The sequence below is a fragment of the Panicum hallii genome, chromosome 6 (assembly GCF_002211085.1).
Source record: "Panicum hallii strain FIL2 chromosome 6, PHallii_v3.1, whole genome shotgun sequence".
NCBI classification, from domain to species: domain Eukaryota; kingdom Viridiplantae; phylum Streptophyta; class Magnoliopsida; order Poales; family Poaceae; genus Panicum; species Panicum hallii.
In genome coordinates, this window is record NC_038047.1 from 419,991 (window position 1) to 556,998 (window position 137,008).

At 45.6% G+C, this 137,008-nt stretch overlaps 16 protein-coding genes, 2 long non-coding RNA genes and 1 pseudogene across 26 annotated transcripts; 10 read left to right on the top strand and 9 right to left on the bottom strand.

Annotated features, from left to right (window-relative positions):
* Positions 1 to 6,844: 6,844 nt before the first annotated feature.
* On the top strand, positions 6,845 to 8,972 carry LOC112898017. Its single transcript, XR_003229816.1, has 4 exons — positions 6,845 to 7,438; positions 7,670 to 7,899; positions 8,546 to 8,661; positions 8,833 to 8,972. It is a non-coding gene; the product is annotated as an uncharacterized LOC112898017 (long non-coding RNA).
* A 238-nt stretch (positions 8,973 to 9,210) lies between these two features.
* LOC112896267 lies at positions 9,211 to 10,804 on the top strand. Its single transcript, XM_025964189.1, has 2 exons — positions 9,211 to 9,414; positions 9,518 to 10,804. The coding sequence occupies exon 2, from the start codon at positions 9,587 to 9,589 to the stop codon at positions 10,652 to 10,654; it is 1,068 nt and encodes a 355-aa protein (XP_025819974.1). The 5' UTR covers positions 9,211 to 9,414; positions 9,518 to 9,586; the 3' UTR covers positions 10,655 to 10,804.
* On the bottom strand, positions 10,498 to 13,632 carry LOC112896268. Its single transcript, XR_003229408.1, has 2 exons — positions 11,697 to 13,632; positions 10,498 to 10,751 (listed from the first exon to the last, which is right to left on the bottom strand). It is a non-coding gene; the product is annotated as an uncharacterized LOC112896268 (long non-coding RNA).
* Positions 13,633 to 14,887: 1,255 nt separating this feature from the next.
* Positions 14,888 to 19,549, top strand: LOC112898604 (protein artemis-like). 2 transcript variants are annotated; one of them, XM_025966958.1, is made up of 5 exons: positions 14,888 to 15,264; positions 15,368 to 15,555; positions 15,661 to 17,625; positions 17,706 to 17,778; positions 19,276 to 19,549. In XM_025966958.1, the coding sequence occupies exons 1-3, from the start codon at positions 14,955 to 14,957 to the stop codon at positions 17,158 to 17,160; spliced, it is 1,998 nt and encodes a 665-aa protein (XP_025822743.1). In that variant the 5' UTR covers positions 14,888 to 14,954; the 3' UTR covers positions 17,161 to 17,625; positions 17,706 to 17,778; positions 19,276 to 19,549. The 2 variants fall into 2 exon arrangements, with proteins under 2 accessions (XP_025822743.1, XP_025822742.1); XM_025966957.1 differs by lacking the exon at positions 17,706 to 17,778.
* Positions 19,550 to 21,608: 2,059 nt separating this feature from the next.
* Positions 21,609 to 22,661, bottom strand: LOC112897787 (pectinesterase inhibitor 28-like). The gene has a single exon (XM_025966183.1). It carries the CDS (start codon positions 22,556 to 22,558, stop codon positions 21,869 to 21,871), a length of 690 nt encoding a protein of 229 aa, XP_025821968.1. The 5' UTR covers positions 22,559 to 22,661; the 3' UTR covers positions 21,609 to 21,868.
* A 2,174-nt stretch (positions 22,662 to 24,835) lies between these two features.
* LOC112898435 (pectinesterase inhibitor 28-like) lies at positions 24,836 to 25,769 on the bottom strand. Its single transcript, XM_025966756.1, has one exon. It carries the CDS (start codon positions 25,696 to 25,698, stop codon positions 25,027 to 25,029), a length of 672 nt encoding a protein of 223 aa, XP_025822541.1. The 5' UTR covers positions 25,699 to 25,769; the 3' UTR covers positions 24,836 to 25,026.
* Positions 25,770 to 29,575: 3,806 nt separating this feature from the next.
* Positions 29,576 to 30,633, bottom strand: LOC112897378 (pectinesterase inhibitor 28-like). Its single transcript, XM_025965664.1, has one exon. The coding sequence runs from the start codon at positions 30,552 to 30,554 to the stop codon at positions 29,859 to 29,861; it is 696 nt and encodes a 231-aa protein (XP_025821449.1). The 5' UTR covers positions 30,555 to 30,633; the 3' UTR covers positions 29,576 to 29,858.
* An 11,476-nt stretch (positions 30,634 to 42,109) lies between these two features.
* Positions 42,110 to 48,218, top strand: LOC112898016 (chromatin assembly factor 1 subunit FAS2 homolog). Of its 2 annotated transcripts, none has more exons than XM_025966431.1 (14): positions 42,110 to 42,438; positions 42,566 to 42,689; positions 42,861 to 42,887; positions 43,116 to 43,188; positions 43,285 to 43,388; positions 43,478 to 43,692; positions 43,776 to 43,875; positions 44,062 to 44,128; positions 44,576 to 44,664; positions 44,766 to 44,904; positions 45,002 to 45,102; positions 45,728 to 45,889; positions 46,348 to 46,512; positions 47,242 to 48,218. In XM_025966431.1, exons 1-14 carry the CDS (start codon positions 42,325 to 42,327, stop codon positions 47,352 to 47,354), a joined length of 1,593 nt encoding a protein of 530 aa, XP_025822216.1. In that variant the 5' UTR covers positions 42,110 to 42,324; the 3' UTR covers positions 47,355 to 48,218. The 2 variants fall into 2 exon arrangements, with proteins under 2 accessions (XP_025822216.1, XP_025822215.1); XM_025966430.1 differs by lacking the exon at positions 47,242 to 48,218 and adding an exon at positions 46,624 to 46,907.
* Positions 48,219 to 58,788: 10,570 nt separating this feature from the next.
* LOC112898618 (transcription factor HEC2-like) lies at positions 58,789 to 59,775 on the bottom strand. Its single transcript, XM_025966973.1, has one exon. It carries the CDS (start codon positions 59,773 to 59,775, stop codon positions 58,789 to 58,791), a length of 987 nt encoding a protein of 328 aa, XP_025822758.1.
* Positions 59,776 to 70,498: 10,723 nt separating this feature from the next.
* LOC112897462 (glycolipid transfer protein 2-like) lies at positions 70,499 to 72,704 on the bottom strand. 2 transcript variants are annotated; one of them, XR_003229671.1, is made up of 6 exons: positions 72,342 to 72,704; positions 71,730 to 71,785; positions 71,459 to 71,589; positions 71,226 to 71,361; positions 70,920 to 71,070; positions 70,499 to 70,817 (listed from the first exon to the last, which is right to left on the bottom strand). XR_003229671.1 is itself a non-coding variant. In XM_025965756.1 (6 exons), exons 1-6 carry the CDS (start codon positions 72,532 to 72,534, stop codon positions 70,782 to 70,784), a joined length of 696 nt encoding a protein of 231 aa, XP_025821541.1. In that variant the 5' UTR covers positions 72,535 to 72,701; the 3' UTR covers positions 70,499 to 70,781. The 2 variants fall into 2 exon arrangements, 1 of the variants encoding a protein (XP_025821541.1); XM_025965756.1 differs by having other exon boundaries at positions 70,920 to 71,063; positions 72,342 to 72,701.
* A 4,584-nt stretch (positions 72,705 to 77,288) lies between these two features.
* On the top strand, positions 77,289 to 81,894 carry LOC112897519 (TOM1-like protein 5). 2 transcript variants are annotated; one of them, XM_025965827.1, is made up of 10 exons: positions 77,289 to 77,449; positions 77,627 to 77,844; positions 78,140 to 78,218; positions 78,667 to 78,765; positions 78,850 to 78,963; positions 79,601 to 79,758; positions 80,532 to 80,607; positions 80,771 to 80,856; positions 81,041 to 81,196; positions 81,275 to 81,894. In XM_025965827.1, exons 2-10 carry the CDS (start codon positions 77,744 to 77,746, stop codon positions 81,618 to 81,620), a joined length of 1,215 nt encoding a protein of 404 aa, XP_025821612.1. In that variant the 5' UTR covers positions 77,289 to 77,449; positions 77,627 to 77,743; the 3' UTR covers positions 81,621 to 81,894. The 2 variants fall into 2 exon arrangements, with proteins under 2 accessions (XP_025821612.1, XP_025821613.1); XM_025965828.1 differs by having other exon boundaries at positions 77,300 to 77,453.
* Positions 81,895 to 83,793: 1,899 nt separating this feature from the next.
* On the top strand, positions 83,794 to 89,656 carry LOC112897394 (phosphoinositide phosphatase SAC1). Of its 3 annotated transcripts, none has more exons than XM_025965682.1 (16): positions 83,800 to 83,983; positions 84,085 to 84,292; positions 84,576 to 84,741; positions 84,845 to 85,067; positions 85,200 to 85,276; positions 85,642 to 85,829; positions 86,077 to 86,174; positions 86,681 to 86,814; positions 86,899 to 87,033; positions 87,277 to 87,646; positions 87,849 to 87,970; positions 88,095 to 88,214; positions 88,291 to 88,521; positions 88,610 to 88,801; positions 88,929 to 89,040; positions 89,136 to 89,656. In XM_025965682.1, the coding sequence occupies exons 1-16, from the start codon at positions 83,909 to 83,911 to the stop codon at positions 89,385 to 89,387; spliced, it is 2,703 nt and encodes a 900-aa protein (XP_025821467.1). In that variant the 5' UTR covers positions 83,800 to 83,908; the 3' UTR covers positions 89,388 to 89,656. The 3 variants fall into 3 exon arrangements, with proteins under 3 accessions (XP_025821469.1, XP_025821467.1, XP_025821468.1); XM_025965683.1 differs by having other exon boundaries at positions 83,801 to 83,983; positions 84,088 to 84,292; XM_025965684.1 differs by lacking the exons at positions 88,929 to 89,040; positions 89,136 to 89,656 and having other exon boundaries at positions 83,794 to 83,983; positions 88,592 to 88,728.
* Positions 89,657 to 90,480: 824 nt separating this feature from the next.
* Positions 90,481 to 93,197, top strand: LOC112898614 (alcohol dehydrogenase). Its single transcript, XM_025966968.1, has 8 exons — positions 90,481 to 90,769; positions 91,192 to 91,327; positions 91,492 to 91,561; positions 91,649 to 91,742; positions 91,828 to 92,041; positions 92,204 to 92,345; positions 92,561 to 92,731; positions 92,811 to 93,197. Exons 1-8 carry the CDS (start codon positions 90,523 to 90,525, stop codon positions 93,003 to 93,005), a joined length of 1,269 nt encoding a protein of 422 aa, XP_025822753.1. The 5' UTR covers positions 90,481 to 90,522; the 3' UTR covers positions 93,006 to 93,197.
* A 1,681-nt stretch (positions 93,198 to 94,878) lies between these two features.
* Positions 94,879 to 97,529, bottom strand: LOC112897653 (adenylate kinase, chloroplastic). Its single transcript, XM_025966006.1, has 7 exons — positions 97,279 to 97,529; positions 97,010 to 97,105; positions 96,740 to 96,868; positions 96,511 to 96,645; positions 95,973 to 96,119; positions 95,362 to 95,436; positions 94,879 to 95,262 (listed from the first exon to the last, which is right to left on the bottom strand). Exons 1-7 carry the CDS (start codon positions 97,468 to 97,470, stop codon positions 95,164 to 95,166), a joined length of 873 nt encoding a protein of 290 aa, XP_025821791.1. The 5' UTR covers positions 97,471 to 97,529; the 3' UTR covers positions 94,879 to 95,163.
* Positions 97,530 to 105,090: 7,561 nt separating this feature from the next.
* On the top strand, positions 105,091 to 106,247 carry LOC112897650 (auxin-responsive protein IAA25-like). Its single transcript, XM_025966004.1, has 3 exons — positions 105,091 to 105,662; positions 105,770 to 105,908; positions 106,008 to 106,247. The coding sequence occupies exons 1-3, from the start codon at positions 105,194 to 105,196 to the stop codon at positions 106,063 to 106,065; spliced, it is 666 nt and encodes a 221-aa protein (XP_025821789.1). The 5' UTR covers positions 105,091 to 105,193; the 3' UTR covers positions 106,066 to 106,247.
* Positions 106,248 to 106,565: 318 nt separating this feature from the next.
* On the top strand, positions 106,566 to 113,671 carry LOC112896654 (bromodomain-containing protein 2). Its single transcript, XM_025964702.1, has 8 exons — positions 106,566 to 106,765; positions 106,882 to 107,710; positions 107,830 to 107,907; positions 108,689 to 108,926; positions 109,366 to 109,444; positions 111,504 to 111,645; positions 112,181 to 112,471; positions 113,150 to 113,671. The coding sequence occupies exons 2-8, from the start codon at positions 106,943 to 106,945 to the stop codon at positions 113,360 to 113,362; spliced, it is 1,809 nt and encodes a 602-aa protein (XP_025820487.1). The 5' UTR covers positions 106,566 to 106,765; positions 106,882 to 106,942; the 3' UTR covers positions 113,363 to 113,671.
* Positions 113,672 to 113,963: 292 nt separating this feature from the next.
* LOC112896653 (serine/threonine-protein kinase-like protein CCR4) lies at positions 113,964 to 117,586 on the top strand. The gene has a single exon (XM_025964701.1). The coding sequence runs from the start codon at positions 114,875 to 114,877 to the stop codon at positions 117,473 to 117,475; it is 2,601 nt and encodes an 866-aa protein (XP_025820486.1). The 5' UTR covers positions 113,964 to 114,874; the 3' UTR covers positions 117,476 to 117,586.
* Positions 117,587 to 130,431: 12,845 nt separating this feature from the next.
* On the bottom strand, positions 130,432 to 134,646 carry LOC112897167 (survival of motor neuron-related-splicing factor 30). 3 transcript variants are annotated; one of them, XM_025965392.1, is made up of 8 exons: positions 132,916 to 132,984; positions 132,653 to 132,741; positions 132,269 to 132,376; positions 131,981 to 132,060; positions 131,801 to 131,876; positions 131,229 to 131,414; positions 130,987 to 131,115; positions 130,432 to 130,779 (listed from the first exon to the last, which is right to left on the bottom strand). In XM_025965392.1, the coding sequence occupies exons 3-8, from the start codon at positions 132,368 to 132,370 to the stop codon at positions 130,609 to 130,611; spliced, it is 744 nt and encodes a 247-aa protein (XP_025821177.1). In that variant the 5' UTR covers positions 132,371 to 132,376; positions 132,653 to 132,741; positions 132,916 to 132,984; the 3' UTR covers positions 130,432 to 130,608. The 3 variants fall into 3 exon arrangements, with proteins under 3 accessions (XP_025821177.1, XP_025821176.1, XP_025821175.1); XM_025965391.1 differs by lacking the exon at positions 132,916 to 132,984 and adding an exon at positions 132,467 to 132,526 and having other exon boundaries at positions 132,653 to 132,884; XM_025965390.1 differs by lacking the exon at positions 132,653 to 132,741 and adding an exon at positions 134,406 to 134,646 and having other exon boundaries at positions 130,436 to 130,779; positions 132,916 to 132,993.
* A 130-nt stretch (positions 134,647 to 134,776) lies between these two features.
* On the bottom strand, positions 134,777 to 136,361 carry LOC112897168 (annotated as a pseudogene).
* Positions 136,362 to 137,008: the final 647 nt, after the last annotated feature.

Here is a 137,008-nt window from a genome sequence, read left to right on the forward strand (position 1 = left end):
AGTAGTAAAGAAGGCCACGAAAGAAGGAACAAGTGGGGAGGGCCAATCCCCGTTCAGCAAAATGGAAGAATGTGACGATTTCGTCAACATTCTCCATGGGGAAGGGCTCACGGAACGAGGGGCGCCAGTTGACAAGATTTTTCTCTTGCAGCAACCCCTCGGAAACCAGTTTTTTCAGATTGTTGAGGGAGCACTTACTGTGTGTCCACTCCGCGATCGACGGCCCCGCATCCTTCTTCATTTCCTCGATCTCTGATTTCTTGGACGCCATCTCCGACGCGCCGGCCACGAGATGCTCGGGGGCTGCGGGGAGAGGGGCGGGGAGGTCGGAGTGGGAGGTTTTCTTGGGGGAAGGAGGCGGTGCTTGGCTCGGATTGGGGAATTCGTGGGCCTTTCATGGAATGCAGATTGAAAGCGTGGTTTTTTCCTACAGTTATCGCAGGGTTAAATAACTAGCGGGGTGGGGAAAAATTACTGCTCTGAAGTTCAAGAGTCACTTCCGAGAATATTCCGAATCTGAGGGGTCGTTTGATGGGTTATTTGGATTGGATATTCGATTAATCCTTTTTTCAGGGTTCGTTTGCCTGAAAAAAGCGTTTTTTTTGAATTATTCATCCAACATCCATCATCTGTACCATTGGTTTGGTAATTTGGCAAGTTGTCATTTTTAGCCTGCATGCCACGGTTGTTGGATCCTTATCTCCAAATTTTGTGGATTTGGATTCAAGGTTCGGGGGCTGCGGGGTACGTGGCATCGACTACTTATTTTTCAAATTTCTTTGAAGGATAAGGAGGATTATAGACTAATGGGACCCTCAGCCTGATTCTCCGATTCAACCTAAGGCTCGGGGGCTACTCCATATGGAGTGCGATTTTTAAATCGCACACCATAACAAAAATTCGGGGCATGAGCACCTCATAGCTTCGATGCAGCCAGGCAAGTACTCGAAGAAGGACTTCAAGACAAAGCTTCAGAAGAAGTCGAAGACTGTTTCGAAAGTACTCGATAAGCCTGCAGTACTCAGCTACGAAGAGCTCGGGGGCTTGTCAGACCCGGGGCCACCGGGCTGGGCACGTTACGAAGTTTAAGAGATTAAGCCCGTCTTATCTCTTATTCATTTTGTTTATCTCTTGTTTATCCCGTTTAAATAGGAGATAGAGCTAACCAACACGGAGAGGATCTACTCGAGATGTGTTCTGGTGTGATCCCTCGACGGGAGTTGGTTAGCATCTTTGTAACTCTGACCTCTCGGATATATAAGGGAGGTTAGGGACCCCCCTCAAAAAAGAAGATCATTAGGTCAGTCTACACCAAAGAGAATACAAACCACCATACAGGACGTAGGGTGTTACGCTCCGTGCGGCCCGAACCTGTCTAAAGTCTTGTGTTCCTTGCACCTTCGAGTTCCTGATCTCGGCGTCCCCTCACCAAAAACTTACCACCTTGGGTATATCCCTCGGTGGGCAGCCGGTTAAACACCGACACGTACCTCAGAACCGACATCAGAGGGGTCCTCACGGTATTAAAAGAAAGCATGTTAATCTTCTAGAATACTTTTGACCATGCAAGAAATAAGATATTTTAAAGGTGAAGATATTACCATGGATATAAATATTTATGGAAAATTCTAGAGTCACTTGTCTTATATGGCAAGTGAAAAAATATCTACGAATATTCTAAAATAACTTTTGTTGAATGGTAAAGTAGAAAATATCTAGGAAAGTTCTAGAGTAGAGGACACATGTCATCACCATATGTGTCGCCATGGTCTATATATACGAGAACCCCCTCTCCCTCCCCTAGTAACCTAAGAGGCAACAACACATACAAGCCACAAGCATAAGAGAGAGTTGGGGTTGTAGTGCTAGGTAAGTGTGTAAATGAGTGCTAGGATAGCCACTTAAGAAGTGTTCACACTCTCGTGTAATATTGTTGTTCGTGTAATAAAGTGTTGTTCAAAAGAGTTGGTCTCCCAATCTGCTTCTATAGTTTCTAACTACTTAGTGCGTGGATTGTGATCTATCGAAGGCTGGCTTTGCCCCCGGGATCACAACGGTCCAAGCTCCATGAGCGCAGGGTGGTATCTCACAGCGTACTCCTCTCCGCGGACACCCCTGGCAATGAAGTGCAGCCATTCCCCGATGTGATGGGGCACCTCTCCGCGCACGCCGAAGAATCGGTCAACAGAGGACGCCAGGAAGTAGTAATCCATGCTTCCGATGTCCTTGTCGTACGTGGACAAGCAGATGCTCCCCGTGAGCCTCACCTCCGGGAAGCTGACGTCGAAGTTCAGGATGACGAAGTTGTCCGCACAGAAATCGCCTCGGTGGTTGTACCCGGCTGTGTGCATCTTTAGTATCACGTCGTACCAGTGGCGTAGCAGGATCAGCACGCGGGGCAGCGCCGTCGTCGTCGTGGCTGGCGGCAGGCTCCCCGGGATGTCCACTGTCTGCGTCAGCTCGAACGTGTGCGCGTACCTCAGAATCGACATCAGAGGGGTCCTCACGGTATTAAAGAAAGTATGTTAATCTTCTAGAATACTTTTGACCGTGCAAGAAATAAGATATTTTGAAGGTGAAGATATTACCATGGATATAAATATTTATGGAAAGTTTTAGAGTCACTTGTCTTATATGGCAAGTGAAAAAATATCTACGAATATTCTAGAATAACTTTTGTTGTATGGTAAAGTAGAAAATATCTAGGAAGGTTCTAGAGTATAGGACACATGTTATACCATATGTGTCGCCATGGTCTATATATATGAGAGCCCCCTCTCCCTCCCCTAGTAATCTAAGAGGCAACAACACATACAAGCCACAAGAATAAGAGAGAGTTGGGGTTGTAGTGCTAGGTGAGTGTGTAAATGAGTGCTAGGATAGCCACTTAAGAAGTGTTCATACTCTCGTGTAATATTGTTGTTCGTATAATAAAGTATTGTTCAAAAGTGTTGGTCTTCCAATCTGCTTCTATAGTTTCTAACTACTTAGTGCGTGGATTGTGATCTATCGAAGGCTGGCTTTGCCCCCGGGATCATAACGGTCTAAGCTTCATCTGAAGGTTGGCTCTGCCACCCGGAAGCAAGCTTCATCTATAGGTTGGCTCTGCCACCCGGGAGCTAGAAGGTCGGCCCTGCAGCCAAAAAGGACCAAAAGGCACTAAGTAAATAGAAATTATAAAGTTGTCCACTACAGAGTGAGTGGGTGTTCCTAGGTATAGGTCCACCTTCAAGTGGGTGATTAGGGCCACCTCCGTTTACAACACACGGCGTGCGGACAGTGCACCCACTCGTGAAGGCCCTCAATGCGGTCAAGCTGCAATGCAAAGATCGAAGAGCAGAATAATGAAGCATAATAACAAAAAAAGAAAGATCGAAGCAGAATGAAGCATGCATCGCGCCGCCGGTGGAATGGGAAGAAGCAAGAAGAATGTTTCAAGAATAATCAATCATGTATCCAAACAAACCAAACCCTACTACTGCATGCTTGCTATCTCTTTCACGCACGGACACCAAAATCTATCGGCGATCGATCGACTCAATAACCCGCTACTGTACTGCCGCGCGCACGCACCAAAATCTACCGAGGACCAATCCATCGTTCGATTCAAGAACTAACCCACCGTACAGCACGCACCAAAATCTACCGACGATCGATCGCTGGATCCATGGATTCAAGAACCCACGCTACCAAGAATGAACCAAAATCCCAGAAACTTTCATTCATTAACCCTGCTACTAGCTAGCTCCAATCCAACAGGAACCTAGAGAAGAACGAACCAAGAACTTATCCCAAGAACGAACCAAGAACTAACCTAGGCAAGAACGAATCAAGAAACCAAGAAGAGACCCCTAGCTAGCTAGCTAGTACCTCGATGCCTGGGGCGGCCGTGATGAAAACTCCTCCCTCCGGTCCCTGCATTCTGCCTGCCTCGGGTTCTGGCGCCGGAGCGAATGCCCGGACCCGAAGGAGGCAGGGGCGGTCGGAGGAGGCAGGCGCTTCCGCGGGTCGGAGGAGGGAGGCAGGCGGGCTGCGCGGGCTGAGGCGGCCGGGACGGAGGAGACCGGGGCGGAGGAGGATGGAGGGAGAGGCTCGTCGGCCGGATTCAAGAACGCTCGCTCGCTTGATGGATGAGGAGGAGGAAGGAGTCGGTGCCAAGGGCCGGCCGGGAAATATAGACGCTAGCTGCCCCTAACGGCTAGCGTCAATAGGCGGTGGGGTTCGGAAGCAGCGAAACGGGATGATCGATCGATCACGCGCGGGTGCTCTCTGCCTGCTGACTGAATCTATCATTCTATCTGCAGCGACGAATGAAACGATCCTCTGCAATTACAAAACGCACAAGCAAATTTGTAATCTGTTCAAAAAATCAAGAAAAATAAAATCTCGGCATGCAAAGTGTCAGCATGCTGCAGGGATGATAAACATCGACCATGTCCTCGCGGCTATGCAGCCTGCCGCCGCCATCGGGGTTCATTCCGCAACCACCACCACCGTCTGCAAGCGCGACTGCCGGCGGCCAGCCGAGCTCACTGCTGGTCAGTCATCCAGCAGGACATGGTGTTGCATTGACGCAGAGACCATCTCCTGGTTAATTATTGCTCAGATCCTTTGCCAAAGAAGTATGGTGTAGGGTGCTCAGTTCAATGGGCTGCCAAGAGGCGAGTCCGCAGCATTATTGGTGGAGTTACCTTTGCAGGTTGCAATTGCATAACGTAGGAAAGGCTTTCGACATGCTAGGCTGCTAGCTCACGGCGTGGCATATCTGTTGAAGGAGAGAAATGCGAGGCTGTTTAAACGGGAATAATGCAGGTCGCTCGTGGTTCTGCTGCAGGGAGCTATCCTGCAGGAGTCTCGCTTATGACTAGAGTCAGGTGAAAAGCATCTAGCTCCTTTGGCTTGTCACAAGTACTGAGTAGTTTTCTTTTCAAGTTTTTAGTTCGGTGTTTCTCTCTAGGCTGTTTTTGCGTCATGCAAGCACAGCTAGGAAAAGAGTGGCATGAGTCGTGGACTCCGGGGAGGCTTCTTAATAAAAAGATGTGCCGTTCTCCTACGTATTCGATAAAAAATCCCCTCAAGTATGAATAATAAAAGGAAAAAGGAAATAGGCTGTTGAAAAGGAATTAAATTTTGAAATAAAAAGGGTTACCATAAATGTATAAAGAAGGGAAGAAAATAAATGAAATATATATACAATCAATAGTTTCTGGGGGAAAAAGAAAAGGAAAGGAAAAAAGGCGTTGCTTGGATGCACATTTTCTTTCAAGATTGGATGTTACCTCAAGTGCGAATAACAAAGGAGAAAAAATAAAATAGACTATAAAAAGGAATTAAATTTTAAAATAAAAAGCGTTACCATAAATATTTACCTAAGGACTATTTTCTTGACCCCCTCGTGACTTTCGTATACATTGTTGGATCCCATGATGATGCGAGGTGGAGGCTCGGAGGCGCGGGCGAGGGTGCAATAGGATCGCGGAGGTGAGGGCGAGTGTTGAGCATCTGCCGTGTAGACGTGGGCAAGGGCGCGAGTGGGTGAGGGTGGGGGGGGGGGGGGTGCACTGATGAGAGGTAGTTTCCAGCAAATGATCATTGCATGGAAGAATGATCAAAGGTAGGATGGGCTGGTGATGCACCAAAAAAATTATCTCCTAATTAACATATTTAGTAGTATGTGTGTGTATATAGGGTTTAGAAAATACTTGATGATTTTTCAGTAAATGCACGTGCAATATATTTTTTTTCACTGAGCACGTGCTCTGCATGTGTATGCAGTTCCAGATAAAAATCGTTGAACCTGGGACTCCACGAGCAATTAAAACATGGATATTCATAGATACTAGTTGTAGCCATGAGGCAACATAATATTAGTAAATAGTGAGCAGTAGGGGAAAAGGTGGTAGAATGGTATAACCTTTAGCCATGAGCCAACATAACAAAAAAATAAACAGCAACACAACAAAATTTCAAGAATGTTATAACTTCCCCTCTATTTATTAATAGTGGTAAAGATCGCTTTTCAAATCTGTTCCAGATTGTGACCAACCTCACTCAAATTTTCATGTTGAAGTTTTTATGTTTTTTCAAAAGGGAAATTTTATTAAATTCAAGTACTGTTATATCAAGGTAATACAATCATACTTGAAAACTTCCCCACCTCTGCTGTAACGCACACAGCCTAACTCAACAGAAGACAAACAAGCACACTCTAGTGACTATCAATCCGCAGACTAGACCGTTACCCATGTATCTAGATAAAAAAATATCTTGAACATTAGTGCCAATTGTTGAGATGCCGTTGCAACTAAACCTTAAATCGTAGGTTTCTGGAAGATAGCCCATGTATGAAGCCATCGTGAAATCGCGAAGATAACCTGTAAAAAAAGAAGTTTGTTTGTTTTCAAATATCAAAGCATTACGATACATCCATAAAGATCAACATGTAGCAGTTGCACCGAGTAGAATTAAAGGTTTAAGTTCGTTACTAAACCCCATTAGCCACTATCCAAACATATTTGACACACTGCAAGGCTGCGGAATACCAGAAGCCGCATATGTGACTGTGCCCAAACCATGCGAGCTAGACGACATTCGAAAAACAAATATTGCATGAATGGTCTCATCTTTATGACACAAGACACATTGTCTGCTACCTTGCCAATTTCGCTTGATTAAGTTATCCTTCGTTAAAATTACCCCTCGTAGAAGGTACCGTAAGAAGATTGAAACTATTAAGGGAGCCTTTAATTTCCAAACACGTCTGTTAATATTTGGAACTTCATTGTGACTCATGGCCAGGTAGTGAGACTTCACCGAGAACACTCCATCGCCCCCGCCTCGCCCTCACCCTCGCCCTCGCCGTCGCGCAATCGTGCGTTACAGCCCTAATCCCGGCGTCTGTCGATCAACCTATTCTTCCCCACCACACCCGGATCGCCACAGGACCTGCCTCGGTGCCGCGCGCCATCCTCGCCACTCGGTGCCGCGTGACTCCCGTGCTCAACCTGCCCACAGGCAGTGCCGACGCGACACTCGAGGCTGTGCCGCCGTTCCCGACGACCCTTCGTGGCGGCCATCGTCCCGCCGCGGATCCCCCACGCGTGGCGCGCCCGACTCTAGACGCCCCGCCGCGACTAGCACCGTCCCCGCCGAAGCCAACCCGCCCGCTCGCAATTGCGACGCGCCGCTGTCCCCGAGACCCCGCCGTGGACCCCATGAGCGGCGTGCGCGACTTCAGACGCGCCGCCGCGATTCCAGCCGTCACCGCCGGGTAGGCAACTAAATTATTTAGTATGTTCAGGCACATGTTTCGTCAACGTCGCCGCCGCCGCCAGTGTCGGCTGCTTCTGTCCTGGGCGCTTCGAGCGCACCAGGCCGCCAAGGGGAACCGGAGATTCAGCTCTGGGCTCGGCTCATGGCGTCTATGACGCATGTCGAGGTAAAGATCTTTTCTTTTTCTTTGTTTACCCACTTGATTCTTGCATGTCGGTGTTGAAGACTTCGCCCGTGTGTAGATGTTCTTTTTGATGAGTTGGGTGAAGAAGTAGTATTGCTTTTTCCCGTGCCCATCAATATCAGATTCGTTTTGTAGATGTTTCCATGTATATTATTGGTCAATACTAGCATGCGTCTATGGAGAGTTCTAAAACGAGGTGGACAATACTAGCAGCATGGAGAGATTTGGGGATTTGAGGAGAGAGGCACATTGGAGGCTTCTCCGGACTCGGCGTGGAAAAGGAGATCATCGAGGCCGTCACATTGGAGAGCTTCGCCTGGGCGCAATGGTGAGGAGCAGAGCAGCGGCGGCACTGTCTTGGCATTGGACGCCCCCGCTGGAGTCACAGGTAGACCATCCACTGCCTCCTCTAGGAGGAGCTTGACACCATCCCCAAGGTCAAGGTGCGCGTTCCTCTCTCAGTTGACCTTAACAGTGCCAACATTTGTATCCGTTGAGTATTGATGATAGGTTTAGAGCTTAGATTCATCTCTGTAAATGGGGAAATTGGATTCTGATTAGCAGTATTTTTTGTGCTTGAAGAATTTTTACCTGTGAATACCACCGCATGTTGTTCGCCCTAACTTCCATGGATGCTCTTGTAGTCATGCAGTTCTTCTGTTTGTTCGAGATGGGAAACACCAGGGTAATTGCTGCTGCCTATGGTCCTCGATAGGTGGATTCCCCTACTCTGATTGGTGTGGCTTTGTATACATGTGTGATACGTCATGGGCAACAACCTGTTTGAGGAAATCCTTCTGAGAGAGGATTTATCATTTGCGGTGGGATGTGACTTCTCTGAATTGACCTTATTTAGATTTAATCTTCAAGAGCCATTTTAAATAAATTGGGGATTATATGGGTAAATAGGTTTACTTTTCCTATATGCACGAAACATGTTTGAAAATCATTAGGATCAATAACTGGACAACATAGAATTATGGGAATTATAAGCTTGAATTGCTTGCATTTTGTTGCTCTGGAGAATCATATTGCTTCACCCCTTCCACTGTTGCCTTACTTCCCTAATTTTATTTTTTCTGCTTCCAGGAAGAGCTGTTCAATTTTCAGCGAAATTGAATGTTATCTAAAAGTTCGCGTGCATGTTCTCGAAGACCGGTAGAAATGCTCCTCTGGTTGCGTTAATTGTAAACATGATGTGATTGGTAAGTTAGGTTGATATCTAATACATCCTATGTTGTTTGCACACTGGATATATAATGTCATGGGAGGTATTCAATTTGAAGACGATTATTGTTTCTACGAAATCCATCAAACTTTTAGACAAATAAATTAATCTACTTTATTTACAATATGTCATCAAGCTTCCTTTTCAGATTATTGGTGGGCAATCAAGAGCACGGACATAGGCTAAGGACGAGCAGATCTGCAAGCTAAGGAAGCTGCCTGCAGCTATGTTGCATCTAGCCCAGGTTGTGTAGTTTGGATGATCAGTATACTTCGATATGCCAAAGCGGGTTGTGTGGTTTTTGAATATCATAACTAATTTGGATCATGTAATTTGCGATTTATTATATGATTCTTTGATGTGCATGAGTCTAAAAATATCATTTGTTACTCGTATTTCAATTAATACGATACCTTTTTTTTTTTGCTGCCCGTAGCAACGCATAGGCACTCACCTAGTAGAATAATATGTAGAAAGTGACTTCAATCAGGAAGAGAAGACTATGATTACAAAGTAAATGCACCAGACCACATGACTAAATTATTTGACAAACTTGCACAATCCAGCAGTATATACTGGGACTTCCATTTTTTTTTGAACGAGAAATACTGGGCTTTCTTTTTTGTACGGGCCACCCCGACACATATTGGGCTGTCTTTTTTGTACATCCTAGTCCATAGCAGCCTGTGAAGCACCGTTTCCTCCCTGTCCCGGATCTTCGATTCCCCAGGTACATCACAGATTCCTTTTCGTGATTGAAGATGGGTTTGATTTTTAGAATCCGACTCGTCCCCTCCCTCCTTGATTCCGATTCTAACACTGAGATGCGGCAGCGGTATAAATCCAAGACCCTCTCTGCGAGAACCCTAATAGATCGATCGGTCCTCCGGCGCCGAAGCAAGATGTCTGACAAGCGCCGGCGGCAGAACCAGCGCGCCGGCGGCGGTCATAAGAGGCGGCGGCCTCACAAGCACCTCTACCTTGTGCTGGATGACTGGGAGAAGGGGTTCAGCATCCACAAGATCGACGCCGACAGATTCCACTCCGACTCCGACTCCGACTCCGACTCCGACTACCAGCACCTCCCCGAGCCTCCGGCCCTGCGGTTAGAGCCTCCGGTCAGCGGCGAGCCCTATTGTGACGTGTCCTTCGCCACTCTGGGCACCAAGATCTTCGCCTTCATGAACCAGCGCTGCGGCCTCGCCTACGACGCCGAGACGGGCGTGCTGTCCATGGGCGCCCACGCCCCCGCTCAGATGGTCTGCGGCTACGGCATCTCCATCGCCGTCGGCGACGTGCTCTACGTGCTGACGTACCGCTACGACTTCGACAGGCAGCACCCGCACTCGTTCGAGGCCATGTCGTCGGCGCCCACCGCCCCGGAAGAGAGGCAGCATCCGACCGAGGGCTGGACCTGGAAGACGCTGCCACCGCCGGCGTTCCACAGCTGCGTCCACTCCTACGCGCTGCACCCGGACGGACGCACCATCTTCATGACCTCGTCGTATGACACGGATAAAATGGGCACCTACTCATTCGACACCAAGGATTCTACCTGGAGATTCCATGGGAATTGGGTCTTGCCGTTCAGCGGCCAGGGTCACTTCGACGCCGAGCTCGACGCATGGGTTGGCCTTGACCAGTATGGCTACATCTGTTCCTGCCCAGTTATCTCCCCCAGTTTTCAGTGCACAGCTCCATGCTTCTATCCGGATTGCAAGATGACCGAGGAGAAGATATTCGCCAAGAGGCACATGAGAGCCACTCTCACCTACATGGGCGCAACCAAGTTCTGCCTCGTCGACTGCGTGAATAACAGATCCCGTGATGCCTATGAGATCCGTCTCACCATGTTTGGCCTCAAGTACAGTTACAAGGGAGAGCTACAGATCACAGATCACCGGTCCACGTGCTCATTCATGGTGTCTAGGCACACATATCACTTTGTTCCTCTTGCATTCTGGATGTAGAAGCTGCATGCTTTGCTCTGTTGCAACACGCTATGCCCAGGTCCTGACTCATATCCTTGCTTTGCTGGACTGCCACTGGTTCATCTCCTGCGCTGTCCTGCTAGAAGAAACAGAAACCAATAAATAAACACTGCAGTTTTGTTTTCTGAATTTTGTAGCTACAGTCGTGATTTCTGAGTTAACTTTTGGTAAGTTGGTAGAAAGAGAATATTCTAGCAAAATGAATCGTATTGAACTTTATTTTGGTGCGTGCTTTCCTTTCTCGAAATGTTAGTTGTAGCAGCAATAGAATGCATATGCGACTCTCTGCTGTTGCACGCAAACTCCGCTGGATGACCCTGCCCTTTAGTGCTTTGTCCTTACTCCTGTTTGAATATAGAACAGTGTCTTTAGGTCATTCATTTCTCTGCTTATTCTGCTGCCACGACAAACTCTGGTAAGCAAAATAAGTATCAAGTATTTTGCTGATATATACGCCCATTCCAAGATCATTTTGCTTATGAATTACTACGGCCCTGTTTGTTCAGCTTCTAGGCGATTTTGGAGGCTCCATTCCAAGATCATTTTGCTTATGAATTACTACGGCCCTGTTTGTTTAGCTTGATTCAAGAAAAAACATTTATACTTATAGATAATTTTGGTACTAATGTTACACTAATTTTTGTCCTGTTGTAGTTAAGAATACACACTGATTGTGTCCATCTTCCAGCAAGTTAAGTCTAAATCATAGTTATATACAACAAATCCTTTGTTTCTAATCATCTCGATCTGGTTGGCTTTTTTATGGCTACTCACATACGGTTCAATTCGTTCAGTATACTGGTTTCCTCATCAATCAGTTTTGTTATTTGTAATTTCTTTTTCAACCACATTTGTCGCAGGATAGAGAAAGACCAGATGAGTATATATAAAAGACAACGAAAAAATTGAGTTTGGGTTTTAGGCATATTAGCAGTACTAAATGCTGCAAAAAATTGAGTTTGTCTTTTGCCCCTCCTGTTTCAGTATTTTATTTATTTTAACCAAGCATGCAATTTCTCACCTTCCATCATTAAGGAAGGAAACCATGGCAGTATATTCTTCTCTGCGTGAGAACAATACAGCACTTTCGCTTCCCACTATGGAGGGACTTGAAGATTAATATTAACTTTGAATGTACCATCTTGAGACTTGTTAAAGCTGAAAAGGCAACAAACTATTAGTACTCTGAGCTTAGTGGTGAGAGGAAGGAAACAGAGAAAAATAAATAACATAAATATCTTGCTATAACACAACCAAAATGCAGCACAAATTTAATTTTAAAATGAGCAATTAATAGAATAATTGGATTAATAATATAAACTAGTACGTCTATCCATCTCAGCATACTAGGGAAAGTTTTTCTAGAAAAAAGAAGCAAAGTCTGTTGTGCGAAAGAAGAAAATAACTGTTGATGCTCTCAAAATGCAACCCTCAAAGTCCTACATATCAAAGCAAATCTAGAAAGAGGGGCTTGATGTGGAGCATTGAGGTAAAATTAAATCAAACTGAACAAAACAGATGGTTTGGAGGATGGTGGATGGAGCGACAAGGATGGAGTTCAGGCAGCTGATGGAGTTTTCTAGTTTGGTTTTGAAAATAAAAATAGACATCTGGGTTTGCAGTCCACCCTGACAAGAGTACCATCATGCAGGTGCACTACAGCATGTGGTTCCTTAATTAGTAGTAGAGGTTAGACCTGACAAGAGTAAACCACTGATTGCAATGCAAGTAGCAATAAATTAGTATACAGTACATATTTACTAACTCACTATATACTACACTATATATTCACTGATATCTATGCAATATGGTCATCCAAACAAGATGGGGCCACTTAGTACTCAAGTACTTGTTAAAAATATTTCACGCGCAGACACTCACTTAGCAATATGTACCATATACTAACTAAATTATTACTCATAATTGTTTGTATGCACAAAAGTTTCATCACCAGCAGGTAGTGGTCAGTACATCTGATATGGAGCTATATTTGTGTATTGGAGCCATAGGGTTCAAGGATTTCTTCCTAACACGCACGATAATAACAGAATTTAACAGTACTGCAGATTCTGTTTAGTTTAAGAAACAATCCTTGAGACATACCCACCAGCAAGGCCATGTTGTATATTTGTATACCATGGATGTGGTGATGTGGTTATAGAAAACAAGACCATAGTATTTCTAGAGATTTGTCATCAAGAAATACAAGTATTGTAGATCTGGATAAAGTTTGAAGACACAAATTCTCTGTTGAAGCAGAACTTGCAATGGTTATGTGAAATATAACTCTTTTTTTGAACGCAAATGGCAGGAGCTCTGCCTTTCAATTAAGAGGGAAAGAAAGTTTTAAGAGTATGTGAAATATAACTATGTCTTATAATAAACTACAAGCCTCAGGTGATGGCACCATACTGCATTAGTATAGATAATCGAATTTACCACATTCTTAGACTTCTGTATTAGTACATACAATCACTACTGCAGTATATACACTTCTTTTCTCTTTAAATATTCTTCTCCACACCTGTATAAACTACAGTGTACACTCTTATCTAGAATATATGCAAGTGATTTATTTCTATATGTATATATACTCCATACAAGATATAGTAGCATCTGAAACTAATGCAGGTAACAGACCTTACAAGATATAGTATCATCTGAAGCTGTTGCAAGAATGAGCGGATAAATATGACGAGATGGCAAAAATAAGAATAACATGAGTTACTGAAACCAGATTAGAAGAACAATGATGTCTCTGAAGATCTGAACCCTCCGAACATCTCAAGTCTGAACTATTTACTCTGCAGTGTCTGAGCATCTGAACTCATTCCCCATAATCTGAACACCACAAGCACATGTCTGAATTCTTCTAGCTTAATCACTTGGGAGGCTGCACATCCTAAATGCACTGTACCTGAGCTGCATATAAACCAAACTCAGTACGAGGAATGAAACAATAATATGAAGCTGGCAAGCAATACTAACATATGATGGGGGAAATATTGGTGAAGATGCAATCGATGAGACCAGGAAGAGAGGCAGCAGGTGAAAAAAAATATGGCGCTAAGGTCAAGAGAATTCAAAGCCCAAGGTTAGATGGAGTGCTCAGCGATTCAGCAGGCGAAACGGGGATCTAAGATTTGGGGGCGAGAGTGGTGCTGCAGAGCTAGGAGAAAAGAGGAAAAGAGAGTGAACGACGGCGGCGAGCGACGGCATTGTCGAAACAGCGACGAAGGGGAGCAGAGAGAGGACTGAAGAATAGGCGGACGGCGAGCGACCGGCGGCGGCAAAGAACAGTGCGCCAGCGTCTGAGCCAGGGTGGCGGCGCCGGCAAAAATGGTGACGGCGAGGAGCTCAGGTTCGAAGAGAGAGAGAGAGAGAGAGAGAGACCGGCGAAGCACCAGCGAACAACGAGTGGGACCGAAGAACAGGCTGGCGGCGAGCGACCGGCGGCGGCGAAGAACAGTTGGTCCGAAGAACATGCGAGCGGCGAGAGCCCGGCGGCGGCGGCGAACTGAGAGTGGGCCCGAAGAACAGTGCAGACCAGGGGAAAGCAGCACTGTGAGTGGACCCGGGCGAAGATTCTGCCTGGGCGGTGAGGCAAAAACCTGTGGGACGGTCAACAACGCCAGACGAGCCAGGTCGGCCATGTTTGATAGAGATCATTTCATTCCTGATGCATTCTGGATGTAGAAGCTGCTTTCCTTTGCTTTGTTGCATATCCTGGTTCATGTCCTGCTAGAAAAACAGGAACCAATAAAGAGTCCTTTTAGCTTGAAAGTTGTGTGCTAATTACTTGATCCATGAGTTCTTTTTTTTCCTTTTATCTAATGCAATCTGTTGCCTATGGTCCTATGTTTTAACATTTGAAATGCCATACTCTCGCTTCTGGAGAAAGCATGCTACTAAATTGAACCATGGGAAAACATGCTAATAATATTTGCACCATTACATAAAGAGCAGTAATTAGGCCTAACTATTTTAGAAAACTCCTGCCATTAAGCCCATTGTTTATCAGAGTCTTAATTTGTAAATTTCAAAGATTGACCATTGGTTGTATATTACTATTTAGGAACTTGTCAACATTTATTATGATAGATATGTTAATCCCTGTTCCGTGGGCCCACATCCACATGATAGGGACAAAAATAAGATCGGACGATGTACAAACAACCGCGTGTCATTTAGCTTTTCTCAAAACCTAAGTCTCCCGCTCGCTCAAAGCGAAACAAAACAAGCTCCCGCCCTCACTCCGCCAGTCCGTGGGGAGGGAGAGATGCCGATCGAGATGCCCCGGGGGCTGCCGTTCGCGGTGGACTCCTGGACCCCGGCGTCCGCGCTGAAGCGCCACAGCTTCCTCACCCACGCCCACCGCGACCACCTCGCCGGCATCGCCGCCACCTCCGCCGTCTCCGCCTCCTCCCCCGTCTACGCCTCCCGCCTCACCGTCCTCATCGCCATCCGCATCTTCCCCCACCTCGACCGCGCCGCGTTCGTCGAGCTGGAGGCGGGCGCGCCGCCGCTGCGCGTCCCCGACCCTGACGGCGACTTCACCGTCACCGCCTTCGACGCCAACCACTGCCCAGGTCTGCGCGCCTCCCCTCCTCCTCCTCCTCCTCCTCCTCCTCCCCCCTCGCCGATTCGGATGGCTGCCCGCCTGGTAACCGACCCCGTCGTCACTCCTAGCAGGCGCCGTGATGTTCCTGTTCGAAGGCCCCTTCGGCGCCGTCCTGCACACCGGCGACTGCCGCCTCACGGCCGACTGCCTCAGCGCCCTGATGCCCTTCCTCGCCCGCCGCGTCGACTACCTCTTCCTCGACTGCACCTTCGCGCGGTGCCCCCTGCAGTTCCCCACCAAGGAGGACTCCATCCGCCAGGTCAGCTCCTGCCGCCATCCTGCTGCGCCACATCCGAATTCGGCAAATTGCGACCCGATTAGAGCTGAATTTCTCGCCCAATTGATGTTCCCTTTCTGATTCCAGGTGATCAATTGCATCTGGAAGCACCCGAACGCGCCGGTGGTTTACCTCGTGTGCGACATGCTGGGCCAGGAGGACGTCCTCATCGAGGTTTCCAAGGCGTTCGGATCCAGGATATACGTCGACAGAGACAAGAATTCAGATTGTCACCAGAGGCTCACGCACGTGGCGCCGGAGATCCTCGCCGCCGACGACGCCGCGTCCTCCACGCGCTTCCACGTGATCCCGTTCCCGCGGCTGTCGGAGCGGGCCACGGAGATCCTCGCGCTGGCGCGCACCAGGCAGCAGCCGAAGCCCCTGATCATCAGGCCGTCCTCGCAGTGGTACGCGTACTACGGGCCACCGGATGGGTCGACGGAGCGGAAGCCGGTGCTGACGGAGCCGATGCGGGATGAGTTTGGGGTCTGGCATGTCTGCCTGTCGATGCACTCGTCCAGGGAAGAGCTGGAGCAGGCGCTGGGGATCCTCAAGCCCAAATGGGTTATCTCGACGACGCCCCCGTGCATGGCAATGGATCTGAGCTATGTCAAGAAGAACTGCTCCCTGTCCCGGTTTGGTCCTGATGATCCCATCTGGAAGTTGCTCGGGATACCTGATGGGATGGCTACTGGTACCAGCAAACAGCAGGCAGCGTTGACGGTAGAAGCTGTCGGGAAGAGCGAGGAAGAGTTCAGTTCTTGTACTGATGAGCGTGGCTCTGATGATGACAATCAGGTTGAGGCTGCAGAACCAACGCTGCTTGATTTTGAGATCAGAGTTGAGCCGCCAGTGATGCTGTTCGGAAGGGCAATGTTTGGATTAGTGCTGCACGAGTCTGAAATGTGGGAACATGAGTATCAGAGTGTTGAGATGATTGATAATGTTGAACTTGAAGCCAAGGACCCTGTTACTGAAATTGGGCTGTGTAACAATAGCAAGCCTGATGACAGTGTTGACGTAATTGATTTAACTGAAGTTTCAACAAAGAAGCAGAATTCAGTCTCTGAATCTGAGCTGTTGAAGGACAGGAAGCCTGATGATGGAGTTGAAGTAGTTGATCTGACTGAAAATGGAAGGAAAGATCTGAGTTTGCGTGCAGAGCCTGAACAGTGTACGAATGACAAAGGGAAAGGGGAAGCTGAATTGGTGGAAGCCCAAGAACAGAATCTGACTGTTCATGCTGATTTGTGGGAAGTTTGCCAACATAAGGTAACCGATGGAAGTAAAAACAGAATCCAAATGACTAAAGAGATCTCAGCCGTGCATGTCACAGTTTCGGCTACAATCAACAAGGAGGCAACAGAGAATGGCACAACTGCATCAGAAACTGGGAAGAACTCTGATCAAGACTCTGAAAGACCAAGTGATTCTTCAACCACTGTTGGATCATCAAAGAGTCTTAATGCGAGCCTGAGGCGGCTGTACAGGTCGATGAATGTGTCAGTTCCGCGGCCCCTGCCGTCACTGGTTGAGCTCATGGGGGCCTCCAAGCGACCCAGAGTTTCCCAAACTGTGCAGCTATAAGCTCGTAGCACATTAATTATATATTGCTATCAAATTCAGATATCTGTTGACCCTGTATTGTTAGCTACTTGAATTGTGGCTCAACAACTAGTTTAGATCGATTTGGTTCCACAAAGAGGCAAATTTTGCCATTTTCCAAAACAAAGAGGGGGGAAAACCTTTACATCGACATGTATAAGCTTGCAGAAGAGTAGGCAGCAATGATGTAGTTCACTGAAGAAACTCTTGTTCTGAATCCACATTTCCAGCATTTTCCTACACCCATGCTATTCATTGTGGTTTGTGGAAAACTGCATGTCTGCAACAGATTTGATATTACAGAAACTTCCATCCACTCAAAGAGTCCAAATGTGAAAATGGTGTTTATGAGATTGGCAGAAGTTGATTGATGCTACGTTAATTGTGTGTCAGAAGCAGATTGCACTCCTGCACGGAGAGGAAATGCTCTTTCCTGAAACCTGCAGAGTAAGTTTGCTCTGCTATTTGTCTTTGCATAATAATTATTCTATTTGGTGATTTGCAAATTTGTGGAACAACTTGACTAGAAAAAATGTGGAAGCCTCAATGCCAACGATGGCACCAGCAAAAGGAACAACCGAGTCTTTTTTTGGTATTGGGGTAAGTTCATATGTTGTTTTAATAATTGGTGACTTGGGAGCACAAAAGGAGCGCTTAAATCAAGTTTCAATAATTTTAGATAAGCAATGAGTCCAATACTGTTATATCCTTGGAGGAAAATGTTGCACCTTAAAGTCCTGAAATAATAGTGTCTTATACTAATGGAAGAAATCTGTAGAATGTACATGTTGAACAAGAACAGGCAAATGTTGAACAAGAAATCTTATAGTTGTACTTTGATTCTTTGGTAGCATTGAGATAACTGTCATTATTGAGAAGCTATATATCTGCTCTGGATAATATCCCCTGGTTCTCACTACCTGGGATCGTGCAAGTTCAAACTGGATGCAGGGGAAAGTACGAACAGTGGTTTATGCCTTTTCTAGTACCAACTGCCCTTCAGAAACTTAACCACTCTACATTCCTGGGTCCTGGCCTAACAATCCAGTTAGATGTCTGAGAAATATTATTGTGTGAGTCTGTAGAGTTGATAGATGATTGCTGGTTCTTTAAAGCTTTCCCCGATATTCTGATTTTCATACTCTAGAATTGTTGAGCTCTTACAGTTGAGCATCGTTTGCATTTCAGTACTATTTTCAGGAAATAGTTTCAAGTTGGCAAACAGCAGCTGGGTTGGTTTGGTGTATCTGAAATTTGCCTGTGAGTTAGATAGCAAAACTAGGAACAAAAAATCATTATGGCTCTGTTGATGGTCGTGTTATCTTCTTCACTAGTCGTATGCGTTTATAATTTAATGACTCTCCTTAAAAATGCCAAACGCCCCTCTATTGTTGCTATGATTATATGAGTACAACTTTAAATTTTTGTTGGTTTGTTAGCGAGGATTTTCATGGTTGACTGCATGATAAATTTTGGATTGTATCGTTGTAGAGCTAATGGTTATTCTATTTTCTTGAAATTCACTCAGATGCTATGATTTTAACACTGTGGACCTGTAACCTGTTTGGGCTCCTAATAGCTGAAGCATTATTTGCATCTTGGTACTTGTTTTGTGGAATATCTTAGGTTGGATAAACAGACAGTTGGTTTGTTGCATCTGAAATTGGCAGTAAGATATGTAGTGGACTTAGAACTCTGAGGTGGGTACAAAGATAAATATTTGTTATGTCTGCGTTGTTCTTGGTATGTTGCTCACTGGTTATGTGCATTTGTAATTTTACTACTCTCCTCTGGCGTTGATACGATTAAATAAGTACATCCTTAAACTTTTGTTGGGCTAGCTTAGTGAGTCATTTTCATATTTGGGTACATTAAATTCTGGATCATTGTCGTGGGCTTCTAGTTTGAACATGGTCGAAAAGCGTGCAATGTTCTGGATGTGTTAGCCAATCTTGACTGTCTGGTTTAAATATCTATGAAAACTTGTACTTTTTTTGCAAGAAAAAATTGCCTTGTTATTATTTTGTTGTGCACAGGACATGGTGCTGTAAATGAGATGTATTACTAACTTGTTCCTCCCAATGTCTTTGTGTGCAGGATCTGAAGTGTTTTGTGTTTTCTCTCATCAACCTCCACTTCAAGATCAAACCAATTCAATCCTGAGCTCCATTCCATGCTGTTTCTTAACTGTGTTATGAAACTGCAAGTGTTTAAGAGAGAACCCTGTACCATGTAAGATCCTATTTAGTTTGTGATGATGCGCTCGGGTTGTGTGGAGCACTGGATGGAAGTGGAACTTTGAGTTTGCCTGGGATTGCTATTTGGGTTGTGCAAACTGCAAGTAATGATATTTATGTTTCTTTTCCAGTTTCCTGTTGGGTAAATATTTCTTGTTATGTTATCAGTCAATTATTAAGATCGTTTGGCACACTAGTCTTTTCTGTCGTTTGTGCTGAACCTCCTTTGACTTATATTTGCTCTGCCGAAGTTGGCACAGCACAGTAACTGGTGCCGACCTGTGGTGATCCAAGTCCAGCCAATTGCCATCACAGGGTAATCTGCTGTGGATTTCTCTAGTGCGTTGGCTGTGACCTGTGAAAAACGACTGGATTCATCAGCGATAGTGCAAGGAACCTTTGGTTTGTAAAGCAGCTGAAGTGAAGCGTGTGTGTGTGGCTGGACCTGTCTGTTGATCTTTAATCTGATGCGCCTTGTCTGCTTAATGACCATGGGTGGCATCTCTTCCCCTTCCTCTTCCCAGGAGTAGAACAGTGCACTGTTAGGTAGCCTGCATGCTTTGTTTCTTTTGCCTTTTGGGGATTCCTCGTCCAGTCTGAAAGCTACTGTTTCAGATGATTTTAGATACACGGCTGAGTATCAATTTCAAGTTCAAAGAAAATGTTCAAACTCTTTCCCTGTCCATATTGGGAACCGAGGTAAACTGAAAAAACTGAGGTGGCAGGCGGGTTAAGGGGGGAGGTAAAACAAAAGAAAAATGTTGAAACGAGATGTTGAGGTTGAAAGAGAGGAAACAAGCCCATGTTACCTCTTGAGCTGAAAATGTTGAAACTAAACGAGGGAAGGCCAGCGAAAAGAGAAACAAGAAGCTGAAAGCCTGAAATCCTGGTGCCAGGTGCCCCAAAACCAAGGGAAACAACAGTCCTGACTGATGCAAAACATGCCTCCTTGTTTGTTGGATGTTTGCTTTGCCTTTTATCCGCCTATTTCCTCTTGAGCTGCTGGATCGGCGTGCTAGCAGGACAAGCCCATGTTACCTCACTGCACTGTCGCTGTTGCATTGGGGTAGCTTGCTGCTTCTTTCCTTCAAATCCCATACCCAAAGTCCAAATGGTCCATACACAGCAGCTATTATACATGAATTTTCAGCTCAGCCAAAGCCAAAGTATATAAAATGCGTCCAGGAAAGAAGATGCTGAGATACACCTTTTATCTCCATTCCATCTCCATGTGATCTCTTCTTTTCCCTGTCTGCCTGCTTTTCTTTCCTCCGAAACCTACCAATCAGCCTTACTAATCTTGATCTGGTACAATTTTGGACCACCAAAGCCTCTTTTCCCAAATGCAATAGCCCTTCATTTGGATTTACCCTCTTTACAAAGGTTTTCTTCAAGCCAGGGGGTAAAAACACCGAGATAGAATTGTAGGTTTTTTACAATGACCATTTCTTTCCACCGAGGCAGTTGCCCATAATGACAACATGATCAACTGCACGGCACTTGCCAATACTCATGTGTTCCAGTCAACAGACATTCAATACTATGTCGTATGGATGCTCCACCTTTAACTTTTACATGCTTAGACACTCAAAGATTGTAATCCTGCTACCCTGACATACATAAATTGCCTTTGTTCTGAAAATTACATTACATATCTTGGAGGCATCAAATCTGACCATTTTCATGTGGTTGGGCTTTAGCTGCGAGATTTGTTACATGAAGCGACTGCTGCTTTAAAGCACGTGGATTTGGGGTTTAGGAAAGAAGTTGCTGAGCCTGAGATGCACCTTATTCTTCCATTCCATCTCCATATGTTCTCTTCTTCTACTTGCTTGCCAGCCTTTCTTTGTCCTCTGAAACCTACCTATCAGCCATAATAATGCCAGAATTTTGGGCCACACAAGTCTCTTTGTTTCTAGTCTATTTCCAATTTTCCAGTGCATTAGCAATCGGGTTTAGAGGCTGAATACTTCAAAAACAAGAAATGAAGAGAAATAGCTGCAGTATTTCCACCCAGAGTATCTGAATCCAGACTAGGTTGATAGTACAAGTTATGGAAACGAACCCTCCTGCTAATTTCTGTCAACTACACATGTTCAACGAAAGAACAAGTCCAGTGGGATAGTGCCTACCCCATTGCATAGTTCATCTACTAAAGTGAAAAAAGAAAAGGCATATAAACTCAACATGTTCTTCTCTGAACTGAATTTTAATCCTCAACATATATGAGAACATTTCGTCTTCAGTAGTTAACTGACACTGACAGACTGACAGTACAGAGATACGTACGTACTCCATATTAATCAACTCGACACTGGACTACATACAGATTAACAAGTGGAGTGCTAGTGCTATGCTACCAAAATCACAGAGACGACATACGTGTCATTACACGTAGGCTCACTAGCCAAGTTAATGAACGATGATTGGAGCAGCGGATCATCAGCCATGAGCTAGCTGCTGTTGGAGAGGAGGGCGATGATGTCGTTCGCGACGGAGCAGAGCTGCCTGAGCGCCTCCTCCCTGGCCGCCAGCTCCGCGGGGTACTGCCCGGGCCTCTGCCGCCAGAACAGCGCCCTGCACACCTGCGGGTACTCGGCGGCGGCGCTGACGTGCACGGACGCGAAGTCGTAGTCCTGCGCCGCGATGGAGTCCCTGGCCGCGCCCAGCGCGTCGCGAGCCTGGCCGTACTTGGCGGCGCAGGTGCGGAGCAGCGCCTGCACGGCGGCGTCGGCGGAAGGGGGAGCCTGCGCGGCCGTGCCCTCCGGGGCGGTGCCGTTGGCCAGCGCGGCGGCCGCGGCGGCGCCTCCCGAGGCGTTGGCGGCCGCGGCCGAGACGGCGATCGCGGAGAGACCGCGCAAGTCGGCCGTGGCGCTGGACGGGTCGGCGCCCAGCGCGGACACGCAGAGGTCCGGGTAGGCCGTGGAGTTGCAGGTGGCGCGCACCAGCGCGGCGGCCGCGGGTGGTGGCGCGGCGGCCGGGGGCGGAGGAAGAGGTGAAGGAGGCGGTGGGTGCCCGTGCCTGGGCCCGTGGCCGTGGCCGTGGCTTTTGTGCGCGGACGGGCCGGCGCGGGAGGAGAGGGCGGCGAGAGGGAGGGCCGCCAGCAGGAGGAGCATCAGGGCGTTCTTGGTGATGGTCGCCATTGCTCGAGATCGATCAATTCGTGATGGGCTTGGTCTTGTTAGTTGCGTGGAGAGAGATGAGCTTATGCTTCGCTGCTAGGCGCTCTTGGCTTTGGCTCGCTAGATGCTGTGATGAGTTGCTGAAGCGAAGGAAGGATGGCAGCGGGTTGATGGGGTTTTATAGGATCGGAGGAGGTTGCGAGCATCACTGTTGGCTGTCAATGTTGACTCTCACGCACGGTCACAACAAGTGGAGTCCACCATGACCACTATACTTGCCGTGTATACTTTCCACATTTGCAAACTCAGTGCTGAAATAAACTAGCAACCATAGGCTGTCTGTTACACTAGCTAGCTTGTTAGGCAAAATCCATCCATCTGGATGTTTCCCAGGACTCCGGCAACAGAAACGCAGAAGTTTCCTCTAGTCAAGCTGCTGATTCATTCCCGCGTTTTCCCTGGACTCCCGGTGGGTGCTTCATTTACGTTAGGTGGTGCAAAAGCATGGAAGCAATAGGCAGTAACAATATGCATGATTTTATATGTATGATTTTTCTTTAATACGTACACAGAAAAGGCATTCATCATTGCGTTAGTATATTAGCAAATAATTCAAAGATAACTCTGAGCACCCACATATATAGACCTCAATTCATAAGATGAGGAATGACGAGAGATGAAAACAGCTTAAGATTACAAAAATAAGGTTATAGAATTGAGTTATCACTGCTACAAAATAAGCTACGGGCCACCCTAAAAATGCCGGTATGTCTGTGTGGTAGTATGGAGTATAGATGGTCAAACGGACGGCTCGGCCCGACACGGCACGAGCCGATTTGGCCCGGCCTGTGGGCATGGGTGGAGGTTTGGATGCGAGTCGAGCAGGCCAGTTGTGACATCCCGGCCCAACAAGGATGAATTTGAGCCCACTAGTGGCCTAAGTGTGAGTGACATGCCATGTGTAGGGATTTATCCCATCTTGCTAGTTGAGAGTGAGTCTCACCAACATATAAACCCAAGTGCCAAGTGCATTTCAACCCTCGGGTCAACCCTTTTACGCGAAGCGAGGACGAAAGTGTAAACGGGGTTGGTGCGAGTTTTACTCAACGTGCGAGTAGAACTTAGCTATATTTGGAATTGGGGCGTTAACCCGGGGGTTGAAATGCACTTGGCACTTGGGTTTATACGTTGGTGAGACTCACTCTCAACTAGCAAGGTGGGACAAATTCCGCCGCCGGCGGGGAGGGAAGGAGAGGCGCGGGCGGGCGGGTGCCGCCGCCGCGGGAAGGGTAGGAGAGGTGTAGGCAGGCGGCCGCCACCGTTGTACAAGAGAGGCGGTTTGGGGATGAAGATGTGTGTATATATGTGGGCCTGCAGGGTTGTTTGGTTTGATGAGCTAGAATACAGGGCACATTGGGCCTTTTACTAACCGTACGTTGCCGGGCCGGCCCACGTGCCGAGGCGTCGGCCAGGCACAACATGAGGCCCGTGCCGAGCTGGCCCGGACCCGATTAATCTCGTGCCATGCTGGGCCCGTGCTGGGCCAAAAAGCCGTGCCGTGGGCCGGCCCATGGGCCTCAGGCCGGATGGCTATCTATAGTATGGAGTGACATTTGCTAACGAGTCGAGGTAGAGGGGGGCTGTGACTACATAGTGCAACCGGAGCTAGAGTGGTGGCGCTAGTCGTTTTGATGATGAGATGGAGCGATGCATTTTCAGAAGGGTGCGAGCTAGAGGTCATTTTGCTTTGCATGGTGGCGGAGGGACAAGATCATCTGTGCATGAGTTTTGTGGCAGGGCAGTGGCGAACTTTTTTTTTGTTATTTTTTCTTTAATTACTAGCTGTTGCATGTGATTGTTTGTTTTGCGGTTAGTTGTCATCGTTGCTCCAACCCTTGGGGTCTTGTTGCACTATTGTGTGCCACTTCATCTTATTTTTAATATAACCAGAATCTCACCTGCCTATTTTTAATAAAAAAAACACGATATCACTCCACTAGCAATAGTCAATGGTTCTTCGAGCATGTTGGGTAGATCGATGCTGAATTGGTCTATAGTAAAAGCACTTGCCAATCGTGAGCTGTAGCCATGGAATCGATAGACTACCTTTCTATAGTTTTTTTTCTTTTTTTTCATACATTAGTTATTAGTTAAAGATCAAGGTGTAGCTAAGCTATAAACAGTATATAGCACAATTTTGCTTGTAGATTAAAACAAACACTAACAAAAGCAAAAAGACTGCCTTTTGGAACCAAAGTCAAGTTGCTCTTGCGAAAACAAAGTGAGCTAATCGATCATGTCTTGTCCCAACAAACGTCATATATATAAGACCAAAATCGTAAACATGAGACCCGTGTCATTACACGTATACTACTCACGAGCTTTACATGTATGTATTGGGATCTTTTACATGAATGAATCAAGTAATATGATTAAGATAAGATTGGTATCACTACTTAACATGATGGACATGCATGGGAATGGATCATCTAGCTGATGTTGGAGTTGGAGAGGAGCGTGATGATGTCTAGCGCCACGGTGCAAAGCTGCCGGAGCGCCGCCTCCCTGGCCGCCAGTTCCGCCGGGTAGGCGCCGGGCCTCTGCCGCTGGAACAGCACCCTGCACACCTGCGGGTACTCCGCGGCGGCGCTCACCTGCACCGACGCGTAGTCGTAGTCCTGCCTCGCGATGGAGCCCCTGGCCGCCGACAACGCGTCCCGGGCCTGGCTGTACTTGGCGGCGCAGGTGCGGAGCAGCGCCTGCACGGTGGCGTCGGCGGAGGGCGCCGCCTGCCCCGCCGTGGCGTTAGCGACGTTGGCCGCCAGAGCGGCGGCCGTGGCCGCGCCGCCCGAGGCGTTGGCGGCGGCGGCCGAGACGGCGATGGCTGAGAGGCCCCGCACGTCGGCCGTGGCGCTGGACGGGTCAGCGCTCAGTGTGGACATGCACAGGTCATAGTAGGCCGTCGAGTTGCAGGTAGCGCGCACCAGCGCAGCTGGTGCAGGCGGTGAGCTAGGTGGAAGTGGAGGAGGAGGAGATGGGTGCTTAGGGGCATGGCTTTTGTGCGTGGACGGGCTGGCACGGGAGGAGAGTGTTTCTAGAGGGAGGAGCGCCAGGAGGAGGAGCACCAGGGCATTCTTGGTGGTGGTCGCCATGGGAGCCATTGCTAGATGATCTTGATCTTGTTGTGTGAAGAGAGATGAGCTTCTGTTTTGCTCTTCTGCGAGGATGTTGAGTTCGTTGCTTGTGTTGGACGATGCAAAGTGGTGGGTGATGGGGTTTTATAGGAGATCTAGCGTTGTTGAATGTTGACTCCAACAAGCTAAGTGCAGGAGTCCACAACGACCGCCATGCCGTGTGTCTACTTTCTTCGTTTCTAAGTGCTTAACTAGCTACCATATAGGCTGTTACACACTAGCTAAGCTTGTTAGGCAAAAATCTGTATACATCTAGACAGTAACTATCTCGACTGTTCCATAGAGGACTCTGCTGGCAATAGAAATAATGGTCAAATTAATGGAGTTTCTTGTAGTCAAAAGCTGATCCCATATATTTTGATTTTTATTTTGGTCAAGCAATCGAATTTTTGTGCACAGGCTCACCATCCTCCACCTATCCCGTACTCCCACACTGTGCCACACATCCTTAACATGTGTTTGGTTCGGTATGGGTTGGGTCCATCCATATTTTTGGGTTGAGTCCGACCCATCTAGTGTTTGGTTGAGAGGGTTGGGTCCAACCCAGTTTCTTATTTGGTGAGAGGATTATACATGAATGGGTTGGCTATCATTTTGACACCGTTTTAACAGTCATCTATGGAGCCCACACGTCACTCTCTTTATTTTTTCTTTCTCTCCCATCCTTTTCTTCCTCGTCAAACTTCACTGACCTCGGCGCTCGGCCCCACCCGACCAGCACCGGCCTCCTCCCCCCACCCATGCTGACGCTGCAAGTGCCAGCCTCCTCCACTCGCCTCGCATCGGCGCTGGCCTCCTCGCATCGGCGCTGGCCTCCTTCGCCCGCCTCGCACCGGCCTCGCCTGCCCCACGCCGCCTTGCGCCACCGCTGGCCTCACCCACCTGCCCTGCGCCACCGCTCGGCTCCGCTCGCCCCCACGCCGCCGACTTCCACGCCGGCCCCACGACCGAGCTAGGCGTGGCTCTGCTCTCGCTCCCACTGCCTCAGAGGACGGAGCCCCGACGGCCCAAATAGGTTAGACTCTTCTGCTCGATTTGGGCGGACAAGGTCAACCCGCATTGAGGGGAATATTTCCCTCAAGATGAACCCAACCCACCTCAATTCTAAACCAAACACCTCTGAAAATAGGTTGAATCCAACCCAGCCTACTTGGACCGTGAACTAAAAACACGCTTATAGAGTATAGACCAAGGTTCCAACGTAAACTTGGCTTTGACACGATGCTAGCAAGCAAAAACTGCTTGTGAAGGGCATGCTATATATAACTTTCACTAGGAGGAGCCAACAATGGGCCTTCTAGCATGAGAAGATATTGCATTGATCTATCGTAATACACTTGCCAAGTAAGTAATTGTAGCAATGTATTAAGTTTTAGATGATATATAGCACAAATTTGCTTGTAGATTGAAGCACGTACTAACAAAAGCCAAAAAGACTCCCTTCTGGGGGAAAAAAGCAAAATCAAGTTACTCTTTAAGACAAGTAGGAATCAGCCATTTGAACTTGACCGAACAAGAGCACACTTTCGTGTATGTTGCTAATAATTTCTTCTTTTTGTTAGTTTTTTTAAAAAGAAAATTGATTCCTGCATTTTCTCCAAAGAAAACAAATACTCAATTTTCTACCACACCTTCTTTTTCTTCTGTATCTTTCGGCCTGGTGTCGGCATTACTAAATCAAGTTTGTTCCATGATCGTGATATGTTGAATCTAGACATGAGTGATCAACTATATATTTTAATTTTAAAGATGATCGATTTGACTTTTCCGTGAAGAGTGATATACAACTGTTTTAATTAACTTAAAAGATGGTTTGACTTTTTTCATGAAGAGTAATATAGATTAATGTGACACGGAACAAAGAGTGCTGGCAGCGGATAATAAATATTATCAAGTACTAAGTGATAGTAGCTAGCTAGGTAAAATCCACCGTACATACCACATGCATGTTCTCGCTTGCATATCGCGATGCGCACGAGTAACAAAAAAGAAAAATCAAAGTTCCAACCTTTTGCGAACAAAGTCAGGTTTCTGTCGACAAGTTGCTCGGCATCCACTTTTACTCGACAGTGCAAGGGCACTAGACTTCTTTGTTTTTTCAAATAGTAGTCTCATCTCATCTCCCCAATATCTTGGTTCTTGTGTGTGAGTAGTACTGCTGAGTATCGGCCGTGTCTGTCGTGTGAATGCCTCCTAGGTTGGTAGCACGTTCAATTTGCACCACTAATCTAAAGGGTCATCTTGGTGCTTAGTCCATGATAGGCTACATTTTGGACCTGCCCTTGTGTACTGATGCACCTGTAGTGCTGAACTGAAGATGCTGCTGCAGCAGCTGCTGTTTTCGTCTGCCTGTTCAAATTTTTTTTTCTTGACAGGATGACGAGCTGACGGCTGAAGATTACTCCCGAGCGGTCGTCCCAGCTGCAGGCTACTGGTTTCCTACCTGCTTCACTCCACTCACTCACAAATCTCAAGTGTTTGACTATTGCAGAGCAGAGGCATGCTCCGCTTACGTTGCTTTCCAGCTGCGGCAGTGCAGTGGTGGTGGCAATCCAGCGGACAAAACGTATGGTGTGCGAACGGCTATGTAGGGGCGACGACGACGAGGAGGAGACAGTCGATAGATCATACAACCAACGAACCTCCCGGCTGTTTGGTTCCAGCGCTAAACTTTAGTGCCTATTACATCGAATATTTGGTTACTAATTAAAAGTAATAAATATAGACTAATTATAAAACTAATTGCACAGATGGAGGAGGCTAATTTATGAGATGAATCTTTTAAATCTAATTAGGCCATGATTTAACAACGTGTGCTACAGTAATCATATGCTAATGATGGATTAGTTAGGTTTAATAGGTTCGTCTCGCGAATTAGCCTCCTCCTGTGCAGTTAGTTCTATAATTAGTTTATATTTAATACTTCTAATTAGTAATTAAATATTCGATGTGACAAGAACCGGAGGTTTAGTCCCCCAAAGTCGGGCAAAGTCCGGTAGGGTTCCTTTCTCAAGTCTGAAATCTGTCCGACAACACGAGACTTATTACATGGGTGTCAACCATGTCTGCTGCTGCTGGGATTCATGTCTCTAGGAAATCTCTGATCGGACTTCCATGGCTGGGCCTACCTAGTTGCTTAATTAGCCAGCAAGGTCAGCTACACCCTAACAACAACTGCACTAATTTGAATCTAACCAATTTGACCAGCTTTTTAATCACATACATAGGTAGTGCAGATTACATATATATTACTAGTAGCTGTAGCTGTGCGCTTTAGTGGTTCGATCAATGGATAAAGATCCTTGATTTATTTGCATCCATATCGTGGAGATCACATGCAGAGCAAACAGGAAATGATGATGAATTGCATCCCAAACAACTGTATGCTGCTCATGCTTGCTCAAATAATTAGGGGGGAAATATTGGTCAAGCACCTTTTTAATTAACTGCTGCATGTGCCTGCTAGATCAAAAGCTGCTAACTTATACTACTACTGAACACCACTTGGCTAGCTGTGTCTGAAATGTGGAAGAACAATACTATTGTGTGCATTGTATCTCAATTAGGTGGTGTGTTTTTTTGTTTTGGAAAAATACTGATCTTGGCCAGTGGTCAGCAACCTAGCACAAAGGTAACGTAAGAGCGATCATTTCTGCTTTTGTTTTTTTCCCCCTTTTCTGCTTTTTAGTTTCATTTCGTAGCGTTCTCTTTTACAGAGATGTGAGTGAGGGCATAATTTTAGGAGTGTCCACCACTTACATATTTTACTCTCATCAGTAGCTCTTTTTACTGTCCTTTTGCTCTTCATAGGGCTCAAGTAAATTTTGTGCGGACCAAATCGGTGTTGGTCACAAAGACGTTTTTTATGATTAACAAAATTCAACGTGGCATCAAGTATTGATTGATCAACTCAACACTGGAGTATGTAGGCAGGTACGTGTACATACAGTTAACAAGTGAAGTAGACTCGTGTCATTACACGTATGTAGACTCACTAGTAGACTACTGGAGTACGTACTCATCACGCTAGAGCTAGCTGCTGCCTTCGCGTATGGTCGTCGGCGTGAAGATCTTTATCACTTGCAAGATGGATGGATCAAGGTCGCATGGAGATCGGTCGAGACCAGCTAGCTGATGCTGTTGGAGAGGAGGGCGATGATGTCGTTCGCGACGGAGCAGAGCTGCCTGAGCGCCTCCTCCCTGGCCACCAGCTCCGCCGGGTACTGCCCGGGCCTCTGCCGCCGGAACAGCGCCTTGCACACCTGCGGGTACTCGGCGGCGGCGCTCACGTGCACGTTCGCGAAGTCGTAGTCCTGCGCCGCGATGGACTCCCTGGCGGCGCTCAGCGCGTCGCGGGCCTGGCCGTACTTGGCGGCGCAGGTCCGGAGCAGCGCCTGCACGGTGGCGTCGGCGGTGGCCGGGGCCGCCTGCGCGTTCGACGCCGCGGCGGTGCCGTTGGCGAGCGCCGCGGCCGTGGCGGCGCCACCGGAGGCGTTGATGGCGGCGGCCGAGACGGCGATGGAGGAGAGGCCGCGCACGTCGGCCGTGGCGCTGGACGGGTCGGCGCCCAGCGCGGACACGCACAGGTCGTAGTAGGTCGTGGAGTTGCAGGTGGAGCGCACCAGCGTGGCGGCGGTGGGTGACGCGGCGGGGGCGGGCGACGCCGGTGTAGGAGACGACGGAGGCGACGAGTGCTTGGGGCCGTGGCCGGCGTGGCCGTGGTGCGCGGACGGGCCGGAGCGGGAGCCGAGGGTGCCGAGAGGGAGGAGGGCCAGCAGGAGGAGCACCAGGGCCTTGTTGGTCATGGTTGACATAGGCGCCATTGCTAGCTAGCGAGATGTGGTTGGGTTGTCTGAATTGGGAAGAGTGATGAGCTTGTGTGATGAATGCTCTTGGCTTGGGTTGGCTGGTGCAGTGAGGATGAGATGAGAATGAGATGGGGTTTTATAGGCTGAAAAGATTGTTGGCTGTCAATGTTGACTCCAACAATGCGAGTGGAGTGGAGGAGTCCACCATGACCACCATGCCGTCTTCATCTAATCTCTTAGTGCCTAACTGGCTACCGTAGGCACTTTCCTATACTAGCTTTTTAGGCAAAATCTTGTTAAATGGGTTCTGGGACTCTGCCAATGGAAAATGGAAATTTCTTGCAGTCAAGGTGATTCTCACGATCTGTATTATTTTGGAGCGATATTATTATTATTAGACCGGTTTTCTTACATGGACCGATGTAGTCAACTATATCCTTAGAATATGACTATTTGATAAATAATCGATGCCTCCACTACAAGATCTCTCATACACTCGGAATGTTTTTCTTTTTTTTTCAAATGTTTGGTAGTTATTATTTATGTTCATGATGTTTTCTCAAATAAGTAATGAATTTCGTGTGCTAGTCTAGTTTAGGCATTTTTTAAAAGTAAAAGACAAATTCCAACCAACGATAGTTCGTCAATAACTTTTAAAAAATGTCCAGGTATATAAATAAATACCATTTGAGTGTCTATTTGAAGAATTTATAAAGAGGAAATAAATGTTGGATCCTTGAAAAAAATCACCTGGCAATTATTAGATGTTTTGCAGTTTACATATATATATATATATATATATATATATTGCCCCTATATTTAACAAGATGAGCAACAAATCAATATCAACACTGGAAGATCTGTTGTATTTCTTGAGTTTTTTTTCCTGCAAATGTTGGATGGTCATCTTCATAATTTTTCCCAAGTGTTAGAGGGTTCTGTAGTATAGTTATTTAGACATTTTCCATGGTTGAAACAACTTAGTAAAAATGAAATCACCGATCAATAATTCCCAACAAAAACATAGTTAGGCACTTTTAAATAACCCTCAGCACCCCTTTGGTATTCCATAAAAATCAAAAGAAGGAAAATAATTGCCTGCCACTTGAAAAACAAACACATGGAAATTCTTGAGGATCTTGTAGTGTGCATATACATAGATAACCCCCTTAGTTACCTAGACAAGCAACGAATGAAAGGTGCAGAGGCTAATATATTAATTAACAACACATGGAGAAAGCCATGTCTTTGTTGCTTGTGGATTGCAATTATATATACGATGCACACACACCGATGAGAAATGGAAAAGGAAACTTTTGGGTGTGCACAACACGTAGGCCCCGTTTAGATCGCAAATCTTTATAACTTTTGGAATTTTTTGCTACTGTAGCATTTTCGTTTGTATTTGACAAATTTTATCTAATCATGGACTAACTAGGCTTAAAAGATTCGTCTCGTGATGTACAATTAAACTGTGCAATTAATTATTTTTTTTACATACATTTACTGCTCCATGCATGTATCCCAAATTGATGTGATGGAGAGAAAGTGTAAAAAGTTGGAAGTTGGAAGGGATCTAAACAAGACCGTAGTGATGTTGCTCTCTCTCCTCTACAAGTAGTTGCATTGGCATCATCCTCATCCATGGATCAATAGTTTCTGCTTCCTACTCGTCAATGCATGCACTACTTTTCATATAAGAAAATACATTTTTCCTTCTCGTGTTGTGAGAATTTAATCTGAGGGCGCGGCGTACGTGTTTCTCGTGTGGATGGGAGACTTATACATCATGATCAGTAGATTCTAATTAATTAAGCAACTATATATAGACTGCTAGCACGTTAAGCAAGTACTATATATAATTAACATACCTCCACTGAAGACATACTACTAGTGCATAGTCCACGATAGATAGGCCATATATTTCAGCGTACCGCGTGTCCATCGACCCTCTAATTAATTAATGGCTGCGAAAGGAATCATAGCTCGTAGCCTAAGAGGAGGAGGAGATGAATTAAGCAATTCTAAAATCTTAACTGTACCTCAAACTAGTTAGCACAAAATATAAGCTAAAATATATTATCTAGATGTACAACTTAGGGTTCAACTAGTGTGAGAACCTTATTCTAAAGATACTGCATTTTTAGCATATAAGACTGCAATAAGAAATACGGAAGCTCGAAGGAAGGGGACGAGGGGAAGCAAACTCTCGACACGAAGATTTATCCCGTGGTATCGGTAGACACAAACCACCCCTAGTCCATGGTGTTGAAGCACTCACTAAGAGTATTGCTTCCCGATCACTAAGTTTTTTCCGGGACTCTTCTTGACTCGCCACCAAGCCTCTCGCCAAGTCCCTGATCACCTCGACGTTGTCTCCACTAAGCAGCTTCTCCATGAAGGAAGGGGGTCTCCACGTCCCCCGCACAAAGCTGTCATCGCCGCTCCACACCAAATCAGAGGGTCGATGACTTGCCGGCGAGCCACCAAGACTCCAAGGAACCGGCACACCAAGATACCACTTGTAGTTCACTCAAAAACCAGCACATAAGGCAGCAACTCCGTGCTCTCTCGCTCTCTCTAAAGCTAATCCTACCACTAACAGACTCAAAGCTTGTGCTAAATCTAAGCATGTGATCAATGAGCTCTTGGATGGCTTGGAGAACTTCTTCAGAGTGTGGGTAGCTTCTCACGAACTACAGCAGTCTCAAATGACTCGGGGTAAGGCCTTATATAGCCTAAAGATCCACTCCTAACCGTTACATGCTTTTTCCCTAAAAAGCATAAAGCGTTGGTTAAACCGGTTGCCACCATCGGTTTAACCGGTCACCCACAGCCTATCCACTAGCCGTTGAACTCCAACTGCTATCCTCTGCTGACGTCATTGTACCGACACAATGCACTGACGACCGCCGGTTTAACCGGTGCTGAAGACTTTGCTTGGAAACCTTTCTAGAATCAAAACATGCTTACTGAGTAACCACAGCACGCTTGCACCGACGCCTTCTATTGCACCGTCGGTTTAACCGGTGCCTCTGTCATTTCTTCACTTAATTGCCATGTCATCTCCCTATTGCACCGACATCTCCATTCTTATAGCGTCGGTTCAACTGGTGCAACTGGGTTCTTCTGTACTCGATCGTTGTTTCAACTACCAATGCACCGATTCATAATATTCATGCACCATCGGTTCAACCGGTCAACTGATTTCGGCTAGTACTTGTCCAATTCGTTGCTACCATCATTTGGACACCTCAAATATATTGTCTCTGCATTTCACTACAGTTTGGACATCTTGATAACGATTTGGACCATCTAGTATATGGATTGGACTCCATCCATAGAGCCTAGAAGTCCTACAGAACTTGAATTTCCCTATTGACTATGTTGTCTAATGGGGTCATATTACTTAGCAGACTGGTCGGCCTGCCTGACGATGAACTGACCTGCTGGCTGACTGAAGATGCTGCATGCATGCATGCCGCCGGATGATATGATATGATATGATATGATGGTCTTGTAATTCCTACATGTAGCATTATTTTGGGGTGATAGACCACGGGATCAAACAGAGATATTTCGGCGTACGCGCTGCTAGCTGACTTCCAACGGCGGCAATGTGGTGGCACTCGAGCGGACAAAAAATAAAGAAGTATATGTCTCCGCACTAGTATGCGGCCGGGGTGCAAATGCTGAAACGCGTATGACGACGACGGGACATAGGGATCCTCCTCGATCGATACCCAGCCAGAATTTCTGCTCATCATCAGCCGGTGTGAAGGAAGGAAGTCGGGCAGAATCAGGTAGGATTCCTCCATCCATCCCAACGCGGAGAAGAGAATCGAAGGATATATATATGTGGACCAAACCAAACCATGTCGATCTTCCGCCGCTCCTGAGATGGAACTTTACGACGAAAGAAATCTCTGGAACTCTCGCATGTCTGGCTCTGCTACTTGATTAGAGCTACCAGCTAGGTTAGCTACGTCGTCACAAGACAACTAACCATGCTCACAGCTTTAATCCATCTGCAGAAAACACTACTAACGCAAGCTGTACGTACGTGTTTGATTAGTCACATGTACAAGCAGATCATCATGAAGAAGAATATTCTTGCTTTAGTGGTTCGATCAATTGGTGGTTCCGTTCACTGGATCGGATCACATATAATGCAGCGCGACACAAGATGGATTTGCATCATTGCAACCAGCTGCAGCCGTGCCCTCGGTTTGCAGTTAAATCAATAGTAATATGTCCTATGCAGTACATCTATCACTGATGAGTAACTACTACTCAACCCCGCGTCGCCCTTGGGCAACTCGGGCGGCGCCCTCACCTCGCATTCCCTGCTTCCACCTTCCCTTCCCTTCCCATCCGACCAGCCGCCGTCAGAGCTCGCCGGCGGAAGTCCGTCCAGTCACGATGAGAGCAGCTGCGAGCACAGCAACTCTCCCACAAAAGAACTTTCTCCCTCCACAACCTCCCCCACCCCTCTTCTCTCTTGCTGCTGCGCTGGTTGCTGCCGGCGGGCTGGTGGTGCCCTGTTCCGGCGCCGACTGCCCTGATTCGGCGCTGCCCAGTGAAACGAACCGGATTCCCGAATCGAGAAATCCGACTCCCTGTATCATCGTGATAGTCTCTGGATCTCACATACAGAACTCATTTCAGGCATAATATCACAGTCATACTCATTATAAGGTCAAACACGGATTTAATTATTACATAAATCCAAAAGATCTGTAGTACGGAATTTATTACAAGCCTCTCGGCTAGATCGAACAAGCAGAAGGCGCAAAATGGTAGCTAGGTCTTCGGCCGTTCATCATCTTCGGGATCCTCCTCCACAAGCGACTTGAGCGTAGCTCGGGCCTCAGTCATACCATCCGTCGTCGTTGGGGTCGAACTCCGGATCGGATCCTGCATCGTACCAGGCTATCCCCAAGAAATGGGATAGGTTCACGTCACCATCTGTATGCAAGCTTTATCGTGGTCTATACTACGGATATAACAGAGTTCAAGAGGTAAAGCTGGGGTTCCCCTATGCATGCAATATATATATATATATATATATATATATATATATATATATATATATATAAGAATACACATCTCCTTTCATTCCCGACTCGGGCCCTTCCGGCATCCCGGACTCCCGGTCACACACACCTTCCAAAATCACCAAGCCGATGCGAGAACTCCCTCTCCTCGCATCTCAACTGCCCTAGGCAGGAAGTTATTCTAGAGGGAGGTAGAAATCATGAGTAACACTAACTAATAAGAGCAACAGAGGTGTAGGGATGTCTATAACCGAGGACGCGGCTATACGTATAGTTTTCACCCTGCAGGGGTTGTACATCTGGACCCACTCGAATCGACACTAGCCGGAGATCAGCCGACTAGTATGCGAAACACCGGTCTACTGAAACGGAATTAGGAGCCACGGCACCATCCGGCTTTCCCGGGTCTTGGGCGCATCCTCCCACGGGAGGTCGCCCCGGGACTGTGAAGCCTCCCATGCGTCTCGGGGAACGTGAGGTCAGCACCTCCTTCCCCTGCACCGATACTCGATCCTCCTACCAGCTTGGCACCGCGCTTGCTAACCCCGGACCGGGCCCACCCTCATAATGGGTAAGTGGTGTGCACGCTTAACAGATTCCCACAAATCATGGTTACACTCACCCGGTCCTTAACTGCTGAAGCGGGCATCTTCGTCAAAAGCGTATCCACCACGGTGGTCCACAACTGCACCCTTAACGGGTGCCTCAAACTCCTCAAACACGTAACCAAAGCTGTACCCGCCACAGGTACTCCGTAGGGTGTGCCAAGATACACACCCCAAGCCCTCGATCCACGATTGAGTTAGTTTGCCCACTCCCGGCTAAACCCTAATCACCAACTCCTGAAGGGAACCACTTCACACACGCCAAGACTATCCACCCATATCCCACACATACACATTCAAGGATTTACAAGGCATTTCATATAGTAAACGAATAAGATAGGTTGGCAAGGAGTAAGGTACATAAAAGGGCCATGCAGGTTCATCTCAATATAAATACACACTTATAGCGTTAGCATATCTACAAGCAAATGCCTAATAGGAATTCAATTCATAGATGGGCGTGAACCTGGCGTCTCTTCAAAGTCCTCCTGGGCCTCCGGGTAGTCCTGGTCGTCGGTCAACTCCTCGCGGTCGGGTCCTATTTGTAAATACGAGTAAGAGTAGGGACCAAAGTGCAAATATGCACAAAAACGCTACAAATAAGATCCAAATCACCACAATGCCTACTCTAACAGGTGGTTCATGATTTTAGAAGAATTATGAAACTGGTTTCATAATTTTCGGAGATCCGGTTGATTTATTATGAATTTTCTAAGGAAAAACCTATTTCTGAAATTAATAAAAAAAATTCGGAAAAGAAATCATTAAACAGAGACACGTGGCAGCACCAGGGCGTGCCACGTGGCATGCTGACGTCAGCATGACGTCATCAGGGGGTCCGGGTATGCTGACGTCAGCATTGGGCCCTGCTGACGTCAGCGTTGACCGGTCAACATTGACCAGTCAACGGTCAACGGTCAAGGTGGGTCCATGGTCAACGGGCCCCACTGGTCAGCCTCGCCCTGAGGCTGACAGGTGGGCCCCTCGGGTCAGGTCTGGAATAGGAAAAAGAAAAAGGTCCCTGTTTGGTTCTGGGCTGAAAGTGGTGATGGGACGGCCCGTTCGGCCCAACAGGCTCGGCTCAGCTCGCGGATCGGCTTGGTCTGCGGCTCGGCAGGCTGGCTCGGGCAGGTGGGTTGGCTGGCTCGTCTTGGCCTCGATGCTCCTTGGGCCGCAGTGGGCTGGCGGCCCTCTCTTCCTTCTTCTCCTCTGGCTGGGCTGCCTCTTCGCCTTCTCCTCCTCGCGGCCTGGCGGCTTCTGGTCTTCTCCTTCGCTGACAGGGCGGTCCCATGTGGCGGCCTCGGCGGGATCTGGTGTGGCGAGGTTCGGATCCGGTGCGGCAGACGAGTGCGCGTGTGTGCGTGTGGGCGACGTGAGCGCGTGCGGGGGTGAATGCCCGGAGAGTGTTCGGGGAAAGGCCTCAACGGCTTGGCCGCGACACGAACGCGACTTCGCGGCCACGTCGCGAGGTTGACGCGCACAGCAAGGCCGTGGTGAGGCTGGGCGCGGTCGGGTCTCGCGGCATGGGTGCGCACGCACGCGCACGGGGCCTGGCGTCCCAGGGCCGCGGCGTGGGCGTGCCGTGCGCGGGGCACCGGCATACCGGGCCCGCGGCACGACGCGTCGGCGGAGCGGCGACGGCGGCTGCGGGGATGACGGCGGCGCGACGGGTCCCTGCACGAAAAGACGGCACGGCGGCCGAAGGGAAATGGGGCTCCTATGGCAGGCTACGGAAGGCTCCTCGGCATCGCCGGCAGCAGGGAAAAGGGAAAGGGATGGCGGCGGCGGCGCGGCTCACCGGCGAGGCTGGAGCAGAGGGCGCTCCGGGCAGCGGAGAGGCGAGGCCGGCGGGTCGGGGCCGTGCAGGGTGCGCGGCTGCGTCGGTGTCGTCGTACGGGCGCAGGCGCGGTGATGCTCTGGGTGGCGTCGGTGTCCTCCTCCTTGAGCTCTTCTCCTCCTCCTCCTCTCTCGGGTGCGGCGACGGCGGAAGGGAAACAGGGGCGCGGGTGGCTAGGGTTTCGGGCGGCGGCAGTGGGGGTTCTTATACACGGCGCCGGGGTTCGAGTGCGGCTGCGGCCGAGGCTTTTTGGCGTCCACGCCGGGACACGTGGCGGCATCGCGGTGCGGAGGGAGCGCGGCTAGGGCTAGGGTTCGCGGCGCAGGCGGTTGCGCTGCGCTGTCGCGGAGCGGAGACAGGCGGGCGCGGCTTGCAGGTGACGCGAGGGAGCGGGGCTGCGGCGGGGAAGGAAAAGAGGAAAAGAGAGGCGGGCGGTTGGAGCTTCTGTCGCGGAGTGGGGCGACGCGGCGGAGGCGAGCGGGAGCCGGGGTCGCGGGCGGTCGGGAGGAAGGGGAAAGCTGACGGGTGGGACCCTCCCGTCAGCTGCCCCGGGCGGATGGGAAGGGAAGGGGCGCGAGAGTTCGGGAAGCTGGGTTGGGCCGATGGTGTTGGGCCGGCTCGCGTGCGGGAAAAAGAAAGGGAAAAAGGGGAGAAGGAAAGAGTTGGGCTGCGCACGAGTTGGGCCGGGCTCTGGCTATTGGACCGAGGGGGTCAGGAAGTTAAGGCTTGGGTTTGAATTTGACTAGCCCTTTTCAAACTCAAACCCCACACAATGGAATCAAACAAATTCGAAAATCCAAATCAAATAAAATACATCAACCCCTCCAACCCAAGATCATACACAAAAGTTTTTGAAATTCGCGATTTTTTTTAAAATAAACCTTCTAGGGGTTAACATGGAATGTTACACCCAGGCCATTCTGGTCCTCCCCAGTGGATCCATGGGGGCGCTCGCTGGGCCAGGAGGTGGGTGGCAGCCTGCGGCACCGTCCCTGGCCTCGGATCTAAGCATCCCCAGCCCAGGGGACCCGTCCTCGATGCTCGAGGCCGCCACCGAGCGTCACCGGTCCGCCTCCTCCTCGATCTGCGCCGCCGGGCTTTGGAGGTCCGATCTCCTTCCTTTGCTGATGGTGTCGGACGTCGTCCACCGGGGTGGCTCGGCCCAGTTGCCAGCGGGCCACTACGTACGGCTGACGTGGCGAGTCGTGCGGATCCCACTTCCTACAGGAGGCGGGCCTCGGGATGCGCTTGTCGTCAATCAGCCCCGGTCGGCGGAGTTGGGGGCCAGCAGATCTGCATGGTGTTGTATTCATGGCGGCACCGAATGGGGAGAAGAAGTTGCCGGCGAAAGTTGGTCTTGGTTCTTGAACCTGGGCAAGGACGACGTCCGCGGATGGCATTTTCCTTCGTGAAGGCATTGTCAAAGCAACTTCTGCACCACCTCTCTTGGGGTTCCTGAGTGAAAACCTAATCCAACCAGCTGGATGAGCAACGGGGATGACTCGATGTCACATCCTTGTTGGAGGCGTTGCTCTAGGATCCAGGCTTTCATGGTTGGCCATGGTAGAGGTGCCCCTATGTCCTGTGCAAGCATTGGCAGAGTAGCAAGGCGTTGGCAGAGTAGCAAGGCGTTACCATAATCTGGTAGGATGATTCTAGCCTCAAGAGTTTCTAAGTAAACGAGTGATGCGAGGAGTTGTTGTTGTGCATAGATGAAGCAAGGTAGCAAGGTTGAAAGCAAGGATACAGAAGAATCTTGAAGCTTAATCAGCGTCATCTTGGAAGGTTTTGCAAGGATGAAACGTGGACGAAGAGAATGATTGAAGCTTAGTTTTCTTGATTTCTTTCTTTATTTTAGAGTTTTCTTTCTTATAATTTTAGATCCTCATTTGAGGTTAAGAGTCTAAGAACTCTTGTAACAATTGGTTGTAGACATTCACTTGTGAATGTTCAAGGCCGGAAGTTTTCTTTATCTAAAAAAACTACTACTGCTGATCAATAAGTGAAGATTAACATATATACTAGTATGTAGCATCTGTCACCTGCTGCTTCCTGCATTTTTCCTCCCCAACACACAGGCATTCATGTGTAAATTTTAATTTTATTAATCCATGCATAGCCTTCTCCCTTTCAGGTGGCCTACATATGTGCGCCAAGCTAGCTAGCCAGCTAGTCATTAGCAAGTGAGTGCAGATATATTAGGATTGCTGGCCACTTATTTTCCTCGCAGCCCTTTTTCTTGCCCTTTTATGCTCTTTTTGTTTACTGCAGCATCGTCTATCTTATCGCCCTAGACCGTGCACGCATTACCTGGTTAGTGTGCGACAAAACATTTATTTATTTATTTGCCGACAACATATATTTTCCCCTTTCCAGAAGACAGGATTACTAGTGTAGATCTCATGTGGTACTAGTGCTCGCTAGGTGATTATTGACGCCGACCAGGATTATTGACTTGTGTGCTGGGCCGGGCAGTGCGGCACTATAGTGGCACACGTATGTTTTTTTTTAATAATATCTCATCTGCAATAATATCTCAGTGCCAAGGAGTAAACTAGAACTGTCATGTTTTTTCCCTCAGAGGAAGAAGGAAATCGTTTAGGGGCCGTTCGGTTGTGCCGGAACATTCCAGGATTTATTCCAACTGATGAAAGTTTATATAAATTTGTGAAGTAATCCGACTCGGAATTATTCCAAGCCATCATTCCGTGGTAAACGAACGCAGCCTTAATCTGGATTGGAAACTGGAGTAACCAATAGTATTTCATTTCTTTTTGACCACTAATATCTCCAAAACAAATTACTTTCAAATAGAAAATGTTACATATTTGGATAGTTATGAATAAATTAATATTATTTTTACCATCTATAGTTAAAGTTTAAAAGGTTTGGATGGATGGAGTACGTAGTGATATAAGCGTGAATCAACAGAATTGGGCCAAGCCCAAGAATCACGTCTAGTCCAACATCAGCTCCGCAGAGATGCAGAGATTAAAAAGCACGTGCGGGGCAGAGGCTTGCATTATTATATATGTGCTGATATATGCATCTCAGTTTAATCCATAGCTAGCATCTCCTTTTCAGGTGGCTATATCTATCTATATGTGCGCCAATAAGCAGCTCATCTAGTCAGTGAGTGCATTTTAGGACTGCTCTTGCCCTTTTTGCTCTCTGTTTCTTCTTCTTCTTTTTTTACATCATCTTCTTTTCGTGAAAGCTATTACTCCTAAAATCGTATTTGTTTTATGCAGCTTGCAATTTGTTATGATCTGCCAGCTGAAACAAAACTGATTTCCATATTGTAATCGGACCATAACAGTTCCCATGCTATTTTTTTTTCCTTTTTCTCTTGAGCGCGTAGGAGAACTGCGTATCAATAATATAATATAATGCTACGTTATTGGTGCAGTTCTTTATCACAGCTTGCGGATTTTAACAATCGCCAAGCTGCAATAATCCACAATCTACCAGCTAAAAATAAATAGAAAAAGCCTAAGTGCCACCCATTACCGGCCTATGTAGTGTGCAACGATCTTGCTGATTTTGCAGGCAAGATTGTGATGCTCAAATTGAAACTGACGCCAGTGAAGCTATTATACTAGCTCAGCTCGCGTAGTGCCTGCTGCGACGTTACTGATGGCTACCACGCACCATGTCAAATTGTTTTAGTTGTCACCCCACTACACAGAGTATCATCTCAGCTTCCTTACTTAAAAAAAAAGAAAAAAAAAGAACGAGAACCACATAGCTACCTCAGACGTACAATCTTCATGGATGTTTTTCTTGTTCTTGGTGCTTAATTTTTCTTTTTTGGAGAAATTTTCCTTTTTTACAAGAAGGCGTTTCATTTTTTCTAGATATTTTATATATTTTTATTAAAAAACGAGGAATTTTTATTTTTTTTGAGATAACCAAGTAATGTTTTTAAAGAACGATGAAACTGGAGCAAGCTGATATCGCATAGCCCATCAATCACATGGAAACAGCCCACTGGAAAATGAGGCCCAACGCGGGAACCCGCAGCATAGTAAAGGAGCCGAGCGGCACCTCTCCAAAAAAAAAAAAAGAGTAAAGGAGCGGCAAGGAGAGGGAGGTAGGGAGTGCTGAGCTGCGCGCCCAATCGCCTCCCTTTTCCCGCCGAGACAGCCTCCCCCAAACCAAACCCTAGAGAGAGAGCGCGCGCGAAGCAGGAGGAGAGAGAGATTGGGGGTGGACGCGGCGGAGGAGGAATCCAATCCACCGATCGAGGAGGAAGAAGGGGAGGAGTTGGATTGGACGAGACCGAGATGCGGGGCGGGACGGTGCAGATCAACTGGCACGACCTGCAGCCGGTGCTCAGCCTCGACTTCCACCCCGCCTCCCACCGCCTCGCCACCGCCGGCGCCGACCACGACGTCAAGGTTCCTTTTCACCCCCTTTTCCTTCCCTCCCCTGTCCTCTAGTAGGTTGGTGCCCCCAAGATTTCCCCCCATTTCGGCCCCGCATTTCCATTTGCTCACCGACGCCGTCGCATTTCGGCTTTCGCAGATCTGGGTCATATCGTCGGATGGGGCGGAGAGCAAGCTCCCCACCGCCACCTTTCAGAGCGGCCTCGTCCCCAACGGCACCGCCCACAGCTCCGCGGTCAACGTCATCCGCTTCTCCCCTTCTGGTACCGCAATTTCCGCTCCTTTGAGCCTAACCAATTTATCCCTCTTCCTTTTGTTTTTCTTTTTGTTTTGCTTGGTTGTTTTCTATGCAAAATTGAGTACAGACATATAACCCCTCTTTGAGCCCGTGCGCATATGTAACTAACGCCGTCTCCCACTCTGTTTTAATGCAGGGGAATATCTCGCCTCCGGTGCTGATGGTATGCTCAATTTTGGAATTTTCGATTATAAGTCAAGTCATAATTAATTAGTTTTGGCGAATCTTTATTGAACCGAAACGATTGAACGCTCAATTTGTCATTTCCATATGCATTAGGATTACTTTGTTTTCACACTACTTGCACGAAGCTATCTTTATTAAAAACATAATTATCCAATGGATTTTGTGTGTCCAGTTTCTGATAATTGTCGTGTTTCGTAATATACAGGTGGCGGTATTATCCTGTGGAAATTGCACTCCACTGAGGACGGCGAGGCATGGAAAATTCACAAGACGTTACTGTGAGTTCTACCCTCGAGCAAAATAAAAAGGCGTTTCTTCAACCGACCGCTTCTTTGGAATCTTGCTAAGTCATAACGGCCCTATTTATTTGACAGGTTCCATCACAAGGATGTTCTTGACCTACAGTGGTCGCATGATAGCGCATTCCTTGTTTCAGCGTCAGTTGACAACACTTGCATAATCTGGGATGCTATTAAAGGTAACTCCTACTTCAGTAAGGAATCTTTTGTTTGTGGCTCCATGGTTTCTATAGGGTCTTATATGGTTTATACCTGATGTCCTTCTCAGGTACAGTGCAGCAAAAGTTAGAGGGACATCTACATTATGTTCAGGGTGTGGCATGGGATCCTCTGGGCCAGTATGTAGCTTCACTGAGTTCTGACAGAACCTGTAAGATATATGCAAATAAGCCTCAAGGCAAATCAAAGAACGCAGAGAAGATGAACTTTGTTTGTCAGCATACACTGGTGAAGGTAGAATATCCAAGTCATGATGAATCTAAGGTATGTCTGCTCTACCCTCATCGCTAGAGCATTTGACTGCAAATTGAGTTTGAACAAAAGCAATATAATCCTTTACCTTGCAGCCGACTGTTAAATCTCATTTGTTTCATGATGAGACACTGCCATCTTTCTTTCGGAGGTTGGCATGGTCACCTGATGGATCTTTCCTAGTACTGCCAGCAGGTATAAATTGTTTTGCTGTTAGCAATAGTAGCTACTGGTTCAACTCAAGTCATCTGCATAATATCACTGGTTCTTAAGCTTGAAAATTATGTTATCTGGCTGCACATGATTTTAGCCTATTTTCAGTTACTTCCGATGTTGTAGACCCCCTAAATAAGTTTGTATGTATTTTCCTGTCTTTCTCAGGTCTTTCTAAACACTCCTCTGAAGTGATTAATACTGCTTATATAATGTCAAGGCGCGACCTCTCAAGGTATGAGATCTATTACTTGAAATTACCAATATGTTTTCCACTTCTTGCCATATAAACAGAAAGATCGATCTGGTTGAATTCAACTGGTACTCGGAATAAGATATTACAAGGCATGGAGCATCAGAGAATCATTATTTGTAAATTTCTTTTTGCAATTGTAGATGAATTAGTGCACCTAAGAGTAAGCTATAAGTGAGAACTTAAGTCCTAAGTTTTGGAAGACAATTGTCTTTGATTGCTTAGTTGCGACACAGTGCTGTTATATCTTACGGTTTGCTACATCTGTGCTACATTACCGATGAGATGTCACAGAAAGATATTATTTTAGTTATGGCTGTCGTGATGTATTTGTGTTCTTTTATCAGAAGAACATACTCGAGTGTATAACTTTGCCCGCACATGTAGTTCTGTTATTCTTTAGGCTACTGACTTTCATTGGCACTGCAGGCCTGCAATACAACTTCCTGGGGCAAGTAAAGCTATAGTAGCAGTGCGCTTCTGCCCTGTTCTATTCACACCACGTGGTTCTAACTCAGGTACCTCCATTTATGAAAGCTTTGCTTTGCTTTGAGGTCCTTAAGGAGTCAAGGTTTTAATTCTGTTACAATAAAGCTGAATCACATTGTAAATTTTGCAGATGGTTTCTTCAAGCTTCCTTATAGAGTTGTTTTTGCTGTTGCTACTTTGAACTCTCTGTACGTCTATGATACTGAAAGTGTTCCTCCAATTCTAATACATGCTGGTCTACACTATGCTGCCATTACCGATATTGCATGGTGAGTACTTCAACAGTTTTGCTTTTGTAGTCTCCTTTGTTGGGCTCTATGTGTATACTGGGATTAGAAATCCATCTTTGCCATCTGTTTCTGTCAGGTCTTCTGATGCTAAGTACCTCGCAGTGTCATCACGAGATGGCTACTGTACTATAATAGAGTTTGAGAATGAGGAACTGGGACAGCCTCACATCCTCCCAGGTATCTATCCATTCCATTGCTCTTTCCATATCCTTATTTAATTTTCTTGGGTGGGATGTTTCTACTTTGAATATTGCACATTTCTTTTGGTGTAATTATGGTGAATTTCATAGAAGTTTTAGATTTCAAGACTGAATCATATGACAATCACAATGACCGAGGTGTAGGTATACCAAAAATAGTAACCGGCAACTAATATAACTTGTGGTGATGATTTCAAGACTGAATCAGATGTCAATCACAATGACCTAGGTGTAGTTATACCAAAAATAGTAACCGGCAACTAATATGACTTGTGGTACTTAGGGAAATCACTGATCTAGCTCTACCATGACCAACTAATTTTGCTTACATGTGATGAATATCGTGCAATTCTTGTTTTCAGACATACTTTAAGTATCTCCAGGTTACATGAAGCTAATAAGACTGATACACAAGCAATGTATTGATATGTAGGACCATCTCCTTAGATGCAGTGACAATGCATATGTTTTGTAGTTTTGCATGCCAATTGTTTACAAGTTGTATATTGAACCAATACCATTTACCTGTTTCCCCTCATTCTGATAAGCAATTTTCTTGAAGACATTCTTCTAACATGATCCAATTCTGGATAAATCACTAGGATCAAAAGAAGTTGCTGAAGGAAATATGGCATGTGAAAAGACGCATGTATCTGTAGATAGCATGGAGGTTGATGTTGGTGCCAGCAACCATAAGATGGAAGCCAGCCCTGTGGCTCTACGAGTTACGGTGCCACCGATGTCGGCTGAGAACGTCACGTTGAGTAAGCGTAATAAGAAATGAGTTATTACAATTGCAATTAACTAGCTAGCTGAAACTGTTAGATCTTATAGTGTTGCTACAAGTAATGCAGCTCTCTTTCATAGATCACAAGTAAAAAAGTTCAGTCTGTCTATATTTGCCTTCTGTTCTGCACCTAAAGATTGGGATTCTATTTTTGACACATGGGGCAGAGGCAGACATGTGTTAACTACCATATATTGTTATAAGTAACATGGTGGATACTAAAGGGTCTCACTGACAGAAATCTTACAACATTAACACAGCCCGTCCAGTTAAATAGATCTTTGATGTCTTTGTTTCCAATCATTTGAAAGAAACTGTTTCTATCAAGTAGCTATGGACACCAGACTTTTTCTCTGCATGTTGGGCCATATGCTTTGCAATGTTTACTCTTCACATACATTTTGTTGAAGAAACTCTGACGGTTCAAAAATACAGGGACATGGGAGCTTGCTGAAGGAAATGTGACCTGTGAAAACAAGAAGCCAGTAGCAGCAGACAGTATGGAAGTGGATGCCAGTGATAACAAAGTTAAGATGGTAACCGGTCCTGTGGCTGTCGAAGTGACACCGCCACCAGTGTCGACCAAGAACAGTGCATCGAGTAAGTCTACTAAGAAGCGGATTACTCCTATCGCAATTTGACTAAGTAGCTGAAGCAGTTAGGATCATGATCTGTTATGTAGTGATAACAAGATCTGGATATTATGTTTAGGCTACCCTGCAAAGTTGAGTGTGCAGCCGCGTTCACCATCTGCCCAAGTCCCCATAAATTCTCTTCCTGCTCTTGACACAATGGGGAATGTGTGGACACATAGGTTGTGTATGAGCACACTATCATGAAGCAACATGCAGCCACTAACCTGCATCTTACACACTAGCCTTCTGTGAGATTCGTGGGAAATTGTTGGCACACATAAACCGCCCATATACAATTGCTGACAAATAATTACATATTGAATCCAATCAAATGGGTCTGTGGCACCCTTATTTCAGTAACATGAAAGAACCATGGAATCTTATCAAAATACTCAAATGCATGCAATGGATGTGTATGTGCGTGTGTATGGGTATGGTCGTATGGAATGGTTATTGCTTCAAGCTTCAAGATGGCGGGGCATCTTCTTAGTTCTTGGTTATGTGAGCCTTGGATTTCTCAAACTCTTCTTCATTCTGGCCCGCCTCTTCAAATCTGATGTCTTCATCTTCCGAAAGGACCTCAATCTTTTCACCGTGTGGCCCCGGCATGATCTTCTCGTCGACATGCTTGTGCTTTGTGACGTTGATGAGCTCTGTCTTCTTCTCTTCTTTGCTCTCATGTTTCTTGTGCCAGGTCCAAGGGAGGTGGTGGTGCGCCGTCTTCCCTGCTGCTGCAGTGCTGGAGGATTCGCCAACGCTGTCCTGCTTCTTCACCGCCTCTTGGAACTTGATGTCCTCATCTATTGAGAGCTTGACAACGTCGGCACCATGGGGGCCTGACATAGTCTCCTTGTGGACATGGACATGTTCGCTGTAGTTGAGCACCTCAGCCTTGGTCTCTGTCTTCCTCCCCTTTTTCTTGTGCCAGCAGAAGAACGCGGCGAGGCATCCCAGCAGCAGCAGGCCACCCAATGAGACGAACACCACGATGATGACGATATGGTGCGGAGGGCTAGGCGGAGGGGGCACAGGAGCTGGTGGTGGGTGGATATGTGGCGGAGGTGGTGCTAGCGGGCGAGGCGGCGGCGGTGCTTGAGGGTGAGGAGTTGGCGGTGGTCGAATGGGCGGTGATGGCGGTGGTGGAGCACGTCGTGGCGGCGGTGGGGGTGACGAGGGTGGAGGCGGAGCGCGACGAGGAGGTGGTGGAGGCAATGATGGTGGCGGCGGGGCACGACGAGGTGGCGGCGGGGGTAGAGCGGGCGGCGGTGGAGCACGACGTGGTGGTGGAGGGGGTAGAGTGGGCGGTGGCGGAGCACGGCGTGGAGGCGGAGACTGAGGTGGAGGCGGAGACTGAGGTGGTGGCGGAGCACGCTGTGGAGGCGGTGGGGCTCGCATGGGCGGCGGGAAGCGCTGTGGGGGTGGCGGGGCTTGGGGCCGCGGTGGTGGCCTTGGAAGGTAAGGGTTCGGAGGGAAGTAGGGGAAGCCCAGTCCTGGAGGGCCAGGGTTGAACGCCATTGTTTTGTGCTCCGAGCTAGAGAAACTGTGCTGCTGCTGCTGTAGTGCGCTGAGCTGAGTGAGTTGTGGTGGCGATCATGTGCACATATTTATACATATACAAAGCCTATATGGCTGCTTGGAGGGAAGGGCGTGAAGATTTGATTTGAGCTGCAAGTGACTTGGCTCCTCTGCTACGGCTTCGGCTGGGTTTGCTTCCAAACAATGCGTTCCTTGGCATCAAAGACCATGTGTGTGTGTGGCATCAAAGCTGGCCCGGGTATCATGAGTGGGACACCGACACCTAGCTCCATCTCCCTTTTGGCCCCCAAAACTTTCCTTCATTACCGTATCATTCTTTATTTGGAATGGCGTCGCACACGCACGCATCTTGTGCCCTCAGCAATGGCCCCCTCTTGTGTGCTTCAGTTTCTGCAATGCTTTTGAGTGAAGTAGGCTTGGCTTGAAGCTCATGCGATGCGGCGGAGGAAGACGACGGCCGCGCGCGCTTTCGGCCGGTCGCATGGAGACGCGCGGTGCCCGGTCCAGATGATGCGGATGCCGTTCGATCTGATGGGCGTCGGTGTGTGCCCAGTCTAGGAGCCGGCTTGTAAGCAAATGGCACCCAGTGGCATGGAGTGTGTTGTAAGGTACGGATGCGATCGGCGTCTCGTCTCGTCTCTTGCTTTCATGCTCACCACATCCATCATCGTGTAAATCGCAAGACAAGTGGAGAAGCTGGCTGGCTCTCTTTGCAAACCTCTGATGATCATTTCAGACCATTTCCATTGATTCATCAGCAGACGACCAGAAAATACCCACCATTTCTCTAATAAAGACCAATACTACAGAGCAGAAACGAGACGACGACCTGGTGGGCGGATAGCCCAAGGAGACCATCCCACGGCCTTGTTGAAGTTTGGGCCGATTCTATCTAACGGAGGGCCTGACAGCCTACCCTATTCGAAATTCCGGCCCAACAGGACCGAAGACGAAGCCCACGGTGCAAAAGAGGGCCCCGGCCTCCTCCAGACACAACTCTACAAGTGAATCAGACAAATAGACAACGAGAAGAGAAACGATCAAGTTGCGGATGGGCATGCATATGTGTTGCCACACCACGAGTGCGATCCGGTGTTTCGGTGCTGGTACGATAACATCCGTGCGAGCTTGTTCTCGACTAGTCGTCCAGCGTTAATGAGGCCCCAAATGAGGGAGTACCACATGATGACCAGATAGTTGTTCCTATGCAAAGGCAGTATGGATCGGAGTTGAAAGGATCTCAAGTATCCAAAATTCAGACACCTGACATATGCATACAGCAAGAAAGGTATCCTTTTAGTTACCCGTTGAAGCTAGGTGACCATTGGAAGTAAAAGGAGAAATGGCCTGTGTCCGGAGGAGGCAATCAAGGTGGCCTGGGTACAGAATGTAGCATCATTGTTCAGCTTCCTTCGGCGCTGCCAGTCCAGATTCGGCTACTTGCAATGTTCAGATTCGGGCACTCACCAGGAAGGACACATGATGGATGGACTTGGTAGCAGTGTGAATGAAGCCTGTCCCACGTGCATAGCGTTTAGCGGCAGAGCTGTCGTTACGGCGTTTAATGGACTATAACAGGTATTTAGCGGGCTATATATAGCCAGCTTTAACGGGCTAAATGCCTAGCGGCTGCCCTTCTTAGAAGATATAGCCGGCTTGCTGGGCTTAGCGGAAGCTATAGCTAGCTATTTAAACCTTAATCTGCCGTTCCCAAAAGTCGATCGAGGTCGCAAGTCAAGAAAAGGCACATCTGACACAGTATATATCCATATATATGATATTGAGATATTGTAAACACACATTGAGATTGAGCTATCAACATCATATACACCATCTCTCTCTCATGGCAGCATGGAGAGACATGGAATGGAGTGTATGGGATTATGGGCCGATGCAGCAGCAAATGTGGACCAGAAAAAGGCCGTTCGTTAGTGCAGCAGCTGCTGCTGCTGCTTATTGGAAGGAGCTAGCATAACTTAGGTGCTGCTTCACTGCTCCTGGTGTGTGCTCGCTAGTGACCTGCACATGATGAGCAGTACAAGGAATGAAATTTGGCCTCCCTTTCGCTCTGCCCAATCATGGCACGCCGCCACGCCGGCCGCCGTATCTCGATCGATCAGAGCCGCCATCCATTAGGCCCCCGGCCCGGTTGGAGCGAGAGCGACCATGGATTCTCGCTCGTCTACTGTATGTTGTCCCCTAGGATGGGAAGAAGGACAATATGGCCGTATCGAACGAGGCCTAGCTAAAAACGTCTTCACGTGTGTAGCTTTGTGACCCCTAAGAGGAATGCATGGCGGCTGCTGGCCGGCTTCGAAAATGGCTAGATAGGGTGATGGCATATACGCCAGAAGCTAATAATAAGATGGATCACATTGATGAGCAAGCAAGGGTCCAAGTGACCCCTCTGCAGGGAGCCGTATAAGCCTACGGAGCTCACGCGATCAGTGACGACTTGGACGCCGGCCGGCCTCTCGATCCCTCTGCTCAGCTCCACCATGCATGCATGATCTGCTAGCTACTAGCTGCCTTTAGAAGCGTACACACACACTACACGCGGCGGATCGGAGAAAATACATACCTAGTAGCTATATATATACTCTGTATACTATTGAGGCCGGTGTGCTAGGACCACGCGCTGTATTCATATACGCATATATAATATATATGGAATGATTTGTTTCAATTTTCCCTCCTTAATTGGGCCCACACCGCGCAACGCCCATAATGTTAAGAGAAATCTAGGATCCATTTATTGATCGATGAGCTGAGAGGAAAATACTACTTGCAATATATATATAAAAATAACAGTCACATGAAGAAAAAAAAACCTTTGGTGGCTGGCATACCCTCATCGCCGACTGCTTGCTTGGTCCCCCTTTCGCGCTGCATCCTCGCCACCTTCTTCTTCCGACCCCCTTCTTACATATCTTTGATGCTCCTGCCGCCCTGCGCTGAAACCTTAAATTGAACATGGCCAGCTCCTTTAGTGTCATGGGCAATGTGTATGATGAGCTATGGGCACTTGTCTGAACGATGAATGGTATGTAGCAGGCAGCAGCCGTCTCACCATGGTATGACAACTACTGGCGGCTAATTCTACCACAAGTTTCAATGTGTAGTGCGGGCACAAGTTTTTTGAGTTTTCTCTCCCCCATGCAATAATCATGGCCTTCCCTGATGTACTCATTTCGCCTCCTTCCCACCTTATTAACCGCCCCATGAAATAGAGTTCTACGACGTGTCAATTGAATAACATTTATACCGCTGCATCCCCTCTGTGTTGCCACCTCCTCAATCGAACAGAGTTCTACGATGCCTTCATCTCTATTGCCGCCTCTAGTACGATGGGGAATTTTTATAAGTTATGGAAATGTATCGGATCTATTGCCGCCTCTAGTACGATGGGAAATCTTTATAAGTTAGGGATCGGAAATGGATCGGATCTATTGCCACTTGTCTAAGGGGTGTATTGGTATATTTATCAATCAACAATCACTGACAATTTCTACTACAAGTGTAGCCTCCAATCTCGAAAGTTCTTTTTTTTTTAAAAAAAAAGGAAGTTAGAAAGAAAGCTAAATATAGAGGCATTATTTGATGAATGCTCACTTCATAATTACCAAGCTGAAAACCAGTAATAACATTTCTTAATTAGAACCAGCCGGAATGCATACTTTCTCAAATTTGGTTTGAAAATTTTTGGTACTTAATTCAACAGCTCCTATCGATAGATCAATCTAACCCTTGGCTCAACAATTATATGTAGGTGCAGCATGCATGTTTCTGCCGCCCATACGGGATCGGAACAGACACTAAAGAGCATGGCATGTATGCTACATAGAAAGCTGCAGCGGCATGCCTGTAGCCGTTGCACGCTGCTGGGTTGAACCAAACAAGTTTGCATTGCATGCATCGTCGCTGCAGCTGGTAGCTCCGTGAAACACGGTTTGGTTTGGTAGCCCCCTTTTTTCTGTTAATTCTTCGGTGGACCGGCCGGACAGACTGTAGCAGCTACAATCGATCAATGATACCATGCATGCATGCATGCTTCGGCGCATCGATCGGCATACGCTTGCTGCATACAGTGACATGTCAATGATAAAAACAGTCGACTAGAAAGATACAAAGATCCTCGTTACGCTGGGTCCCACTGCAGCTAGCGGTCCACCGAGCAGCTGGTGGGCCACCATCCTTCGGATGTGTGGTCGTACTTTTTGTCAGATGAATGGGCCCACGCATCATGCATGCAAGGCACATAGTACTACTGTGTGAGTGAGTGTCCAGTACACATTGTATATGTATATATATATTAATATTGGCTACTCAATTTCTTCCTTGTGTTTTTTCTTCAGAAAATGGAGAAGTCGCTGTGTGCACACTGATTTCATCGGATCAGCATATGCATGATGGAGCCTACCATTATTTCAAAAAGCAGGACCAACCTGCTTCTATATGTATTGTTTTTTTTCTTTTTGCGTGATCGATATCATACATGTATAGTTCACCGTACTTTGGAACGGAGGGAGTATGCAATGTTATGTGTATATATCCTAATAACAGTAGCAAGTGTGAAGTATATGCCTGCATGCGTAAAATGAAGCAGCAGCTGCTACTAGCTATGTATGTCGCCGCCGTCCTTCCAGGCCAGTAGCTAGCTTATCTCCTGTTGTGCACACGCCGGCCGGCATTGGCGCTGATAGTGACAGCGACGGCTCAACGGCACGCATGTACGCGTGCCTCCGATCGATCCGGCCGGCCGGCCCCAATAATGATACGATCCTCCATCTCTCTCGCCGGCCGTAAAGTTGTCGCATACTACGGCAATCGGATGGCAGGCAGGCCGTACAATCTTGCACTGTGCTCAGATCGCCGTCAGTCCAGTGTCTGTGTTTGTGTTGGCCGGCCATGTAGCCTATAACATACTGCACCTTATGTCCTTGCTGTGCTCTGTTTGGTCGAACCATCATCTAATATATCTTCAACTTACTATGTAAAATGCGCATATAAACACACTCATAAGGCTTGCTCGGTTACTCCTCTCTCCAAAAGGATTGGAGGAGATTGGTAGTAGAGTCGTCCACCAACCTCCGCCAAACCGAACAAATCCTACGCGAGCAGTAAGTTATATATCTCATGGTTAATCCATGCATGCTCATACCAAGAATAATGGTACAATAATCTTGAGAGAGGGTAGATATATATAGACTGATGAGCCTTGGTTCTGCATTTTTCTTCCATATGCTTTCAAGAGACCCAATGAAAGAGGAGGAACGGAACAAAGGACAATGTACATATGCAGTATAGGGCAGAGGAGTGTGATCTGAGTGAATATGGACGGCAGGCATTGCTCAGCGAAGGCCATCCATAGCGATCCATCTCTTCTCTGTTGCATGCATGATTGGCTCCTGTCTGTCAGCTCTCTGCAATCAGTGCATGCATCCCTAGCTACCACAGATAACCTTTTCTATTCAGATACCTTTGCTCCCTTTCCCTTCTTTACCAGATCCCATGCTAGCTTTCTTCTCTTCAATTTCTTCAAAAAGAAGAAAGACAACTTTACAGGACATTAACTTATTAATTGGTTTGTCACAGATGATGTGATGCTCTCTCTCTCTATATATATATACACTCAGGTGGTCTTCGGAGGAGCTCACTAGTTGTGTCATATATATATGGCATGCCAAGCTAGCTTTGGAAGTTGTTACCATGGATGATGTGTTTTCCGCCAACAATATAGGTGCTTGTTCAGTAGTCTGTACGTGGCTGTTCATGTTCCAAACATCATGAGGCTTGTAATGTCTTTTTGCTTCGTCAATTTTGGATCCTTTAAGAGCTGTAGCAATGTAATAATCTATAACCCTACTATATGCATCCCATCGTACAAACAGTTAGGAGATCAGAAAAATTTTCATTTATCTTAAAAAATAAGTAATATGATATATAGATCAAAAAATTAATGCAGAAGGTTGGTGTTAGGGTTAATGAATCCAAACTTAGAGGGAAGGAGAGAAGCGCGATGACACGTGCCCCGCGCGTGATGGGCGGCAATGCCAGGAAACGTGGGAAGCATAAAGAGGGGTGGGCGATGGTGGTGGAAGGCATGGCGACTGCGTGTGACAAGTCAATTAGTATTGTAGATAGTGCTATTGTGTGAACATTCAAATGTATCCTGTAGCTGGATACACATTTCTCCAATAATCAAAAGTGTCCATACTAAACAAGCAGTTCACAATTGGACTACGCATGCATTGCATGCATGTTCGAAGTCTCTTTCACAAGCAAGACGTGGCTAACAACTTTCTGAAAGAAGGGCCTATAAATCTCCCTTTTGATCATGTAATGCACACCGCACATGTGTATATACAGCTATGTGTTGTTCACTCCATTTATCTTTACCAACAACCACGTGCATGGGCGATCGCTTACTAGAGAGATGCAAGTTATATGTATTTTGGATCATTGGGTCGATCTAAAAAGTTGATAAAATGAACTAGAATGGCATTCTGCGTAAATAATTTGGAAGGAGAAATGAATTAGAGTGGCATGCTATCGCAATTAATTAACTGACCTGAAAAACACTATCGGGTACCCACTTGTATCCCTGAATATTACACATAACCTAATAACATGATAGAGTATATCGAAGAGATTCGACAATATAAGATCCGGCTGTTATATATGGTGGAATAGAATTAAGTAGTTAGGATTGACTTATTGTAATCTTACATGTATATATGTGTACTTGTTAGCCATGATTGATCAGAATGGGATATCCGAACTTGAAAGCAAATATAGCTTTACTTCAATAAATAACCAATTTAGAATATATGTAGATACATGAAGTTGAAGTTCTGAACCTATTACATTTTTATATTACTCTTATGAATCTGCATGACACATGTATTATCGCACTAGTAGAGCAAAATCTCCCAAGGACTACGTTAAAAATAAAGTTCACCTTCACCCTATATATGTTTAACATTTATTTTCTTGTTACTGTTCCTGTGGATGTGGAGACTGAAACAGTGCATATACTACTAGCCGAAAACCGCAGGCCCAGACCAGAAAAATAAATTTAACTGAACCAGGTAGACATTCATTATATCAATGGCAGAAGTTGTGTGACTAACTAGCGGATGGATAGATAAATATGCATGGAGTACTCTCTTATATGTTGTATATATTCACCGGTTTATGTTTATTACCAATACATGTGAAAATTAATTGGTTTCCTCACCTACAGCAATTCTCTTGATTTTGAAAGAATACCAGTACATTGTGTTGTCCTATAATTTCTTGGCATGTTACATATAGTATTATGCTTTTAGGTGTGAGACATTTAACCTCTCTTTGAGGATGATCCCAATATGCGATTTAGTGACAATGGGGGAAGTACCAGGGAGAAGATGTATCTATTTCGCTGTTTTTGGTGCCTCGCGTCAGTGAGTTTGGTTAATTAGTGGCTTATTGGTATTCATTCGTTCAAGTGGGCTTCACCAAGTCAGTGACGATGCTTAAGGTTATCGTAGTAACAGTTTCGTCAATGAAATCATCATCAGGTGAACCATTGACATTTTTTAGGATGAAATGAAACTACATCTCTAGGTAAATAAATGTCACTTTAATTAGGTTGAATTCAAGCTCTTCAATGAAAATTTGGTGTATATGTTTCTCTTATATATGTTCATTTTCTACGGAATCACCACGTTAGGCAGCATATATCCTTTGTTAGGATTTCCCTTCGGTAATTTCAACAAGACTTTGGCATGAAATCAAACTAGCAGAGAAGTATTAACTTAGCCCATAGTATGTTGGAGATGACAGAGATGCTAAATTAGTTTGGTCTATCTAGTGAACAGCGCGAAAGAGCATTGGTCTAGTTTAATATCGGAAATTGGAATGGAGAAGTATTGGAAGACGACCTTACATATTGAAAGCAAACTATAATACTGGATAGAACTCATATGTGTGGCAGAATATGTTAGTAGCTAGTCCTTTTTTGAACACACTATCAGCTTGCACCAAGGAAAAATTATTATGGAACCTGAAATTATGTATGCAAGTGGGTATTTAATTAATGGGCAGTTCAAGGTCACTATACCTTAGTTCATTTTCGTTCGATTTTTCATGCTTTGAAATAAAGATAGTTTATTAATTGAATGAGATTTGGCCTTTTGGGTCAACCGTACCCAATGACCTAGAGAAGCCAAAACTTGCACCCTATCTGCAATGTATATATACATGTACGCATTTATTGATGGGTGTCAAAAACCTTGAGGAATTACACATTATCATCCTTTTCTACGATATCCTTACAATTTGATTAGATTAAAAGGTCTTAAATCTAGTGATTAGCTAGATGTGTGTCAACATACATCATTATTCTTCATGGTGAAACGTACACGACTTTCTGTATACACTGAAATAAATAAAACATCATTAGAAGGTACATGAGTTGGTTTTATGGTCCTCCCTCTGTTTTTGATATATGATGCTTAGGACAAACTACTTACTTCAAAAATAAACTAACTAGCATATTCCAATTGTCATATATTTCAAACCGCATGCAGTGTTAAACTTGTGTCTTTATTTGAGTTGTTTCCCGTAATTATAGTAAGATGCTGAAAATGAGTTTGTATCAAATATCAAAATAGATGGTTTACGTGCGTGCATCTTGCAAGCATGGTTTCATGAATGCTCAAGGCTTGCTATATTAGATTACCATTATGCATATTTTACATTTCATAAAAAATTTCACGGGTATCAAGCAATTATATTAATTGTCTTGCAAACTGAAGACATCAAAAGCATCCTAATATGCATCATGATGTATGGTACATTATTTTTTTGTAGGTCTGACATTATAAAACAGAAGATAGGAGAAACAAAGGGGAGTGAATAATTAGGCTTTAGGGGTATTTGGTAATTCACAAACATAATATCATGTCAAAAAATGTCAAATATCAAGAGGAAAAAAATCTAATGATCTTATGCTTCAGATCCTTAAAGTTCTACTAGTAGTGGTATTAACAACCTTAGCATTGTAGATGAATAGAAGGTTAAAACTACAAATAAACAAATAGGCTTGTAATACCAAATTATACATGAACATGGTGCATGTACTGTGTGTACTACATAGTATGCAAAGAACCAAACTATTTTGATATGGACAAATAAATATACTGGCCATGATTATCTACACTGATAATACAACTATAAACATGCATAATCTCCACAAAAATTATATGAATTAACATCACTGCATCACAGTTCACATGAAATAGCAGTGGTGGAAATGGAATAATTTCGGTCAAAGTAGTTAATGATCAGTTTCTAATCTAATTAAGCATAAAACCAAGAAACATTGCATTGCATTCCTAGAGCTTACATGCATGGATGTAAAGGAATTTTTGCCAGAGCTATAGGCACTAGAGTTTGAGAAGAAAAAACACAAAGTATTGTCTCTTTTTTCCAAGCTAAAGAATCAGTACGCTGCAGGCTACTACTCTAGGCTGCTGAGCTAAGCGTGATACACTAGACATCATGCTGTAGGTAGACGATAGGGGTCGTCACACTTGACACAGCTTTTCGTTGGTTGGTTTGGCCGCACTGCCCGTCCGATCCTCTCTGGGGACTCTCTCCAACCCCAAATAATCTGAAATATTTTTTGCCCTCTTGATGCATAGAATTCAGCACCTCACCACTCATGACTGATCATGGCACTGAATTCCTTGCACCAATAATTCATTCCCTCCTATCTACCTCTCTTGCTTGCTTCTATCTCACCCTTGTATTGTACAGATATATAACTTCGTTCTTATCGAATTTTCAGTTCCACTATATACATAAATTTCAAGTGAAAAAAATCTGTACCTCCTGAATCCAAACAAAAAAAAAACACTAAATGCCTTTTGCAAGACCAAAAATGCAAAAAGTACTTAGCTAGTGACAAACTGCTAACAAGTAACCGATTGGCCAATAAATGTATGCATCTCTGCATCGACTCTGATCCATCCATCACATGCTCAGCCAGCAGCAGCTATCGTATTGTACGGAGTACTGAGTCCACAAGCCTGTGACTGCAGGCAGGCTTGGATCGATTGCCACCATGACACCACACGCAAGCCAGCAAAGCTAGCTAGTACAACGAAGACACAACACATCTTTCATGCATGCATGGACAATTTTAATTATATACTAACTCAGTAGCTCGTCCCTAATAATTTTAAACTTTTGGGTTCAATTATTCCTTGATTGAAATTTTAATTTCCACAGATGATGAGCATTCATCAGTGGGAGTTGAATTAAAAGGGTAAAGAATAACAGCAGCAGAAAATAAAAAAGAGAACCCCTTGATTGCCTGAGCTGATGATGAAGAGATCAACATGGTGGTAAAATTGGCACATACAAACCCTAGCTAAACTTATTAATTAGTTTACTTTCTTCGTAGAACATGGCATGGAATGGATTAACACCAGAGAAGAGAAGAGAAGACATACACTACCCTCGATCGATCACAGCTAGAATAGTAATCAAAAGATCAAATCAAAATTACCTCTCTAGTACGTCATGATATTATCCATGATCCATCCACCAATAATCCATCCATCATCGACGACGATTCCATTCCTAGTTAATCCGCCGCTGCTACAAGCAAGCAGGCAAGCAAGCTTCCTGCTTCCCCTAGCTTAGCTCATCATCATCAGTGCATTCCATGGCTGCTCTGGCCGGCGCTGCTGAACCCGAAGCCCAGGGCCGCGTGTGCGCCGCCCATCGACGACGAGGACGACGACGATGTGGGCCCGTGGATATCCACGGGCCTCACCAGCCCGGCCCAGTCAATGAGCGGCCCGGGACCCAACGGGAGGAAACCGGGTCGCCCTGGCGGGCCCACCACGACCGAGGTGCTGGGTCCGGCTCCGGCTGCTGCTACGCCGGCGGCAGCGGCCGGGTATTGCTGCGGCGGCTGGTGCTGGAGCTCCTGCACCTGGCGCTTGAGGAACTTGATGTAGCGGATGGCCTCGTCGAGCATGGACGCGGTGTCCATCTTGGTGCCCCCCGGGACGAGGCGCTGCAGGATGCGGATGCGCTCGCTGATCCGCTCGCGCCGGTGCCGGGCCGCCACGCTCTGGGGGTCCTCGCTGATGCGGACGTTGCGCCGCCGCGGCTTCTTGATGGTGGCCGGGTCGATGTCCACCGGCTGCATGGCGGCGATCCGGTACATCATCTCCTTCATGGCGCCGAGCTCCTCCTCCACGTCCTCGGCGCCGCCGCCGCCGCCGCCGTGCTCCTCCTGGGCCACGCCCGCCTCCTGCCTCATCTCCTCCTGCTCGTGGTGGCCGGGCTCCTGCTGCTCGTGGGCGCCGCCGCCGTACTCGTGGTGCCGGTGGTGGGGGGAGGGGTCGATGTCGAGGCCGAGGTGGTGGAGCCGGTGGTGCGGCGGGAAGAGGGAGGAAGACGGGGAAGGATCTAGGCCGGGATGATGGTGGTGGTGGTGGTGCGGAGGAGGCGGAGGAGGGTGGTGGTGGTGGTGGTGATGGGAGGTGGAGAGATGGAACGGTAATGGCGGCGGCGGCGGAGGCGCCGGGTTGGGGTGGCTGTCGAAGAGGAGGGGGTGGTGGTGGCTGCCGAGGCTCATGTCCAAATCCCATGAGCTGCTGCTGCTGGAGTTGTGAGTGATGTTGTCCATGCCGGCCGGCCACGGACAGTAGAATCACAGAGCGCGCGGCCACTCACAGAGCAGCTTGCTTGGCCTTGGCGGCGGCAGCAACAGCGAGGGAAGTAGCAAGGAGCTAGATGGGGTAGATGAGATGATGAGCTCCTCGATCCCAAGTGCAGCTGCGTGTGGCCCGGCCGGCCGGCTGCAAACCTAGCTAGCTATAGCAAGAGGAAGCTGCTGATGCTGTCTCAGAGAGAGAAGAGAGGAGAGAGAGCCCATGAGTGGTCGCGTAAGTGAAGGCTTTATAGGGGAATGGGGAGGGGAGGAGCAAGAGAGAGATGAGGAGAAGGAGGAGGAGGTGGAAGAAGCTAAGGAAGGAGAAGGCAGGCTGCTGCTAGCTTGAGGAGATAAATAATGTCATGTGCAAGAGGTGCTAGCAGTGTGCTACTACATACATATGGTAGTAGTGCAAGTTTCTCTCTCTTTTTTTTTTGTGAGAACAAGGAAAGGTTAAGGGCAGAGGCAAAGGGCTGGAGAGATAGGACTTGCAACCTTGTCATGGTGCTGCACATCAGGGGCTATGTGCATTGCATGCTTTAGAGAGGGTGGGGCAAAGTTTGCATCAACATCTAGGAAGCTACATCATCCATCTCTCCCTCTATACCTTGACAGTTAGTCACTAGCTAGCTAATTGGCATATAGTATGTATGTATGTATGTATGTATATAAAAATAGAGTAGCTGCTGTTGTCCCTTGCTATCTTTACATATAGCTAGCTTGGGCGTGTCCTACTACATATGCTATGGTTTTCGGTGTAATCTCTTTTAGTACAATCATGGACAGTTACAAGTTTCTGTAAACTCTATATACTACTCGCCATCAGGATTCTCGAGGGCAGATCTTTGTTTGGTTCCTCTCACTTTTTTTTTTCATTTCTTTTTGTTGCCAACTATCTTTGACCACCGTCAGCTAGGAGCTACAGCACTGTATAGGTAGCTAGCTAGGCCCTGCATAACAATAGCAAATAATAAAGCACTGGTTAGCAGCCATTGTTGTTGGGACTTCTACATGACTTCTATATATAACACAAACCGTTGATCAAAGGCATTGTCCTAATACATCGAAAAACACCTTATATTTTCAAACATAGGGAGTAACTAAAAATTATTTTTGCAACATATTCTTGAGCCACAACTTTATCTCCCTTATATCTCAAATGTCGAAATAGGATGCATCCGGCTTGACTCAAACTCGAGACATCCAGCACTAATAGCATACTGACCGAGGTGCGTGCATCGATCAGTTCAATCCAAAGTCTTGACCTAATCATTGTATTTCAACAACAACATATATAATATATAATGCCATGTAGCAAAACTATATTTTCCGTGTCTCCATTGCGCACATAGAACATCATCATCATATCGACTGCATTTATTGCGGGATGAAGAAAGGTCGATGGGGATGGGGGTCAGCAGGTAGGAGGAGGACGGAGCTGAGATCCAAGGCAAGGTAGAGTAGTAGCCTTCCCGTGGGGTGTGTGTGTGTGTGTGGGGTAACTAGTAAAGTAGTAGGGCTGCTGGGTGGGGTGAAGGTGAAGGTGAAGGCGAAGCCACACCATGATGGTCTGGATACGGTGGTTACTAAATATGGCAATGGTGATGCAGAGCAATAGAATAATGATGATCGATCGGCCGTCCGGCCGGGGCAGCTGCAGCAGGAGGAGGAAGACAGAGGGCGCATGCATATGCAAGGCTGATGTGGGTGCGTGCGAGTACACTAGCAGTTTCATCAATCAAAGACAGAGAAACAGGAAGAGGGGGGGGGGGGGGGGGGGGGAGGAGAGAGAAAGACTCAGGCAGCAAGCATCGATCGCTCCCCTCCCCTGCCCTGCCTGCCTGCACCCTCGTGAAGCTCCTGCAGGCTTTATTTCACGCATCCCTAGGTCTCTCCTCTCTCTCTCCTCCCTGCTGCTAGCTACCTGTATTCTTTCTTCCTCCTCTGTCCTCTCCTCCTTTCAGGCAGGGCTTCCTTCATTCATCTCTCTTCCTTGTTCTCACTTGCTCATGGTACAAAGTAGATCTCTACCATTTATGACACGCCGTTGGGAATTTGTCCCACCCCACCCCAACCCTACCGTACCCTACCCTACCCATCAAGGATCTTTATTTCATCCGGTTCAACTTCTTTTTTTTTCTTACCGATCGAATTACCTCAGCTCGTGGAGGATTAATTTTTAAGTTTAAAAATTTTCTCGCTAGAACGAAACGAACCCATGCAAGATATATAAGTAGGCATTTACTACTCAACCCATCCATCGAATCGATGACACTGACACATCATGAGCTTTCTTTTCTATATACTCGCCGGTCAATATTGAATGAGAGCATGAACTTGCATACATGTTTCTTTTCTTGTGGACAAGACGAGGTGACGATGCACCTCATGAACCACCTAGTAGAGCAACTCTCTCTCTCTCTCTAGCCAAGAGCCATGAATCTGTGTGTGACGAGATGACGAATGCAAAGCACAGGAGAGCATTGAATTCCTAGGTTTCCTGCTTCAGCCAATGTGCACCTTCCCTCCTCGGGTAGACTGGCAGTTGCTTCCTACACATAGGCTGCTGCTTATTATTATTAGCCACCATCCATCTCCATGCTAATTTAATCAAGAGTTCACCATGGCTGCTTTCGTTTCTGGTCAAGTGCCCATGCATGCTCGCTCCATGGTGCTACTATCTAGCTTGGCAATGGACAATGCAAAGATTCTGTCGTTCCATGCATGGACAATATTATCAAATGTCATCCTGTGAGAGCTGCATGCAGATTCCTCCCCATCCCATGTATGTACATGTACCTTCCAAAACTTTGGAATATGTACTAATATACTAGCAGCAGCAACAACAGCAGAGAGAATAAGTTCATTTGTCTTAAACACAAGACTGGCTAGCTTATTAATTGAAAATGCATATATGCATGCAGCAGCGCAGTCATCTTGCTCTTAGGCAAGTTTCAGTGCACAGTTTCATAGCACAGTTACCAAGACCGAAAGCTATGTAATTGTACCGGCTGAGTTTTACGGGGAAGAAACTCCTCTCTCATCCCATGAAACTCCATCCTCCCTCCTCGCCGTGTCAGCAAAATTGATGATGTGGTATAGAATTTAAAGCCATGAAACTCTCCATAATATTCCCATTGGAACTGGCCTTATATATCTATCAATGGATCGGAGATGCATTCTGCTAGCTAGGGAGCTGTTTCCTCAGATGGAAACAAACTTTAACAGCTAGTATATATATTCAAGGCCTGTACAGTACATGTTAACCTGAACAAATCCTATGGTGGAGCTTTCCAATTGAATAACTGACCATCTAGTACTGTGCTGAGATTATTTCATGATTTATGCATGGTAAAGGAGAATCCTAGCTCTTCGGCTGCTTTGGGAGAATACATCAATGAATAACTAACCACTTGACCAGCTAACTAAAATAACAACTCATGTTATCCTGCAGGCCACGATCGATGCAGGCGCAATACTTACAAGGATACTGTATGTATGATGATGGTATCTAGCTAGTTTCAAAGCGCTGGACGGAGCAATTTGGAATCAAGACAAGCGTGGCCATCACAGCCCATCGATCAGTTAGCGAGCTATAGCTAGGCCGGTTCATTCTTCTCTAATAAGCTGCATCGTCTGATATAGATGACATGCATGCATGCATGATCTGCATATAGTTAGTAATTAATTAATCCACCTGCCTCTGCTGCATGCATCGATCGCAGGGTTACAGCATTAGTTTAATGATCTCCCCAGCACAGCAGCTGCACTTGTCAGCAGCTGTGCAAGCAAGCAAGGTGTAGTCAAGTCAACAGGGCATGCAGCACCGTCACTGCCTCAGCACAGATAGCCGACACGTACGCCATCATCCTGCCGATCCATCGTTGGATTATATTCTCGATGCATGTGTCTTGATGTAACGACCGAGATGCATGCATGATCGTCTAGCTATCGCATCTATCCGATCCATATATAGTGGTATGCATGCAATAATCCCTAGATTAGTTACTGTATGTTGTTGTTCGACTTTGATTTGATCGACATCGCAAACGCATGCACGTAGTACCTGCTGCTGCGGCCTGCTTTCTCGCCCTCTGAAAGAAAGAAAAAAAGCTGGTTCGCTCTAAAATACATAGCATTCTCATTTGCCTCTTTTAAGGCAAGCTAGCTCCTTTTGAACAAAGCAGCTCGGTGCATGGAACCCTACTTGCCCTAGCTACAGCACAGTATTCTTCTTTTCCTCTCCCTAGCTCCTTTCTCGCCTTTCTCTCCATTACATTTTAACTAATAGTTTCAGCTTGCCGATATATATATATAGGAAAGAAGGAGAAGCTGGATCTGATGTACACACACCATTTGTGGCCATTCAATTGCTTACATTCAATTCTAGCAGTGTACTATATATATATATGTTTTCTTCCTTGGAGGACATTATCAATTACTTTATTTTGTAGCAATAAATGTGTATGTAGGCCATTGTATGATGTATGAATGGGGGAAATAAACGTTGCTACATGTCCATACCTAGCCAGACACATACAAATGCAAATTAAGAGCGAGGCCAGTATGATCGATGTACAGAAGAAAATTTAATATCTATTGTGTGTTTGTGATGATGCGCACACATATTCTTGACAGAACTAGCTAGATACGTTGTTGGATTCCTCTCCTGTTTTTTTTTCCCCTTCTCCCTTTTGTTGTTGATGTTACAGCAACACCCAGTGCCGGCCTGCATTGTATTGCATATTGCAAGTTGGAATCTAGGAAACACAATCCCAAGCTAGCTGCTTGGGCATCATCACATGGCACCCAGCATGCAGCATTATTATATGTATCCAGCAGCTAGCTAGATTGTGCATGCTAGCTAGACTGTATACATGTCTATGGGGCAGCATCTAGTGAGCTCAGATTTGTGTGGATATCTCTGCACATGGATACATCATATAAACTACTATTAGGACAGGAAGCAGAAAAACAGTTTACTAGGACAGAAGATATTGATGTATATTTCTGCTGGGAGCGAGAGGCCAAAGTTTCAAGAAGAGATATCATCAGCAGGCTGGAAGGAACTAACCCCACTAGCATACATCTAGACATCTCTCTCCCACCAGCAGAAATGGAGGCAGTATCCTTGCCAGCCAACTCACCCCACACAGATGCCACCTGCTGCCTTCTCCTTGTTTAGCACAAGCACAAGGCAAAGTAATAGTACTATACAAACCTTCTAGTAAAGGTCAACAGAAGCTAACTTATTCAATTACCTCTCAAATCTTTGTTTAATATATCCTACGCCTTCCTGAAATGGAAAGTAAGGGTTAGGTATATGCATGGGAGCGAGGAATAGTGCATGTTATATCAACACAGCAGAATGATCTATCACAACTCCTACAGATATACATGGTGTATTTTATTTGAGAAAAGTCAAACTTTGTACATTTTGACCTATACTTAGTCAAATTAAGTAACTTTAATGTATAGAATTGTACGTACTGCTAGGTTCACAAAATTTCATATTTCATAATTTCTATCGCAATATATTCATTTTATCTTGTATGTACAAACGATTCTTTTTATGAGAAAAGGAAAGGTCAGTTTCAAATTAAAGGAGGGATCATAAAGATTAAGAAGTTCTAACCAAATAGCTATATATAAACTTGGTCTTGTTTAGCACAAGCATATACAAGGCATAACCAACACCCAGATCTTCTAATCATGGAAGCTAACTTATTATTCAATTATATATGTACCTTAACACCCTTTTTAATATGCACTACCGTTTCCTTCAGTGGGATTAAAGGTTAGGCGTATGGGAAGAACAGTGAATAATGTTGCCAACATATATAGAAGAATCATCTGGTCATTATTAGTTTGTAAGCACACAAGCAGAGTAAATAATTAAATACTAATTTGTATGCCCTTTTTAAGCCGAGGCTGCTGCGTGCTAGGAAAGTTCCAAAATTTCTCATCACATAGCCAACTCCACGGACCGGTGGTGTGCATGCCTGCAAAGAAAGCATATGCCTCCCTGCATCTGCCTGACGGTGCTGCATCCCATGCTGTATACACCTTGCAAGCAGTTAGGACAGGCACCAAACAACAAGGATAAAAATCGCATCTTGTACACATGCGCAGTCTTGCATGCTTTCGGCCTAGCTTCTCTGTCTACACGCATAAATCCAATAATATCGTGTTTGTATTGCAGATCGATCGATCGATGATCCAAAGCTCTATCTATCTTCGTGAGTGCAAATATTTATTATTGCAGCGGAAATATTGTGGGTGGGGCGGCCTGGAAAAGAAGGATCAACGCATATATATATATATGGACAACACACAATAATAATATACAGATATAGTTCTAGCTCTGAGTGAATAACTAGTCGATCAGCTGAATGCATAAAGATAGATCATGCATGTGATCAGGTAAGGTCATCACGCATGGACATACATTTGGTCCATGCCTAGGATCCTGCCTACATACACGAAAGGCGCCTTTCGGGTTTTCAAATCAAGCACGTATTTAAAAGGAAAAGGAATTGTACTCGCTCCCTGGTGTTCAAGTAATGACTGATAAGTGTAATCTTTAAAGCAGCTTTACTGCTGAAAGATTAGCTTTAATTTGGTCTTTCTATTTCAGAGTCCATTGCCATAGAACATGAGTTTAATTTGGTGCTTTAGAAGACAATGGTGAAACCAAGATAGCGGATCAGTTCCTCGTGGCGCGCGGGGTGCTTGATACATATGTGAAGAATGTACGTTGAGCTAGGCGGGGGCGGCAACCACGACAACTTCCTCCACGGTGACAATGCTAAATCCTCCCACCAACATCGATCTTCTCACCTCCATATCAGCAGCACCAGCATTGACCTCCTCATATCCAGATCTATGATGTTTGCTTTTGTGTGCGTGTGCTTCGGAAAATCTATCACTAGCCCTCTTAAATCGACAGTTCTAGCTCGTGACACTAACATTTGTGAGATAAATAACTGAGAAATTGTGTCCAACAATGCTTAACTTTGAGACTCATCATGCTTCCTTTCTGTTCACACATGTACGTGCCATTCATGCTGTGGGAGATGCACTACATAGTACGCTGAGTTATGAAGCAATTGCTGGATCGATCAGGTAGGTGTTGATGGAGAATGCTGGGGCGGGCGGGATTGACATAAATGAATGGTAACTGCGAAAGCAGGTTCTTCTTCTTGTTGCTAGTAGCATAGCTGCTGCAGCATCGGTAGGTGCTGGTGGTGGTCCAAGCAAAGTGATCGAGCTCGCTCGCTCGATCCTGCAGCATGCATTGCATGCAGTGTGCTTTTCGCTAGCTTTGCTGCTGTGCTGCTTCTGATGCTGCTGGGGCTACATACCGAGTCCCAAGGCAGTGTACTTGCTGTTAACAAGTTGCATTGGTCTTTACTCTTACCTTAGCCAGCAGGCCAAGCTCAGGCCTGGCCTGGCCACAGAGAAGAGGAGAGGAGGAGACTCCTCTGAGTCTCAGCAGCAGTCCTGGTCCTGCACTACTATGAGTCTATGAGTGATGAGAGAGAGAGAGAGCATTGTGTAAAGACCGATGGATCTGATTAAAGGGCGAGGAGAGGAGAGACTGAGAGAGGTAGAGAGAGAATGCAAGCAGTTGTAAAAAGCTGTGGCGTTTCCGAGTACGATAGCGATGTGTGGGGATGAAGGACTGCAGCAGGGATCAGGATTGCATCTGCAGGCAAGCCAGAAGACCCAGAGCCAGAGCCAGACGATGGTGGAATTGAATTGAAGCCGCAGCAGCCTGCCTGCAGGGGGTCCAGGGGCACTGAATCGAATGCCTGACCGGCGCCCTAGCTTCCGCTTCAGATTTCGCATCGGAGTGCGCGCGCTGGCTCCTCTAGTCCTCTCCTCTCCTCTCCTGATCTCCTCTCCCAAAGGCAAACAAAGCGCAGGGGAGGGCTTTCCATCTTTGCATCTCCGTCCTCGTGCGTCCGCATGGCTTTGGCTCGGCTGCCTAGCTTTCCAGGCACATAAAGAACACATAATGCTCCTGTCCTGCAGGCGTACAAGGTTGCATTGTATCGATGTCAATGATGATGGATCAGATCAGATCATGCATGCATCATTCAGAGGAAGTAAGGAAGAATCTCTCTCTCTCTCTCATCTGAACAAGAATTATTTGATCATCAGTCTTTGTTTAGTTTGCCAAATGCAACAAATTGTTGTTTACTTAATCTGAATCTGATTCTGAGATCTGGAGGATAGACAAACCATGCCACTAGCTAGCTAGCTGCAAATAAGTCAGCCTCTGGGTCCTGAGCTTTTCTGGATGGCATGGCATACCTGTCGATGAAACCGGTAGATACCAAAAGGCAGATGAAAGGCGCTACTCATGTGTAGTATTCACTTCAGTGCGCAGCTGGTGGATGCAGAGGAGGCCATCATGCCCGTGTCAAAAAGAGACGAGGAGCAGCAATGGAATGGAGCATCGCCAGGCCAAGTACAGTAGTACTAGCCAGGACAGCATGCATGGTGAATAGAATAGACAATAGAGCCAGCCAAGCCTTATTGCTCAAGGGTATGCTGCTGATCCATGGATGAGCATTGAGCACCAAACCTAAAGGGATATTTGGTTTCCCAACGCAAGGCGATCGACTAGTCTTGTGAGGTGGTGATGGTCTCTGATGGAGATGGCTCATCTCATCGACCAACTTGGCGTCCTATAAGCAAATGCATCAGCTAGGCTCAGCTCACCTCAGCTGCTGCTGCTTCTCAACTGATGACTGACGGATGAGAGCCCCTCTCTGCCTAACAACTAACTGCTGCTTTTGGTCTTGGACCCAAGACAGAATCCAACGACACTTTGAATCTGCAGGCCTACGTCCTTGATAGTAGTAGGTAGCTTCATAGCCAGCTAGTGCCTATGAGCACATAGGCATATGATTGCCATCATGCCTTCTTTCTGCATGCTGGGCAATGCATGTCGATGAGCTACCTGCTGGGAACTTGGGCTCCCTGCTGACCAATGTCATACAGTACTGGTGGTAGGGTAGACCACTCAGGTGCAAAACCAATAAGAGACTTCTTTCTCATCAGCCTTCAGCAATCACCACAGTGTGCATACAAAACCAATCAGAGACGGTATCAAAAAAAAAACAGAGACTTCTTTCTCATCAGTCTTCTTTCTGATGTAGTGCTGGACTGTATTTTATTACTACTACTTGCTTGTAGATGATAGTAGCTGCACATATGGGGATTCATCATTTACCAGTTGCTAGTTAGCCAAAATCTTCTGCTAAGCTCTGCATTTTACTGGCCCAGTTTCAACTTTGAAGCCTAACGGTCTTTGTCAGTCAGAGAGCTCTGCTATTTTCCTTTAAAAAAAAGCTCAGCCTAGGCCTCAACTTCATCTCTGCAACGGCCCGCAAGGCCCACTACTACATTGATAGATTGGCCCTGGTCTCAACTTTTGTGCTTGTGGTCTTATAAACTAGCCCCTAGGATTTGCCTAATTAATTTTGAAATTTTGGCAATGCATTGATGAGGAAAATTAACAATGGCGGACGGATGGTGGAGTGACGTCTCAACTCAAGTTGCACTATCCTTGCCCCGTCTCTCTCCGTGTACAGTAAGATGGATAAGAGTAGTAGGAACAATGACGCGCGTATATATTTCTAAAATCCAGTTAATAAGGAAAAATATCTTGCAGCTTTATTTGTGCTGACCAGCGAGCAAGACAAACTAAACGCTAAAAATAAGCAAACCAAGCCAAAGCTCGGGGTTTTATATCGCATATTGTTTGTTTGGTAAAAGTGCAAGTGGGTGAAGGAGGTGATGGTCATCCATGGATTAGGTGCAACACATGCTTTTCTTCAATAGTTCAGCTTTGTATCTTGCATCCAGAAAGAGCAAAGGTACAAAAACAGAGGACCATAAAAGGTATTGTTGGCTGTTGTTGGTGCTGGCAAGCATGAATCGAGAGGGCTCACTTCAGGTAGGTGCCATTCTTTTTCTTTTTGTTGTTTTAGGGGTTCGTTTGTATCTTCCGCTTCAACTTTTAGGTAAAAAAATTTGCCAACTTGGTCCAAATAGAAATTTCTTAGAAATCTCAAAAGACCTGCTTATGCATGCATGGTAAGGGAATGTAGCCTCATATTGTTATAGAGTCAAGGGATAATCAACTTATGTAGGCTGCTGAGGCAAGAAAAAGAAGAACACACACTCACTTGCCCTGCCGGCCCATCCTCATATGACCTACGGATGAATTTCTTTTTAGAGAAAGGAAAAGTTCCAGCTTCTGCGAACCCAGACAGCCTAAATTTACAGTATTCTTAGCTTACAAGCTGATTACAAATAAAAAAGAGGAACGTGTACTTGACTACTCTATCCTAGTGTTACAAGGGTCACCAGCATTAAGACAGATGGCAATTTTTATGTGTACGTTTACATGCCTTGACCAATGAACCTAACTCCAAACTCTATGTCGATCACCCTGGAGAGTTTCCCTATAAGTCCATTATATATTTATATGGACGATGGTAGTGTATATAATTCAGTTATGTCATCCGTAGAATGTTTACCAATGCACTAGTTTACATGGTTTACATGATGTACTCTGCAATGTGAGTATTTCCAACAAAAACAGGAGGGGACAGATCGAAGATCTATCAAACAGACCATTTCTCTTCACACCACTAAATTTATAAAGACAAACAGCAAGGATAAAAGCACAATTAATTGTCTAGCTAGGAAAAAAGAACTAGGTAGTTTTGAATTCTGAAGAAAACATGTGATACGAGCCAAAAAAGAACTCGAGCCTGATCATGGTCATGTATATCTACTAAAACTACAAGTGCAGGAATACACTCAAGGCATTTTGCACATTCAAATTATCACTTGCAATCTACAAGAGAACACCACAATATAAGGCCTTTCACTATTACAAGCACGACGTTAGGTACGGTTATGCAGCTATGTACATCAGCAGAATTTCAGCTTGTGTCCTACGAGGATTTCAGCTTGTCCATGTTGTGCTTAGCCTGCAAACCACAGATACTGCATGTATGAGCAAGAAATTCTGATCTATCGTTGCAACTTTAATCTTACTAATAATAAACAGATGTGAAGTTCGAGACCCTGACCGAAATTGCATCGATCTCCTCCAACAGCGGCTGGACAGCATGGGTCAACATCTTCGCATCTTCTGCAAGATCTTCAAAGTCTTGACAGTTACCCATCAGCAGCGCTATGAGAACTTCTCTTTCTGGGATGAGCTTCGTTGCTACCTGGCAACTATGCTCAACAGATTAGGTCAGTGGGCAAAATCAAACCAATAAGAAATTGCAGAGTTAGTTCTGCAACCATGACTGCATTAACTGTAAACAACAAAGAAATTATCTGTGAACAAACAGTTTTCAGAAATTTGATTATAAATGTTCAGGTGATACCTTGTAAGCAGCTGATGAGATCCAACCATGCCATGGCTTTAGAGTTTTTGCATAGGCTTCTTCCACAATCTCTTCCAGGCTCGATTCTGGGGCTTTCAGAAGCTTCTCCAGTAAATATTTTGAGAAGCTTATCGACCTGAGTTGACAGTTTATCGGCACATTTCAGGACGAAGGTTAGCAACAGAATGGACATGGTACACCTGAATGCCAGACAAAACCAGAACTCAGTGTACCTAGACAGCCAGATGATAGCTCTGGTGCAGCTTTTGGTCTTCTTTGCTGTCCCTTGCTCCACTTCCTCTGTAACGATCGCCATCAAGCTCGCATATTTGGAAGAATCTCTTTCATGCAGATCTTGTAATCTCTATAGGAGGGGAGAACGGAGAGGCATTATTGGTCATTGATTTGAACAAATGAAATGAATCAATGACAGCTGCAGAGCAGTTTGTAAATGGAGTGGCATGTTCAGAGCCGAAGGGCATCTGGCATGCTGAAATCAATTACCTGAACGTTTTGCTGAATGTCTTGCCTCAGGACTAGCAACGTTGGTCCAATCTCATCTTCATCGATAGAAGGTATTGTTTGTCAGTTTAACCTGATTTTTCATATATATATATAATAGAGAAAGAGAGAGAGAAGCACATGAAAAATAAACAGCTGAATGGAAAAGGTTACTTTGGCACCCTAAAAACCAGTATAATAAGTAGCACTTTGATGTCTCAGGAAGAAAGTATCTGGGGAGAGGCATGACACAACATCACTTTTTCCCAACCTAAAAGAAATATTTGTCTGTAAAAATCACTTCAAAACTTTCTCGCTTCCCCGTTTTACATGGGTAATTCCATGTCCAATTTGAGGGCACCGTGAACGAGAAAGGTCAGAGGTCTGGAACCACTTATTTAGTTGAGGAATCCATTCCCCCTAGGAATCAAACACGGCATAAAGGGTTTATGCAAAATTCTCAAATCCCATATACGAACATTTGTATAGACAACATAAAACAGCGATGATTACTGATAAGAACATCAGACCTACTGAAATACATGTTTATCAATGGAATCCTAACTGGGAATGAAAATCTTCCAGTAAAGAAATTCTTTCTAGACAGTTACCAACCAAGGACATGGAGGAGCTGCTTGGAGACAGAGAGGAGGTCCATGGTGGAAGACCTTGGCTGCTCCTGCACTTTCACCTGCACCTGCACCTGCATCTCCTCCTCCCCATCTCCTGGACTGCATAAACAGAGCTCCTCCATGGTCAGCCTCAGCCCAGACTTGGCCTTCTCCATCTCCTTTCTTTTTCTCTCCATGTACCCCTACTGCTATCTTATCTTACCTGAACCTCCATGGCTCAACTAATCCACTACTTATACCCACACAGATGACAGATGCAAGCTCATTTGCTGACATTTTCTTGGGGCAAATGATGGGGTCAACGTCTAGTTTCTGTCCTTTTCTTGGAAAGAAAAACAGTGGCGCCTTGGTGTTGCTCATCGCATCCCTCTATGTGAAGTCAGAACAGCGAATGGTTGAGAGTAAAAAAATGGGTGGTGGCCCCTGTCCTTACTCGGCTTGGAGATGAATTTAATTGCTCGATGCAGTTGGCCGGGATGGACTTGTTTATGAACACTTGACGCATTGCCGTGTACTTGTTATAGGAATCTCTTTTTTTTCATATGTTTGATTGTTTGTGAAAACTTTTGGCAATGTACACCCAAACTCCAGCCTGTGAAAATACAGATTCTTTAAGGGAAAGTGGTACATTAAGTAATTCTTGGACTTTTCTACATGACAATTAAGCTGTGTTTGTTTAGAATGACGACAGTGGGCGTAAATACATATCATGATAAGCCCATCTGTATGATTATCACAAGAAAAATACATGGAGCAGAAGAGGTTTTGATCGAGATAGAGAATGAACTACTACTTGGTCTCTCTTCTTCCGTACAATTTTAATACCGCTCATGCGGATAATGCTGTATGCTTGGTTGCTGATGAACAAGAAAGAGTCTTGGTTAAATATTCTTGCAGAGTCTTGCGATGTCGGCCCTTGTCTTTTCTAACATCCTTTCCTGCCCAGATAACCCACGGCCAGATCCATGCACGCACACTCACAGAAACGGATTCCTTGATCGTGATGCGTCCATGGACGTCATGGACTGTGACATTTACTTATGCATCAAACCCTGATGGTTACATTGATTTGTCACTTGGAACGATCAATATATGGACTAGGCAACTGAAACTAGCACTGACAGCAGGATAGTTACATGCATCCTTGTTACTCTCAGTGTTATTATCCGAGACTTGCTCTTCCATATGCATCTATCCAGGTACTTGATCCTCTCAGTCAAAGCGAGAAATGCTTATCAAGCTGCGTGCTAATGTAAACCGGGTGAACCCACAGAATCCATCTGCTGACAACGCAATTTGACCACACATTTCTCTCAAAAGCAAAGGCAACCAATACTAGGACTTGAAACAACCTTACAACCAGAGAGAAAAAAAGTTGCGATAACTATCTGGTATCTCTTGTGTTTATATCAGCAATCAGAGCATGCAGGACTGCAGACATGTATGGATGTCTCCCTCCTGCACGGCACTTCTGTGAACCAATGGTGCTTGATGGTTTCTCACAGCCCTAGAATAGAAAATGTGCCTCACATCACATGACTTCATCAGTTTTACATGTGGCCTATATAAGAGCATATGGCTGCTTCTTGAGGGAGGTTGACTTGGATGATAGGTGTCATTTATGGGACACTGTTGTGATAAGATCAGAAGGAGAGAGAAAAAAATTAAAGATGGTGTTTTTTCTTCCGTTTGCAGTTTTCAATGTTATTAGTACATGGACCAATCACTGGTGTGTTCCATGCTGGGAGGTTCTGCAGAATGGTTTGGGGCAATGGTATTAGGACCGGTGTCCTGGCAGCTGCATTTTAAAACAGTGGAGGTAGAGGAGACTGCAATGAGGCCAGGCCACATTATATTGTTGAGCAACCTGAACAAGCAAGCAAGCAGAGAGAATCGGTCTGGTGTCAGAGGGAAGGGTTAGATATGATGCTGACACAGTAAATAAATTTGCAGAGGATTTTATTGAGAAACCGTACCGTTGGTCAAGCGTTGTTAGATTCTCCACTAATTTCCTTGTCGTCTTCGAGAGAACCTGCTTTTTTCCCCCCTTAATGAACCCGTTCTTGCATTGTGTCATTATATCCAACGAAAAGGGAAAAGAAAAGGAAACTATGTTGTGGCAATAATTGAAAAGTTATGTGCAGTGGTGAGGAGTGGATAAGCCATCTGATAAAATGGTCCACAAGTCCACTTTTTCTGAGAGAGGGGGAGAGGGGCATAAACCATCATCTTTTTTTATGACGCTTGCTCGGAGCTAGGCCGCTAGTTATGGGCCTCGAGGCGGCCCAGGAAGCATGGTACCTATGGGCCCACTGGCAGAGTGAGTTGGTGTTGGGCCGGTTGTTCAGCGAGGCCCAGGAACGAACCAGGCGCTGGAGGCATCATGCATCCTCCTCCTATACATACTACTGTCCTAGCTGCTGACTGGGCTCTCTACTCTGCAATCCATGCATGCATGTTTCTCCTTCATGCGTATACTAGCTACCTATACATACAAGCTAAAAAAGTAAAAATGACAGATGATAGAAGGTCAAACTAGCTAGCTAGCTAGCTAGTAGTGCGATCGACTCCATTAGTATTTCTTTGGATAATAACTGGCTCTTGTTTGCTGACTTTGGTGGCAGCAGGCAGCTGCCTCCTTCTGGTACCACATCGTCGATGGCATACATACCCACACACAGCTAGCAACGTGTCATTACATCGTTGGATTGGCGTTGACACCTTGTCTTTGCACCTGACAATGACGCTCAACTCCCACCGGTTTTCTCTTAACTACCTTCTCCAACAATCAATAATACACACACACAGATTACAGTCGTACCTTAGTTTATTTCATACTGCGCGCGCATCCTTGCATTAGTTTATTTCATATAGTAGTATTTATCATAACCGGTTAACCGTCCGCCGTGATAGTTACTTCCCATCTCCCTACCGTCAACTATATATAGCATTTACCACGACCGTCAGCTCACTACTATGTATCACTGTCGATCGCACTAATTATCTTAGATCACTGGATGTATAAATGTATAGTAAAAATTATGTAAACGATCTATGTTTTAGAATGAATAGGATATTACATCGCACGCATTTAATATGTTTAATGGATCAACCATACTGGTACATCTTTCCAAAGTTAACACATTAGAGCATCTTCAGCGGTCCCTCGGTAAACATCTCCTGAATAACGTATTATTGATTCTTTCTTTAAATATTTAGAGGGAGTTAGGGTGAAATATTAGGATAATTCAATAACTATTGGCGAAAGGAAAATATATTGAAGAACTACTGGAGCATATGATAATTTATTAGGGAAAGTAAAACTGGTAGAGGTGCCTTTAGTCCTCGTTCCTAATCGTGGGCGCTCTACCTCGTCTCTCCTGGACACTGTTCCATTCATTCATTTCATTGCTTTGGTTGGTTGCCGGTTGCCGCCTATCCATCCATCCGCTCTCTCTGTTGCTGGTGACATGAACAGGCAGCAATTCCATCTAATCCCTGCCACGTCACTCCCCCCTCTGTCGACCAGCGCAGCAGGTGACACCCACGAGACCCCACGCTGCCACGTGGGCCCGCTCGCGCCCGGCCCCGCCAGGCAGCCTCTCTCCCGTCGCTCGCGCGTCCGTGCACGCCGAAAGCGCGACCCGGTGTGCGTCCAGGCTAGCACTAGCGCAGCAGCGCCGCGCGGGCCGGGCCCACCCACGTGCCGCCCGCGGGCCTCCTTCCCCCTCTCTCTACTCCTGCTCCTGGTGGTGGGCTGGCTGGCTGGCTGGCCTCCCCCGCCCCCGGTCGTCCGTCCCGGCGCCGCGGGGCCCACGAGGACGACTCCTAGCCCGGCCGGCTAGGCCGCGGGGGTGTGCGTGGCCCACGTGGCGGCGTGGACCAGGCGGGGCCCGCCCGGTGAGCGGGGTGCACACGCCGTCCCACCAAGCTGTCGCACCCCCGCCCGCTCCTTTTTGTTACACCGCATTTTGCGTCCAGACCCCTCAGCTTGGTGCCGTTTCGCGCGCTAGTCCAGGTCGCCCTCGCTCCCATCCCAATTGGTCAGCGGTCAACTTTGCTTCTTTCTCTGCCGTGCCCGGTAAACGCACACGGTTAATGGACGACCCAACTTCAGATTCTCTGATCTTTTTTTTGGGAGACGCTCAGATTCTCTGATTTAGACCGTTTCCTATTGGCAACAGAATCCAAAGATGTTTATACTTGTTAATTCATTTTCCTCTTTGCTAGTACATGTCTTTCTAGTTAGTTTTCCATACTTTTTTAAAGAAAATCTTGGCAATTGACCTATCTTAAATAGATTATAAATTATAGAGCGCGCAGCTAGTGGTATTACTTATAACGCTTGTACGATGTAATACAACCAACTTCACAATTGAAGTCTTTTTTTTTTGGCGAAGAGAATTTCATAATCGAAGTAGAAAAAACATTTAGGGTGTATAAAAGTATTGTCGAGCATATATATATATATATTGGAGGTGTATAGTCAAGCCGAATTGTGTATGCCGAGAAATATACTAGCCAGGAGCCCTACTTCAGAGTGAGGTAGGAGAACGTTTCTATTTCCTTATCATACATAGCCGGGTGGCGCATCCAACAATTTATTTACTTTCTATGAGTTGCGAGAAAGGACTCCTAGTAAAAAAAGACAACATATTATGTTCCTCTAAAGCGTTGTTTTCCTTAACTTGTTTGAAATGTTTTTCTCTGATTATAGAGTATGAGGACCCAAAATGATACTTTGATCCTTGGAACAAAAATACGCGATTCAGGAAATTGGTCCGAAACCTGAACAAGGTGGAAATTTCTACCCAGGGTGTGTGTGGTCGCGACATAAAAGCAGTCAATTGGTAGCGATAAAGCCGATACTACAAAAGTTCAGGGTGCAATCTGTGAAAAGAAGTACATTGAAATTTTCTTTCCTTAATCCCTAGCTTCCAGACTCCTCTGTCTCTCCCGGCCGCGTTCTCCCCTCCAACTGAGATCACTGCGCGTGCTGCCCGCGCCATGGCCCCGACACAGCCGCCGTCGCCGTCGCCGCCGGCTGCAATACACTAGCAACGCGTCTCCAGGCGGCTTCGGCCGATCTAGGTTTGTGCGTGCTACCGCTCCTCTCCCTTTCTCATCCCCCCGTCGATGTGTGGTCTTCCGGTTGCAGATTGCATCTCTTCCTTCTTTCCTCCCGGGCAGAATGTTCTTTCCTTGCTCGATTGGTTGCGTTTCATGTCGGAAGACGCGATCTTTACGCTCGGAATGGCGTTTCCGCAGGAAAGAGGAATTTCTTCACGCCTTTTCTCCTCATCTTGTGTTGAGGAGTACGGGCTTGGATTCGCTGAGGGATTGGGAGGAGAGGGATAAATAGAGTGGAGGAGGCAAGTGGAGAAGATGGCGTCGGAAATGGTGAAGGCGGCGACGAGCGACAAGCTCAAGGAGATGGATTGGGCAAAGAACATCGAAATCTGCGAGCTCGTGGCGCAGGATCCTGGGTATGCTTGCCATTCCCTCTTCCCCCTAGATTTCTCGTTTGGAATTATTGGTTAGCAAGCAGCGTTGAAACTTTGCTGGTCGAAGGTTCGGATAACGAATTCGATGTGGACACAATTTTTTCATGATTTCTTTTGAGCGCACGCGAGTTCATCTGGAGGAGCTATCCGTTTTTCGTTTCCAGTTGGCTACGATTTTGTTTACACAAGTAGTGGTTCATAGGTTGCCATTTGGAAAGAGTATTTTGTTTTCCTGAATGATTTGTTAATTTTTTTTTGTTCCTGTTGCTGTCACCAGAAAAGCGAAAGATGTGATCAAGTCTATAAAGAAGTGTATAGGGGGCAGGAGCAAGAACACTCAACTCTATGCAGTTATGGTGAGTTATTTTCACAGAAGCAGCCCTCTGGTGTCCTGATTCTCGCATCAGCCGCGGCGCTACAAGTAGCTAGATTAGACACAGGAACACACTCCTTGTATTTGTTTATAGATTGTAGCGGTGTAATAAGGGAGAGATGACTTAGCTCTTTACACAAGTAGCGGCCCACAAAAGAAAACTCCATGTATCCAAAAAAAAATAGGCAAGTTTTAGTAATGGTTACTGTTCATTCGATATGAAGGGGAACATGGAGGCACCTTAGGCGTTTCCTTATCTGCTGGGTTATATGTTGATTTTTATACTCATAAATTTACATCGCGATATAAGTTATCTGCTACCACAGCACCCAAATGACCTATCATTTTCCATTGAGAATTTTATTAAGCCCATCAAATGTTGACATGTGTTTTCTATGACTAACCTTCAGTCTTCATTCTATTTTTTTCAGCTATTGGAGATGCTCATGAATAACTGTGGAGAGCCTATCCACAGGCAGGTCATTGATAATGGACTTCTTCCAATACTTGTGAAGATAGTGAAGAAAAAGGTAACTTCTTTTTTTGCTGAATATTGGATAACAGTCATGAAGCTTTTGCTGATTGATGTTGACAGGATACTATCTTGGTTTCAGACGGAATTACCAGTTCGAGAAAAAATATTTCTTTTGCTTGATGCTACCCAAACATCCCTTGGTGGAGCTAAAGCAAGATTCCCTCAGTACTATGATGCATACTATGAGCTGGTGGTAGGTATCGTATTCGACATTTTCCTTAGTTTCCTTCCTTGCTATTGTGTTGAGAATTCTGTTAGCGTCATATCAGGCTGTAGGTATATGGATTCTTTTTAACTAGAATCTTTTACCTGCTCAAGTGAAATGTCTTTAAACTAGATAATTATGTGAGAATTGTAAAAATGTCGCACATACTTTTGTGATTCTGTCTTTGTTTGGAAGTTGCAAGATTGATTGCTTAACCACTTCTGTGACCCCAATATGTGCAGCAGAATTCTTCTCTTTGCCGCAATCTTCTGTTGTTACCTTACAATAGAAAGTAGCTGCTTTGGTTGCTGTAGTGTTCATTACTCCCTCCGTTTTTATTTACATGTCGTATTAGGTTTGTCCTAAGTCAAACATGGCTAACTTTGACCAAATCTATAGAAAAATAGAGCAACAGCAATACTAACCAACCTATGGACTATCAATATATATTTCATGGTGAATTCAATGAAACAAATTTGGTTCTGTACATGTTATTATTTTTTTCTATAAAATTGGTCAAACTTGGACAAGTTTGACTTAGGACAAACCTAATATGACATGTAAATAAAAACAGAGGGAGTACGATATATATAGCTGAAGCTATAATTTTATCTTGCATCCATAGTCTGCAGGTGTGCAATTTTCAAATCGTCCAAACGTTGTTGTCACACGAGCAGAAGTGCCAGTCCCAGAAACGAGAACAGAACCAAATAAGGAAAGGTTATCTACCCGATTGAATGAAGCTCAGCAGGAAGTGCACACTCAACCTGCTTCTGACACAAGGTACCTTCTTGCCCTTGTTAGTGACCATCTCAAGCCGCATCGTACATTTAAATTTACTCATTTCTCAAGATTCTTTTCGAAATTTTGGTTCTTTTGGTTGAAATATGCTGTTAGTTGTGCTGCAAGTTAAGTTAGCATGTTAACATTCCAGTATTTCGATATTTCCATGATGACCTCTTGTTTTGCTTTCCTGGTGAAAACCGATACATTGGCACCCCTTCTCATGCCATTTAAATAACAGAATAGTAGCTTTCTAGTGTACATGCCTTGATGCTATATTTCTAGAGTCACCTATGATGATATACGGCCTGTTCTCTGGTGTTCCAGCATGTAGTGGAGACGTGGAGTAGCCATTTGTAAGCACTTAGGTGCAACTTTAAATTTCCTTTTATAATGGTGTGTCACTTGCCCACTTGGTGATATCATGATTTATGTTCTTTTCCATTTTTGCTTCCTCTGAGCTATCCTTCTTGATTACCTTTGGTAGGAGCTAAATGCAGATGCTCAGTTGCTGATTGCAAAATAGAACTGCATGGAGCAAAAATGTTTCACGCATACCTTGAACTGTAGTAATCTTCTTACATTTCTTTGCGTGGAAATTTATAGCATGCAAATTTCTGTTCCGTGCAGGCATAGTTAGGATGCCTTAATTAGCGACTGTGGTACCCTTTAGCGTTGGTTAAGATACCTGCATAATGCAACAAACTCCGCCTCAAATGTATGGCTGTTTTTCCAATATTTTGACAGTGCAGTTTTTTTTGGGTATTTTTCAGTATAGTTCGGAAAGCCTCTAGTGTGATGGAAGTTTTAAGGGATGTGCTAAATTCTATGGATCCTAGACACCCTGAGGTATGAGTTAAATCATTCACTGCAACATCTGTTATGCTATTGATATCAGTATCATTTTCTATTTAAAACCTTTGTATCCTTTTCTTCTTAGGTAGCCAAAGTGTTTTTCGTCGTAGAGGTAGCCTACTGTGTAGTCTAATGACCTGGTTCTGTGTTCTTGTAGGGAGCAACTGATGAATTTGTGTTGGATCTGGTCGAGCAATGTACATTTCAGAAGCAAAGAATAATGCACCTTGTTATGACATCAAGGTATGGGTTCAGTTTTTCAAATGTTTCAGTTTTCTTGTTGCTTTTGCGTGGTGTTGTGCCCAGTGTTTGTGGTTGTTGGAAATCTCTCTGGTCTATATTTCCGTGTGCATGTGGGACATTTCCATTTTGTCACAGGCTTCTGATTTGCTTTTGCACTTATATTTTTGTTGTCACTATTTGTTAGGGACGAAGCTGTGGTATCACAAGCTATAGACCTAAATGAAGAGCTACATAAGGTCCTTGTGCGTCACGATGCATTGCTTTCAGTTCAGCCGACTACAACAGTAGCTTCTAATCTGGAGGAAGAGGAGGAAGAAGATGCTGAAAGTCTCTATCGGAGGTACAACTTTTCACTCTTTCGTCTGACGAGTGGTGGATGGCGGCCTCATACATAATTCTTTTTTCCCTACTGATACAGACTGAGGAAGGGGAAAGCTCTTTCTCAAGATTACACAGATGATTCTGTACCGTCATTCCGATCCATACCAGATGAGAAGATGCGGCGCCCGCTGACCATCCAGCCGCCTCACCCCGACAAGAAACTCGGCGCGCTCAGCATCCGCTCTCTAGACCAGGAGGAGCCAAGACCCGAGCTCGCTCCACTGATCCCCCCGCCCCCCGCAAAGCACGCCGAGAGGGAGCGATTCTTCCGTGAGAAGAGCATAGACGGCTTGGCCAGCCTGCCGGGCCACATGAGGGGCCTGTCGCAGCACAGCCGGGACGGCAGCAGCTCGTGCAGCGGCAGCACCGATTACGGTGACTAAGGTTCTAGTGGCAGCAGTATATATAGGGTTTCCACCTTGGGTTGTAGGTCTCCTCCCCCCTGGCAAGGCGCATTGATGTTCGGCGAGGTTGTCTCGGCCTCAGCATCATCTTCTTCTTCTTCCTCATGCTGACCTGTGTACACTTGGCTTGGTAGCTGATCCTTTTCTCCTCTTCTTGTCCTTTCGCTGATGACATTATTGGGAGGACCGTTGGGTCGGTGTGGTGTTGTGGGCTACTTTTCTCAGATCTATATAGATGATTGTGATCTATCTATCCGCATGGGGTATGCTTCTGTCTGAAGCATTCTCGTGCTTTCCCCTTTTGGCTTTCTGGCTGCTCTTGTATGTGGTGTAGCACTTGGTCGTGTCGTGTCAGAGACGTGCGTGCCGCTGTGTGCCGTTCAGCTTTAAGGTTGTTGCCGCCTCGGCCCTGCAGCGCAGCAAAGTGGTCGGTCAATGTCGTTGGGAAAAGCTTACCGTGCAGCGCGTGCGAGAAGCCCACCTTGAGCTGTCTGTAGATCGGAATTCCCGTGCTCTCTACATTGAAAAAAAACTGAAAAAACTAACGTACATGTGTAGGTTTGAAATAGGCCAATGTTCAGCATCATAATTGTGTATAAAATGAGTGTCACGATCGCACTTGTACTCAAAAAATTGAACAGATGAAAGAACCTGAAGTGCCAGCATGAGAAGCAACAAAATTGGGGGGGGAGGGGGGGGGGGGGTTGGGTGTCACGGGCTTTTGGAAGCTAGATAGGGGCGGTGGCTTTGAGGTCCAATCCGACCCACAATCGCCACCTCTTCTTCCTCGCCAGCCATCCTCCACCCCCGCTCCCTCGTTCTCTGTCTCGGCTAGCAGCTACATACCGCGCCACCCGCCCACCGTTCATCCGGTTTTCACCACTGCCCTTCCAAACCTGTCTTTTTCTTGCCACTGCCCATCTGGGGTCCAGTCTCGCCCGCCCAGCGGCACTCCCGCGCCGCCTCACCTCCGCCGCCGGCCGAACCGCCACCACCACCGGACCGCCACCGCAGCCGACCTTCTCTTCTAAGGCCGGTGGCTATTGGAATCCCGAAAACTCGAAACCCTAACCTCCGCCGCCTCGACCACCACCCCGATCGCAGGTGACCTCGCCAGTGGCCGCTCCCTCCATCTCCCATCTCTTACCGGTGGTCGTTCCCCCCACCTCCCACCCCTCGCGGCTTGCACCCTGCCGGTCTGAGCAAGGGGGGAGAAGGGGGGTGCTCCTATGTATATTTCGGAAGATGGGAAGCTACTAACGCCCAACCCACCATGGCCCATAATTGCTTTGCGCCGTCCCCCAGCCCAACAATGCAAAGCTTGGATTTTAAATCCTGTGAGCTGCATGCAGGACCACAACAGTCAGTAGAGCAGAACGCGCAGCAACAAGCTCGGGCGGATGTCGTACAAGGAAGGTGGTAGGTGTACTTTATACTCAACATTTATACAAATGTAGTTCAACAATTCCAATAAACTACTTCAACATTTTATGTGGAAATGTTGAGATAGTATCTAAAAAATGTTCAACATGTATACCAAAATGTTGAATCAATGCATTTTGAACGTTTTATTTTTTAAAATATAATAAAATATATTCATATTGGATCTTGTTTCGTTGTATAAAATCTAAGTAACATCATGGTTTGAATAGAATCCGAAACGCACTTATAGTTTGAAAGAAAAATAAAATCAAAGTTTCACATCCAGCAGCCAACCAGATGCCGACACCTGTCCTGCCCCTTCACAAGCCAGCCATGCGTGGAACTAGCTGCCTCACACGCTTTCATCTCGCCCGTTTATTTCCCTTTGCACGGATCTCAAATATTGGAAAATGGATAACAAAAAGTTTTTCGAAAGATATGTAGGAGCCACGAGGGGAAGGAGATCGTGCGGCCCACAGGGTCCGCACGAATCTCAAATATCTAAAGCCCGATAAGAAACGGGCTTCCGGAAGCTAGATAGGTTTGGCGGTGTGTCAGCAGCAGCAGACGAACGTGAGAGGCCCGGCCCACAGAAGAAATGCAAAATAAAGAACTCGGTTGTTTTCTGTGCGGCCCACTAAATTAGGATCACGATCCAGTCTGGCCCATTCAGTTCGCCTCTCGCCGACGATCACGCATTTTCCCAAGTACGCCACCACTGTCGGGTTACGACACGTCCTCCCTTCCCAGCGTACGCCTTCTCCGCCGTTCCTCTCCTCTCCGTCCTTCGAATCTTCCTTCGATCGCGCGCGAGGCGAGCGATTGGGCGGCGGGCATCTCGCGAGATGGCGGCAGCGGAGGCGGACGACCCGTCGTTGGCGGCGACCCTGGAGAAGTTCCGCCTCTACGAGACGCGCGCCGTGAGTATCCTCCATCACCCGCCTCCTCATCCACCCCCCAATTCCCCATCCGATCGGACTTGCTCCGCTGATCGAATCCGCCCGGGTCGCGTGCCTGGCAGCAGAGGTTCTACGTGATCGGGAGCTCGCGGGAGAAGCGCTGGTTCCGGGTGCTCAAGATCGACCGCTCCGAGCCCTCCGAGCTCAATGTCAGCGAGGACCCCGTCTGGTACTCGCTGCAGGAGGTCAAGAGCCTCCTCCAGCGCATCGACGAGGGCAACCGCTCCACCGGGGGGCTCACCTTCGTCACCAAGGCCTACGGAATCGCAGGTCAATACCGTCCCTTTTTTTCTCACTGATCAATTGCCTGCCCAACGCATTGATTCCTTCATCCACCTCCCGCTATTTGCGCCGGATGGGATGATTGGATTTCCCGAAATGTACTTCCTCTTCGGTGGATAAATTCTAATAGTGATTTGGCAGGTTTGTTTTGGTTGGAAAACAGCATCAGGATAGATATGACTTGGATACTTTGGATACTAGAAGGCTCCTATATATCCTCGTGCAGCTGTTCCTCAATATGCTTTGTTCCTGTTTCCTCTTCGCTATGCAGGTTGCATCAAGTTTCTGGAATCGTATTACCTGATTCTAGTCACCAGGCGCCGCCAAATCGGTTGCATTTGCGGACATGCTATATACTGTATAGATGAGAGTCAGATGATCACCATCCCACACTCGTCCGTGCAGACGGATGTTGCGACCTCGAAGAATGAGCTTAGGTATAAGAAAGAGCCTTTTTTGTGCACTGTTTTGCCCGTTCGAGTTTGTACATACCAGTGTACATTTACTGATTATGAAGGTTTATACCCTCTATAACAATAGGTACAAGAAGCTTTTGGCTAGTGTCGATCTCACCAAGGATTTCTTCTATAGCTACACATATCCCATCATGCAGAGCCTGCAGCAAAATGTCACTTCTGCTGGGATGAAGGAAATGCCCTATGAAAATTTGTTTGTCTGGAACACTTTCCTGACAGAGCCAATACGTTCAAGGTGCCGCAATACTCTCTGGACAGTAGCTCTTGTCCATGGGCACTTCAAGCAGGTTAGTAATAATAAACTCTGTCACATATATGTTCTTTTCCTACTATAACTTTTTTCTATTGCATGAGGTTTTGGAATCTTGCTTGATTCATGAGCTCGAGTTGAACCTTTGTCTTTCCCATTTGTTTTCCAGGTGAGGCTGTCAATTTTTGGCAGGGAGATAAATGTTGTCCTCATCTCTAGAAGATCCCGACATTTCGCCGGGACACGGTAGGCTTTGTTTGCTTTCAAGTCATTCCATATTTCTCGATATCCTTTTGCCTTAATGTAAACTGAAGTCGTTAACCTTTTATTGAGGCTTTCATGTCCTCTTCCATTGAGCATATTTTTTTTTAATATTGCTGTTGAGTTGTCACATGCATCTTGTTTCAAAATTTGAAACCTGTATATCAAATACATTGAAGATCTTTATTTGGGTGAATCAGTGCTCATTCTAAACCTTTCAAATCAGCAATAATTTCCTATCATCTTTCATTCACTTACCACTTGGCACCATTTTTCTATGCTCTGCAAGTTAATACATTATCACATTCTTGTTCAATTGAAAATTTACCATCCCAACATGGTTTCTGTAGGTATTTGAAAAGAGGCGTGAACGACCATGGAAAAGTTGCTAATGATGTTGAAACAGAACAGATAGTATTTGAAGAAGAAGCTGGTTCGTTGAAGGGAAGAATGAGTGCCGTAGTACAGATGCGAGGATCAATCCCTCTCTTTTGGTCGCAAGAGGCTTCACGACTCAGTCCTAAGCCTGACATTTTTGGTTAGTAGATTTTGTGAATAATTGTTTATAATCTCAGACCAACAGACATAGTATGATGCAGGATATTCATATATTAAAATAAAATTTTATTTCCTTATGGTAGAATACTAGACTTGTGCATCTGAGAATGGTTGAGTTTTGGCTTTTCGATGCTCATCCTAGCCCTCAACTTCTTAAATGAACATGCTTCTAGACCTGGAATTCATAAGATTTCTCAGTGCTGTATTACCTTAAAAATTCGCTGCAGTGCAGAGATATGATCCCACATATGAAGCAACCAAATTACATTTTGATGATCTCGCCCAGCGATATGGACATCCTATCATAATACTCAATTTGATAAAGGTACATACTTGCAACTTGATTGTGCAATCCCCAAATATCTTCATTTGCTGATTTAGTTTTGATTCTCCCAAATGTTAGCTTCAAGATAAAGCTAATGACTCTCTGTGTGGGACAGTGGAAAGATCATTAACCTGTTCAATTTTCAAATGTACTTTACTTTCGTTTCATTAGGTATTTGAGACTATAATCCTAATTCCTCCATTGCACACAAGAAATGATTGCTGCACATACCACATTGATATCTGTTGATAAATACAATATTCTTTTTGTTTGCACGTATATTCATTGATTCTTCATGCCTCGCCAGTAAAATTTAGACTGTGTGTAGTCAAAACTGATCTGAACAATATGTATCTTTTTTAAGTTTTGCTTGGACATGTTAGTTCAATTTATGGTGTACCGGCGTTAGTTGTTGCTAGTCTACTTTTACTTGTTTGTATTGACAACTGACATGTTACCTTTCATCCTTAATGGTTACTCATCAAGATTTTTTGTTCTCTATGTAGACTGTTGAAAAAAGGCCACGTGAAATGATGCTCAGGCGTGAATATTTTAACGCGGTTGGATATCTTAATCAAAATGTCCCAGAAGAGAAGAAATTGAGATTCATCCACTGGGATTTTCATAAATTTGCTAAAAGGTTTTCAAATGCATCTTGCTAATTTCAAATTTATGCAAGTTCGTGCTTGTTCACATGCTAATGTTACGCGCTCTTCTTTGTCAGCAAATCTGCAAATGTACTGGGTGTTTTAGGAAAAGTTGCGGGTGAAGCACTGGACCTTACTGGGTTTTACTACAGCGGAAAGCCAAAAGTCCAGAAGAAAAGGTCAACTCAGCTTAGTCGAACTAGCACTGCAAGGTAAATATGCAATCTGTTGGAATGTATAGCTTACAACAAACAGCTATTGTATCCTGCAGATTTGTTTTTTATCAGAGAATTGAGAAATCGAATGTAAGAAATGAGCAATTTCATATATGTCTGATCATCTATCTCTACCACACTAGCAACTAGGGGGACTGAATTATATCTATCTTAGCAAACATGCGCACAATAGCACATATGCTAACTGTACACTGACAATGTTATCTTCTTTCTTTACAGGGATGGTTCCCTTGATATAAGGGTTGGTTCTGGAGATCTTTCCAGGCTCTCGAGTAATGCTGATGCACTTAGCTCTACAGGATTTCAGGATATGAGAAATGAGGCTAACAAACAAGAGCCTTTTGGTGATGCTCCTTGTTACCAAACTGGAGTTCTTCGTACAAATTGCATAGATTGCCTGGATCGCACAAATGTCGCACAGTATGCTTATGGCCTTGCTGCTTTGGGGAGGCAACTTCATGCAATGGGACTGACACATGTTTCAAAAATCCACCCTGATAGCAGCATTGCTTCAGCTTTGATGGAAATGTACCAGAGCATGGGTGATGCACTTGCTCATCAATATGGAGGATCTGCGGCACATAACACGGTCAGTAAATATTCTCAACCACATTTTAAATTAAGAATATTTGTTAGTCATTTGATATGCTCATAGGGTCCAGAAGCCATTGTTTTTTGGGGGTAGGGTGGCAGCTGGAGCTATCTCCTGTTGCCTCCTTGGTTCTTTCTCTGGTTTCAGACATTCAATACTCTCCAATGAACTGGAACTGCATCCATTTGTTTCTTTTCAGGTTTTCACTGAGAGGCAAGGGAAGTGGAAAGCTACTACTCAGTCTCGGGAGTTCCTGAAATCAATTAAACGGTATTATAGTAATGCCTATACTGATGGTGAGAAACAAGATGCTATAAATCTGTAAGTCTTTCGTGTTGCTTCATCGTTGTTGCTATATTAACCAGACAAGGCAGCTTGAGCTGTTTACTGCCAGTGGCTGCAATTTGATTACCTCCGCTGATTCTTAGCTTGGTTGTATTATCAGATTTCTGGGATATTTTCAACCACAAGAAGGAAAACCAGCTCTTTGGGAGCTGGATACTGATTACTATCTTCATGTAACAACAGCTGGGGATGACCTTATGTCCAATAGCTACCCCTCGAGGCAAGTTTTAAATGTTCTTTGGTTCAGTTGTTATGATACAACGATCTTAGTTCCTTAACAAGATGTTAACTCACAGTTCTGCACCTGGTAATAATGCGTTCATGGGATCTGGAACTGCATTGATCCCTGGAACCACATTGAGCCCTGTTCCAGCATGTAAAGAGGATTACTCAAGGATGAAACTTACTTCATTTGACAAACTTATGGGAATGACATGTAGTTCGATAAAGAATGTAAGGCTTCATTGTGATGCTGATCTAAAGCTAAGTGGAGGTGTTGGAACTTCTGGAATGGCGCCAGATGCAGCGTATGCATCCCCCCCACCCCCTCTTATATGGTTGTTGATTGAATTCATTATCTTGATATTGTCCTTACAGCATGCATATATGATTCAGTGAGATACAGCTTAAAAGCCCAAACTGGTTGTTTGGTCAAAGAAAGCATACTGAGACAATTCCAACAGCAAGAGTTGCCCCAGTTGAAAATGCGAACGAGGGAAACAAAGATGAGGCGAACGCCTCTCTCTGTGGGGAACTGAATTGGCTATCCTCCTCAGCTGAATCATGCGAGGAGGACATTTTCAGAAGGTGACTCCATAAATTGCTATAACTCTTTATAAATGACTCATTGTGAGTGGGTGTGATTGATAGCCATCATTTTTACAATCCATTGTGGATAACTTTGAATTTTTGCTGTTACCTTTCAAATATGCAGGTATCTTGCATTCACAACAGCGGATGTAGAAAATGGTTGGTATGGCGGAACACTGATATATGACCAAGATGAAAACAGCGGGGCTTACAAACATTACTCTGAACTCTGCCAGGTAAGCAACTGAATGGTTGTGGCATGCTAAAAAAATTCTCATCATCTTTGCTTCAGAATGTATAAGGCCGCTTATTTATGCTTGCGATACTGTAGGGAGCTGTCATGGATCCTTTCGAGAATGACCCCGAGAAAGAACGGCACTACGCGGAGGCCCTTAGCGTGGATCTTGACATTTCAAATGATGCTCGGGTAGAGGCAGAAATGCAAGCCGCACTGGATGACTATCAGATCATAGGCTCGGATCTCAGCATCATCCCTTCATGCCGAGCGCTAGCTGAGGATCCAAGCCATCTGACGAGGTGGATCATTGGAGACGAGAAGCTGCGCGTTGGTACTGCACAGTAGCTCGATTTTTTTGTGTGGGTGCTGTACAGTACAGGTTGCTGGATCAACTTGTGAGTCGGTGTTTGTGTAAATAATAGAAGTGATGTCTTAAACATTATCGGTCGCTGTAATTAGGCATTTTTTTTTTCTGGGAGCAGACATACAAGTAATCATTGTTTGGAGTAAGCTGAGCCTCCGTTTGCGGTTCAGTATGGTGATTAAATGGCAAGCGTAAAGCAAGCCATGATTATCTTCAGACGACACCACTTTCTTACAGAAGATTGTACTCATGTCGGATTGTCTCACTTTGCAGATAGACCACCTGTTCGTTATTTAATCTCCTCGGAATCTATCACGTGTGTAGATTTTGATTTTAAAACACAGATGACGTTGGGTCCTTGAGCTCATAAAAAGAAGAATCTTTTTCATCTATTGTGCTGGCTAATTCATATCAAGACGCACAATGTGTTTGGCAAGTCATCACATCACGTGCGTTGGTCATGCATATCTATCCATCCCATTTTTGCAAATGTTTGTGCCCTACTTCAATCCAAATTGCAAGTCGCGAGCACAAGCGTGTCATGAGGATGTAGAGCAATTCTATTATATTTGTAGAAGGAGCAGTGGTTGATGCTTGATTGTTTAGGCATGGTACTAGAACAAGTCCAAAGGAATCTGAATCCGATGTGGCACTGGTTGGAGGCTTTGTCCTTCATCCTATGTATCCTTATCCATGCTCCAAGAAAGTCACATGAAAGAAGTGAGGAGTGTGGTTTAGCAGCCGGATGCTTCGTCACCATCTCATCTCCACCAATTTATAATTTGGATGCAAGTTGCTTCCTCCTGACGCATCCAAGATTTATACTGTATATTTAACACCTCTTGTATTGAATTGGAGATTGGAACGGAACAAAACAACAACAGCTACACATCAGGTCGAAATTTCAGAGCAATTTTTGGTGTATTCACTCGTGCACAACGAGAGGAACTCTTAGTTTATAAATAAATAAATATAAACAAACAAGTTGGATGTTGTTACGAATAATCTTCCATCAGAAGTTAAAGAAAAGCTGGGGCGGCGGCTGCAGCAGTAAAGAGGATGGAGTAGTCAGTATAGTTGCTTGACTGCTCCAGCTGAGTTGGTCGACTCGAGGCCATGGCCATGTCCGCTTCCTCCTCCTCCCGCGCCCTCCTCCGCCGGATCGGCGGCGCGCTCCTCCGCCGCTCCTTCTCCGCCTCCGCGGAGGCGGGAGCCGACTCCGCCGCCGCCGCGGGGTACCACGTGGCGGGCGGGCCCAGCTACATGCGCGGCGCCGTCTTCTGGGAGCCCGGGCGCCCACTCACGCTCGAGGAGTTTCAGATGCCGCGGCCCAAGGCTGGCGAGCTCCTCATCAAAACTAAAGGTCCCGCCTTTTTCTTCATCAAGACCAAAGAGTATAATTACATAGCTAAGAGGTCTTTGATCTAAAAACAAAGAGTTTTATTCCATAGCTGTCGCTTTGTTTCAACTTTCAGTCTAGATGGACTCGGTGGGTTCTCTGACTCTAATCCTGAATTAGAATTCCCAAGTGCCAGCTGCTGGTTAGGAATCCATGAATCAGAACTAACTTGAGCCCAAATTCTAATGATAATGTTTGCATAATCAAATGCTAAAGTGGTTGGTTTCATCACACACTCTGTGCAATGATGATTCACTTGAGTGCCTGCATTCTTTCTGTGACAACTATGGGAGTGTGGCAGATTGGAGTGCTGTGGTGATTGTTCTTAAGAATTTGATCTGATTCCTAAGATGTTCATCTGACACGGCGTTGACAAACTTGTGCAGCTTGCGGTGTCTGCCATTCCGATCTCCATGTCATGAAAGGAGAAATCCCTTTCTCCAGCCCTTGTGTCGTGGGCCATGAGATCACCGGGGAGGTTGTCGACCATGGCACGCACACTCCAGTTGAAATCGTCAATAGGTACATCGATGAAACCAGACTGCATATGCTTCATATAGGACTACTGCTGTTGATGCTGACAAATATGTTGTTACCACATACAGAGAGCTGTTAATTCAGTTTGTCAATCTTCAGTCATTGTGTTATTTCAGAACTGATAGGTCCTTTTTCCGAAAACGTTTCAGGTTCCCAATTGGAAGCCATGTTGTTGGTGCGTTCATAATGCCCTGTGGCAACTGCTTTTACTGTGTTAAGGTATAACATCTTTGGATAACGATAGCCCTTTTTTCTAGTGTTTTCAATGCTTTCTTGCTTATGTTCATGAGCACTGACTTGATACAGGGCCAAGAAGATCTGTGTGAGTCTTTCTTTGCATATAACCGTGCTAAAGGAACTCTATATGATGGCGAAACACGCCTGTTTCTACGCAGCAATGGTAACCTGAGGATATCTGATTGCATCATTCTTCAGTAATGCCACAATATAATTGTGAAGTATTAAAGTTCTTTTTCCATCTTCAGGGAAACCAGTGTACATGTACAGCATGGGCGGGCTTGCAGAGTACTGTGTCGTGCCAGCCAATGCTCTAGCAGTTCTCCCTCATTCGTTGCCATACACAGAATCAGCAATCTTGGGATGTGCAGTGTTTACCGCGTATGGTGCCCTGAGGCATGCTGCTGAAATGCGTGCGGGTGATTCAGTAGCTGTGATTGGAGTCGGAGGCGTCGGATCAAGGTTAGCAGATGCCTGATATAATGATGCATAGCGTTCATATTTCTCCATATAATTGTAACAATGAAAAACAGAAACATGATTACATGAGTATGCTTCTTGTCTCTTACTGGTATCTTAAAAGTAGATCTTTTGTTCACATCACCTCATAAGGCAAATTTGCAGCTGTTTACAGATAGCAAAAGCCTTTGGAGCTTCTGAAGTCATCGCAGTGGATGTTCTTGATGAGAAGCTCCAGAATGCTAGAACACTTGGAGCAACCCACACTGTAAACGCAGCAAAAGAGGATGCTGTTGAAAGGATAAAGGTACGTGTTGATTGTCAATATGTATGATTTATCATCATAACCACTGGAGTTCACAAACTAATCCTATATATCTACTTTGTTATAAGTGCTGACTGCTTAGGTTGCTTGTCTTGGTTTTTCAGTTTCTTTTTCTGTAAGTGGGCTGTGTTCAAATGTGCATATTGAACTTTTCAGCTGCTGACCCCATTCAAATGTAATTGTCTTGCTGTTCACAGGAAATTACTGATGGAAGGGGTGTGGATGTGGCTGTAGAGGCACTTGGTAAGGCATTGACATTTGCCCAGTGTACAAAGAGCGTACGAGATGGAGGCAAAGCTGTTATGATTGGGCTTGCTGCAACAAACGTTGTTGGGGAGGTTGATATAACCCGTCTCGTTCGACGACAGGTACACAATTCGACTGGCTTCCCTGTTTGTATTGTATGCATGCTTCCTTGTTAGTTCTTACATGCTTGCTTGGAACCAGGTGAAAATCATTGGGTCATACGGTGCAAGGGCCAGGCAAGATCTTCCTCAGATCGTGAAGCTCGCGGAAAGTGGTGCCTTCAACCTCCAGAACACCATATCGAGGAAATGCAAGTTCGAGGAGGCAAATGGCGCCTATGAGGATCTCAATCAAGGCAAGATCGTCGGCCGAGCTGTGATTGAGATCATGGAGTGAGGACTAGATGATCTTGTGGTTCCAAACATGGGTCGGACAATAAGTGTAATGTCATCTGGATTTACCAAAATTTATTGATGAGAAGATGACTAAACTAAAAAGGGAGATGTTCATTGTGTGCTTTTCGATGTGTTATTGGTTACTGAAACTGGAATTTTCTTATTTTTATTTAGTTTGCCCCTTCTTGTCTCATATTTTTAAATTATGTTTAGAAAAGATTTACTGTTGCGATAAATTAACTTGTTGCATCAGTTCCTGAGCCTACACTGATAAATAGTTCTAGATAGGAACTACAGATTGTTGCTTCTGAGTTTTGCAACAAAAATCACTACTGTCGTCGCGATGAAAATGAATGAAGTTTGCTATCATATATGATGAGGACATCACGTGTTTGATACAACTACATTAGAAACTTGATTTAAAGGTAAAACTATTCTTGATTTAAAGGTAAAATTATTCTTTATCATGATTGTATTTGATAAATTTGATAAATTGATAGCGAATATCATGATTGTATTTGATAAATTTGATGAATGAATGCTTCGCCATGACGTGTTTTTATTGTTATTTTCAAAAATACATACATAGATAAAAAGAGTATTAAACGCGCATGAAAAGTACGTAGGACCAAGGGATCAATTCCATATATTCCCAATATTCTTCACCAGCCCACCACGTCACTTTTGGTTCAAGAATTTTGGTGCAAGGAAAGAAAGAGTTCAAATCTAACATGTTTTGTATGTTGGATTCGGACTGTAAGAAAGAACCAAATTGTAACGGCTGCCACGACTTCGTATAGACTCCGATTGAGGTGTTCCTGGACTTCACAAAAAGCTTATCAAGTCTACTTTCAAACGGATCTAGACTCACATCCATATCTTCTAAGAGTTGGCCTCAGTGATCGTTTTCGTTCACAGACATTTTCTGTCTAGGTGTTGCGTTGTCTTATTTTGGCCCAATGGATCGTGTATCGAGTTTGGATTCATTAGGGACACGTTCTAGGGTTGGAGCACGACTCCAGCACCCTATGGTCGCCCTCCCACATTCATATATCTCCATAGCTACCACAAACAGATTGGATTTTATTTAGATCAATTTTAGCTCTGGATTTTATTTAAATTAAATTTAGCTCTTGCTACTTGCTGGTAAGCACGCGTGCTGGATCAGCCGCCCGTCTTCCTATCTTTGGAACCCCACTTTATTGAAGATTGCACTTTATTGGAGATTGAGTTTGAAACCTGCATTTACAACTAGTAATTCAGTACTTGTTTCTGCTAGTTTGCAGCACGAGTGCCCTAATGGCCGGGCTGTCACGCTCCATAAGATCACAGCAGTTATAAGAGGTGGTGTATCGATTGCTAAGGTACAACGTTCTTAGAAGGCTGTAGTCGGATCGTAAATATCATCTGCTCCATCAATCAAGTTATCCTAGGCTTCTTATTGGAAGATTACAAGCAAACTCTGGCGGGCTCACATTCGATGTACCTCTGGTCTAAAAATGGACGCACTTAGTCATGTTCCAAGTCAAATCATACTATACTATTCATCTAGTACATCTAGTATAGTATGAATCTTAATCACCGAAAGGTGTGCAACAGTGGAAACTAAAATAATGAAAGAATCAGAGAGGGAGAGAGAGAGAGAGAGAGAGAGAGAGAGAGAGAGAGATGTTCGAGCCCAAAAGTTCAGAACAGAAGGACAGGTCAGCCCCGCCTGACAGACCCGGTAGTTATGTTGGGCCGTGCCTGGGCCCAAAATTGGACCTGAGGTAGAAAACGCCAGCAGCCAGAAGCCCAGGAATGACAACAGCCCTGAAAAGCTGGTATGACGACAGTTTTCTCTGAAAGTAAAAAAAAAGATTAATGCCAAAACCTGTTCCAGCAAACCAATAAAAATCAGTCACTGACCATTTCTCTAGCTGGGAAACATAACATGTATGTTTACAGGATGTCAGCAAACCATGTACAGCGCAGGTACGGTAAAAGGGATCTCTGAAGTCCTCATAACTATGAATGATCTGTCACTTCCATTCGTGTACAACAACACATGGTACAATTCCAGGCAAACCCTATGTTTCAACCACATCCAAATGGAGATGTTTTCCTAGCATGCAAGGCAGCTTGCAGAAACATGCCTGACCTGCATGGATTTTACCCGCTCAGGCGTTGGCCACAATTTCTGTTTTCTTGTCCAGGCTAGAGCTCAGCAGCTCGTCGATCTTGGAAAAAACATCTTCCACGGTTGCATCTCCTTTCACCTAAATTACAGAAGTCAGTAAGCAAATTTTTTTTGTTCACATCAGCTTTGAGAGAACTGATGGAACAGAGAGTTTTCAATTAAAAGAGATGGTGCCTACTTTGACAAGAACATCCTCATATGTTGATAGCAAGGACTCGATATTTTGATAATAAGTCTCCAGCCTCAACTTGACCTGTAAAACAGCAAAAACAACATGTGTGACAAGTGGATTCTCATGACAACCATGTACACTGATTTAACAATCATATATCTGGTGGAACGAAGAAAAAGCAAACTTAATATACACTCTACATAAAGTTCAATCATCATAATATGCAGTTGAAGTAGCAGCATCCTATATCAGCACCTCTGCCACATCAATCGCAATTATATAACATAACAAGAACTACAGCACACCAACAGGCATCAGCAAAAAAAAAAAGAAAAAAAAAGAAAAGAAGAAGAAGGCCACTGATCATCAAGGGAAAGGCTTGCACACTACAAATGTTAACCATGTCAGTGGGCTTGAACATATATGCACTGAATACTTTAGATATCAGAAGTAGGCACATGATAAAATACAATGACCTTGTTTAACTTAGTAGAAGACCAAAAAAGGACATGTAGAGTAAAACGGTAACACCAAGATAGCGATTACATCCTATTTACTCATATATCAACAATATCTTTTGACGCTGCTTTTTACCAATAACCAGTACAAGTTTGTACCTTTTCTTCTGTATCATCAAATCTTTGTGTAAGCCTTGAAGCAATTTCTTCATTCTCTGGTGGAGAATACTTTAAATGATATATTTTCCCCGTGACAGGATCAAGGCGTCTTCCAACCACCCTTTCAACAAGGAGTTCATCCGGAACCTAGATTGGCAAAGAATGAGCTAAAGGTACAAATTTTCTATTCCTAAAATATAATCCTTTGGATTGAAGTTCATTTTATTCAACATAGGAAGCCTGATGGATAGAGTATGTGATTTTTTTTCCTCCTTTTTTTATGTAACTAACTCCAGAAAAACAAAATAACTAATCAATATCTGATCAAACAATGCTGAGTGAGTCACAACCGGTGTTTCTTCATTTATTGTGAGCAACCTATCGATTTAGCAAAGAATATCCAATTTGCAGTGTTTTAAGTCCTGGTTGCAGTCTTTAAAGAAATACATCTTAAAACTAGTAAGAATAATGGTGACAATTAGTCTAAAGGCCAAATATGATCTGGATGTGTCAACGATTTGATGTAGCTGGCACTTACATCTAACAGAATGCAAATATCAGGTCGGATTGCAAGAGTTTCCAATGCCATTGCCTGTGAATAACTTCTCGGGTAACCATCCAATAGCCAACCATTTTCCTGAGCATCTGGTTGCAGAAGGCGTTCCTTAACCATCTGCCAGAAACCCAAATTTGTTACTTTTATTTAGGAGCATTGCCAGCAAGTTGAAATTACACCAATGGAGAATTGGAAATAAAAGGTCGCTCACATTGACTACAATCTCATCAGGCACCAGCTGGCCCTTCTCCATGAATTCCTTGGCCTGCTTCCCATTCTCGGACCCAGCAGCGATCTCCGCCCGTAGCAAATCTCCAGCAGAGATGTGCACCAGACCAAACTGCAAAAAGCACAGAAATGCTTACTGAATGACTGCCATGGTCACAGTGAGCATCGCCCATGAGAGGACAATATGATGCGTTATGAAGAGAAGAATTCTGAAATACTAGCATACAAGTCTCTTCCTGAATCTATGACTTACTTTGGCCTTGATGAGCTCACATTGCGTGCCCTTGCCTGACGCGGGAGCCCCTGATATCATGACCTTGAGAGGGTCAGCCAACGCTGCCACCACAGCCTGAAATGAAGAACCACACAGTATGAATTCTGCCGTGGAATAACTCGTGTAAGGTAATTATCCAGGAAAGTCCACGGAGATGGGATTGGCTAGGATTAGCAAGATCTATGCTATGGTCTCCCAGTAACCCCATGTCTGGCGAATCCTCCAAACCTCAGCAAGCAAGCGATTACCTTGGCCGCCCGAGGCAAGGAGCGGGTCGCCGGCGAGCGGCGGCCGGCGGGGCGGAGCCGGAGGGAGCGGGAGCTGGGGGCCGCGCCGGGGAAGAGGAGGCGGCCCTGGGCAGGCGTCCTCTGGTTCGTCGACTGCGCCGGTGAGAGGGAGGCCTTGGCGGCGGTGCAGGCGGCGGCCATGGAGGAAGCCATGGGCGGCGCCGGCGGAGCAGAGGCGGAAGACGACTAGAGGCAGTGGACAGAAAACAAAGGGAGCCCCTTTTGTCTATTTATAAACAAAATCAGTTTGCTTCTTTTTGGAATTTTTTAGGCCTCAAACTGGTGCTCGTTTTTTCTTGTGGTCTTGGTTCCTGGCTTCATCCATTTACCAAAAAATGGTCCTTTTTTAGGCCTCAAAATGGTGCTCGTTTTTCTGGTGGTCTTGGTTTCTGGCTTCATCGGTTTATCAAGATCATGAACGCCCGGTGATGCACGTAGTACATTGCGCACCGCACAATCTGTACGTTGTTCTCTACGTTGCTTCCAATTCATAATTTTGTTGTTTTCGAAACCTTCGGTTGTTTCAGTTTTGTTTTCAGTTGCCGCCATTTTTTCTGGTTGATTTGCAATTGTTTTTTCACTCGATTTTTTGATTTATTTCTTGATGACTCTTGAATTGAATCATGGGCCTAAGACAGATCAGACTGATCTAAGGCAGCCCAGCCAGCCCATTTGCACCTAACATTCCATGACGATCCTCACGGTCTCAGTCAGCGATGGCACAAGACTGCTGCTGCAACCTGCATCATCTCTGTCAGGCAGCAAATTGCTTCGGTTTCCTTGGTCAAGCAGCACGTGTTCCTCTTTTTCTTACGCGGATCGGAGAAAAATGAGAGCACGTGTTTCTCTACTTCCTGTTCGCCTGTCCAGCTTATGCTTATCCTGACTGACCAAACAAAGCTGCAGCAAACCCACATATGCATTTTAGCTCCAAAAAAGAAAGACAAAAAAAGAGCATCTGCATCCTTGGTAGGATGCTGCAATAGCTTATTCACAACTCTATCCTGACCCCTCAGTTGCAGGAATCATGGGTGGCTCCCTGGCTCCAGTGCCAGGGTTCAGACTTCAGAGCATGGAACTACAACCACCAACAGCTTTGGAGCAGCATTGCAGCAACAGATAGCAGTAACACAATTATTTCCTCCTCCTCCTCCTCTTTCTCTTTTCCTTTCGCGGAGAGCACCACAACTGTAGTTGCTAGCGCTACTGATACGATGATCTGAACTGCAATCTTCTTTTTCTTCGATCAAGCACTGATGCTTCAGTCCTCAAGAAATCATGTGTCAATGCCTGATCAACGCTGCAAGTCAACCCTCCCTTGCTGCCCTTTATCATCTCTTCTTGTCTCTGTTACCTGTTTGGCCTTCACAGTGGAGCTTGAGCAATGAGCTCAAGTGGCAGTACTTGTCTGTCTACAACAATAAAGCCTGCCTGCCTCCAAGTGTACATTGTAATCCATTGCATTGCAGGTCGCTGTACAACCAAACTGCATTGCTTGAAGGTGCATGCATCCAATTTTTGCATTGGGCATCAGCAGTTCTGCAGTTGAAACTTGCAAAGCTGTTGACTTTGAGGAAAAGAGAAAAAGGGAGCTACACAAAATCTTTGCTAGATACTACTCCTGATTGAAAAGGGGAACATCCATAGCCCACAGGATCCCCTCTTTCTCTGGTTTTCTGTTGCCCAGATGTTCAGTTCATGATCCGGTTGTTGCTGATTACTACCGGAATGAACATCTTATCAAGGTCAAATATCCACATGAAGCTTATGGAGAAAAACTGAAAAGAAAAGAAAAACTCTTATAACAAAAAAAAAAGGAGAGAAAACTGAGCATGGCAATGCTCTTGAGTGGGGAAAAGAGAAAGGGACAAAGCGGGAAACATGGTTGACATTCCGAAAGTCCGCGTATCCGCCACTCAATCAGTTGATGGACATTGTGCTGCTAGCATCAATCTGCAGCAGTAGGAGTAGCACCGGTGGGATGAACAACCAAAACAACTAACCCAATCCTTGTCACAGGTCTCGGCAGACACGATCGGTATGATGGGATGACACTGCAAGTTGATCTAGTGCTGGCTGGTCACTCCAACTAATAAAAAAAGAGAGACCAGGATCCATGTTTCAGAGCTGGATTGGACCCTTCGTCTTCGTGCCATGTGTTCCATTGCATCGAATGGCTCAACTGCATGAACCCAACGAACAACTGGATGCATGCTCACCAGCCAAGCTCGCGAGCGGCTGGCCGGGTGGAGCGCTCGCGGCCGGCTACTAGCCAACCAAGCCGCCATTTCCGAACATGTGAGCTCGTTCGTCTCGGATTTGCCGAATCGGGAGCGCCTGCTCCCGTTGCTGCCGCATTCAGGGGGTGAGTGGGATCTGCCTTTGCGGCGGCGGCGGCTTGCCAGGACGGCGACGGCGCCGGTCGCGCAGGAGGACGAGCCCATCCAACACCAAAATAGGGGCCAATTTGCAGATATCCGGATAGCGATTAATAATCAAGATCCGATTCAGGGGTGTTTATGAAAAGCATGAGAACCCATACGTAAATATTCGGATCGCGATTATTAATCGCGATCCAAATCAGAGGGTTTTATAAAAATGAAGGGGTAATATGCAATCGCAATTATTATTTGCGATCCAAAGTAGGGGGTTTCATATAAAAGTGTAGGAGGTAATATGAAAATATTCGGATCGCGATTATTATTCGCGATTCATAATAGGGGCCTCTTTGCAAATATTCCGGGCGGCGACATCACACCCGGCGAGATCGCCGGCGCCCGCCGCCGCCAATCCCGGGCCCTCCCCGCGTAAAATCCAAAACCCCAGCCGCCGCCTCCGGATCCCCTCACCCGCTGCCGACGCTCACAGCTCGAGCTGCTCCGACGGATTTCTTAATGCTGCCGCGGGCCTGCGGCTGCGCCGGCGCCGGCGCGTCGAGAGCTCGCGGCGCCCAGACACAGGGAGCGCGGCGCCCGCGGCCTGCGATGGCGTGGCCTCACCATTGCAGCAGAGCTCACAGCTCAGCCTCAAACCGAGTATGCGATCACTTCCTAATCCTTTTTTATTTCTTTCTTTCTGTTATCTTTATTTTATTGTTTGTTATTGTCGACGAGCATTGCTTCACAAATTCTGGAATGCCATCGCGAACTTAAAGAACCAGTTCAATTCAGAGGAAGATTCTTGGTGTTCTTGGAATGGGGCTATGCGGCTCAAGGGTGATGCCAATCCTGCCGCACAGTACAATCAGGATGAACATTGGTGAGAAGAGCTTCTGCAGGAGGACATATATGAGGTATCTATCTCCTTGTCAATTAGTACCTGAATCTTTCTCATGTTCCAATAATTGGTGGCTCCTGTAGTCTTACAGTTATAAAGATCACACAACAAATCAGATCAGGGGCAACTAGGTGATCCTGACTCATCATCATTGTGAGCCTGAATCGTGTGCGGCGGTGTTTAACACAAGTCAACAAAAGCTTCTGATCAGGTCCACTAATGTCCTGAAAATGGCACGGCATGTACATCAGACAGGACATGTTGCTGCATCACCTATCAAAACTGCCTACTCCTTAAGCACTAAGTAAGAAATCTGTGCCAAAGGGAAAGGATTATTCCAATGGCAACTATTATACCGTGATTTTCGGATGGGACAAGATACTCTTTCAGTAAACAAGCGATAATGATACACAATTAGGCAGGCCAATCATGGAAGAATAGAACTTACATGGGGCTAGCTAGCTGCCTAATAGGTTTGCACTTTGCACCGATGCATAGATTAGTGATCCTTGATATACGAGATGTCCTGATAAAGGAGATGCATGCAAGTGGTAAAGCTGATTGGTGAAAAGTTGAGTGTCTTTCTAGTAAAGCTTCTAGTGTTACATGTAAAGAATAGATTCTGAACATTATTATGTTAACATGGCATGTGAGGAGCTGTCATTGTATAGAGAGGATCAAGAACCATCGTAATAGTTACACCTACTTTTCTTGGTTATATAAGAGATGGTACGATTCGACCGATTCTTAGGGGTCTCCTTTTCTCAAATGTGGATTTGAGGCATATGTAGGCATCATGGAACCATATGCCTTGCTTCTACATGTATTTTAAGTGAACTGGGTAAGAATAGATAACCCCAACTGTCAGGTAGATTGGTCCAATCTATGTAGGTACGGATTCATTTGTTTTGGTGAAAATTCTTGCCTTGTGGAGTAGAACTCAAGAATCATCCCAAATTACTTTACCTGAAGTTAGTTATTACTTTCCACAACTGTAAATGTCCCTGACTTTATTCCTATAGTAGTAGTTGAATAAAGGACAGCTGTAACGAGAAATGTGCTATTCACTGTGTACAATAAGCACTAACTTTATGATGCTTTGAATAATTACGCCTTTCATTAGGCCTCTCTAAGTCTGAAAATTTTCTTCCTTTCAAAAAATAAATTGAAAAGCTGCTTAGTTGACTAATATACTAATAGCTACTCTACACTAGCAGCTCAAACACTTATGTGAGACACTAAGACTGCACAGTTCTTTTGCAGTTGGATCACCACTTATGTGAGGTAACGTCAACATCTGTATCACCATACTCCCATTGTGGAAAGAATTACCAGCTAATTTGGGATTTTTCTTTTCAAGAAGATGACATTCACTATGGTGGGAGTACAAGAAGGATCAAGTCTTTAGATGTAGGACATCTATATGGAATTAAATAAATATTTGTTACAACAAAAAATCTTCTCTGTTTCAAGGATTATTTCTGGATTGAAGCTTAGAGCACTGAGCTCTGAGCAAATGATTTTAGTTAGGGTCACCAGCTCTCTTGAATGTCTATATAATGCAGTGAAACAAAAGAAAGGAAACATCTTGTGTTCACGCAAAAAACCGGCTATCGGCTTTCTATGTTGCCACACGCGAGGATCTAAGAGATTTGTTTTACTTCGGCGCAGGCTCCAAATTAGCTTAGCTAGGTGTTAGGCGTGCCAGTCAATTTGACCTGCAATTGACAAGGTAAACGAAAAATACATGAGCCGACAGGCGGCGAAGCCTTCATGCTCATAGATAGGCGTTCTTTGAATAAACACCACGTATAAATAGATATTGAATGTAATTATGTAGTGTAAGTGAATAATCAACTATAAGGCCGATCCCAGTATCCTGAAGAGCACGAGTGGCTCATCGGCTGTCCAAACCAGATCCACGTAATTGATGATAATAAAACGTAAAAGCTATCCGCTAGAAAGCCGATAGGAAACGAAGCGCCGTTGAGCTCCTGCTCCACTATGACTAGGGCTATAAGCCGATGAAGTTTAAACTAACGTTACATCAGTATTTCCAGATGAAACTACAATGATGCGCCCGGTAGTTGCAATCTAGAAACGCTGGCAGCAAGCCGTTAATCTAAACTTCACAAGACGATGAATCTATCCACAATAGAACTTGATCCCAACAGTACTTGAGAAGTAGCCGAGATTAAGATGCAACATGCCATTGAATGATCTCGTCTATTTCAACACGATAAAAGCTAATTAAAGCAAATTAAATAGCGAGATGATAGATTAGAGGAATATCGGTCGATGCAAGCTTAATCAAGGCTAGGATAGCTGTGACTCTATCAAAAATCTAGTAAGAGATCGAATGATGCAGCCTACAAGATATGATAGGAATCGATAACTAGTAGATGAGCTAGACGAGATTACAATGATGCGCCGGTAATCAAAGCCTAGAGCACCTGAGGATGGCGATGTTTGCAAGTGAACCGGAGGTCGAGATGATGCAGCATGTTCACCGAAGAAGACGATGAGTAGCTACATTACTCCTATTCCTAGGGTTTGGTGTGAGAGCCAAAAAGGTAAATTGTGTTTGATTGATCGAGAAATGATTTACAATGACCCCGGATGTATATATTTATACCCTGGACTAATAGCTCGAGACTTGCCTAACAAGAAAAATCTAAAAGAAATATTAAGATACATGGACTCTAATTTTTCTTACGCAGAGTCCTTACTAATGAAGCTTTCTGTCCGACGTGTCCATGAAGAAGCCAATATTTAAATAAACCTGTAAGCTTTCTATCCGACGTGGCCATGAAGAAGCCAATATTTAAATAAACCTTCTGGACTCTGGTATAAGCATTAAATCTCAATGCTCTCTGGACAAGTCAAACTTGTGAATCATCTGCATGCATGCCTGCTCGTCGCATATGATCCCTGCCGATGCACGCTAGTAGCCGATAATCTACATACTTCAGATTATATCGGAATTACTGATAAAATCTGATGTCAACATCTTGATTCCTGAGACATACCGGTGTTCAGCATTAGAGTTATCTAGAACTGCCTACCAATTTGTCTGCAGGATTCCAAGAAAATAAGTAGGGATAAACATTTCATCGGAAAAGTCAAGATTTATTTATAATGAGAAATGTTCTTTTCACTCTGGTTCACAAACAAGATATATTGTTTTTGTGGTTGGAAATTGTTGCGGCTTTTTTTGGTTCTCTGCAAATGTACGCAGCTTTGTATTGACTACTGTTCTGATAGCTAATCTGAAAATATGCTGCTAGATAAGGAACTAGTGCATAGTTTATTTGTTGCTAGATAACTTTGTGCAGTAACATCAGCATCTCGGTCAGTACATTTCACTGCATAAAGAACCAACTTCTAATCTGAAGGTTTTCTTTTTCATGAAGATGACGTTCACTGTACTGGGAGCACCAGCAGCGGTGTTGGATAAACTCTGAAATCAAATACTGTTATATCGTTCGCAGGCACAAGTCCATAAATACAGTAGATACCTTTTGGGCCTTTAAAAGCTGTACATAACGCAATAGAGTAAAAGAAAGAAAATATCTTAAGACCATGATTTTAAATCGCCGGCTAATAAATTTAGCGGCAGGGCTGCTTTTACGTTACAGCATTTAGCGAGCTATAACCGGTTTTAGCGGGCTAAATGCCATAGCGGCTATCCTTTCTAGCAGCTATAGCCGATTATACACATGTTCGTGTCCAGCCTTACAGTTACCTAAAAACCTAAAAGTGCCTGCCAAATTTTCCGCAGGACAAGGAAAAGCATAGCTCAAGCATCGCTTTCGGGAAAAAGACTGAAGTGGAGTGGACTGAATTTTCAGTTGGAGGTCCGGTAGCCAGTGTCCCCCATACAACCCAAGGTCAGACAAAACTACACAACCAACTCTTGCAAACGATGAGATGTCCATCCACTTGAACCACTCGCATATCAGCATATTGATCAGTTCCATGCACTCAATTCTCTCATTGAAAGTATACAAACTGCTGTGGGCACGTGTCGCCCATTGTGATAGCGCTCTTCGTGCTTGAAACAATTTGCCCTGTGCTTCAACTTGACCTGAAATATGCCAGATTCCTCTTCTTATATCAATAAACGAAACAGTGCTCCTGCCTTCGTTTCACGAACTCAATACGCTTGTTATTTTCTCACTGTGCTACTGAATCTTTGAAACAGAACAGTTTATGATCTATGCAGGTTCAGAAATAAAGCCATGCATTCAAAGTTCAGAGGAGTACACATATTCTATAAGGATGTTTTTAACTTTTTTTATGTACTAACTTTTACTACATGCTATCATTTCACTGTTCATACTTTTTGTTAGTCCCCCACTAGTTCACTTTAGGAGTACTTAGCAAGCACAAAGCCACCTGCCTTTTTCTCATCATCTGTCAGCCCCTTAATCGTTCCATGTTCCATCCATCACAGTTCACAGTTACCTCAACACCATAAAGACCCACAGGCTCCTCTTCCACAAACACTCACCTCCTCTGCACACCACACAGACACACACAAGGAACACTAGTGGTAGTATGTGCTAGAGCTGAAGAAGCTTGGCTTCAGAGGCCGGCCATGAAGAGCTCTTCAGCTGCATCAAGGCTGAGACTGAAACAGGAGCAGGCGAGCGATGGTAGCAAGATGCAGGGAAGCGGTCTGAGCAGCAGCCTGGAGCTCAGGCTCGGCATCTCTTCAGACAATGGCGGCGGCAGTGATCCATGGCTCGGTGTCGGAGTGCACCCTTGGAGCCTGGCCTCCAGGCAAGAGAAGGCGGCCCTGGAGCAAGCGCACCAGCGGCCTCCTCCGCAGCCGGTGGGGTGGCCGCCGGTGGGCGCGTTCCGCAAGAGCCACCTGGCCGGCGCGAAGGCCGCCGAGGAGCCGAGCAAGGAGAAGCGTGGCTCCGGCGAGCGGCCGGCGGCGAGCATGTTCGTGAAGGTGAACCTGGAGGGCTGCGCCGTCGGGAGGAAGGTGGACCTGCAGGCGCACCGCGGGTACGCGTCGCTGTCCCGCGCGCTGCAGGGCATGTTCCATGGCTTCCTGTCAGGTCAGGACTCAGGACTCGATTCAGGACTCAGGAGAGAGCTAAGCATCCCTTGTCGTCGTTGTGTGTACGTGTCGATCACCATGAGATCGTGTGTCCTTTATTTTCAGATGGCCAGTGGAGGATCGCAGGCAGAGAAGACGACGACGATGACGACGAGCCGACGAAGAAGAACAGGACGAAGACGTACATCCTGCTGTACGAGGACGACGAGGGCGACCGGATGCTCGTCGGCGACGTGCCATGGGAGTAAGTTGTTCTTAATTCTCACAGTGGGAGATGGAGATTTGTTGATCTGAGGTCGTCGACGCGCTGATGAGCTTTGGAGCGTCGATCTTGTTGCTGCAGGCTGTTCATGGCTTCGGTGAAGAGGCTCTACATCGCACAGGACCCCAGGAAGAACTAGCGAGAGAGAGAGAGAGCTGAGATGATGTTGCTCGATAGTATCGCTGCTTTTTCTATACAGCTCAAAGCAGATAGAGATAGCAACACTGTATGCTACTATCTAGCAGTTCATATAGGAAGTTTTGCTTGTGTAATATTTCAGACTTTGGTGAATTATTAATCGGATTAGCTAATATATATAATGCCTGGTGAATTACTAATGAAATGGCACGCCGAGGTGGCAAAGCTGCATCAGAAAACAATATGCAAATTACTGGTTTGCTTACGTGGGCCCGGTTTTGACCCGGTCAATCCCAAGCAGATGCTCTAAAGCTGATAAGCTCGTGGTTTCGATCCTAGGAGCCATGCAAGGGCTTCTGCTTCCATCCACCGTGGAAAATGGCTGGAAAGGTATCCAGTGAGGCCCATGAAGGCCCATTATGACCAGTACGATGGGTGAAGCGCAGGCCCACAAGGCCCATAAAAGGCCTAACAGCAGCCCTTTGACCCACACCCAAGTCCTCCCCGGCCGGCCGTCACCGAGGAGAGCTTGGGCTCTCTCCTCTCCCCGCCTCCGTCTCCGCCTCCGCCTCCGCGTCCGACCCCCTCCCTTGCCTTCCCGCGCAGCGCGCGTCCCCGCTCTCCGAGCTCTGCTGCTGCTGCTGCTGGGCGCCCGACGACCCGAGATCCTCTCTGCCCCGGGATCGAATTCCTCCCTCCTGGTAAGGAACCCTAGCTTCGCTTCGCTTCCCTTGACTTCGTTTCGTTCCGGGGGAATTCTTCACCGCCCGCGCGGAGTCTGAGATTCGAATGCCTGTTTCTCCCCGTCGATTTGCAGCGCGTTCCTCACCTGCGCCGGTCGATCCCTGTTGGTAAGCCAAAAAAAAAAGCACAGTAGGATGAAGCGCAAGCGCGGCCGCAAGCCAGCGGGGAAGAAGGCTGCTCCGGCGGCCGCGGCGGCGGAGTCCCCCTCGCCGGATTCCCCGTCCAGTCCCAGCACAGAGGCGACGAACAGCACGCCAGATCAGGCGGAGGTGGATAACGCGCAGCCTCTCCCCGAAGCAGCAGAAGTAGCAGCGCCTGAACCACCACCACCTCCTCCTCCCCCTGAGCTACCCCAGAAGCCAAGCGCCGCCGCCCCAGTTAATCCTCCCGTGGACATACCGTACACCAAGCCCAAAGTGGGAGCCGTGTACGGCCGTGTGAAGTTGAAGTTCAAGTCATCGAAATCGGTAGACCTGCCGCCCCTGCGGCAGCTGGGTTCTTCAGGAGCTCAGGCACTGGCTGCTGATGCTGGAAAATCCCAGGGCACGACTATACCTGAAGTAGTCAAAGAAGCTGCTGATGCGGAGAAGGCTGCTGTCCGAACAGATGGGAAGCAAGCGGACGTGCAGGCATCGGAGCTGATTGATGCGGATAAGGAAAAGGTGGCAAGGAAAGTAGGAGGCATCAAGATCAAGTCGGCGGGGTTATCTTCTGTAGGAAACAACACCCCAGATAGGAAAGCCGATTCGGTTGATGAGCCTCCTCCGAGCAAGCAGGAAGCTGTTTCGGAGATCAAAGAAATCGAGGAGACAATAGAGCTGAGGAGCTCACAGGAGTCAGAGGAAAAGCAGTCTACTCCAGAGCGTCAGCGCGATGAGAAAGAGCTTTCTGCTGCACTTGAAGTGAGTACAATTCGGCTTACCTGTTTTTGGTCTATTGAATCTCCCAAGTTTTACCTATGAGAGATCTGCTGAATCTGCATAACGGTCATACTGAGAATCTGTTTGCATGTGTTTCTCAGGCTATTAAGAAAGTCATGAAGATGGACGCTGCTGAGCCGTTCAATGTTCCAGTGGATCCTGTTGCATTAGGAATACCTGTGAGTATTTTGTGCTACACATTGTGGTTTCTTTCATTTCAAATACACCATAACTCTGCATCTGTTAAGCATGGCTTACCTGTCCACGTGGCATGCCATCAAGGCAAAATTACCCTGCGAAACCACCTCAGGGCATTGAGTAGTTTAAGGTACACAAGTAGTACATATGAAATGATCTATAACGCTTAGTTGTCTCATCCTCCGAGAAGTATGGTGTAACAGTATCCAAAAAAGTGCATTCAATTTGTCGTTTTCCCTGAGTTTCTCTTCCCTGTGTTTCTTGTATAGCTAGTTCTTTTTTTTTTCTCGAACGACGCAGGAGGACTGCGTGTCATTTCATTTAAGGAAGAAAAGATATAGCTAGTTCTATATTCGATAATCTGAATCTAAATCTGGTGTAGTACATTCAATTTTTATTCTCAGTACTGGTATATAGACTTCTATCATGGGATTTACTTATGTAGCTAGGATGAAATTTTTAGTGACTCTTCAAGCAAAACCCTGTGGGGGTAGATTGCCTTGCCTGTAACAACAGTCCTGCACCCCAGATTCATATCGTGATGTATGGAACATAGATAAGAGGGTAAGAAAGTTATTGCAACTGCAAATGTGGATCACTTCAGTTGCTGTTTTTCCTTTCATTTTGTTTCGTAGATTTATCAATTTTCTGTCTCATGCCTTTGTAAGCATATGCTTCTAGATCTACTGCTATTGGAAAGATATTTTTTTCCTTTTCTTTCACTTACCTGTTTCCCGACCCTGACACTTTCAAACTTTATAGGATTATTTTGATATTATTGACACTCCTATGGATTTTGGCACAATATGTACAAATTTGGAACGTGGTGACAAGTATATGAATTCAGAGGATGTATATAAGGATGTGCAATTCATATGGGATAACTGTACCAAGTACAACAGTAAAGGTGATTACATAATTGAGCTTATGAAACGGGTCAAGAAAGGCTTCATGAAAAATTGGTTGGCCGCAGGCTTGTATTCTGATGTGCCAGACAGTGGTAAGTATTGAATATCTGACAGCTATCAGTTTGTCCTTGGTTCACTTCCATTCAATGTTTGACTTGATTCGATTCTTGTCAACTGCTACTGTTTCAACTTTGAAATCTTTTATATGCGCCATCAATGTCTATTTTATCATTGATTCATTTACAGAGCAGTTATGACTTATTTTGAAACTTTCAATGTGATGTGGGTAAAATAAATCTTATTGCTTCACTTAGACACATCTAATGTGCATGCAGCCAGGATTTTTTTTGGAACTTTTTAACTTTAATAAAATGAATTGATGATGCTATCATCGCACTCCCCTTCAGCATTTCATTGCAATGGAAAACTATTCGTACACACAATTGTCGTTCCTTTTGACCCATCTATAATTTTCTCTTTACATTTACATGTGCATGCGCTCAAATAAATAAGAATCCAAATATTGTGTAGGCGGCAATGACAACACCGGCGATGAGGATGCTAAAGGCCACTCAAAAAGCAAGTCTAAAAACAAAAGGCGACGCCCAGGGTATGTCATTAATCTATTCCGACATCTGCATGCAATTTTTCCTATTAGAAGCTAAACTATCATGTGGGAAGCTGATGTGCCATGCAACTTCAGCACTCATATAGCATGGAATACTTGCGATGTATAGCTTGATGATAATGAGAGGTTGAAATTAGGGAAAATATTCGACAGGGAAAAAAGATGGCCACCCCATTCGTGCATATGCTAGGAATTCTGCAACATTAACAGTTTGACAGTTTACAACTTTTTTACTCTTGTGTCGAGTGCTGGAATGAAATTTCCCGTTTGGTTTCGGAATGCTTTTGAATGTCTTGACAAGGGTGCCTCTGCTAGACAGGTAGTTTGGCTTCCTTCGGTTATGCTTAGACCCATGTGTCATGTGCTGCTGCCGGCCTAGAGGTAATTGATTAGTATTAGGCAAGGATATCTAGTGATGGTTCTGTTTCTATGAACCACAACCCTAGGACTCCTTGCCTATATATGTACATGTACATCATGTTGTGATCAATCAATCTACTATTTCGTGTGCCAATCTCATTTGCATGATATCAGGCTGGTTGATCCTCGACCCTTTGCTTACGCCGAAACCCTAGCCACCCCATGGCCGCCCCCTCTCCCTCAAACCCACCTGCCACTGGCTCCGTTGCATCCTCTGCAGCCCTCCACGACGAAGCTGCTGCTGCTAAGGCGCATGCCCGTGAGGATGCTGCTGCCCTCGAGTGCTAGGCAGCTGCTGCATGTGAGTCCTGCAAATGGCATAGCAGATGAGGGCCTGCGCGGCAGCGAGGCAACCATTTCTGCAGTCGGCGTTCAGACTAGCTGGGTCCAGCCAAAAAGACGACCCTGCTGCAGTGGAAGTGCCGGCGGTCGAACTGGCGATGAGGAGCATGAAAGCACAAGCTAGGTTTTAAAATTTGGAAAACACTAAAACTTAATCAAAGGGGAAAATAGGATGTTTGGCAAAGGGGTAGCGGTGGACTTTCATTTTTTTGTGGTGGGCGATGAGATCTGCCATTGGTTGCAGCAGATTCAGCAGCAGTAGTGTGAGTTTCATTGCAGGAGAGAGGAACTGAAGGAGGTAGAAAGAAAACTACCTGATCCTTTTCAGTTTCAGGGACGTTTTGATTTGTTTAATTAGCAGTGGGCCCATGCCCTCCCAGGTTTATTTAGGTGGAAATATTAAGGCTTCTACTTTCTTTTTGATGTTGTGCTCCTATTTTGCTTCAACGACATTTTTGCAAAAAATATTTTTTTTGGTAACTCATGTGCGTGCCTGTGTCGGCGCTAGATTGCTTCAGGTTGTAGTGGGTTTAGATGTTAGGTGTTGGAGCTATTTATGCAGATAAGAAAATGTGAGAGTAAGCATTGCAAGGGAGCACTTGTATACTTCTCCTTTCCCGTGGAGAATGGTTTCTAATTTTTTGCTCATGTTTATAATGGTAGCATTGCAACATATTAGTTGGAAACATTTAAAATATGCACTAAAAATCGCTATATAAACTAGAAGGCTAAACTACTGCACTATTCCATCACAACATTATTGGTAACCTGGAACACTTGCAGGGTTTGACTTTTAGAACTAGAATCTATATGTAAAGATCCAAGCAACGCACGGGCACAATGGCCAGTAATGTAATTAAAGATAAGTGGAGAAATGATATGTAAAGATCATAACAGAACTATGCATCTCTTTGTTTTAACATGGCCACTGAATCAGTACTCTTCAGGGTCTTCCAGTGCTATTCCATTTGCATTTCTGATAGTGGATCAACGAGAATTATTACCTAGACAACAGACTTCTCTTGTAACATGGCCACTGAATCAGTACTCTTCGAAAAAAGTATTGATTTAGACCATCACTAATCAACCCTAGGAGCACATATAGTTGTTCCTCTCTACACTGGAATTTTCCCAATGGTGTTCCTATTGAGAAACTGCAATGGTACTATAGCACTATAGAAGATGTTTACTGTTCTTTTCTTTTTCCCATTTTTAGGAGAACAGTAGGGAACTATTGACTATATTGTTTGGTGTTCTTACATGATGTCTATGAATGCAGGAATGATCGCCACAAAAGTGACTGCATTTGTGCTGTTTGTCAAGTTACACGGCGTAAGAAGGAAAGGGATGAAATATTGGCCGTTGTAGATAATGAAACTGCTGCAATGGATAGTAACACTTCTGATCAGCATGACATGGAGGTTAGCATGCACATCTAAATCCTTTGTTTGCATATACATTGCACTGTGCATGTGTTATGCTTCTCAGTTGTGGCTCGTGGGTCTTCCATAGTGTGCACTAGTTTTTATTTCTCCATGTTTCTGCTGCCACAGTGGTGTAGTGATAGACCCATATTCCACTCTTTTCAATAGTACAACTATGCCTCATGCCTCTCTTATCTGCAATTTTATGTAACATGAAAGTAGTAAACTCATATCACACTGTGTTCAATGAAACAATCATGCCTCTGTTATCTTCAATTTTACGTTTCTGGTGCTTACATATTGAAATGATGCTCAGTGTCTATTATATCTGCTTGAATTATTGTACGTATCATTTTTGGCCTGTGTAATCGAAGCTTTTCTCACACCGTTGACTTGGCTGTGGCAGTGTTGGTGCGTTTTTACTATGTGTTGTATATTAAGATGTTCTTGTTCTCAGTGTGTAAAAGACTAAAGGTGTTTCCAAGCATGCAGACCATCTTCTCCTTGAGCTAATATATGCTTCACATTCCAGGGAAACTCTGGTGCGAATAATGCTGGAAGTCATGATACTTCCTCTAGCCAGGAGCAACCACCACGGACTGATGTGTACAAAGAGACAGCGGAAGCAGATGATTCTGGGATTGGGATAGAAGATGTTGGAAAATTCTCCAGTGGTCGGCCATCTAGTTTGCCGTGTGCTGATTATGAAGATGAGGGTTCCAGACAGGGAAAAGAACAGGTTGAGTATAGAGATATGAACAGTAACGAAGAGCATACTTCCACTCAGCCTAATGAATACTCTGATGTTGAGAACCAACAGAAGGTAACTATAGCTAGACTTGCCATTATTGTGTAGTGGTTGGGATCATTTGATTCACAGCTTGACTTCATTCAGCATCACGTCCTGTGTCTGTTCTTGTGTCACCTGGGCACTTTGGTTTTGGTCCCACTCACATGGCCTGAGCTGTAAGTAGCTTACTGCACTCTGCGCTGTTTGTCTTTGGGCCTGTTTAGTTCCCGTAGCTCTAAACGCAAAAAACTTTTTGCAAAGGAATCTGGCTAATTTGATGTACTAAATGAAGTCTATTTACAAAACTTTTTGCACAGATGGGTTGTAAATCGCGAGACGAATCTAATGATGCTAATTAATCCATGATTAAGTAATAATTAGCGGATGGTTACTGTAGCATCACTGTTGCAAAATATGGATTAAGTAGGCTCATTAGATTCGTCTCGCGATTTACAGCCTATCCATGCAAAAAGTTTTGTAAATAGACTTCATTTAGTATTTCAAATTAGCAAGATTCCTTTGAAAATTTTGCGTTTACGGCTTTTTTTGCGTTTACAGTCTGGGAACTAAACAGACCCTTTGTTATCACCCACACATCTTAATAAGTACTACCAGCAGTCAGCAATCAGTATAGTGGGCACAGAGTCATTGTTGCATGCCTATGAATCTGCATAAAAAGGTAATATCAGCTTTTGTGTCATGTCATCACAGGCACAGATAGAGACCAGCCAAGAGGTTGAAATGGAGGAGGATTATCCCATGCAGCAGGAGAACCCTTCATTCCTGGAACTATGCGCGAGCCTCTTCCCCAGCAACCAGCGCTCCACTTTCAGGGTCCGCCATTCACTGTTCCGTCCACGACGCCGAGCTCCATTGAAGGAGAGCCCCCTGCATGTAGCCATGGCAGCAATAATGAAGCGTTAGGAATTCCACAGCTTGGTTTCGTGCAAGACAAGCGCCGTTCTGACTTGGGCAAATCTTACCCTGAAGACATGGAAGCTGGTTAGAATGATGAGGCTGATTAGTGTATACAATTCTTTGAGCTCAGGATCTGGTGTGTAGGGGTGTGATTGGTTGTGCCATGCCTGCCTATTATAACATGGATTCAGAAATTCTCTGAGATTTTTGTATCAGGCTAATTGCAATAGCCACATGTTGCTCCATTGCTTGCCGCCCTGGCATAGGGTTGGCCTGGACCTCCCCTATAATTGGATGATCTGAAGGATTTGTTTAGTGTTTGGGCAAATTCTTCGCCCCAACCGCCACCTGACCGGAGAGCAAAAAAGATGCTTTTTTTTTTTGCCCAAACTCAAGCACAAGTTCGAAGGGGGTTCATATTTCAGAGTTGAATATTGCAGCGAATATTCAATAATTTGTGGAATCAGTTGGTCCTAAAACTGTCACCTACTCCAATGAGTGTGCCTTGGGACTATTATGCTAATGCGAGGAGAAGAATGGTGTCTGGGCAAGTGGCGCATCCTGTATGGCTCCTCTGATTCAATGGAGGTAAAGCCTCTGCTTATCGCTTTACGATTGTCATTCGACACATGCCAGGTTTGGTTTGGTTTCCATTGTTGAGTAGGAAATTTGTGTCATCCTTCAAGGATGTTTAAGCATCCCGTACTCCTCACTGAATCACTTTTTTAATGACTTCGGTAACTGGTAGTACAGATAGCTTGCTTGTTGAGGTAGTAAGCCTCGAGTGTACTGCAGGCAAGTAGCAGTACGTTCCAGCCCTTTCCATTTTAACCGCCAAAGAAAGACCCTTGTTGGGACTTGCTGGGAATGGGTAGCTGGTGAAACCAAGGTCATGTGTGTTTCATGGTCCCCTTCCCTAGGTTAATTGAGCATGACATGGCACCACTCACATCTAAGGCACGAACGAAACTCTGGTGTCCACCGTCCAAAGGAGAAGTGCCGCGGGAAGAAGGGAAGTCCGTGTTGATCCAAAATTTTCCGTTTATACTTTTCACGAATGGCTTTGCAATTGTATGGTAGAAAGAGGTTGAACAGTTTGAAACCTCTCTGAAGTAAGTAGGACAAGATTCACTGCATCAGCAGTTGCAGGTGCAGGCAGAGAGGCAGCTTCTCCATTGACACTTGAATTTCAATGGGACCAAGTCAAGTCTACCAAACCAACCCCAAAACCTCCAACCTTCAACCTCATCATCATCAACTCATCTCTCCTCCTTTTTTGTGTGTTAGAAAAATCCACGGAAACGCGTTCCTTTCCCTCCACCACCTACTAGAAACAAAAAGCGAAATCCAAGCAAAGCAAAGGCCAGCTCCGCACCCACTCTCTCTTCTCCTTCCTTCTCCTTCCTTCTCCCACCTCCTCCCCTCGATTCTCCCACCGCCACCGCCAACGCCGTCGCCGTCCACCGCGGGAGCCAAGCGACGGCTGCCTCAACCGCTCATGTCGTCTTCTCCCTCCGGATGCCAATGTCTCGACATGCCCGTGCCTGCCACCGCTCCGCCTTCCCCTTCCTCCTTGTGACGAGGACGACGACGGGCGGCATCCTTCCTCTCCTCCTCGCCGTCTTCATCCTCACCGGTTCCGTCGGCGTGTGCTCGGCGTCGAAGCAGTTCTCCACGGTCGCCATCTCGCACGCGCCCAACTCCACCCTTGTCTGCGCGCTCGTCACCACCAACGGCGGCGATGCCGCGGCCACGGGAGGATCCAGCTCCAAGCTGCACTGCACCTCGCTGCCGGACGGACAGCAGTTCGTGTACCCCTCCGCCGACATCCCCTACAACGCCATCGCCGCCGGCACCGACTTCCTCTGCGGCCTCATGGCCCCGGCCGGTGGCCACGCCGCCATGCGCTGGTGGTCCTTCTCCGAGGAGGCCGCCGCCAACCGCTCCCGCCCCGTCGGCCGCCGCCTCTACTGGGGGCCATCGCTCCGCTCGCTCAACGCCGGCGGCGCCCACGTCTGCGGCCTCTCCAACGACCACGACCCAGCCTGCTGGGAGTGGCCGGGCCTCAAGCTCCCTAAAGGCGTCGACTTTTCCGGCATCGCGCTCGGCCAGGACTTCCTCTGCGGCATCCTCGCCAAAGACAACACCTCCATGAGCTGCTACGGCGGGATGAAGGCACCGTTGCTGACGCCGAAGCCGGCGGCCTTCAAGACTGTCGCCGCCGGCCACCGCCACGCGTGCGCGGTCGACGAGGAGGGAGGCTTCGCCTGCTGGGGCGACGGCGTCCCCAAGGTGCCGCCCGCCGAGCTGCCGGAGAGCATGTCGGCCATGGCGCTCGGCAACGACACCACGTGCATCCTCGACGGGAAAGGAATCGCGCAGTGCTGGGGCGGCGCGCCGGTGCCGGCACAGTACAAGAGCACGCCATTCCTGGCCATCGAGGCCGACGGCGACGCCGTCTGCGCCATCACCTTGTACAACTACTCCGTCGTGTGTTGGGGGAAGGGCGACCGATTCGGCGGAGGCCGGCTCATCTACAACGCCACCATGCCCGGCGCCTGCGCGCCCCAGCGGAACTGCTCCTGCGGCATCATCTCGGGGTCAGGGGCGCTCTGCGGCAACGGCGGCGGCGAAGGCGTCCAAGAGCTCGCCGTCTGCCAACCGTGTCCGCTACTGCTCAACGCGTCCAGAATCGTGATTGCCAATGGGATGAACAAGGCGGCGCCGCCGCCAGGCGATGACGATGCAAGGAAGAAGAAGACCCTGGCGGTCGCCCTCAGCGTGGCCGGCGTCGGAGCCGCGGTGCTCGCGGCGGCGGGGACGGCGTTCTACCTCGTAGCGTTCAAGAAGCGGGAGAAGAAGACGCTGCGCCTTGGGGAGTCGTCTTCGCGGCGGCTGTGCCGCGACGTCGAAGCCATGGTCATGCCGGCGCCGCAGGTCTCGCCATTGCGGCCGGCGCGGCCTCTCGGGTGCGAGGAGTTCACGCTCCGGGAGCTCTCGCGCCTCACCAACGGCTTCGCTGAGGAGAGCAAGATCGGGAGCGGCAGCTTCGGGTCGGTGTACCGCGCCAAGCTCCCCGACGGTCGCGAGGTCGCCATCAAGCGCGCCGAGCGCGCCGGCAGCGGCGGGCGGCGGCGGCGGCGCTTCGACGCGGAGCGCGCGTTCCGCGCGGAGCTCCGGCTGCTGTCGCGCGTGAACCACCGCAACCTGGTGCAGCTGCTGGGGTTCTGCGAGGAGCGCGGCGAGCGCATCCTGGTGTTCGAGTTCATGCCCCACGGCGCGCTCCACGACCACCTCCACGGCGGCAGCCGCGAGGGCGCCGGGTACTCGCCGCTGTTCGCGTCGTGGGAGGCGCGGCTCCGGGTGGCGCTGGACGCGGCGCGAGGCGTGGAGTACCTGCATTGCTACGCCGTGCCGCCCATCATCCACCGCGACGTGAAGCCGTCCAACATCCTCCTCGACGGCGACTGGACGGCCAAGGTCTCGGACTTCGGGCTCTCGCTGGCCAGCGGCGGCGCGGCGGCCGCGGCCGCATCGTCGTCCGCCACGGCCGGCACGGTCGGGTACATCGACCCGGAGTACTACCGGCTGCAGGAGCTGACCGAGCGGAGCGACGTGTACAGCTTCGGCGTCGTGCTGCTGGAGCTGGTCACCGGCCGGAAGGCCATCCACCGGACCAGCCAGGACGGCAGCGGGTCCCCGAGGAACGTGATCGAGTTCGCCGTGCCGGCGGTGGAGACGGGCAACATCACCAAGATCCTCGACGACCGCGTGCCCCCGCCGCGCGGCCACGAGGTGGAGGCGGTGGCGCGCGTGGCCAAGATCGCCTCGGAGTGCGTTCGGCCGCGGGGCCGCGCCAGGCCGATCATGTCCGAGGTGGTCGCCGAGCTGGAGTGGGCCGTCACGCTGTGCGAGGAGTCCGTCCTCGTGGCCGCCGCCGCCGCCGGGCAGAACAGCTCCCGGCACGGCGGCTCCGACCTGTCGCGGTCGCGGTCGCGCTCCGAGTCCGACGATCCGAGCCCGTTCCACACCCGCGAACTCGGCTTCGGGTTCGGCTTCAGCCACAGCCACAGCTCGAGCCGACCTGTCACCCATGGCAGGTCCCACTCGACAATGTAAAACCTACTTTTTTTTTGTTCTTTTATTTTACCATTGATATAGGTTGATTTAGTTACTGTCCATAAACATTTTACAAAGGAAAAACTGGGAGGAAAAATTCTTGGTCGTCTATCGAGGAATCGGTTGATTCATTCATGCGTCTCATCCATGCTAATTGTTTATAATTCAAAGTTTTGATTTGTAAATAAGAAAGAGGGAGAAAATTCTGAGTGAGTGTTTGACAAAATCTGACATGTAGAGAAGAAGATTGGAGTAGTGGGTGAGTTGTAATTAGAGAGGTTGTTTATGTTTTCTTGGGGTTGGTAGAGAGGTTGGAGAAGAAGATCATGGGTGCGTTTAGATTGCAACAAAGTTGCAATAGTGACACTGTAGCGTTTTCGTTTGTATTTGACAAATTTTATCTAATCATGGACTAATTAGGCTCAAAAGATTCGTCTCGTGATGTACAATTAAACTGTGCAATTAGTTATTTTTTTTACATACATTTACTGCTCCATGCATGTGTTCCAAAATTGATGTGATGGAGAGAGAGTGTAAAAATTATAACATTTGGATGCATCTAAACAGGCCCCATATGTATAGCTAGCTGTGAGGAGTGACTTGAGGAGATGTAACAACTGTACTTAATTCAACCAACGGATGCTATAATACACACATATGGTATACATGGATTATTGGATGCAATCATTTGTTTGATTCTCACAACTGTCTTTGCTGTTCTTTCTAATTGCCAGCAACTAGCTAGTTGTGTTTTATATATGGATTTGATTCCAAACTATTTGTCTTCCGTATAGTTAACTAATTCAACGTATTATAAGATAGAAATTTTTGCTTAATGTACCATAATAAGTCTGTTCACAGGAATATACTATACTATATTGGAGGAGATCATGAGTCTAATAGTCTACTGATTGCCTAGAAAAGTCACGACAGGTAGCTAATAAGAGAGCGAGGGATACTAGAAGGAAGGAAGGTAGCTAGGAAATCTTCATTCCTTGCCGCTTGCTTACGCATGGAATTGAATACCGATGGCATGTTTCTCCAAAACCCGCTGGAAACATCCATGTCAAGCAAGAACAGAACCATTTGGTAGATGGAGGCTCGCTAGCTCTGATTGCTTGCTCACCAAATGATCTGTCATTTCTAACATTTTCAGTCCAACTGCCGCTGGTACCATGGCAGCAAATTGGCAACAAGATGGTAGTATGAAAGGAAGCAGAGAGCTGCTGCTCTGCTACTGCTAGGAAGGATTCCATCCACACTTGGACCGGCTCAGCAGAACAAAGAGAAGGGGACAAACAACGAACAAACTAGAGAGGAAGGATGAAGAAAAGCACACGTTGATAATTTCTTTCTTGGCACAGGGTCAACTCCAGGCCAGGTCAGAGCTAGCAAGCCGGCCGGGATTCAGGCAAGATCAAGTCAACGCCACACCAGAGGAAGCTAGATAGCTGTAATTGGAGACTCTGATCTGTTCTGCTCACTCGTTCCCATTCGACGCGGTTGCGTGCGTGCGTGCCTGCCTGTCTGCACTCTCTCTGTCTGACTATCTCACTGACAGAGTAGGAGCCATACATGCTTACATCACAGCAATCCAGGAGAACAGAAGGGATCGAGCGTCTTTTCCATGGGATCGAAAGCAAGATTGCCGCGTATTGGGCTTTGTCGTATCGACCGTCGAGACAGGCAAATTCTGTGGGCGCTTTCGGGAATCGGAAGCTAGCAGCTTCTGTTTTTTTTTTCCTTTTCTTTTTGGCCGCTCGCTCATCTTGTGTCCTGCTTTCCATTCCTTCTTCGTTCACATTAGCTTTACCGGATGCAACTGTTTCAGTCGTTTCACATCTCGGCAGAGATGGCCAAACTAAATACGGGTTTCATGCACTATGCAGCTGCAGGTACTCTCTCAGCAGCATGCAATCCTTTTCAAACAGAGTACTTACGTGGCAAGTGGCAGCAACTTACGTCAGCAACTCAGCATCAATAATAACGAGTATTTTGGGGGGCATGCAGTAGCACGCATTGGGGTTTCTATTTGAAAACACTCTCGTATGGTTACAAAGTTATGGTTATATATATTACTATATATGAGATATTAATAGTTTAATAAGTGTGTTGGAGATGGTCAAACCACGCCTTACATTTTCAATTTTGACTATGAATACCTTTAAAGTTTTATATAGATTAGTAGCATAAGATAGACACTACTAGATTCATTAGAAAAAAAATATTTTCACAGTATTATTTCTTTTGGTGAAATACATGCAGTACATGCATAGATGCTCACGCAGGCACACACGCACTTTCACTGGAATGAATGAACCCACACACACAATAACCCAACAATGGCACCACAGAGAAAAAAAAATATTTTTTAGATAAAAAGGGAGAGATTTGATCAGAAGTTCATGGGAGCGAAAGTTCTGAGCAGCCGTTAGTTGGGCCGGCGGGTAGATAAGCGGCCGGAACATGGACATCCATCACAGACGAGCCAAGGCTAGCTACCTGCTGCTGCTGGCTCAAATAGTGGATGCGTGTACGTCTGCACAGCGTGTACTCATGATGAACTAATTAACTCTAGGAAAGTAGGTAGGAAACTTAAGTGTGCTATTAATATATATATATATATGCTAGAAATTAAGATAATAGAGAATGAATGCACGTAATTTGATTGGATGTGTGTACGTACATAGCTGGTATAAACCGATGAAGAAGTGTGTACGTACGTATCCAGATTAATACATATTTTTACGGGTACGTATTAGTACGATATTATTATTATTAGTCTAGATACTGAACATGTTTTCTAACAAGGCCTCAGCAAGAAACCAATCGCAGAGCCGCCCTATCGTCTAGTTGATAGTAGATACGTATATATATATATATATATATATTATGGCTATTTTTATCAACGGTTTGACATTGCGATTACAATGTTTACCTGCTACACCAAACCCATGCATGTATATATATGCTATATATCCATCTATATATATGTATGTATATATAAACAGCTAGAGAAGCTAGCCCTGTCAAACAGGTTAATTAAGAGCTGAAAACAAAACGTCAGCATCATGGCAGCAGAGATGCATATGTCATGATCGTAGTACATACACGTAGTAGTTGTGTGTGTTTACTCCTGTTACTGCATGCCTCTTTTCCAAGTATGAATACGTGTGCAGTGGTAATAGATGTCGGTTTCAGGAAAAGCTAGGTTGCTGTTCATCAAGAGCTAGGTAGCTTTGCTCCTAAGCCCAGCTACAGTAGATAAAACCAAATCTTAACGTGTGATTAACAGTGCTATATAGCTGCTGCTGATAGATGTGCATGTGTGAGTGCTGATGATCTATATCGATCGCGTAGGCGACAATCCTGATCCGTGAAAGCGACTACTCTTACGCTGTGTTTGGTTCTGCTTTCGTAAGCTGCTTCTGCCGTGGAAAAGTAGAATCCAAAAAAAAAGATCATTTATACAGCAGACAGTTTACAGCAATTTTTTCACGGCTCACGGCTAAAATAAACCCACGCTACCTTGATCATCGGTCGGTCGATCGTGGGCTGATCGATCTTGGCGACAGCGTCGTTTTCCACCAACCCCGTCTCTTGCTTTGTTCCATGAAACATCACTGCTGCTGCAAACTAGTTTCACTGTAGCATTCGTCAGCCAGCGTCGGGTAATAAATTGAATAGGAGAAAACAGACCCAGCAGTACACGTCACTGATGATCCCAGACCCTTTCATTTGCTGCTCGTGACTGAATTAAACGATAGTGATGGTCCTGTACAAGTGTGTAGAGCCGGCGTTCCATGCACGCTGCAGCAAGTCAGCCAAGTTCCGACATGGCATCGAGCTAGTAACGTGCTGGCATGCATGCAATGCAACAGCAACCAAGCTTCCTGCAAGAAGCAGCTGTGGTTATTATTCAGAGCTGACGAGGCCAGTCAGTGACAACGTACAGATCACAAGCCCTACCACATACGCTGCTTTGAAGCTAATAAGCATTGAATTGAATCAGCCACACGCGCTGAATTATCCATGCATCTAGTACTATCTATCCAATGCAACAAAGAAGCGTGCGCGTTCTTGTTTGAGGACAGGGACGGCGGAGCGAAGGCGACTGACTGACTGACCGGACCAACGACGACAAGTGGATGCAACAAGATCGAAGAATGGGCTGCACACTGTCAATTCGATTCTGCACTCCAGTTAGTCCTGTTGAAAAACAAATAAAAAAGTGCAAGGCAAGTTCGCTGTTAATTAGAGCGCGCACATGCATAAAAAACACCAAAGAAATAAAAATTACTTTTCAAGGGTACCGGCCGTTTTTTTTCTTTTTCTTTTTTTGATGAAACCCGGCCGGGTTTCTTCACCGGCATGTTCGTTCTCTACGCCTCCACAACAATGAATGTGATATCTGCCTGCACCTGTCATCGTAGGAAAGGCAAGAGCGTCTCCATCACCAAACTGAAACGTATCGATCAACCAACCCCATCTCTCCTCATCTTCAGAGTTTGGTTCTGACCGGCCGTGAGCTCATGCAACAGTTAGTTAACACGGTGACTGGCTAACCACCCAGCGAATTTACCAACACCAAAGTAATCTTCTTAGCAGGTTAATTATATTCTTCAAGGAGAGACTATAGATCATTAAAACAGATCCTCTGACAGATCATGTCTTTCTGCACGAGTGTAAACTACTGACCGGAAGCTGTCTCTCCATCATTTGCATTTGCCAAAAAAAAAATCACTTTCACCTGATGGACGATGCTCTCCCTTTTCTGATGTGAAGAAGATCGATCATAACCAGGTTTGATGGGGACAGAAACAATATGATGGAAAGGCGAACACAAAAAGCTAATAAGCACTGTGTTGTGTTTATCAAGTTTCTCCTCGTGTCAACTCTGCAAACACATGTACACATGATATCCATACACCAAACCAGTAGCATGATCATCACGATTCTCAAAATTAAAGAGCACACACAAGACTTTTTTTTGGCTTATATATCATCCAAGGAAAAACAGAAGGGCAGTGTAGAACAAGCAGCCCTATGCAGAAGCAACACAAATGGCAACATTGCAATGCAATCTGAATGAAATTCAACTGTGGCCACCAATGTTGACATGAGCGCAAAAATAATTCAGTTAATGATTATTAGCGACCCTGTGAAAGGGGCACCGACCGGTGGCGTAAGATGATAGAGAAATTTTTGAGAAGGTTTTGGCATGGCTTTCCATGTTATTAATTAAGATGGTCACATCTCAAAAGTATGCAACAGCCTTGCCTAGTAAGAAAAAAGAAGCAGGTTAGGTAATAGCCGGCTAGTGTAAGCATCGTACTTATTCTAGATTTCTTGTAGCGTTTGCATGCAGAACATTACTAAATAAATAATTAGTGGCAATATAAATATAAGCCAATGCCATGGAAATGTTGACAAGGAAATTAGTTCTTTGCTCAGTGCACATTAATTGACCTCTTCCAGTTCCAACTTGTACTAATAAGCCTTGTATCATGACAAGAAATTTTAAGTTGTTGTCAACCTGCCCAGACACTAGATCAGTATCGTGATTCGCTGTAGACAACTGATACTTGATGTGAGAGGTATCAAAGTTTCTTTCAGAAATGTGTGTTTGGGCACAAAGTTCTGATGTGCAGAGATCACAGTGGTACGAATCTTTTCTCCTCTTTCCCTGCAACACAACTGCACACGGGCTCTGGAGTTGACCATCCAACTCCTCAACCTTTCACGGGGATCATGTGACAAAAATCAAACAACAAAAACAACGCTTTCGCTTCGATCGATTCGCAACGTCATGTGATATCAATTTTCACGAATTTCAGGGAAGAGAGCTTCTCATTCATTTTTTTTATTTAGCCGGCACTTGGCACATCGAAATTAAATGATAAATTCTGAAGTCTCCCAGAGAATGGCAAGACTTGCCAACTAGTAGCAGTTGTTTGATATAGGGAGAAAGAACAGTCGGCAGGTTGAAAGTTACTATCTTCTAGATCTAGAATTCAGAGGACGGAGAAGAAGGCTTGAGAGGAAATTATGGCCAAGACGAGAACTAGAGCAGCTGCTATATATAGCACAAGAAACAAACTACAGATCAGTAACTATAAGTGGACGAGATAACAAATTGGTATTTTTTTTTTAATTTGGCAAACTGGCAAGGATGGCATCCTGTTCTTGGGCAGGATATGCAACAAATTCCAAACATTCTTTTAATACACTAGTCCATTATCAAACCATGCTCCCGCACTCTTGTTATTAGGACGAAGGCAGTAGATGTACACTGATTTTTCTATATTTTAAAAAATGATAATAAGAGAGTAGAAAATGAGAATCTTTTACGAGTCCACTTTGCGGGAAATCATCAATTGTAGCATATTAGTGTACCAATTGTCTAGAAATAAAAGACTGCTCTCCATGGAACCAATCAAATTGTCCAGAGAAAACATCCATCGTCCATCAAGGTAGAGCCAGAGGGAGAACATATCAAACCAAACCACAATAGTAAGGCCATGTTTGGATGAATGGGAAAGAGAAAGAGAAAGTGCAAAATTTTTGCTCTTTTGCACTTTTTTTGCACTTTTGGATCCAAACACCCCAAAGTGCAAAAGGGCAAATGCTACCGTAATTTTGCTAATTATGGATTAATTAGGCTTAATAGATTCGTCTCGTCATTTAGTCCTCATCTATGTAATTAGTTTTTTAATTAAACTATATTTAATATTTCTAATTAGCGTCTAAACATCTGATGTGACAGGAACAAAAATTTTACCATTTGCCCTTTTGCCATTTGGGGGTGGATCCAAACATAGCCTAAGCTATTTTGTTTACCAGTTACATGCTCCTAATTGAGCGCACATTGCAGCTGATGCTCGTCGTCGGACCCGCTCATTTCGGACATTTTTATCTATTTGGTCCAACTACTACATGTACACATGTTCTGGTATCCAACTGCTCTTGTACGCAGGCAGCCGTACGTGAGATGATGACGCCCTAGTTCATATATACCAGTATGTACAACCATATCCATATATATGACAAGAAAAACTCGATCGCAAAAAAAAAAGAACAAGTGAAAGTGAAACACAGCCGGGATTCCATCCACACAACGTACACTTGACCTCTTCCGATCCAAGAGGTTGAACGAACAATAGTTTCTTGATTGATTTGTTGGCACTCGATCGATCCACACATACATACAGGGTCAACTCAGCCGGCCAGGTCAGAGCAAGCCGGGATTACATTCAGGGCTAGCTAGCTAGCTCTACATACATACTCTGAATGGACGACTATGAATTGATGAAGCTAAGTCAACGCCACACCGGATCGGACGAAGCTAGCTAGCTGTAATTGGAGACCTGATCTGGTTCGTTGGACGCGGTTAATTAGTTGATTGCCAGTAGTAGTCATGCCGACCTACCTGTTCCTGTTCGTACGCGTGCTGTCTTCTCTTCGACCTGTCTGTCTGTCTAGACGTACTGACTACTGACCAAGACGAAGAAGAGATACATACAACCATCGTTTTCTGGCGTTTTCATGGCAACACACATAAAGGTGGGGCCGAAAGTACTACTAGCTAATTAAGATTGCCGCGTATATATATATATATATTGGGATAGATGTGAGAGAGTTCGTCGTTTCATGCAACTTACAAGGTTCTTTCTTTATTTTTCTTTTTCTTTCTATTTTGTGCCCTTTGGGAAATTGGAAGCTTCTCTGGGGCCCCCATCTGTTGTTGATGGCCTGCTTGAAGTAGTAGAGTATTATGTCGTCGATCTCTCCTTCACATTAGCTTTACCGACTGCAACTGCTGTTGTCGTTTCACATGCATATGCATGCATCTCTGTACACACAGCAGCCAGATCATAATACAGCTACTTCTCATGCATTGTGGCTAGCTGCTGCTGCATCCACGTGGCAAATTCCCAGCTAGCCAGGTCATACATCTATATATATATATATATGTATGTATGTATGTATTCTCAATGCATGCTTATTTTGTTTGCCTTACATCTTAACCCTTCTAATGGCAGCTGGTCAATACTGTTGTTTTGTCAGCAATTGAAAAACTTTGCTTTCATTTTATTGATCACCGATCTAGCTGGGTCCAAAGCATGCATGCTCTTCTGAATGTTTCACAATTGACTCATGGAAAAACGATACTTTGTTGCTTCAGATACATTATGCTTAGGCTGAGGTGACACCTAAATATCTCTACGTACTAGTTAGGTGGTCGCCAAAGTCCCTGGTTTATGCACCAGGCCAGCAGCAGCTTGTTTCGTACATAAGCCTTATTGGCAACAATTCAATGAATGATCATAGCTGCACCTGCAACCATAGCTACACATCATCAAACTGAAACTTATCTATCAATCACCCCCCAGCTTAATTTTCCTCATCTTCATATATAGCCAGTTCTGTCCGTGATCGAGCTCATGCAACAGTTGACGTTGTTGACTGCCCAACCACCTGACAAATTTGCCAACACCAAAGTAATCTTGAAAGGTAGGAAATGAAAAGCAGCTCCGATCCTTTCACAGATCATCATGCCTTTCTACTAAAGTGAAATTACTGAACGAAAGCCGTCTCTCGATCCATCATTTGCATTTCTCATAAATAAAGAACACTTTCACTCTCACCTTTACTATGTGAACGAAGATCATGATGAGATTTGACGGGGGTTGAAACAACATGATATGGACAGGTGAAAGGAACATATATAAGCATTGTGTCCAGCAAGTTTCTCTTCGTGTCAACTCTGCGAACGCAGCAGGCACATGATATCCATCCACCAAACAAAGCAGTAGCAGGGTCATGATTCTTTTAGAGAGAGCACACAAGACCTTGTTTGGCTTATCGTCCAAGGGAAAACAGAAGGTTAGTAGTACTACAAGGTCTAGAAGCAAGACAACATGTGCAGTACGACACTGAAAGAGGAACAGAAAATATAGGAACATTGCAATCTGAATGAAATTCATCTGTCGCCACCAATCTCGAAGCGAAAGCGAAAATTCGGTTAGCTGCAAAAAAGGGGGCACTGGTGGCGTAAGACGATGGAGAAATTAAAGGGAAGGTCTCGGCATGATTTTCCAGGTTATTAAGAAGGTCACATCTCAAGGGTAGGTAATAGCCTTGCCTCATAAGAAAAAGGGCCAGGTTAGGTAATAGCCCGCTCGCGGAAGCATTGTGCTAATTCTAGATTTCCTGCAGCATTTGAATGCTGAGACAGTCACTGGTTAGTAATTAAATTTGATAGCTGATGGTTTCAAAATATAAGCAAAAACAATGAAATGCTGGCAAGGATTAGTTCTTAGCTCACTCCACCTTGACCTCTTCAAGTTCCAACCCCTGTATGAATCTATCCATGACAAGGAAATTTTAAATTTATTATCAGCCGTACCTACCGCGCTATCGGTATCTCGATTCACGGCAGTCAACAAGCACTTGATCTCAGAGGCATCAAGTCAGATCACTGTAAACAAACGTTTCTCTCAGAAACGTGTGCGTGAGTGTGCAGTTTTCATGTGCAGGTCAATAGGTCATGCTGGTGCAAATCTTTTCACCCTTTTTCCTGGAACACAACTTGATCCCCACTGCACGGCCTCTGGAATTGACCGTCCACCTCCTCACGCTTTCTTCATGGGGATCATGTGACAGAGATTCAGACAGGAACAAAACTTTGTTTTCGGTTTGCAGCGTCACCTGCTTTCAGTTTCACGGATTTTATGGAGGAGGTTCTGACTTGGCTGTGCCGGCATGTGTCACGTGTGCAAATTTACTGACAGAACAGATGGTGATACTGATAATGATCAAGCTCAGTAATTATTTCAAGGGTCTGATTACTACTAGGACGAGCTGCAAGTTGTTTGATTGTCTGACCAGGAAAGAGAAACAGAGGAGCGGATTGGTTGCAAGTTACTTTCTTCTAGAGGTCAGAGAAACACACTGTAGACTTGAGTGAGCAAGCTTGGCAATGTCAAGAACACAAAATGGAGATGCAGCTCCCACAGCAGAAGAAGACGAAATGGAAGCTACCAGTATAAGTAAACAGCATGACAAGCACGCGTGAAATGGTATAGAGCTACATTCAAATCTCCATTTTGAGAGTGGACAAACTGGCGACGGTGGCATCACCAGCTCATCTCAGAAGCAATTCAGGCGAGATGCAGCCGTTTCAGACGCTGGTTTCTTGCCGGTGATGGTTGCAACGACATAACCGTGTTGGCAGCTGGTCCTTCTTTAGCTCTATTCTAAGGGATGAAAAGTTTGATCCCTTCATGTTCAAGTCATCTGCCAAGTCTAGCATGATGCATGTTCAGAGTTCAGACTTCAGACCGATGTTTTCGACTGCAAGCAGCGTCTAGTTTAGTTCAATGTACACGGTCACGGCAGTTGCACAACACTTTGTATCGTCCGTCCTCTTCTCCGGCTTCAGCAGGCCAGCTTCAGTTTGCAGTACTTATCAACTCCAACTAACAATGGCCTCAAGAAATGAAGTCCTTATACATGCTTTACCAAAAAGGAGCGAGCATGCTTCCAACTACTAAGCCAAAAACAACTTTATTTACTACAGCGTTCCATGTAATAATATTGGTGCAAATAGTCTATCTCCTTTTCCTGCAACACATCATGGTTCCAAAAGACTGAAACTGACCATCCAACCCCTCAGCTAGCTAGCCTTTCATATGTGGATCATGTGACAAATTAAATTCACACAGGAACAACATCATATTCTTTTAATTTGGACTCACAAGATTTAAGTTTTCGCCTATAGATGTTCTTGAAGAGCTTCTGACTTATCTTTGATTTAGAAAATTGCTGCCTTTTAGTTTGACATCGTCCTTGGGAAAAGAATAGTAGACGTACAGGTCGCAAGTTACTGTCTTGACCCTAGAATTCAGAAAAACACTACGCAAAAGGCGTGAGAGGAGCTACAGGTGGATGGGATTGCCAAGACAAGAACGAGATGCAGCTCCTGCAGCACAAGAAAACAAGCGACACGAGTAGCTATAAGTGTGACAGGATAACAAACTGAAAAGTTCTTGAGTTTGACAAACTGGCAACGATGGCCTCTTGCTCTGTGACGCGAAATGCTGCAGTTTTTCAAGCATGGTTATGTGATGTACACGTTGTTGCTTGATGAGTTGCGAGAACAAAATCGTCAGATTTTCACTCTAGGATGGAGAAATTTGCATGCTTACACTACTACATTACATTACTACACAAATACACGAATGATCTTTCATCTTTCTTATTTGTCTTGAGCAATTTTGAGCTCAGGACTTCTTTAGTCCCAGTTCCAATGGCTAGGGGCGGCGGGGAGTTTTAGTTCCGGTTGGAGCTACCAACCGGGATTACCTTTTAATCCCCGTTGGTGGCTCGAACTAGGACTAAAAGTCCTAAACATTTAGTCTCGGATGGTAACACCAATCGGAACTAAAAAGTTCTTCACGGGTTAGTTGAAAAGGAAAGCATCACATTTAAAGTCACATGTGCTGCGTAGGTGGGGTGGTAAAAAAAAGCTGTGCGTAAGGTAAGGGATGTAAATTTTTTGCCGTTCCACGGACCTTTGGTCCCAGGTGTGGGAATCGGAACTAATAATAATCCGGATTTTTTAGTACCGGATTTGTAGTCCTGACTGTGTAACCCACTAAAGAAGGTTGGGAACCGATGCCGCTGCTAGGGGGTTCTGTACTGGTGTCACGTTACATGTAAAACTCATCTCCCAAGCCGCCCTGCGTCTACTCTCCTCAAATCCATGCCCTGCATGTTTCCCTCTTCATGCCAGCTCTGATGAAACTGAAGGACCATCCTCATTCAGAAGTTGCTGATCCTGCTGAGTTCATGGGCAACCTGCCGCTCGCTGCGGTGACCAGGAGTCGAACACTTGCCGGGCATCTCCCATGGGGAAACTCTGGTGATGACAGGGATGACGATGCTGACTTTCATTCAGGGACAGAATGGAGGTCGAGGACAGCGTGGGAGATGCCGTCGGAGTTGCTGATGGCATCCAATTCCAAACGACACCTGGAGGGCGGCGTCACCAGGGATAGCTTGCTATTGGCGTCGCGATCCGAACCAGGGAGTTATTTGCAAAATTCAGGGGGTGTTGTGCAAAATGTTCGGCGCCGGCCGCAATGGCATCTGGCCCGCAGCGTAGCTGCATTGCAGCGCGCGGCGCGCCAGGTAGCCCTGGGACGCGGACCACCTCCGCCGCCGCCAGCGCCTCCTCGGTCGTCGCCGCGGTCGCCACGGCCAGCGTTTCCGCTGCTCCTCAGGGTGTGTTCGTTTTCTATTATAGGCCTCTGAACATTTTAGAGGGCTCGGTCCCTCTAAAAAATCGCAGTCTTATTAGAGGCCGGATTAGAGTGCTGTTCGGTGCCGAACCTCTAAAGTTTAGATGTTTCAGATCTTGAAGGGGTGAAACGAACGCACCCTCAGTCACGGCCGGCGTAGGCGCCGTGATGCGATGCGAGGAATAATTATTCCGGCCGGCGCTCAGCCTGTCGTGCGTGGCTCGCCGCCAGCGCCTCGAAGCAAGCGCATATCCATGGCGCCGCCGGTGGAAGCGCCGTGCACTGTACACTGTGCGTTGGTCGCGGTCGGGGAGGCGACGGGCGACGCAGAGCGCGTCGGCAGGTGGGACCCCAGCGGGTTGCAAAGCATGGCGCTTTATTTGTAGTATTTGTCAGATTTCAGAGCTTGTGATGAAATCGATAACAACATACAGCAACAGGAAAACCTGACAGGAGAGCATCAACTCTTGTGGTACGACTCGTACCTGAATGCACAACAGCTGAAACCGAGCCTGAGACAACGGAAAAGCTCGTAACCTCCAGGCACAGAATGCTTGCAGGACCGATCGAATATCACGGCGAGCTCTACACCAGCAACGGCGGCTGGAGACGACCCACTGGGGATGAAAATTTCATCGACAATGAGCTGGGGGCAGCAGAACGCAACATGAAATCATTGATGGATATATCTGTGAGAATTCTAGATCCAACAAGTTCAACATACACAACAAGCGCCCCTCAGGCCCAGGTCGGCAAGCAATAAACACCGAGCATGGAAATGTTTGGTGATTCGCTCGCGAGCTAACAAGGCGACACACAGGAAACGGTCTATTCCTCGTCATCCACTGCGTCCGCGGAGCCGCCCTTGAGGTGCAGATGCTTCTCCCTCCTCTGGAAATCAGTCAGGCCTTTGCCGCTACCGGTGACACCCACCTTACCTCTGTGGTCGTCCGGTGACTTGAAGATGCTCTCCTTCTTGCGGCCTGAGAAGAACCCCACCTGAAAACAAACCACCAAAATTCAGCTGATCCTGTTACATGATAAGCCTCAACTATTGCTACCTACACCCATGCAGGGGATGTTTTTCAGTCATGAGAACGTCAAAGCTAGATGGATTAGAAGACTGGTACCTTGAGATACAGACTCAAAACTTAGTGGACAAGTGCCTAGCCAAATTAAAAGAGCACGGAGCACAGAAGAGGCTACCTTTTTAGCTTTACCCTTGGTCGTTTGAAACTGCTGCCATGCATTCTGCCGCTTATTTTGTGCAAACTCAAGCTGCTCAAACCGGGCTTTTGATTTGAAAGCATGTATTTTCTTACGCTTCGCAGCTTTCTGCAAACACAAAGGCTAGTCAGAACACATGATACCTAATGATTTAGCTCAGCTGCAAGGCATCAACTTGATGCCATTCTAAATACATCAAAAAGAATGTGGGATTCACTTACCACATCCTCAGGATCACTTGGTTCGATACGAAGTTTGGAAGGCAAGCTGCGCGCTTGAAAATCAGATGTTGCAGCTTGTTCAATTTTCCTCTTTATTGCCATTTTTGTGGCTTCAGCTTCCTTTTCAGCTTGTCGCAAAGCATCCGCCGCTTCTTCCTCAAGCGGCCTCACATTATCTGGGTCTACCTATATAAGGCAGCGAAATCAATAATTTGGAACAAGAATATTATTAGAAGTGAAGGGGAAAAAATACATGAATATACTATACAAAAACTACAAGATGAACATAAAACAGGAGAAAGATATAGGTAGGATGCCATAAGAAACTTTTTGCTGAGATGCAAAGTGGATTTGGACCAATTAAAATCACTCATATAATACCGATAAACTTATGTCAGCCATTTGATAAAATAATAAAATGAATGTGTTCACACGAGTATTATGAGAAATCATTCAGTTTCTGCTAGTGAAGGAGTAGTTTTCTGCTCTGTAGTCTATACTCGTGTGTGAGTATACCTCCTCTATTTAAGAGCAAAAAAAAGAACTGTTATTTCCAGAGAAGGGGAGCATACCTCTTCACTGTTTCCCCAGCCATCGTAAGCTACATAATATCCATTTGGTGTCAAAGCTTCAACTGTTGCATTATACCTGGCAATTCAGCTAATCAACATGTTGCAATGGAATGATGTACAAAATGTAAAAGACTATCATATTCATGGAAACAGTGATAGATATATCAATGACAAACTCACCATTCCCCATCTTCACTCCACACAGCTTGCACTCTAGACCCAACCGCAAACTTATGGGAATGTGAAAGGTCATCCAGTCCCTGCCACAAGACTAAATGTGTCGGTAGTGTAGGAAGATAACAAGCCATAATATTTCCAAAATAAGTAGTACAAACGTATTCATCAGCATATTACATTCATCTATGGAACAATTGCCATGAATTTCTGTCCTATGCAGTGAATAAGAGGAAATGTTCAACACAGCTGCCTGCAACAAAAATCCAGCCATCTAATGAAGAACAAAGCTACCTCTGACTGCACTCCAGCCGAATAATTCGGTGGTGATAGACCTGCAACATTCTGGGCACTCTCGGTTTGCTTTGCAGTTGCCAAAAGCTCTTCAGTTAACATAATGACCTGCAGTGGCCACAAAAACTAACATTAAGCATCAGAAACATAAGGAACATCCAAGTATTATTAAATATGCGCCCATTTTCGAGATCCAACTTAGAACAGCAGCATCGACACCCAAAATCAGGAGGAGGTACTCTAGCATGAGACACAAACCTGCAATCAATCAAGATAAAGGGTAATGGACAACTTTGAAGCCATGGAATTTTATACATTGTGTTCATTACTACTAATATTTTTGCTCAGACAATCCCTACCATTGTTTAAACCAACCTTCCTCACCTTTCAATGTTACAAAAAAATCTAAATTCCCCAAAAATAAATCTTCTGTTGCAAGCTGCCTTTTCATGCTACCTTGCTGGGAATGGCTCCTTGTAACAAAGAAGAGAAACGAATCGATAGCAACAGTGCCAAAATCATATCCTTTTTGTGAGAATCATTAATAACTTGGCATTGAAGCAACAGAATTAAAGAGTATCTGTTGGGTAGCTAATACCAGCACAGGGACATCACAGCATAAAAGAAAATTAAGAGAATTGACTCACCTCCTGAAGCTCTTTCTCCATATCAAGATATTCAGAAATTCCAGGGTCATCCTTTTTCTCCTTGATAAGCTTCTTAACCTGCGATGCATGCACATAAGACACATCCCTAAGTACATGAATTGGATTACTATAAGATGAAAAACAAGAAATTCAAAGAAAAATGAATTTGGTAAGAAAATAAAGGCATGGAAATAACATTAAACTATAAGAGAAGTAGGGCAACTAAGGATCTAGAATAGCGTAAGCTTCATTATTGATGAGTTCTCAAGTGAAGTGTGGTGCAAGTACAGCACATTCTTGGCAGCTTCTAGACAGGACAAACAGTGCATCGCAGTTGCTTGAAGAATATCACTTCTCAAACTAAAATCACCACAGTTAAAGATAAGAATGAGATGATAGAAAAATGGTTCAAAAAAGAGTATGGTTTAGTAGCTGGTCATGTTTGTGGTCTGGTCCTAGAAGGGTGTTTTTATGTAATAGTCTTTTTCTAGAACTGTACGTTCCTCACTCTGGCCCAAGGTGTGGAATGTTTTTTCTTGTAATAGGACCACTCTTTCTCTCTTAATACAAAGATACGCAGCTCTCCTGCGTGTTCGAGAAAAAAAAGAGAGTAAGGTTTCACTCTCTAGTTTTAAATATTGACTGCAGAAACAAAGGCTCGAGTTTAAAATGCAGACAATGAAATCCCTAACTAAACAACCAAATAAATATGTGTGCTGTTAACCAAATAACCATATGTGAAACCACCTAACAGGCATAAACATAATTGTATAAGATTAGAGCCCGGCCCTTAGATTATCTAGGCTAAAATTTAAAGCCCTTTACCACCCCTAATGATGTCCTCTTCACCAAATAAAGTACATGTAATGGATCAAAGGGCATGTTTACATCTAAACAACTTCCACTAACCCAACTTAACTTAACCCTACCAAATTCCTTCCTAAAAAATTTCTGGCTGTAATTTCATAATTATATACCAGGAAAGAACAACCTCCGAGAAGTAGACATGTGCAGGTTGCCCACTGTTAACCTTTTTTATATTAATACAGGATTTGACTTGTCGCCAGGCACAAGCCATACAGCATCAACATGATTGTACTACCCAAATGGATAAATACCCTAAGCTGAACGAACATATATACAGTAAAAGTTTGAAGATAATGTTGCTTGCACGAGAGGTAGGCTAAGCTTGATCCAGCGATTTGATACAAGAAAAAAAAAAGAAACCTAGATTTCGCCAAGCTTAATCCAATATGAACAACTTTAACAACAAATGAACCCAAAATAAATTGATTAATTTAACCAATCGATCAGTAAACCCTAGAACCAGCACCCGAGCATCGTCCAACCCTAATCAGCGAACAGGCAAGCCCGAATCCCCACTCGCAAAATAAGGCACCCGCTAGAACGCACCGACCTATAAGAACGTAGAATCACCCAGAGGGAAGGGGACGAGACGAGATCGAGAAGAGGAGATGGAGAGAAGAGACCTCGCGGAGCTGGTCCTTGTAGGTGGAGAGGTTGGAGGCGAGCTCCTCCACACTCAGATCCTCCATGGCCTCCGCCTCGCCGCCGATTCCCTCCCTGATGCTTCTGCTCGAATCGATTTGCTTCGTGTGCGTGGCTGCTCTCTGCCCCCAATTCGACTCTCTCTCTCTCTCTCTCTCTTATTTATGAGGGGGATAGGAAGAGGCCGCTTCGAGTCGTGTCCCCTCTTCCACATGGGCCCGGCCCATCCTTGGCACGTTTCAGCCCACTGGAGATTTGGTGGTTCGCATGGGCTGGTTTATTATAAAATCATTGTCCCTGCTTCAAGACTGGTCAACCTCCGAGACTTCAGAGATGACGGTGAAGTATCATCTGAAACTTTCGACTGAACCAATAATATATTTTTTTGGTGCTTGGCTTTTGCGCTGGTAAACCCGGCGCTAGGTTTGTGGTCGAGTCGATGTACTATCAAAACATTATATGATTCCTATAAAAGCCGGGTGATCCTGTTTCAAAAACAAAAAAAACACCAGTACTTTGTTCTTATCTCTATCCTGTCCTTTATTCTTCTTTTCCATCTCATTCGTCCCTCTCTCCCTGTGCTCTTCTTCACGCTTTTCTTCTCCCCTCTTCCTCGAGAAGCTTGGTCTGCAAGAGTAACTCAATCTTAGCATCCATCATGAAAGGCGAAGCCAAATCAATGTTGCACCTTCTATTTGTGGGCAATTTGTGTATATGTCATTTTCAAGTGACTACTTTGCTCATTTGTCATCCCATGCTCCCTATTTGTGTGCATGACACTGGACTGGAGTTTTGAGTGCGCTACTAGCCAGTCTTTATGCACACAAATTCAAGCCATATACAACCAGATAACAGCTTCAGAATGGCTGGCATATGAGTGAAGCAGCAAACTCCCAGTGGCATATAACAAATGATCTTACAACTGTTATCACAGTATCACATAAATACCTGTTTTTCCAGAGTAATTATTTCCTTGCAAGCAACATGAACTCGTTCTTCCAACAGTTTTTGTGCATTTTGCCATGCTGTGCCTTCTCTGAAAGCCTTCTCAACCTGTAGAGCACACCAAAAATTCGTTTGACATTAGTGGTTTGGACTAGTCTCAAAGCACTGCCAACCAATTAGCACATTTGTTCTGCTCATAAAGTACAATTAATAAACCTCAAGTATACTGATAAGTGTTAACATTACTCGGAAAAAAAAAAAGATAAGTGTTAACATACCCACAAAGAGTTGTTTTACTGCTTACAATACTACTTATAAAATGAATGGCATCAACAAAAGATTGTGTGCTATGTAAAGAATTCCTTATTTCAAGAGGTTAGTATATAAAAAGAAGAAGACATTTCAGATAATACTGTGACACTGAGAGAGCGTATAATCACATTTTGTTTTTTTACTTCACTTCTGAATAATAGTTCTTCATAAACACAAAAAGTAAGAGCTTCTATTTTATCAACTTTTGCCATACACTACCTGTTCTTCAAAGATCACTGCAGCAGCATCCAGGAGAAATTTTCTTACAAGTTCAGGGCTCTCAGCATGCTTCTGCGGATGAGTGGCATCACCATCCAGGTCATTGCTTTCTCTATCCATTGCATCACTTTCCTGCTCATGTGTAAGTCATCTGATCAGACTATATGAACAATGGATTCCCAGAACCATGCATGTCCAAGTTCTGAATAACAAATATTCTGATCATGTTTGATGTTAATGATTTAAAATAGGAGCCACTTACATCCTCTGCCTCTGCTTCTTCAGCATGCTCAAAGAAACTTCTAATCGTTTCATCTTTGATAATTGTCACAAAGCCGTCACCCACAATCAGCCTGCGGGGAACACATGATTGGCCATGCCTTCACACAGAACTCTGTACAGCATCTATCCAGTCTCCATGGTCTGACTGTAACAAAATAGTCTTCTGCAGCCTCTTGCTGTCAAACCTGCATAGAAATTTCATCCAAAAAGTGTAAACTACTTTTATATTGACTGGAAACACATGCACATTAATAACTCAGAACTTCTCATCAAAATGTTGCATTGGATAATATAGGTAAAATCAAGGTACTGTCATTACTCATGACACTGCAGATAGCAGGGTGTGTAGATATTTAAGTACCAGGCACGACGTTGCAAAGCATGAAAAACATAGGAATGAGCACAATCTTGAACAAGCAATGAAAAGCTTTACATCATAGCTTTAGGTTGCCTGTTCCATCTGCGCAACATTATAAAAAATAAAAGGCAGGACCAATGTTAAACGCAGACCGATTTATAATAGCATTTACCCGAAAAACATATGCAGATTCATAAGAGAACATAGAATTTCCAGGTTCAGCGACGTATTGGTATCATTAGGCCCGCTGACAATGTAGAATTATTGTCAAAAATTTAATTTCCGATTTTTTGACACACTCTCTTACTATTAGACCAACCAGTAAAAGTTTTATGGAATTCCACAAGCCTTTTTTAAGATATTTGAACCAGTATCAATATGCATATCAACTCATGTTACAAAACAACAAATCAGTAAGTAATGCCAGTAACAATCCATAAACATTTAAAAGTTATTCCTATCAATATC

What these genes read in the sequence shown, in the direction of transcription:
- LOC112896267 (XM_025964189.1), top strand. Translation starts at nt 9,587, where the DNA reads ATGTCTGACAAGCGCCGGCGGCAGAACCAGCGCGCCGGCGGCGGTCAT.
- LOC112898604 (XM_025966958.1), top strand. Translation starts at nt 14,955, where the DNA reads ATGCCGATCGAGATGCCCCGGGGGCTGCCGTTCGCGGTGGACTCCTGG. An exon ending in CGACGCCAACCACTGCCCAG is followed by an intron (nt 15,265 to 15,367) that starts GTCTGCGCGCCT and finishes CACTCCTAGCAG; the next exon opens with GCGCCGTGATGTTCCTGTTC. An exon ending in AGGAGGACTCCATCCGCCAG is followed by an intron (nt 15,556 to 15,660) that starts GTCAGCTCCTGC and finishes TTCTGATTCCAG; the next exon opens with GTGATCAATTGCATCTGGAA.
- LOC112898614 (XM_025966968.1), top strand. Translation starts at nt 90,523, where the DNA reads ATGGCCATGTCCGCTTCCTCCTCCTCCCGCGCCCTCCTCCGCCGGATC. An exon ending in CCAGTTGAAATCGTCAATAG is followed by an intron (nt 91,328 to 91,491) that starts GTACATCGATGA and finishes AAAACGTTTCAG; the next exon opens with GTTCCCAATTGGAAGCCATG. An exon ending in CCTGTTTCTACGCAGCAATG is followed by an intron (nt 91,743 to 91,827) that starts GTAACCTGAGGA and finishes TTCCATCTTCAG; the next exon opens with GGAAACCAGTGTACATGTAC.
- LOC112897378 (XM_025965664.1), bottom strand. Translation starts at nt 30,554, where the DNA reads ATGGCGCCTATGTCAACCATGACCAACAAGGCCCTGGTGCTCCTCCTG.
- LOC112897519 (XM_025965827.1), top strand. Translation starts at nt 77,744, where the DNA reads ATGGCGTCGGAAATGGTGAAGGCGGCGACGAGCGACAAGCTCAAGGAG. An exon ending in ATGCATACTATGAGCTGGTG is followed by an intron (nt 78,964 to 79,600) that starts GTAGGTATCGTA and finishes TTGCATCCATAG; the next exon opens with TCTGCAGGTGTGCAATTTTC. An exon ending in CAACCTGCTTCTGACACAAG is followed by an intron (nt 79,759 to 80,531) that starts GTACCTTCTTGC and finishes GGTATTTTTCAG; the next exon opens with TATAGTTCGGAAAGCCTCTA.
- LOC112897462 (XM_025965756.1), bottom strand. Translation starts at nt 72,534, where the DNA reads ATGGAGAGAAAAAGAAAGGAGATGGAGAAGGCCAAGTCTGGGCTGAGG. An exon ending in GCAGCTCCTCCATGTCCTTG is followed by an intron (nt 71,786 to 72,341) that starts GTTGGTAACTGT and finishes CTATCGATGAAG; the next exon opens with ATGAGATTGGACCAACGTTG. An exon ending in ACATTCAGCAAAACGTTCAG is followed by an intron (nt 71,590 to 71,729) that starts GTAATTGATTTC and finishes CCCCTCCTATAG; the next exon opens with AGATTACAAGATCTGCATGA.
- LOC112896653 (XM_025964701.1), top strand. Translation starts at nt 114,875, where the DNA reads ATGCCAATGTCTCGACATGCCCGTGCCTGCCACCGCTCCGCCTTCCCC.
- LOC112898016 (XM_025966430.1), top strand. Translation starts at nt 42,325, where the DNA reads ATGCGGGGCGGGACGGTGCAGATCAACTGGCACGACCTGCAGCCGGTG. An exon ending in GGCTGAGAACGTCACGTTGA is followed by an intron (nt 45,890 to 46,347) that starts GTAAGCGTAATA and finishes TCAAAAATACAG; the next exon opens with GGACATGGGAGCTTGCTGAA. An exon ending in GACCAAGAACAGTGCATCGA is followed by an intron (nt 46,513 to 46,623) that starts GTAAGTCTACTA and finishes TATTATGTTTAG; the next exon opens with GCTACCCTGCAAAGTTGAGT.
- LOC112897167 (XM_025965390.1), bottom strand. Translation starts at nt 134,471, where the DNA reads ATGGAGGATCTGAGTGTGGAGGAGCTCGCCTCCAACCTCTCCACCTAC. An exon ending in GCTGGGGAAACAGTGAAGAG is followed by an intron (nt 131,415 to 131,800) that starts GTATGCTCCCCT and finishes TGCCTTATATAG; the next exon opens with GTAGACCCAGATAATGTGAG. An exon ending in CCAAGGGTAAAGCTAAAAAG is followed by an intron (nt 130,780 to 130,986) that starts GTAGCCTCTTCT and finishes GTTTGTTTTCAG; the next exon opens with GTGGGGTTCTTCTCAGGCCG.
- LOC112897787 (XM_025966183.1), bottom strand. Translation starts at nt 22,558, where the DNA reads ATGGCGACCATCACCAAGAACGCCCTGATGCTCCTCCTGCTGGCGGCC.
- LOC112897653 (XM_025966006.1), bottom strand. Translation starts at nt 97,470, where the DNA reads ATGGCTTCCTCCATGGCCGCCGCCTGCACCGCCGCCAAGGCCTCCCTC. An exon ending in CTGATGAGATTGTAGTCAAT is followed by an intron (nt 96,646 to 96,739) that starts GTGAGCGACCTT and finishes GGTTTCTGGCAG; the next exon opens with ATGGTTAAGGAACGCCTTCT. An exon ending in ATATTTGCATTCTGTTAGAT is followed by an intron (nt 96,120 to 96,510) that starts GTAAGTGCCAGC and finishes TTGCCAATCTAG; the next exon opens with GTTCCGGATGAACTCCTTGT.
- LOC112898618 (XM_025966973.1), bottom strand. Translation starts at nt 59,775, where the DNA reads ATGGACAACATCACTCACAACTCCAGCAGCAGCAGCTCATGGGATTTG.
- LOC112898435 (XM_025966756.1), bottom strand. Translation starts at nt 25,698, where the DNA reads ATGGCTCCCATGGCGACCACCACCAAGAATGCCCTGGTGCTCCTCCTC.
- LOC112897650 (XM_025966004.1), top strand. Translation starts at nt 105,194, where the DNA reads ATGAAGAGCTCTTCAGCTGCATCAAGGCTGAGACTGAAACAGGAGCAG. An exon ending in GTTCCATGGCTTCCTGTCAG is followed by an intron (nt 105,663 to 105,769) that starts GTCAGGACTCAG and finishes CTTTATTTTCAG; the next exon opens with ATGGCCAGTGGAGGATCGCA. An exon ending in GTCGGCGACGTGCCATGGGA is followed by an intron (nt 105,909 to 106,007) that starts GTAAGTTGTTCT and finishes TTGTTGCTGCAG; the next exon opens with GCTGTTCATGGCTTCGGTGA.
- LOC112896654 (XM_025964702.1), top strand. Translation starts at nt 106,943, where the DNA reads ATGAAGCGCAAGCGCGGCCGCAAGCCAGCGGGGAAGAAGGCTGCTCCG. An exon ending in CTGTTGCATTAGGAATACCT is followed by an intron (nt 107,908 to 108,688) that starts GTGAGTATTTTG and finishes CAAACTTTATAG; the next exon opens with GATTATTTTGATATTATTGA. An exon ending in AACAAAAGGCGACGCCCAGG is followed by an intron (nt 109,445 to 111,503) that starts GTATGTCATTAA and finishes CTATGAATGCAG; the next exon opens with GAATGATCGCCACAAAAGTG.
- LOC112897394 (XM_025965682.1), top strand. Translation starts at nt 83,909, where the DNA reads ATGGCGGCAGCGGAGGCGGACGACCCGTCGTTGGCGGCGACCCTGGAG. An exon ending in ACCTCGAAGAATGAGCTTAG is followed by an intron (nt 84,742 to 84,844) that starts GTATAAGAAAGA and finishes CTATAACAATAG; the next exon opens with GTACAAGAAGCTTTTGGCTA. An exon ending in TCCAATAGCTACCCCTCGAG is followed by an intron (nt 88,215 to 88,290) that starts GCAAGTTTTAAA and finishes GTTAACTCACAG; the next exon opens with TTCTGCACCTGGTAATAATG.